Genomic DNA, 121,896 nt, shown 5'->3' with positions numbered 1-121,896 from the left:
ATATCTCTTATCAGTGCAATTTTCGTGGACCCCGAAGCATTCGACCTGCAGTCTCTGCCCTCCATCTGTCCCTTTCTTTCTGCTGCCTTTCCTGTCACTGCCCTGCTTGCAAACCTTCACCAGCTCCCAATCAGCTGCAGATGGATTCTCAAGGCCCTTTGCAGTCTAACCCCAGCCTATGGTGTCTCCCTCCTGTTTTGAGGTCCAAGCTAAAGAGGCCAAAACGCATTTCCCAGAACGTCTGACCTCACTGTTCCTCTGCCCGCCAGAATGCCCTGACTTTTCCTCCTCATTCTGCGGGGTCAGCTCCCGTGCCCCCTTCCCAGGGAAGCTTTCCTGCTCTCTCCAGCAGCAGCAGCTTGGAGTCCCTTGTCCTCTGCCTCCTACAGCACTTTGGACGTGCCTCAAGTCTGGCTCCTCTCCCAGTAGAGAAGGTGAGCTGTCAAGCACATAGACTCCAGCCATCTTGCTTGTGACTAAAGCTCAGCTCTACCGCTTACACTGATGCCATGAGCAAGTCACTTCACCTCCCTGTGATGGGATTTCCTCATCAGCAAAATAGGGGACAAAATAGCACCTTCCTCACTGAATTGCTGGGCAGGTTAAAAGAGACAGTATATCTTAAGCCTTTGCACACAGTCAGGGCTGTGTAAGTGTTAGCTCTCATTTTACTTTGGTAAGTTCCCATCTCTCTTTGCAAACTGATTGAGCTCCCAGAAAGGAGGGGCCTCTCTTACTCCTCTCTGTGTCCCCAGTGCCTGGTACATAGTATGTACTTGGTACATATTTGTTCATTGATTTGGCTTATTATTAGCCTGCCAGTTGTGCATTTGTCCACAAGTTAGCTAGTGAGCACAAGATTATTTTCAGTGAGTTGTATTCCCCAGAGTGGGCCAGCGGAAGATTCCAATCCCCATGTTTATAAATTCTGTGGACCTGGATGACTCGGCTGGACTATTGGGTTCCTTTCAGTCTGCTTTCCTTATCTCTAGGCTCTGTTCTCTGCTTCTCAGACACCCGGTGAATATGGACTGTTTCTCATTTCTACTTTATCCAAGGGACTTGGTAATTCAATACCCTTGTCTTTGGATTGGAAATGTGTCCTTTTTCTTTTGTGAAAGTTTGCCCTCTATTTGACACTCAGAGCTGGACTATGCCAAGGCTTAGGGAGGTTGTGACAGCTGAATGGAAGGGGAAAAAAAGGGGAAGCTTCAGAGTCGTAAGAATGAAGAGGGCACAAAATATCAGCAAGCCTGCTGATATTGGGCTCACCTCCTCTGTGATTCAATTCCTGATTGTTTCTGTTAAGAAATAATGATTTGTCTTTGTTACTCAGAAATTTGCTGGAGGAGTATGTTTCATGATAAGCCCCTCAACTAAAGATGCTGATAGCTTGGAGGGGTTCTACAAAGAGCAGAATGGACAAATGAAAAAGCGGAGGTTGGAAGGTAAGAGAGGGAAGTCTAGGAGCTGGGATGGGAGAAGGAGGTGATTGATTTAAAAAATGAAAGGTGTCGTTATGGACCTCTAGAATTTCCCATGGGCTTGTGCTTCAGCAGAGAAATTTAGGACAGCTTTTAGGAATATGTGGCTATTGCTGTGAGTAGGAACAGGTGGCAGCTAAGGGAGCTATGTCATAGCGTCTGTTCCTTTCAGCCCTAATAGTGGCACTGCTCCATCACCAGTGCTCAGGGTGGCCCCAGAGTGGACCAGGGCCATGCTGAAAGGGGGCTGGGTGGCCATCCACACCAGAATCGCACCCTTGTCCCCCCACCTCCACCTTCTCCCTCTCTCAGTTCTCTAGACCAGGAGGGCTTTTGACTGGAGTGGACATGCTTGGCCTTTGACCCCTCTTTCAAAAAGAATCAATCCCTCCTTTTTATCTTCTTCTCCCAGAACTTTTCATAGAAGTCACAGTTCATAGACTATGATTTCATTTTGACTGTTTTCTTTCTGTGCTAGATCCACCTCATTATTGGCTTCTCAATCCCTGCCTCTTCTCCTTCTTTCCCACTTTCTGGGGGCTCCCCACTCCCCTCTCTCTTGCAGTTCCTTAGGTGTTGGCCTGACATGGAGGGGCCGAGGGGCCGTGACATGAGCCAGAGCCTGGCATCTGACCGCCCACACCACCTGCAGCCCTTAGTGACAGCCAGTTTGGGGGATCCTCCTGGCTGGAACAATTGTGAGGCTCTGGCTGCTTCAGCTGGCAAACTGCTTGGAGACTGTCACCTAAGACTCTGGGTTAGCAAGGACCTTAGTTTTAGTTTTGCTTGACCATGAGTGAGTTGAAGTATTGCTCTCTAATAATATTTATTCAGTTATTCAATATTTATTGTGCACTTAGAATTTGCCAATTACTGTTCCAGGTACTGGGCAGGCAGGGTGTAAACAAGATCCAGTTCCCACCAAGAGTTCACAAGCTGATTATGTAGTCTGCTGCTTTTGCAATGAACCATAATAGAGTGAGAAAAGTATTGATAACATAGAAAAGACATGGGGAGACAGAGGAGAAATGAATCCATGACCCACCCTTCCTCTCAAGCCCTGGCTCCGTCTTGAGTGATCATTGGGTTGTTGCCATAACAGAAACATTGATGATGCCAGGTTATTTTGACTCTTTCTGAACAACAGCAGCCCATTTCCTTTCTCCTTAAGACAACATAACAACAATAATTATTAGCCTTTTTCTACTGAGATAACCATGCAGGTATATTACACCCATGTAAGCTTCAATAGCCAGATTTTTACCACTTTTTATTGAGAGGCAGACCCATCTTTCAGGCTCATAAAACTCTCCCAAGAATAGGGGGCTGCATGGAAATAGGGTAGGAAGAGACCTCTCATGAAGGACCTCTGTTTAGAAGAGGGAGTGGATGGGAGGATGCAGGAAGGGTTTAGTAAAAAAGCAGTAGACCTGGAGTTAGAAAACTAGAGGTCTAGTCCCAGCTATCCACCAATTAACATAATACCCCCAGGCCTCAGTTTTTTCATTTGCAAATTGAGGATGATAGCAGTAACCACTTTGGGGGTCATGGTGAGAATTTGACGGGAAAAGGCATATGGAACACTTAGAATACAAACATAGCTGGAGTGGTGGTGATGACAGAGATGGTAAAGCACAGGCTGTGTGACTTATGTAAAGTCACATTTATGCTGGCCTCAGTTTCCCCATCTGCAGAAGGAGAAAATCTCCTAGGATCATTTGGAATTCTGTTCAGCAGCATTTCTTGAGTATCTTCTGTGTGGGTGCCACACTGGGGATTCAGAGAAGGGTGAGGCCGGTCCTTTGCCCTCAAGATGCTCACTCTAGGGGAAAGGAACGGACACATGCATAGATGACTCTAACAGAACACATGGTCTCAAAGAGCCGCAAGATTCATGAGTGTAAGTGTTTAGAACAGGAGAGCTCTGGAGGGCTTGGTAGGGAGGCAGTGTTGGAGCTTTGAAGGATGATTATAGAGAAATTGTCTTCCACTTCTAAGAAACATATATCTTCAGGATAAAGGCCAAACCCTTCAGCTAGGCACACCAGGTTCTTCATGATCTGGCCCAGGGCCTTCTGTTGCTTGTCTACCATCTGCCTCTTGCACTGTGGTATTTTCAGTCTCTAAAATTGCATCAAACCTTTCACCGTCTTTGCAAGTGCCAATTCTTTTGGCCTGGAATTCCCTCCTCCCTTCGCTAGGGGGCAGCAGAGCAGATAAGCAAGGCATTAGGGTCATACTGTGAGGTTTGCAGCTTTGCCACTTTCCAGCCAGTGGGGCCCCTGCTGTCTTACATAATCTCTTGGTGAGTCAATGTCCTCATTTGCAGAATGGGGATACAGCATAATAATAGTGCCTACCTCAAACTGTAGTTGTGAGGATTAAATGAGGTGATACATGCAAAGAACTTGCTAGCTGGAGTCACACTAACCACTGAATAAATATGAGCAGTTTTGATGAACACTCTATGCCTGGCCTGCTTCCACTTGTATTTCAGGTCTTAGGTCAGTCATCACCTCCTCTGGGAGGACTTTTCCTACACAGGCTAACTCCCAAGGCTGCGTTGTGAGCTCCCATGTGTATCACTTCTACCAAAGCACTTCCACCTGCCAGCTCTCGGTATCCCCACCAGATTGCAAACTCCATAGGACAGGAGCCAGTCCATTGTGTTGGCTGCTGGGAGGGATACATGATAAGCACTCAATAAATACTGAGTGAATGACATGGGGTGAGTCCCCAGCGATCCCACAGCCTCTTGGGGCAGCTAGGGGTGGAGACGGGTGGCTGAGAATTGTGAGGATAAACGGGGGCCGGTGGACCTTGACACCACAGGCTGTAGAAAGAACTTGGGGTCCAGGAGGTTCAGGGCTCCTTCTGCTCCAAGATTGACGCCAGGAGGGCACAGAACCGTGGAGGGTAGTTGCCAGCCAACTTTGGCCAGGTCTGCGCCCTGGGAGGAAGAAAATGCAGCCTGACGGGTCCGGCAAGTGAACTGGCCCGCCCCGGCTCCTCCCCCGGCCCGGCCCCCTGCCCCGCCCCCGCCCCGCCCCCGCCTGGAGCTAAAGGCCTGCGTCGCTCCCACCCTCCCCTCCTGCAGCTGGGCGGGCCAGCGGGTTTATTCCACCCGGGAGAAGCGCACACCAAGCCGCCACCAGCGCTGCTGCGGGATGCTGCGCTCCACGTCCACAGTCACTCTGTTCTCAGGCGGCGGCTCCAGGACGCCAGGGGCGCCCAGCAGAAGGGTGAGTAGCTGGGATTGGGAGCCACCGCTGTCCCGCTTCCCCATCCAGGCCTCCAGTTTGTCGGGGTCTGGGGATGAAGACACAGGGGAACCCGGCCCTTGGCCATGATACCCTACCCGACTCAACTTTAGGTCCTGCCCCAACTCCAGAGGAGCCCCTTCTTTTCTCTGCCTGGAGTGGCCCCACTCGTTCGAAACGTTTAGGGGACTTTCTGGAATTCCCAGAGATTTCCTCTCCCTTCCTGTCTCCTCTGTCAAGTCAAGTGTATTGGTGGCACCAGTTTAAAAAGCAAGGGGAACATTTCTGCGTCGTTCCTATCTTGAGACTCAAAGGTAATGAATGTCTTTAATACCAACACTTTCCTCCTTCCCACAACGGAAAAAAAAAGAGCCACTTTCCCCCACTGATGTAGAGTAACACTGCTATGGACTGGGCTTAACCAAGATAGGCTTCATTTTACAAAGTAGAGATTAGCAGCTGGCCACCTAGGAGCCCAGATGTGGGACTTGGATTTATGCAAACAGCTTTCTTCTTTCTGATTTAAGTATTTGCAGCCGTAGGCAGAGTTTAGAAAGCAAGGGGAACGCATCTCCAAGGAGGTTGCCCTTTGGAAGTGCTTTAGCTGTTTCTTTGCTATCTTTGTTGCATCTTTTCTCACCTCTCCAGATGCTCTGTGAAAGAAATGCTAACTACATCCAGGTTGCATCTTTCCCGTTTCATATTTCTTCCAGGATCCATGCCTCCAGAGTACACCACCAGGGCCTTGATTCGTGCCCTTTTTGGTTCATCCATTCATTATGATATTTGGTACTTATCATTTGGGTGCCTCTTTTTTGGGGTTGAAACTTCTCTAATTCTAGTTCCCTGGGGTTTAGCTAAACAGGTGGTTGAGTCCAAGCCATGGCTCCCTTTGGTACTCCTGTCTGTTCTCTAGTCTTGTAGATGTGCTTGTTTGATTTTATGTATCTCAACCAGGTGACTAGCAGTCACCTTCAGAGCTGTCTTTCTTTAGCTCTAGGAGAAAGACACTGTGTTACTCTTGGGTGTGGGCCAAGTGATAGGTTCAGATGTTGGCACGTGTGTACCCCAGACACTCAGGCTTGACAGAAGTCTGGTTGTCCAGTCATTAGCTTCGTAAAGCTATATCGCCATTAGGTCCAGGTGGGTTTCCAAGCGCAGTCCCAGCCTTACATCAAGATGAGTATTTGCCTTTGTTCTATGGAAATCCTTCTCGGTGGGAACGTAATTGCAATTGAGAAAGAATGAAGTCACTCAAAAGCTACCCCTGAGCCTGGACAGGGTCATGTGTGGGACCAGATTGTGTAGACTGCATGAAATTCTCTAGATCCCTCTTCAGAGCAGGGCACTAGTACGGTGGCTGGAGTGATATGGGTGGATCCAGATGTGATGGGTATAGTAAATAAACTTTCTGAAGTTTTTTTTTTTTCCTCAAATACTTACTTTCAGGTATTTCTTTGGTTGAACGTGCTGTGGTGTCTGGCACCATAAACATACTATTGAGAAGGCTTTGCCTTTTGAATAAGACAACTGAAATACTTTGGACTGGAGGGCTCAGTGCCCTGAATTAGACTATGAAGGGTTGCTCTGAGCACACAGATATTTGTTCTGGAAAGAAGACATGTAAGGGTTTCAGGGGTCCCTTAATGATTTCCAACTCTGCTCATGATTTTCAAGTGGTGCAAGTACTGTGTTTATAAGTGTGTAGCACAGGGGGGAATTGTGGTCTTTGATTGATACATTAAAAAACATCTGTAGATCTTTGCGATGTGGGGTTAGGTATTGGGGTCCACTCTACCTGTGGGGGCAAACATTGTCACAGACTACCGTCATACAAAGTGATGGTTGTAACAGTGAGTGTCGACAATGTTATATGAAAGCTAAAAGGAAAGGTTCTCAAAGCATCGTAGGAAGACCTCCCCCTGCAGGAGACATTTGAGTTTAGTCTTGCAGGGTGAGTGGTAATTTGTAGGGCAATTGATGTCATTGGGATGCTGAGAAAAAGGAAAGATCATCCTTCTAAGGGAACTTGTGGCATATATTGTATGACAAAGGCATATGGGACCTCTTTAGGGCAGAACACTTAATTTTTTTAAAAAACAAGAACAGGATGTCTTGAAAGTAAGACTTCAAGGCCAAACAAGTGAAAAGTGAAAAAGTGTTCCTGGAGTTAAAAGTTTTTTTTTAATAAACTCTGTATTGTTTTGTCTTTCTTCTCTGATATTGGACAATTGATGGTCTTGAAAAAAAAAAAAAACACGTTAGCCATTAAAATAACATTTCTGTTTCATCCAAAGAGCTTACCAAATTAGGGACTGCAGAAGAACCAGGATGTGTTGGGCCAGACATTCAAGCCAACCAGAAATGGAGGTGACAGCTGACACTGAGCAGGGAGTTCTCTGAGTCAGCTGCCCAGGGTGGTGTGTCCAGACTAGACTGTCACTAGTTATTCGTTCAATAGCTGCCACCTACAATTTGCACTTCCTCCTTATCTGAATTCTCTCAAGGAAAAAAAAAAACAGGTGGGAGAGTAATTTCTGTCAGCTGATAAACAAAGCTCTGAGAGGCCTTTATGGATGCCAACCAGCAGGGGTTGTAAAATTAAAAAAAAAAAAATCTGCCTTCCAACCAGTTGTGCACTAAAAATAGTTTTATCTATGGCAACAGCAGGAAGATAAATTGGCTGGAGAATAACCATAGACAGATTGATGACCTTGGAGAATGGGAGAAAACATTTTTAAAAATATTGACATTGCTTCATGATTTTGAAAGGAATTTCGTCAACGCCATTAATTGCACCAAATGAGACTTTGCAATGGAAGGTCAGTGGTATGGCCAGGTTGTATGCTTTGGGGTGGGGAGAGGGCACCTGTTGCTTTGCGAAGCCAAATAATTCTTCTTAAGCTGTTCAGTGAGGGTGGTGTAAGGTGATAAATTTGCCAAGGGTTTCCCCCAGCACAGTGTTCTTGCCCATATTTCTTTGTATTTGGCAAATGTTTCCTGTGTTAAAAACTGGAATGGGCCTGCCAGTCATTACTTCTACTCTCCTGGGTCCCGTTTCTGTCTGATTGGCTTTAAATAAAGAATTCTCCTTAGCCGGCTAGTGAATGGGTCACACAGGTGTTTACTTCACTTCCTTTTCCTTTCGCAGAAACATCTGTGTGCGTAACTTCTGTGTCGCCCTATGGGGCTCTGAGGAAGGGACACAGGGCATTGTGGGACCTCTGTGTCTGGTGGAAGGAAGCTGGCTGCAGCTTCCCCCAGGGAGGGGGTGGGCAGGGGGCCCAGTGTACCCAGAAAACAGACTGGCTCCCCCCTCCCCCAGCCCTCCTGAGCCAGCCCCTGAAAGGCCCATTTGAGGGATTTTGGAATCCTGGCGTCCCCAGGGTTTAGCCAGAAAGCCTTTGCCAACAAAAAGTGAGAGTTGGAGTCCTTGCTGTGGCGCAGCAGGATTGGCGACATCTTGGGAGTGCTGGGATGCAGGTTCAATCCCCGGCCCAGCACAGTGGGTTAAGGATCTCGTGTTGCCGCAGCTGTGGCTTAGGTCACAACTACAGCTCAGAACTGATTCCTGGCCCAGGAACTCCATACACCATGGGGTGGCCAAAAAAGAAAAAAGGATCCAGCATTGCCACAGCTCTGGTGTTAAAGTTGCTGCTTCAGCTCAGGTTCAGTCCCTGGCCTGGAACTTTTATATGCCGTGGATTTGGCCATTACAAAAAAAAAAAAAAAAGTGAGAGTCGTAGGCTCAGGAAAGATGTCCCAACCTCTCTGTTCAGTGATCTTTCTGTATGGGAGGTAGGATGAAGGGACCTGAGTTCTGGGGGTCCTAAAGGAAACCCAAAACTTGGAGGCTGGTATTCCCACTGAACTTCTGCTCACTGAGGACACCTTTTCAAGTCAGCCTCAAAAATTGTAGAATTGAGGGCAGGGAGCTGTGGATCCAGGGCCAACCAGCTAGAGACCATGGTGAAATGTTTCACTTTTCTTTCACACAGCCATCTCTCAGCCTAAAACTGGTTGGTCCCGCATTCCCCAGCACACGAAAGAGTAACACAGAGGTAATCACCTCTTTCCTTCCTTAGATGAGTGACATTTCCGGAAGTGTCAGTCACACTGGTGCCTCTTTTTTGTCCTTTAAGGCCAGAGTGAATGCAAATCCAGTCACGCAACTCCTCTGCTTCAAGGGCCCCTTCAGTACTGCTGAGAACAAGTATAAACCTTTTGTTTAGCACCCAGGCCCTTCTGATCTGGCCTTGACCTCCCAGTCCCCCTCCTCATGCATGCTCTTTCCATGTATTCCCGGGTACTTGCTGTTTTCCACACTTTTGATGCCTTTCCTCACCTCTGCCATTTTTCATGCTTCTCCTCTGATGAGTCAGCTCCTCCCAGAGAGCCTGCCCCAAGCCCCCCTTTTATGTGTCCCCTAGAAGCCTGTGCACCCCATCACTGCTTGTACTTGTGATTAACTAACTACTAAGGCGAGAGTTTGGGTACCCTCCCTCCCCAGGCCTGGTGTCATAGGTGCTTAAAAAGAAGAGTGTCACCAGAGTCCTAAAGGAGCCACACGTAGACTTGAGCTGGCAAACAGGAAAACAGGAAGAGAAGCTGGGGCTGAAGCCGGCTCATGCCCTCTGGCCCACCTGGGCAGGAAGCAGGTGCCCCGCGGGTGGGAGCGCTGGCCCAGGTGAGGCGGCTGACAGCTCTGGGAAGGCTTCCAAGTATTCCAGTTGCTTCATCCTGTTGCACTGTCGGAGTGTCACTGCTTCAGTGAAGTCAGGGGTTCTCAACTCTGATGACACAGGAAAACCAAGACGCTTAAAATGCCTCCGCCCAGGCCCCACCCCAGATCACGTAAATGAGAACCTGTTGATGTGATGATTGTTTAGGAAGCTCCCCCTGGGTGATTTAAATGTGTGGCCAAGGATCAAAACTACCCCTTTCCAGGGTTGCTCTCCTAGACAGCTTTCTTAGAGATGAAGACAGCTCTGGGGCTGTATTCTGGAAGGTCCCTTTAGCCTTGTGGAAGGGGGGCGGTGGCCTGGGGGTGGGGCGGGGAAGGCCTAACAGCCAGGCCACACTGGTGTCTTTGTGTACATTCATTACCTGGGTTTTCCCTCTGGGTCCTGGCATTCAGGGCACATTGCGAGCCTGGTCCAGAAGAGCCAGCTAGAGCAGAAAGGAGAAGTCGCCATCCTCCTCTTTGTGAATTTTATCTGGAGTCAGCCCTGACACAGCAAAGGGGGTTCCAGGACACTTGACACCACCTGGAAGAAGTCTCCAAGGGTATAGATCAGGGGTTGGCAAGCTGCAGACCCTAAGATCAGATCTGGCCCTCAGCCTACTTTGTACCCTCTGAGCTAAGAATGGTTTTTATAGGGCCCACAAAACCTCAGTGTGTACTGTCTGGCCCTTTATAGAAAACATTTGCCCCACCCTGATGTAGATAAGCAGGCCCGTATGTTCAGGGCCATGGCCGAGCTAAGAGGCCTACTCCAGACAGGCAGGCCCTGTTCCACCTGTGTGCCCCAGAGATTTTATGCTTGTGCTGAGCAGAGGGACCATGGTGTCCAACCTCCCAGCCACAGCCATAGCAGCCACACCTTCTGTTGTTAGGTGGAGCTGCCAGGGACCCACAGTCATGAAGTGGACCAGGCCTGAGGGAGATGTAAATGTGCTTGGCTCATTTCCTTAGGGAAATCCATGCTTGTAAGCCGAGGAGCAAACCTGGCACCTCCCTGTGTTGTCTTCTCCATCCCTTTCTTTTGGAGATGGACAGTTTTCCCTTGGGTGAGTCCAGGTACCAGAACTGAGGACGTGATGGGACATGGATGTCAGAGTCCCCCCTAGATGGAGACCAGCCCTCTGCCAGCACAAAGGGGGTCAGAAGCAAGTCCCCAGAGGCCCGGCTTAGCTCCCAGGTGCCCTGATTGCAGACAGGGCTTGGTTGTCTATCTTGTGGAGGAGGCTTAAATGCTAGCTGCCCCTCCCTTGCTGTCCCTCATGCAGGGCTTGGTTTGAAGAAAGCAGAAGGCTCCCTGGGGAGTTTGAGGTGCATTCTCCTTACTGTGTTTTAGTTCAGCCTAAAAAGAAACCCATATGGACCTTAACCGAGCAAGGGCCTATTGTGTGTTCTTGCTATGCTGAGCTCTATAAGGGCTACATAAGCAATTAAGGTGCGAAGCTTGCTTGGAAGCCTTATTTTTCTCCATTGAGTCCATGAGGTAGTGTGTGGAACATAATAGGAGGTACTCACTAATTGCTATTGAATCACTGAACTCAGATTTGAGTGTTAGTCCCTTCCTCCAGAAATTTATGTTTGTATGTATGTATATATGTCTTTTTAGGGCTGCATCTGCAGCATATGAACATTCCCAGGCTAGGATGTGAATTGGAGCTGCAGCTGCCGGCTTACGCCACAGTAACAGCCAAAGCCACAGCAATGCAGGATCAGAGAGAGCTGAGCCTGTGACCTACACCAAAGCTCATGGCAATGCTGGGTCCCCGACCCACTGAGAAAGGGATCGAACCCTTATCCTCGTGGATACTAGTTGGGTGACGGGAACTCCTCCTTCAGAAATGTAAGTGGCTCTCCATCTTCTGTTAGAGACCTTGCTTCTTCATCAGGCACTTGTAGACTGTTAGAATTTGGCCTTTGCCTCTTTGCCCATTTCCTCTCCCAGGGATTACTCAGGCTGCAGGCCCATTTACCATTTTAAGAACATGCCAATATCTATATCTCTGGCCAGCCTGGGACGAATGCCTTGCCTGGAAATTGTCTTTTGTTATTTTGAGGGTGGATTCTCCCAGCTCACTGACCCAAGAGAGTCCTTTCCGTCCTTCTATACCCAGCTCAAATAGCATCTCTTGGCACCTTCCCATGTACACCCACCTCGAGTTACAATGATTGTTCTCCTTTCCTATATTCCCAGGGTAAAAAAGACAGCTTACAGAATGCCTAACATGTGCCAGAAATTGTTCCAAGCATTTTATACATATGAGTGTATTTAATCCTTGCCACAAGCCCAAGAGAATGATTCTACAGTATTATTAGCTCTATTTTACAACTAAGTTAATGGAAGCAAAAAAGATGAAGTAGCTTTCCAGAGGTTTCATCACTAGTTGGTGTCAGAACCAAAGTTGGAACCCAGGAAGTACAGTTCCATTATGCCTTAACCACAAGCTACCCTGCCTCCAGGTATTGTTTTGGTTCCAGCAAGTGCTCTTGATTACCTTATGTGGATATGTTTCTGGCTTATGAGCCCTTGGGGGTGTGGGCTGTTTCTTTTCCTTATTGGTACCCTCATAGCCCTTAAAAGTATTTTATAAGTAGTGGGTGCTTGGTAACTGAGTGATGAAATAGTTTAAGTCCATCTTGCTGCATTTGATCCACTGGGAGGGACCCTCACTTGTATGGGTAGGGCAGCTGGTTGAGCACTAATGTTCAGGGTGAGATTCAGCTCTTCTTAACTCTCAGAACACGAGGCTGAGCCAGCTGCTGATGGAACCCTTGGGAATAAAGTACCTTACCTGCCTCTCAGGTCCTGTGCAGCCCAGGCTGCTCTGGGTATTGTGTATCTGACTATCAGGAAACCATGATGAAGGTCAACATCATGCAATGTTCCGAGAGATAAAGTGACACTGTCTTCATCTTATTCAGTGGGAGATTTTCCCATGGGAAAAATCTTGAAAGGGAATGACTAAAGGGAGGTACACTTTACTAGAACAACCTAGTTGGTGCATTCAGGGGTTATTTAGTGCTTCTGTTAAGAAATTCAGAGTGCTTTTAGATCTTTGGGATATTCTCTTTGCTGTTCCTGAAGCTGTTGTATAGGTCTAGGAAGGGCTTATCTCTCTTTCTCTTTCTCTTTCTGATACTGCCTCTCTCAATCTTTATTATTACTATGATTTTTCATTAAAAAATATACGCATACTTAGAACAGGTGCAAACATGGCAGAAATCCCGCTTTCCAGAGATCACCGCCACTACTGTGACCACCAGCAGCTGGTTGTGTTTCCATAAAGACATTTTTCCCCCCACAAATCTATACAAATGATAATGCATTTAAAAAACAGAAATGGGATTATCTTTTCCCCCAGCACCTTTTTTTTTTTTCCCCACGTGACAGGACGTTTGGCCATCTTATTAGGAAGTGTCTCTTCCTGTTTCAAGCTGTGTTTAAATTGCACCTGTACAGTCGATCCCTCAGTGGGCCAGCACTGATTACAGAGTGCAAGCCTTAATGTTTCCGTAAAAGCACTTCTATTTTTTTTTGTTTTTGCTTGTTTGTGTGTGTGCGTGTGTGTGTGTGTGTGTTTAGGGCCACACCCACGGCATATGGAGGTTCCCAGGCTTGGAGTTGAATTGGAGCTGTAGCCACTGGCCTGTGCCACAGCAACACGGGATCTGAGCTATGTCTTCGACCTACACCACAGCTCACAGCAACGCTGGATCCTTAAACCACTGAGTGAGGCCAGGGATTGAACATGCGTCCTCATAGATACCAGTCAGATTCTTTTCTACTGAGCCACACTGGGAAGTCCCACTTCAAATGACAAAAGCAAACACTGCACAGGGCCTGGGAGCTGCACCTGCCTGAGAGCTTTGAAATCAGATGTTTATTTTACACTTCATTTTATTTTAATTCATTTTTATCCACCACCAGGTAAAATTGGTGATAACTTAGAGAAATGCACCCTCTTTATCCTGTGGTTTGTATGCCATAGGTACACATGGCTTAGGGAGACCTGCAGGAAGTATGTTGAGGAATATCAAGGTTCTAAGTGGACAAATAAAGAAATGTCTCAGTCAGGGGGAGGGGACTTCTCATTTTTGAGTGATTGGGCCCCTGAGGTCCCTTCTAGCCTAGTCTTTTCTTCAGTTTTTTAGTTTATTTTGAAAATTATTGCCAATAGGAGTTACCCCTCTAGAGAAGTCAGCCTAAAAAAGCTGTGGCTTGCAGTACTAATACCCACTAGATCTGTTGAGCAAATTATTGTTATCATAGAAAGCAGAGCCTGGAAGCCAAGTAAGCTTATATCATTTTGGAGCTTGTAGGATGATGATAATAACTAGATATAATGAGAATATTTAACACTGATAGAAGCTTACTGTATGCCAGGCATCTTCCTTTACCTGCATTTTACCCTTGAGATTCAGAGCAGTCAAATGGCTTGCTTATACTCAACATAGCCTAGTAGGTGTTGGAACCTGTGTATGTGCATGTGTGCACCTGTGTAGGTGTGTGTGTGATGGGATGTGATGCAGGAGAAAAGCACTTCCTTTTCTCTGCAAGATTATGCTGTGGATCAGAGCCTGCCTATCAGAAAAGATTATTGAGTATCACAGACTTGGATTACCTGCCTGGCATGAGTTACACTTTGGTATTTGTGCAGGTGTCAGCTGGTTTCAACCAGTCCAAGTTGCCAGAATTCCAAGGGTTCCCTTTTTCTGGAGGTATTTGGGTTCACATTAGAGCTGTTGCTTGTCCACTAAGAGAGCTACCTGCTGGAATGGCTTGGTTTCTCCCAACGTGACTGGCCATGAGTTTTGAAGGTTTGGTGAAAAATTGGCCACGTAAGAGGGAATGATAGCCTGGGGGTCAGGCTATATCTCACCCTGGGGTCCCTGGGGTTAGAGCTTGCCCAGAGGAGCATGAGGATGGAGAAGGATCTTGAAACCAAATCATGTGTCTGAAAGAGCTGGGGTTGTTTAGTGCAGAGGAAGGGAGGTTCAGGCCTGTTAAGAGTAAAGGGAGCTCCGCTGCAGTCCCCAAGGGTACCCTGCATCCATCAGGTAGGAGTTCTGAGGAATAACTTTTAAGTTCATTATCAGGAAATTAGAGGTGTCAGGTAGCAGCATGGGGTGTCTCAGAGGGAGGCAGTGGTGTGCAGGGAAGAGCTAACACGTGTCCCAAATGGGCTCTCACCTGGACATAGACAGTGTTACCCTCAGCCTGGGCATCCACCTGCCAGGTACATTGTTGGGTGAGGGTTGGCAGGTTGCACCTCAAAGGTCTGTTACAATCATATCATATCCAACCCTGGGCTTCTTGGATGCAGGGTACTTTTGCTCAGGGGCTGCCCTGTGGAGTGGTGCAGATCCGTGACCCTACAAACCAGGTTGAGGGTATGTATTAGTTGGCTAGGGTTGCTGTCCAAAAGTACCACAAACCAGGTGACTTACACAACAGAAAGGTATTACCTCACAGTTCTGGAGGCTGGAAGTCCACAATCAAGGCGTCAGCAGGATGGGTTCCTTCTGAGGGCTGGGTGGGAAGGATCTGCTCCAGGCCCTTCTCCTTGGCATACTCAGGTGGTCTTCTCCTGGTGTGCAAGTCTGTCTCCCGGTTTCCCCTTTACGTAAGTTCACCAGTCCTTTTGGATTAGGACCTGCCCTAACAACGTCATGTTAACTTCTGTAACCTCTGTAAAGACCCTGTTTTCAAATCAAGTCACATTCTGAGATACTAGGACTTCAACATGTAAATTTTAGGGGGACACAATTCAGCCCGTAATAAGGACAATCAGCTCTCTCATCCATGCATGTGGCTGTGGACTGGGTGCGCTGTGTGCTGCTTTGGCTCTCTGGCTTTGTTTTGTGTTTTAATGTCAGGATCACTTCTTTCTGGAAAATGTCATGGTAGGACCAGGCTGTGACAATAGGGTGAAATAAACATCATGGGACATTAAGTACCTCATCATTGTTGTGCAGCCACCACCACTATCCATCTCCAGAACTGTTTCATCTTTTCAAACAGAAACTCTTTACCCATTAAAGAATAATAGTCCCTGGCAACCACCATTCTGCTCTCTATGAATCTGACTGCTCTAGGCCCTCATGAAAGTGGAACCCTTTAGGATTTGTCTTTTTGTGACTGCCTTATTTCACTTAGCATAATGTCCTCAAGGGTCATCCATGTTGCAGAGTGTGTCAGAATTTTCTTCCTTTCTACAGGTGTATAATATTCTCTTCTGTGTATATACCACATTTTATTGATCCATTCATCTATTGATGGACATTTGGGATGTGTCCACCTTTTGGCTATTGTGAATAATGTTACTGTGAACCTAGGTATATAGACTTTAAAAAATTGTGATTAAACATGTACATGTCTATTATAGGAAAATCCAATATATAGTTAAGTAGAAAGCACGCTTGCACCTCATAATCACTGAGCGTAATAGGGCCTCTACCCCTCAACTGTATTTTGGCCTATGAATGTGAAATAAGATCATTCAGTGCTATAATGGAACATGAACCATTTAAAAAAGGTTTTTTGTCTTTTTAGGGCCATATGCGCGGTATATGGAAGTTCCCTGGTTAGGGGTTGAATCAGAGATGTAGCTGCCAGCCTACACCATAGCCATAGCAACACCAGATCCTAGCTGCATCTGTGACATACACCTCAGCTCACGGCAATGCCAGATCCTTAATCCACTGAGAGAGGCCAGGGATCGAACCCGCATCTTCATGGATACTAATAGGGTTCCTTACTGAAGCACCACCAGTGGAACTCATAAAAATGTTTGAATTCTGAAACTGTTTAGTAGTTTCCTAAACAAGGAAAACATAAAACATAAGCAGCGAGGTGGTGGTGCCTGTGATGGGCCAGGCAAAGGCTGGTCTTGACCCAGAGTCCCCTGTGGGGTGGGTACCCTCATTCCCGCTGTTAAGTGGGGGAAGTGGCTCTGAGAAGCATCAGGTGCTCCGGTTCCTCCTGCCCCAAACACAGGTTCCTAACCAGCCTCTCCTCTGGTCCCTTCCAGGCAAATGTCTGCAGACTGCGGTTGACTGTCCCCCCGGAGAGTCCGGTGTCTGAGCCTAGTGAAAAGAAGCTGGAAAGAAAAGAGCAAGTAAGCCATCTCTGAGGCAAAGCCTGACCCATCCTCGTCTTCATCCTCTTATTTTAACCCTTTCCCCTGGCGTCCTCTCTCCAGGCTGTTCTCGGAGCCTGCAGGTCAACAGCTGTGTGATGAGGGGCCTCCAGACCTGGCCTCCATCTGCCATCTTCCCAAAGTCAGGCCACTCTGCCCAGCTGGCTCCGCTGCCTCCTGCCCCGGCTCCACTGTGTGGTGAATACTGGCTCTGTGCTGACTCGAAGCTGTAGGGGGACTGGCTTTAGTGACAGGTGCTGTGGCAGGGAACATGTTTTTCCTGAAAGAGCACCATCCAGCTGAGTCAAAGGGCCATTGTGAGGCCCAGCTCAGGGGGTGGAGGGGCTGCTGGGAGAGGAAGAGCCACGTCAGGGGTACCCGCTGCAGGGCGGAGGAGGGCATTTTTGTGCCAGCTGCATGCTATGTGCTGGGCCATGCAGATAAGTCTGCCCTTGGCCTTGCTTTAGAGGTACTCACAGGTTTTCAGGTGCGACAGATGTATAAATAAACAAAAATGACGTGATCATTCAAATGTTAGGATCCAGAAGTGTAAGAAGGACTCTGGGGACATGGACAGCAGACGCTATCAAAGGACCCAGAACCCAGTTTGGAAGGGCTCTCACTGGTAAAAAGGGAACAGTTTCAGCATCATAAAGAATTAATCACAAGGATGAATTATGACACATTGAATAATTAAAAAAAACCCTAATGAGTTTATAGTAATAGAGAAACTGAGAGCTTATAAAAAGGGAAAACTCTTCTTTATATAACATCAGCTAATCAATTTAAAAAATCTCTGTTTAGTTCCCATTGTAGCTCAGCAGTAACAAGCCTGACTAGTAACCTTGAGGATGTGGGTTTCAGCCTAGCATCCCTCTGTGGGTTAGGGATCTGGTGTTGCCATGAGCTGCACTGTAGGTTGCAGATGTGGCTCAGATCCTGTGTCACTGTGGCTGTGATGTAGGCTGGCAGCTGCAGTTCTAGTTCAACCCCTAGCCTGGGAACTTCCATATGCCGCAGATGCGGCCCTAAAAGAAAAAACAACAACAACAACAACTCTGTTTTGTAACCTCCAGATCAGCTCATCAATAAATGCAAAAACTAGAGTCTCCTGGTGGCACTGTGGGTTAAGGACCTGCCATGGTCACTGCTGTGATAAGGGTTCAGCCTCTGGCCTGGGTACCTCACTGTGTCGTGGGAGTGCAAAAAATACACTGAATACAAAAACTAGTTGGTGAAAGATTACTGTGGACCAGTATGTTCATGTGGTCTCAGAGCGGTCATTCACTGATCACCACTGAATCTAAAGGTACAGCCACCACATGGTGGGTGGTAGTTCTACCAAGTGATCCAATTCATCACTAGTGGGGTAGCCTGATAGTATGTGACTTTTGATCTGAGTTAAAAAGTCAACAGTATGACCTGTACTATTCATGCCAAACTTGTTTAACTGAATCTAGTCATAAAGAAACAGAAATATCCAAAAGGTGGGACTATCTACAAAAATTAGCCGGAATCCCTTGATAAATTCAATGTGACTAAAAATGTTAGAATCTGTTGGAGATAAGAGACTAGAGGAATTTTCTGTCAAATATAATGAATGAAGCTTGATTAAATCCTGGATCCAAAAATGTCTATAAAAGATATATTGGAATAATTATAGTTTTGACTATGAACCCATGTATTAGATAGTATTGAATAATGACACTTTCTTAGTTGTGATAATGGTACCATTGGTTATGTAGTTTAACTCTTCTCTCAGCTTCGATGTAGCCTTGAATATTCTCCAAAACAAAGTTTGAGGGTTAAAGCTCCTAACCAAGAAGAGAGTGAGAGTGGTGGTCCGGTTTCGGCTTCTGGACGCCTGCAGATGACTAGGATTGAGTGGGACTTGTGTTGCTGGGGGAAGGGGTCCGCTTCTGCCCTCACTGATCCCCTTCCTGTCCATCCTTTCAGAACCGTTGGATGGGTCAGGGAAGTGGGCCTGGGCTCTGTCCAGAGGCCCACGGGCAGCTTAGCACATGGGGGATCAAGAGGAGCACATTTTGGAACAGAAGCTGGGGCGAGTGTCAGGGCAAGGGCCCCATATGTGGGGGAAGCAGGGGGACGTCGGTCTGCTGGAGTTAGAACTGCACGCCTGGGAAGATGTTTGTGAGGGGTTTCTGGGTGTGGACCTGGGGGCAGTGGGTGCTGGGAGGCACAGAGGACACGTCACTGCTCAAGAAGAATCAGGTCTAGGAGTTGATTCTGGTGGCACAGCGGGTTAAGGATCTGGTGTTGTCACTGCTGTGACTCGAGTCACTGCTATGGTGTGGCTTCAGTTCCTGCCTGGGAACTTTACATGCCATAGCTGCAGCCAAAAAACAAAACAAAACGAAACAAAACAAAAAACAATCAAGCATTCCAGAAGAAAGAGGCAGTGTGTCTTGATAACCACGTTACATACTCATTTGCCTAGTGATCTTGAACAGTGCTTTTCAAACTTTCAAAAGCAATTAGACCCTTGTTCTTGTAGTTCAAAATATCATCCTGAGCCCTCACCTGTAATGCAGGTGAAAGTGGTGCTGGTGGGGACCAAAGTCCTCTGCATCTCTGCCTCTCTGCACCCTCCTGCCTGAGAACTCCAGGAGCTCAGGGCAGAAACACAGGGCGGACCAGATGTGTGGCCTGAGTGCCTGACTCTGATGCATCAGTGACTCACTGCAGAAGAACTAGGGTAGAGGGGAGGAGGGCAGGGCTGGCTGTTTCCCCGGAACCAAAGTCCTTGAACTGAAGTCCTTTGGGTGGTGGCAGCCCTTGAAGGTCCTGGTTGTAACTATGAGGCTGTTCTGGGTGATTCCGTCACCAAATCCTGGCCGCGTGCCTGATCTTGGGTCACTGGGAGCCAGAGGCAGGCACCAGCGAGGAGGCCCTGGGGATTGCCAGCTCCCCTGATGTGCTTTCAGTGTGGCTGCCCCTCCCTGTGATATCCCACACAGCCCAAGAAACTGCCAGATGCCAAGAACACCAGTGAGGTGCCTTTGGTTCCTTCAGAGGGCCTGCAGTGTGCAGGGTTGGGGGATTAGAGCTCACTCAGATGTAGGAGTTTTAAGTGGCCCTGTGGGCTGCTGATAAAGTGAAGCTTCTCAGAGGGTTTCCAGGACCATGTTGGAATGGCAGCCGGCCAAGGGAAGGGCTGGCCTTCTTCTTTTTCACAGTCGTGGAAGATGCTTTGTGTCTTTCAAGGACCTGAGGATGCCATGGGGCAGCTGGCCATCCATAGACACCACTGCCAGCTCAGCCCTTGTTCTGTCTGCTGGCCCCAGATCATCAGAAAGTGGAATTACTCACAGGGGAGGGATGGAAGGGTACAGCAGGTGGTCTGGGTTGCCAGCTTCGTGACAGTGAGTTTGGGGGACATTTACAACAGGGGCAGTGTCTATCTCTGGAGTTGTGGGACCTGGGGGTGGATGTGGGAGGCTTCTGGCCCCTCAGCTACTCCTTTCTTCTTTTTTCAAGGGGCCCATGAAAGCCTGGTTGCAAAGAGTAAATGAGCTAATAAATGCCAGGGCCCCACCACAGCATCTGGCCTGTAATATGGATTAGAGAGGCGATGACTAAAGTGACTAAAGGCCACATCACTTCCCCCTGACTGTCAAATGCAGTGGTCCTGCTTCTTTGCTTTTCTCCCCTTGTCTCTCCTGGAGTCACTCTCATTCCTGAAACTGCTCACCCCGCATCTCTTCCTCCCTCTCAGGCTGTTCCTGCCGTGTCTTTTCCGGTGTCACCATGTCCTCCTCTGAGTAACCCTCTGCCAGTGCACCCAGGCGTAGCCTCCTCTCTCTGAGCAGGCCTCACCTTAGAGAACTCCTCCGTGCACAGCTTGGCCTGTCAGGGCAGGATGCTCACTCCACACATCAGCTGTGCTCTCCTGAGCCCTGGCCATGCTGGTGGCTGTGCTGGTGTTGTTGGGTGTTCTCAACCTGGTATTACTTTTTTTTGTTGTTGTTGTTGTCTTTTTAGGGCCGCACCCTTGGCATATGGAGGTTCCCAGGTTAGGGGTCTAATCAGAGCTTTAGCCACCGGCCTACGCCACAGCCACAGCAACGCCAGATCTGAGCTGCATCTGCAATCTACACCACAGCTCACAGCAACGCTGGATCCTTCACCCACTGAGTGATGCCAGGGATCGAACCTGCATCCTCATGGATCCTACTCAGATTTGTTTCCACTGAGCCGCATCAGGAACTCCCCTGGTGTTACTTTCATGTACGGAATACAGATCTTTCATTGCTGTAGTGCCATTATTTTAGTATTTACGAGTTTGAAATCTGGATCATTTATGTGCACAGATATAACCAGAAAGTTCTAGGCTTGAGGGGAACACAAGCACACTCATTTAGAAAATGTTCTGACCCTATCGGAGAAAAGCATCACACACAGCTCACATGCCCTTTTGCTGATAACCAGTGAGAACGACTATCTTTTCCAATGTTTGCTCCTCACGTGTTTTTCCCCCAGAGTCATGTGCTTCCAGGAACCCTGATTGGGGTCCTCTTGGAAATGAGGCAGGGTGTGAAGGGGAATGTGAGCAGGGCCTGCGAGGATTTGAGGGGCAGGAGTCGGGAGGCAGGGCCCTTTCCTCCTTCCCTCTTAGAGCCCAGCTCTGCCCTGTCTAGGATGATCTGTTTCTACTGGAACCCTCTTCCTTGAACAACCTACCTGAGACATTCAGTCCTGGGCCTTGGCCCTCTGAGGTGAGATAGCGAACGACAGCAAAGGGTAGATGATGAGATGATTTTTCTCCTTTCAAAGAAAATAGCTGTATCCGGTTATAAGAAAATAAACACCAACATATTGGTAGTTCGAATTGGTTCCACTGTGGCACCACTGGCTGGGCTGCAGGACACAGACCCTGTCGGCTAGTTCCTCTTGGGTGACCTGACCCCTCAGCCCATCCAAAGCCAACTCAGTAATACCTCCTTTTTGTTTCGGGTTGGTCTGCCCTCATCAGACAGGTTTACTTATTATCTTCCAACCCCCTGACATCAACTTCCTCCTCCAAAGCTTTGCTCAGTGTCTAGCCTGTGCCAGTCTCTCCCTGGCCACTTCGCGGTTTATCCACATCTTCCTGTCCTTTATGGCCCTACTAAAGGCCCATGTCCTCGAGACCTTCTTGGACAGGGCAGTAGATCATCCTTCTTGAACCATAGGATACCCAGGCCTCCTCTCCCTTGGCCCCTAGCCATCTGCTGCGAAGAACTCCACGTGTGACTGCATACACATTCCTGCAAAATCTGTGTACAGCCTGTACCTATATACACACACCTGAGAAGGAGGGGTCTGGTGTCTTGCAGAGCCTCACTCTCTGCCTTGCACACAGCACTTGGTGAGTGTCCGTGGATTATGATGCTGCAGGTTTGTTTTCATTACCTTGGGCTGCCATAAAAATGGACCACCAGCTGGCTGGGCAACAGAAGTTGATTGTGTCACAGTTTTGGAGGCTGGAGATCTGAGGTCCAGGTATCAGCAGGGCTCAACCCTCTCCAGGCGGGACTCCTTCCTGGCCTCTGTGGGCTTCCGGCAGCTCTGCCATCCTTGGCTGTGGCTGCATCACTTTGCCTTCACATGGTGTTCACCCTGTGTGTGTGTGTGCGGATCCAAATTTCCCTCTTTTTATAAGGACACTAGTCATATCAGATTTGGTCTTGCACTCATGACCTCTTAACTTGACCCTGTCTCCAAATAAGGCCAAATTCTGAGATATTTTTAATTAGGACGCCAACATTCTGTTGATTTGCTGGACACATTCAACCCATGATATCTTTCTTTGGGGAATAGTATCACCTTAAATTGTACTAATAACTCAGATGAGTTAGTTATGGACTTTTCTCTGGGCACTTAAAAATCATTAATTATATGGGAGAGAAAATGCTCTTTGGTTTGTGGACACAAATTTCATGTTGCAGAATTGATATGTTTATTTAATTGTTGAACTTTAAAATTGGTGGCAGATAATGTTAAAATTAACCCCCTCTCATTTTCAAAGGGCTTTTTGAATTTCTGTCTTCATATTCCTGTCCATTTACACTTTTATCATGGGGGATCAGGGTCTCATTATATAGCTGAATTTTAGAGACTATGATCTGGGCTCTGCTGATTGTGGGTCTGTGTGATGGGGAAGTTTTCCCAAACTGACGAAGCAGTTTGGAGTCGGTAATATTTTAAATAGCTATTAATATCTCACTGTCAGAGAGGCCCTTTAGTGACTCGTGTTTTTGAAGAAGTTGTTTCTCTCTAGACCTGGGAGAAACCTGAGTGAAGGAGAGTGTGGATATGTAGGAAAAGTCAAGAGCTTTCCTAGCCCAGTGAAATGGTTAAAAGGAGGAAGCCCTTGCCCTTCAGTTTTATAGTCCTCTTTCCCTTAAAAGTCCCAGATGAATAAGCCTGCTAAGTTCTCCTCCTTGGTGTGACTGTTTATACAACATCATGGGCTGTTGCCAGGTGAGGGAGTGTGTTGCCATGATTCACATGGGGCTGGGGCCACCCTGGCCATAGCCTGCAGGACTCTGCCTCTCAGAGATGGCAGCCCCCAGAGGACTGAAGAGGCCTGGGTTCTCCTCCTGACTGCCTGACCACCTGCCGTAGTGTCAGGTCACTCATAGCATCTCCAGGGGCCTCAGGTTCCTCTTCTAGCAAATGAAAGTGTTAGCCCGGATCCAGAAGGTTTCAAAATTTCTTTACCTGTGGAGCTCTTTATTTAAGCAAATATATGTGATGGTGTCATTTGCAGAACAGTGAAAGTGCCGTGGTTGTGGTTTAAAATAAGGTCTGTGCCATGTTGGCTGTCCAGCAGTGTCTCCCCCGCCCCAGCTTCGTCAGACACTGAGGAGGGGCTGGGAGATTGTTTACAAAACGGCTGACAACACAACTCTTCCGTTTTTCTAACCTCCTGAGCCTTTGTGATTGCTTCCTCATGAAAAGAAACCAAGGCTGCTTTGGGGGTGAGCACTTCCCTGCCACAGTCAATCTGATGACTGTGATGAGACCAGCAAGAAGACCCAAGAGGAGAGAGATGGACAGACAGGCAGAAGCACGCAGACAGGAGTGGAAAATTTACTATGAAATGAGATACTCAGAAATACAGACACCACAACAAAGAACAGAATCTATTAGTATCTGCAAGTGAGTCCAGCAGGGCACTAGGTGATTTATGTACATTGTTCTGTGTATTTCTAGCACAAGCTTCTGCGGTGGATGGAATTATTCCAATTTGACCATTCAGGACTCTGAAATACAGCGAAGTAAGTCACTTGCACAGGACACACAGCTGGTGGCAGATTTGCCGTTCTAGCTCGGGTCTGTGCCTCGGCTGTTGTCACGGTTGTGTCAACTTGCCTGCTTTTTCCTATCAGAAAAGTCTGCTGGATACGAATCCGACTAGGAACCACGAGGATGTGGGTTCAATCCCTGGCCTCTCTCAGTGGGTTAAGGCTCTGGTGTTGCCATGAGCTGTGGTGTAGGTCGCAGATGCTCTCGGATCCCGCGTTGCTGTGGCTCTGGCGTAGGCCAGCAGCTATAGCTCTCATTAGACCCCTAGTCTGGGAGCCTCCATATGCCTGGGTACAGTCCTAAAAAGACCAAAAAAAAAAAAAAAAAAACCCTGAAAAAAAGAAAAGCCTGCAGTATCAGGCAAGGTCACTTACTTAAGATGTGTTCTATTACCGCTGGGTTCCAGAAAAGAAAATCCTGATGCAACCCCCCGCCCCCAGCCTCCAAGATACCCTTCTCTTTGTTGCTGGGGTTTTTAGGCCCAAGCAGCTGCTGTCTGCTTAGGAGTATAGAGTAATATCTTTGAAAAGTTATTATTATCAGGATCCTATCATTCGAAATGCATTCTCTTTGGGATTTCTGCTTGGCTAGAGGTTTTCTTTCCCTTCTCATCTTTAAGCGTTCAAAGTGATCCGTCTTTGTCCAAGCATGAGTTTATTTAGGAAGTGGTCTCTATGCACTCTGGGAGACAGAAATAATAAATATCGTAATAAGCTAAAGGTCCCCCTTTCTCTGAGGGGCAGGCTGTCCACCCCCTCCCTAGTTGTCGCTCAGGCCATGGTGTTCATTTTCGTCGCATTCGGGCAAACCAATGTCAAGTGTGAGTAATGACCAGGAACCATAATTTGCTGAGATGGATACACAGGTCAGACAGGTCAGAGCACATTCCTCAGAGTGACCTCTTCCGCCTTCAAGACAACAGGATGCCCAGAGGCTCAGTACTCAGAGTGCCCAGGTCAGCTGCTGCCCTCTGGCTGGATGAAGAGGCTCAATGCACCAAGTTTTGGAAATAATTTGGCTTCTAGTTTTCAAGTGACTCAGGTCGTGTTACAGTCTGTCTATGTCACAGTCCGTCTATGTCACAAGTCCGGCTGCCTGTCCTGGCCTCTGGGGTCAGGGGCTGGCTGTGGCGGTCAACCAACCTCAGCTTGGATTTATGTTAAACTGTGTTTCTGGTATTATTTATTCTCTGAGAGCCCGTCTTTAACTGTGGGATTTTATTTTTTTTCTTTACAGGTCAATGTCTAGGATGAATAACCACATAATTAAAATATTCTGGCACAAACACAATCCCAAATAAACCCTCTTTCTTCTCCCCTTCAAAAAGTTCTCACTGAACATCTAATTATGCATCTATTGATGTGGAGTATGGGGGCTGTAGCAGTCACTGCCCCTGTGGAGCTTCTCCTTGTAAGATCCTATATGCTGGGAGTTCCCGTCGTGGCTCAGTGGTTAACGAACCCAACTAGTATCCATGAGGATGCGGGTTCAATACCTGGCCTCACTCAGTGGGTTAAGGATCCGGCATTGCCATGAGCTGTGGTGCAGGTTGCAGACAGGGCTTGGATCTGGCGTTGCTGTGGCTGTGGTGTAGGTCGGCAGCTACAGCTCTGATCCGACCCCTAGCCTGGGAACCACCATGTGCCTCGGGCTCAGCCCCGAAAAGACAACAGACAACAGACCAAAAAAAAAAAAAAAAAAGATCCTATATTATGATTTAGGGTTTAAAAAATTTGGTCCTTTACCACTGGATTCATACCCCAGCTCTCCAAGAGCAGTAAAGCCCTGACAGCAGGCATGTAGGCTGCCTTATTTTCTATAAGTTTTCTTTTCTAAGGCACTTGCTGCAAGTATATCTTTAGGGAAAACAGCCATAGCATGAGCCTGCAGCTAAATTCTAAGCCAGGAGTACATCCCCTGACAGTTTCATTGAGAGATTCTCCATATAGTTCACCAGTGATGCCTGGTGTCCATTCTGCTTCTTTGCACAGAGGATTTGGGATGCCTTTTCAGTTGTGGTTTCCTCTTCCCTCCTTTGGCAATAACTTTTTCATTCTGTGCATTTATTAGGGCTTTTGTTTTGAAGATGATTTTACCTAGTCTTGTTTCCTGCTTCTCATAGGCCTTGCATGTTTTTTAAAATACCAAGCAGTATTATAAAGAAGTTTTTTAAAAATACTTTTAATGAGGGAGAATTTCAAACATAAACAAAAGGAGACTGAATCGTGGAAGGAATACTGGACCCTTCATCCAGATGACCGCCCTGAACCCACAGTCAGTCCTGCCCCGTCTACACCCAACCCATTCCTCCACCCTCTACCCCAGATGTTATAGTTTTAGTGTGTTTCTCTAAAAGCTAAAGCTTCCCTCTTAATATAATCATAATGCTATTATCATGCCTAAACATTAATGTTTATCTAATGGGAAGATTATGTTAAAGGATACGAGAGGAGAAAAATTCAGCTACAAACATGGTGCCAAATATGTCAGCTCTTCTCATTTTTTCTGGGTTTCCAGTTTTTGGCCAAGAGCATACTGACGTTTCATAAAAATGATAGCAGTCTTAACACCTTTGCAACTTTTCTGGATATAGATTTTATGATTGGGGGTGAATATCATCTCCCCATCCCTCTAAGAGGAACAAAGGAAGTTCTCTTCAGGAGACCTTGTTTACATATTCTGGATAATTCCCCAGAACCTCTTCAGCTTCTCAAACTCCCAATTCATTCAGCAAATATTTATTGAGAAACTCATTAAGTGTCAGTCACTGTTAGATGCCGGGCATTATGGTGGAAAAGGAGACAAACCAGACCCTAGACTTCTTGGAACTTTCGGTTGATAGGGGAACAGGCCTTACATATGTAATGATGCTAACAGTTACCCCATGGTAGTTGTGGTAGGTCTTGTGGAGGAGACCTGACTGCCTGAAGGGTCAGTGAAGGTGACCTTGAGGGGAGGATATTACAGTGCAGCCGTGGGCTCTGGAGGCAGAGGAAGTAACCTGGGTAAGCGCCTGGGGCAATAAGGAGGTGGCTGATAAAGAACCAAAAGCAGACGGTGAGGCTGGAATAGGGTGGAGACAGCAGGGAGATGGGTCCCAGGAGGCTGGAGAAGAGTCTCCTCTCCTGGGCCCACCTCTTCCCAGTGACCCCAGAACTGAGAGCCAGGCTCTTGGCTTCCATAAACCAGAGGTCTGGGGGCCCCAGGGAGTTGTGCTTCCAACTCCTCTTCTCTTAGCTGTCTTGAAAGCTTTGTGGTTAAGGCAAAAGCTTAGATTTGGAAAGACACAGACACTTGAATACTGCTACCTTGGAAGAAATAGTAGTATTTATACAGTAGGGTTAGAGTGAAGATTACAGAAAATAGTGTATAATAAATGGCCAGGCAACAATATCTCCCCTTCTCTCTCGATAAGCATCCCCAGCCTTTCACTGTTAAAGCCCAGCATCTCCTCATGCTGCCGAGGAACCTCTCCTCATGGGGCAGCTGTGGTGGCAGCCCTGCTCATGAGCAGAGTCCTGTGCTGAGCGTGTGGTGGGGTGGGTGGGTATCTTTCCTTTAGACCCTGACTTGGTATTAATTTTTCAGTTTTAATTTTTTGAAAATTGAAGTAGAAATGGTTGACTCAAAAATAGTGCCTGTTATTTGAAATTAATTTTAAAAATAAGAGTACAAAAGACCATAAAAGGAAGAGCAAAATCCCATTTCACTGAGGAAACTATCATTAAAGCTGTGGAGTCCATCTTCTAGATGTTTCATACTCACACACTTTTTGTTTGTCTTTTTGTCCTTTTTTTTAGGGCTGCACCCACGGCATATGGAGATTTCCAGGCTAGGGTTCCAATTGGAGCTGTAGCCGCTGGCCTATGCCACAGCCACAGCAACTTGGGATCTGAGCCATGTCTGCAACCTACACCACAGCTCATGGCAGTGCTAGATCCTTAACCCACTGAGCGAGGCCAGGGATCGAACCTGCAACCTCATTGTTCCTAGTCGGATTCGTTTCTGCTGCACCACGATGGGAACTCCAATACTCACACACTTTTAAAACAAAAAAGGGGATGTGAAATTTACTGCCTGTTACTTAACAGATCTCTGATAACTTTCCATGTGCATGACGTGCAGATCTGCGACCTCCAGGGTGGCGTTTCACAGACTTTGCTGTCCTTTTGTATTCGCTCCGTCAGCGTTGGTCCTCCTCTCCCCATGTTCGTAGGGAAGCAGAGTCCTCTGTATCCGGCCCCCCTGACTAGTTTCCCTGTGAGCCGGTCCACATGTAAGGGCCTTTACTTCACAGAAATGCATTTCCCCAAAGCCTTCAGCTTGTTTTTCAGGAACTGGGTGGAGTTCGTGCCTGAAAGAGCATGCTTTTGTTTCCTGGTATGTGGGGGAGTTTCATGAGAGCATTTCCTCTTCCTAATGTTATGCGTACTAAAGCAAGGATGTCTCATCCCAGCTTCTCACTCTACGTAGAGCCCTTTACCTGCCATTCACCTCAACTTAGGTCCAACCTTAGAAGTTAGTTGTCTCTATGCCTGTGGGCCACAGAGGCGAAGCTCTTGAGCAGAAGCATTTCCCAGAAGCAAATGCAGACTGTCCCGTCCCTCATATTTTATCTCCTTTCAAGTGTGCAGAAGAGTGGGAAGCAATGGATGTCTTGTTTTCTTTCTTTTCTTTTTTTTTGTTTTGAAAAGCTCACGTTGTAAACAAACAATACATAAGGTATAAAGAAAACATCAAATATCATCCCAATCTTCAGTGTCTCTGCTCCTCCCCACTGTCCCCTCTTTAGAGGTCATTATGATAAATAATTCATCATTTGACTTGACTTTTACAAACGTGGACTGAATGGGATCCTGAAATGCTATTCTGTTGCCAATGAATCATTTAAAAATGCAAATCATAAGTTTTATCTGTCCAAGATGTTTTGCAAGTGCATAGAAAGAATTTTCCCAAAGGTGATTTAAAAATGAGTGCCTGAATGGAGTTACCATTATGGAATTCCGCCTTCTGTTCAGTGGGTCATCCCCAAGGAAGCTGGGACATAGGCTGGTTTGTCTCTGAAGTCTCACTCCCTTGTCTTGAGTTTTTCCCATCCCTTCCCTTTCATGTTGCAAAGACCTGGCTGGTCCCTGTACATCTAACAAAGCCCACGCTGTCGAGAGGTATCCTTAGTGTCAGGCAGAATTGGGCTTGAATCTGGAGCATGACTGTAAACAAGAGACTTAACCTCTCCGACCTTCAGTTTTCTCAGCTGCAGAGTAGAGAGGACAGTCACTGCGTCATGACATGGCTGTGAAGATTAAACATGTCAGGAACATTTCCAGCTTATAGTAGGTGCTCAACAAATCTTAACTTGTCTTCTTCCTGCTGCTTGAGCCTTTGTTCTGTGAAGGTGTGTTAGCCCTTGGACATGTCTCCCTGCTTCCCAGGAGCATTTGCATTTTGACATGGATCAAAGCTTAACTGAGGCAGTTCAGGAGCAGAAGATTCTTGGGGAGTGAGGTTATGCTACCTCTGCCTGGCTTTTCAGAAAAATTCCATGAATGGTCACAGCAAGTGACCCCACCTCCTTTCCTCAGAACTGGCACCAGGGTCAGCCCTAACCTCAGGACAATTTGGCTGCCAGGTGGCTGCCCAGATTCTGCTCTTGCATATCTCAACCTCCTACATTTCAGGCCTCATAGTCAGTGTTGAGGATGAAGTCATAGAGAGGAACTGGTATAGAGAGCAAAACAGGACTACTAAGAATGTGAGACTTCAGACACTCACTCTTGTTATCAGGGATGGCACGAGCCCATCTGGCACCTTGGTAAGAATTAGAAAAAGGCAGCTTCTCTGGGAGATGGGGTCATGCAGATGCATTGTGAGGTGAGGGGACAAAGCTTTGGAAGAAATTAGAGAAAGATGTTCTTTCCTTAGGGTATATGCTGGCTCAGCCCGTGCCAGGTGTGTCTTGGTGAGCAAATGCCTGGCTAGATCTCTGCTGGCGTCCCCCTAGCCAGCCACCCAGTTTGGACACAACCTGTATGACCACATGCAGTGGCTCTGTGATTACAGCCATCTTCCCGAGGCCTAACCATTCATTATGCTTTTCTCTCTTGCTGCCCTTTTCCAGCATCGTGACCTGAGCAATGGAGAGCCCACCAGGAAACTCCCTCATGGTGTGGTCTATGGTGTGGTGCGGAGATCAGATCAAAACCAGCAGAAAGAAATGGTGGTATATGGGTGGACCACCAATCAGCTGAAGGAGGAGATGAACTACATCAAAGATGTGAGTTCAGAATCTTTTTTTCTGGTTGGTATGCTTTTTTATAGCAGGGTGGAATTGGAAGCATAGATATGAAGGTAATAAGGCATTTTGAAATAATTTTTTTCATTTTTTTTTTGGTCTTTTTTTTTTGCCATTTCTTGGGCCGTTCCCGCGGCATATGGAGGTTCCCAGGCTAGGGGTCTAATCAGAGCTGTAGCCGCCAGCCTACGCCACAGCCATGGCAACGCGGGATCCGAGCCGCCTCTGCAACCTACACCATAGCTCACGGCAACACCAGATCCTTAACTCAATGAGCAAGGCCAGGGAGCAAACCCGAAACCTCATGGTTCCTAGGTGGATTCATTAACCACTGAGCCACGATAGGAACTCCTTTTTTGTCTTTTTATTTTAGGCCTGCACTTGCAGCACATGGAGGTTCCCAGGCTAGGGGTTGAATTGAAGCTGTAACTGCTGGCCTACACCATAGCCACAGCCACACCAGATCTGAGCTGCATCTGCGACCTACACCACAGCTCATGGCAACACCGGATCCTTAACCCACTGAGCGAGGCTAGGGATAGAACCCACATTCTCGGGGATGCCAGTCAGATTTGTTTCTGCTGAGCCACGACAGGAACTCCTGAAACAATTCTTAGTGTTACTCTTTTGGATGGAAATGTTTCTACAGATCTTCATGGTAATGTTAAAAGCACAGATGTAATTCTGCCCTGAGGTATAGATTGAACTAAGTATGTATACTCAGGAGACTATGTATGGCAAGGAGGCTCTTAAGTAGTTTGGACACTCCTGTGTATGTGTTTGGATAACTATATAAATTTGGCTGCAGGTAACAGAAAGGCCAACTCAAAGAGAACAGTTAGGAGTTCCCGAGTTGTGGCTCAGAGAAAACGAATCCAACCAGGAACCATGATATTGCGGATTTGATCCCTGGCCTCACTCAGTGGGTTAAGGATCCAGCATTGCCATGAGCTGTGGTGTAGGTTGCAGACACAGCTTGGATCTGGCATTGTTGTGGCTGTGGTGTAGGCCGGCAACTGTAGCTCCAATTAGACCCCTAGCCTGGGAACATCCATATGCTGCGGATGTGGCCCTAAAAAGCAACAAATGAATAAAAAAACAAACAACTAAAAAAACCCCAAAAGAACAGTTATCTCCTGCAAGGATAAGTCTAGGGGTAGGTGGGCTCCAGGCAGGAGACAGCTTTACTTCTCTGAGTTTCCCTTGGTTCTTTCCTCCTTCAGCCTCAGGCTTATGGCATCATCTGAAAATATGATGGTGTTTGGAGGAGGAAAAGAGACCACTCATCTCTGGTTACTCTTCAGAGACCCTCCATTAGACTTCTGCTTATGTCTCACTGGCCAGGACTAGTCTGGTCATGTGCCCATTCCCTACTCCCTCCCTGGCAAGAGGAATGGGATGGTTGTTGCTGGTTCAGACCACTCGGTTGGGTTGAAATAGATGCTGGGAAGTCAACCACAATAGACATTGTCTAACCTAAGCCAATTAACACCATTTCTTTGGAATCAATATTACATTTCTTATCTTTTTAACTATATGGGTTTTTTTCTGGAGAAAATAAATATGTATGAAGAAGAAAACAAAACCACCCATAATTCCACCATTCGACTAGAATAGTTGTTAACCTTTTAGAGCATTTCCTTCTCATCTTTTCATTTCTTTTTATCTCTTCCTTTTTGGTCCACCCAGTGTCTCCCTGGATTGGCCAGTGAGCCTGTTACCTAAACCAAAGTGATTAGATAGAGAGGAAATGAGCTTCTCTGATACTGATGGACCCCAAACACTGGCCTGTGGATGGGAAAGTGCTTGTGAAAAGCAGGGGAAGTGTGGGCATTGAAGCCCCTGTGGATCTTGGTTCAAGGTCCAGCCCTGTGTTTGACCCACCCAGAGTTTTGTCCTCTCTAGGCTTCAGTTTTCTCATGTATAGTTTGCATGGGCTGGGAAAGGACCCCTAAGGTCATAACTTCTAACTCTGGGTGCCCCATTTTATGTGGTGGGGTTGCAGATAAGATACAAAGACATGTCAGCTTTTGGTTGAATAACTGAAAAGACCATCTTTTATCGAATATCAAAAATCATAAATGTCTCAGGCACTTTCTTTAATGTGTCTTGAAAGATTTGGATATTTATGTAATTTTAAGGAATAAGAAGAAATCTTCTGTTTTGATTTAAAAAGATAATAAATGCTTCACAGAGAAAAATGAAGAAAAGCCAGAAAAGCTACACCCATATGGAAACACGTGGAACTGGTGTGGCCACCACCAACCTCAGATCCCCATCCAACCCCCAAAGGTTATTTCTAACCATTTAGAATTTCCCATTCCTAATTTTCCTGTATAGGAACGACTTGCACCTTCCTAGTCTACTGTGTTTTTCTCGTGGAAATGCTTAGGCCTTCCTCACTGAAATGCCCCAGATAATCTGACATCACTTCAGAGGTAGACCTTCTAAGCAGAGTGGTGGATTGCAGGTTGCTCAAGACAAGGCAGTAGGCCTCTTCAGGCTGTCAGCTGCCTAGGTTGCCGCAGGAGTGTTTCTGACCTGAATTTCTAGGCTCCACTGTGATCTGCACCTTGAAATTAATTTTCAGGCCCCACCTTCTATAGCCGGCTTCAGATCCAATCCTGGGTACCCATTCCTGAGTGTGTTGACGGGTTCGTTTGCCCTCCCTCCCCTGTGGGAGACTCTGGCTCCCTGCATTATTTGCCGGGGGCGGGGGGCCTGCATCCACTCCCCACCAGTTAGCAGCCTGAGAGCAAACTTAGGCGGACAGATGAAAGCCATTCTGCCTGCCCAGAATGAAAAGTTGTGCTTTTGCCCTCATTCCTCCAAAATGTTTGTAGTTAATGGCAAGAAAGTAGATTCTATGACTAGAAATTCTCTGGGGAAGGTGTGGTGTCTTGACATGCCCACTTCCTCCTGCCCTGAAATCTCCACCAATATTCAGGCACTCCTAATAAACACACAGCCTTGTTTAAAACAATGTGCTAGTTGTGCAAGTACAGCTTCAAAATTAAGTCCCCACATGCTGTGCCTGACACACCCATCATTCTAACCAAACTGCGGCCTTTGAGCTTGCCCTGTGATAGAAGTTCCAGTGCCTTCTGGAGAGGGCTCCCTTGAGGCTTCCTGTTCTATTTGAGCATCCCTGAGTTCTTTATCCATCCTCGGGCAGCAGAGGAAGGGGAGAGACAGAGACTATTTGTTAGGTTTTCTGCTTTTATTTAAAAAAAATTTTAAGGCCACATTACTCTTCTAGAAGCGGTACTATAGAGAAGCTTAGCATTTGTATAAACAGATGTTGAGGGAATCACCTTGACTTTTCTTCTTCTTCTTTTTTTTTTTTTTTGCTTTTTAGGGCCACACCTGCAGCATATGGAGGTTCCCAGGTTAGAGGTCAAATAGAAACTACAGCTGCCTGCCTACACCACAGCCACAGCAATGCTGGATCTGAGCCGAGTCTGCAACCTACACCACAGCTCACAGCAACGCCAGATCCTTAACCCACTCAGCGAGGCCAGGGATTGAACCTACATCCTCATGGATCCTAGTTGGATTCATTTCGATACACCACCAAGGGAACTCCTGACTTTTCTTATATTTAGTGCCTTGTGTGTTGTTCATGATTACTGAGGGACTGACTCTAGAATGTATGGGTTCTCTAAGCTCATACTTTCCCGTCTCATTTCCCAAATGTTTGATTGCTCTTTGGCAGTCAGAGCAGAGATAGGGGAAATTAGAGGTGGCTTTTCCTTTCTGGTTTTTTGATTCTCCTAGCTATGTGTTTACAAAATCAACTGTAAAATAATTTTCTACTTATAAAAATGCATGGTAGGAAAAGGGGAAAATGTTGCCCAAGTTTGGTTTTGAGGGTAGTAGGCGAATTTCAATAAACCAGTTTTTCTTCAGAGCTTATTGTTTGTACAATTCATATTTATGAATAATTATAATTATTATAATATGCCTTTATTATTATTATCACTATTATCTGGATAATTCCCTTAGCTTCTAACTAGGGATCAGGAGTGATATCTTCTTTCTTTATAATATCCCCAATTGCCCTATTCTTAAGATGGTTTTTCCGTGGGGCTCTTCTCTCATTAGGGTTTCTTAAGACATTTTGGAGATCTCACATGAAAATATTATAGCTTGGTCTCTAACTAACATCTTTGTGGGCTGCAGGTGAGAGCCACTTTGGAAAAAGTAAGGAAGAGAATGTATGGAGACTATGATGAAATGAGACAGAAGATTCGGCAGCTCACCCAGGAACTGTCAGTAAGTCAGACGTGGATGATGTCGGAGCTTAGAACTACCTCTTGGTTGCTAGTGTGTGAAGCCGCTGGAGTTGATTTTCTTTATGGATGGAATCATAGTTCAATTGAAATGAGGGAGTTTTTTCAAAGAATGAAGTTTATTATTAAAGGAAGTTGTATATGGCAAGAATAATCTTTACTTTCTTTTTCTTTTTTTTGTCTTCCCAGGGCCGCACCCTCAGCATATGGAGGTTCCCAGGCTAGGGGTTCAATGGGAGCTTCAGCTGCCAGCCTACGCCACAGCCACAGCCACGGCAATGCCAGATCCTTAACCCACTGATTGAGGCCAGGGATCGAACCCGCAACTTCATGGTTCCCAGTCACATTCGTTTCCACTGCTCCGAGACAGGAACTCCCCCCTTTTTTTTTTTGTCTTTTTAGGGCCGCACCCGTAGCATATGGAGGTTCCCAGTGTAGGGTTCAAATCAGAGTTGCAGCTGCCAGCCTCCACCACAGCCACAGCAACATGGGATCCTTAACCCACTGAGCGAGTCCAGGGATCAAACCTGCCCCTCAAGGATACTAGTCAGATTCATTTCTGCTGAGCCACGACAGGAACTCAAATTTTTACTTTCAAAGCATTCCCTCCAAAGTCAGGAATAAGATAAGGAAGCCAGTTAATCACCATTATTTTTCAACATTTTACCAGAGAGACTAGCCAGTGGAATTAAACAAAAGAAATAAATTTAGAGGTATAAAAACTGAACAGGTGTATGTAAAAATGTCACTGTTTATAAACTATATGATTATACACCCAGAAAGCTCAAGTGACCCAGTGAAAAAATGACTGTAAACAGTGAAAGAGAAGTTCCCATTGTGGGCTTAAGTGGGTTAAGAACCTGACTGGTATCCATGAGGATATAGGTTCGATCCATGGTCTCATTCATTGGGTCCGGTGTTGAAACATGCTGTGGTGTAGGTCGCAGATGTGGTTCGGATCTGGCATTTCTGTGGCTGTGGCATTCTGATTCTACTCCTAGCCTGGGAACTTCCATATGCTGTATGTGTGGCTCTAAAAGGAAAACAAATTTTTTAATTAAAAAAAAACAAAAACAAAAAACAGTGAAAGAGTTCTGTAAAATAACTGAGTAAAAACTTAATAGACACAAACAAATAGGTTTCAATATACAAAAAACAACCAGAGGAAATAACAACAAAAATCTACTATTTATCTGGAATTAAACTTGAGCAAGTAGGACTTACCATGTACTTAGAAAGGAAGATCCAACATCGTAAGATGTTAACACCACTCAAGTCAACATACGGTTTTAATATAATCCAGTAAAAGATACTAGCAGATTTTTACTTTATGTCGTTTTTTTACAACTAGACTAGGTGATTCCATGGTATACAGAAAATAAATATGCAGAGTTGAAATTCTGTAGGAAAAAAGGCAGTGAAGTAGACTAGCCCTCTTAATATTACAAGAAATTGAGAAAGCCTCAGAGATTGAAACGGTGTAGTTTTGGCACATAAATAGACGCCAATGAAAAAAAGCCCAGAAATGTATCCCAATATATGATAAATGCGGTATCTGAAATGAAGGGAGGGAAATGAACCAGTCAGTATGTGCTGTTGGCACAGACTTATACATGGATAAATTCTCAATAGATCAAAGAGTTAGATGCTTAAAAATGAAACTTAAAAGTACCAGAGGAAAATATGTGTGAATTCTTTTATACTCTTGGGGTGAAAAAGGCATTTGCTTACTATGATGTACAATCCCAAAACCACAGAAGGAAAAGTTGATAACCTTGATTGCATTAAAATGAAGATTAGTGCTGGCAAAAACACCCAAGTCCAGGTCAAATGACAAGCTGGGAAGAGTTGTTTGCCTTCATATCATGGACAATAGGCCAATATCCTGGGGATTTAAAGAGTATCCATGAATCAAGAAGGAAAAAGCCACAACTCATAAAATAGACAAAATATTTGTCATAGGTAATTTATACTAAAGGAAAGGTGAAGAGCTCTTAAATGTATGACAATGCTCTGCCTCATCCTTAATAAGAGAAATTCAGATGAAAGGCTTCCTGAGATGTCATTTTTACCTAGCAAACTGGCGAAGCTGCCTGAGTAGGACAAGATGCCATGGTAGTAGTGCTGTGGAGGATTGCTGCTTGGAATGCAGTTTACATTACTCTTAGGGAGAGTAATTTGCAGTATCTACCCAAATTATAAAATGCCTATATCCTCTGACTCAGCAATTCTCTTCCTAAGAATTTGGGATTTCTTGTCATGGCTCAGCAGTAACGAACCCAACTAGTATCCATGAGGATTCAGGTTCGATCCCTGGCCTTGCTCAGTGGGTTAAGGATCTGGCGTTGCCCTGAGGTCACAGATGTGGCTTGGATCCTCAATGATGTGACTGTGGTATGGGCCAGGAGCTACAGCTCCCATTCTACCTTTAGCCTGGGAACTTCCATATGCCACGGTTTCAACCCTAAATAAAGACAAAAAAAATGTATTCTATTGATAAATTCTCACATATGTGAAATGACTTAACATATGAACTTAGTTGTTAAGCATTATCTGTAATAGTAAAAAGATTGGAAACCCACATGTCCATTAAGAAGGGCAAAATAGGAGTTCCCTGATGATGCAGTGGGTTTAGAATCTGGTGTTATCACTGCTGTGGGTTTGTCACTGCTGTGGTTTGGGTTTGATCCCTGGCCCAGGGATGAGCATGGGCATGGCCAAACAAAAAATGGATGGGGGAGTTCCCGTCGTGGCGCAGTGGTTAACGAATCCGACTGGGAACCATGAGGTTGAGGGTTCAGTCCCTGCCTTTGCTCAGTGGATTAACGATCCGGCATTGCCGTGAGCTGTGGTGTAAGTTGCAGACGCGGCTCGGATCCCGAGTTGCGTTGCCCAAAGAAATAGCAAAAAGACAAAAAAAAAAAAAAAGGATGGAAAAGTAAAATAAATTGTATCTCTACAGTACAATACACAGAGTTTTGTTTTTTTTTTTCCTTTTTTTAGGACCACACCCATGGCACATGGAGGTTCCCAGGCTAGGGGTCTAATTGGAGCTGTAGCCACTAGCCTACACCACAGCCACAGCAACTCCAGATCCAAGCCGTGTCTGCAACCTACACCACAGCTCACAGCAATGCCGAGTCCTTAACCCACTGAGCAAGGCCAGGAATTGAACCGAAACCTCATAGTTCCTAGAAGGATTCATTTCCACTGAGCCATGATGGGAACTCCCACAGATTTTTGTTTGTTTGTTTTGTTTTGTTTTTAAGAGTAAAAATAATGAATAAGCTCTTCAAAAAATTTCAGTTATAGAATAGATGGTGAAAAAGGAAAGATAAAGGAAAGTACTATGTATAGTGTGCTACCATTTATTTAAACCAGCAGGGGAAAATAAATATATCTAGTTTATTTTCTGTATGGGCAAAAAGTTACTAGAAGGATCATAAAGTAAATTTTTTTTTTCCTTTTTTTTAAAGTGTTCTGATCTCATCTTTAATTTTGCTGCAGGCAAACAGTGACCCTTCTCTATAGGAACATAATATCAAAACCTCTGATTATTTCTTCAGTTTTTAAAATATATATTGTCTGGCATTTAATAAAAAATTACCAGGTAAATGAGGAGGTAACAAGTGACCAAACACCAAGACAAGAGGAAAAAAAAATAGATAAAATGAACAGACTTAAGAGAGATTGTTATTAAAGTTTTTAGATATGGATTTTAAGTTAACTTAGGTTTATCTATTGAAGACTATAAAGATTGAGAAAAAAGAATTCAGCAAGAATTTGAATCTATTTAAAATAATCAATGCAAAATAATAGTAATTGAAATAACTTAGTAAATGTGTTTAATGTATTAGAAACAGTTGAAAAGAGAATTAATGAACTAGAAGGAAAATAATTAACAGTGGTTCCTACTTGAGATGCAGAGTGGATAAGGTGATAACTGAGCAAATGGGACAGGAGTAAAGGGGAGATTTATTTTAGTGTGACCTTTTCTACTTTTAAAATATATGAACTCTATGAATGTATTATCTACTCAAAAATAAAGAAAAACTAACCTTCCCTTGGTTTAACCTAGCTAATGCTTGTGGGAGAAAACATTTAAACAATATTTGTAATTAATAATTTTGAAGGAAAAAAAAGTCTATTTTGTATGACATACTTTCCATAAAAGTTTACATATGCAGGAAAGAAGCATAGTTACAAGAGTCAGGTATTAGAGTCTGGTTTATGTCTGGGCTGTGAAATTATCTGCTTAAGTAAGACCTACTTCTGTGATTATAGGGGTGGGGGTGTGTAAACATATCCTCAGCACATTCTCACTGGCAGGAAGAGAATTGTGAAATTCTCACCTACCTTTGGAAATTCACTCTGCCATCTACTGACACTAATGACTGTAATTAAAGATGAAGGATTGGGTTTGCAATAGATGCATAAACAGGTCTCTGCCCCTTGCTTTCCATGGTCATCTCCTGCCCCCTCGTTTTCTCATACTAGAGCTCTCCCAGGGGCTCCATCCCTCTGCCCGAAGTCTCCTCCTCCTCCAGGCCACACCATGATTAGGATGCTAACTTGGAGTCCCCATGGTGGCTCAGTGGTAACAAACCCAACTAGTATCCATGAGGATGCAGGCTTGATCCCCGGCTTCGCTCAGTGGGTTAAGGATCTGGCGTTGCTGTGAGCTATGGTGTAGGTCACAGATGTGGCTTGGATTGGGCGTTGCTGTGGCTGTGGCTGTGGCTGGCAGCTGCATCTCTGATTTGACCCCCTAGTCTGGAAATTTCTATATGCTGCGGGTGCAGCCCTAAAAAGACAAACAAACAAAACCCCAAAAACCCAAACAAACAAACAAACAAACAAACAAAACTAACTTACTGCTATATGAACGTGCCCTGAGCAGAAACACGCCACCTGTTCCTGGGCCTGGCCTTCTGTTTCAGCTCTCTCCCACTCCCAAGGGTGTACTTCCCACTCTCTGCTGCCTGGCTGCTTTCTGTGGCTCCTGCTGGCCACACTAGGTCTATCCTGGAGCCTTCCAGAACCTAACCCCTGCTTCTACTGCCTCCTGGCTTTTCTATATCCAGCTCTTCTTTAAGGTCTAGCTTAAGATTGGCCTCCGATAAAACTCTCTTAAACATGTTAAAACACACATCCAACAAGGACAGCACAGCAATGACAGCAGCCACTAAACAACTCTTGAGAATCAGGTGAGCCCAAAGTATGTTTCTTCCATGGAATCAGAAAGAGCAAGATGACACAAGAAGGTAATCCAACTGAGTTCCCGGTCTGGAAGTAGCTGTGCCACTTCCTAGCTCTTTGGGTACAAACTCCTTAACTCCTCTGATTCCGTTTCCTCCCTTTAGAGGGGAATGTTCTGCCTCTGCATAGTGTCGTAAGGACCAAGTGAGGCCCTGTGGGGAACGTGTGAATATTTTCCAGAGGAAAAGTCTACTCTCTGGGTCATGCAGATGTTGCCTCTGCCCGCCCGCTCCCCATGACCTGGTGCCAGCAGCAGTTCCTGGGCCAGGGATTGAACCCATGCCACAGCAGTGACGGAGCCACTGTAGTGACAATACCAGATCCTTAACCTGCTGAGCCACCAGGGAACTCCCAGATGTTGACTTTTGTTTGTCTTTGTGTGTGTGTGTTTGCCATTTCTTGGGCTGCTTCCACGGCATATGGAGGTTCCCAGGTTAGGGGTCTAATCGGAGCTGTAGCCGCCAGCCTACACCAGAGCCATAGCAACATGGGATCTGAGCCACGTCAACGACCTCCACCACAGCTCAAGGCAACGCCAGATCCTTAACTCACTGAGCAAGGCCAGGGATCGAACCTGCAACCTCATAGTTCCTAGTTGGATTCATTACCACTGAGCCACGACGGGAACTCTGATGTTGACTTTTTAATGTAAAGCTGCACTTGAAGTACCATTGACACAGATGTGGCTACTATCAGGAGAAAGTTCCAGCCTAAGTGAAGATTGCTGTGAGTGTGTAGATATTGATTGTATGTAACTGTCTTGTCCATCTGTCCAGATTTCACAGGCTCAGCAGGACTATCTAGAAAATCACATCCAAACTCAGTCGTCAGCCCTGGACAGTTTTAATGCCATGAACTCGGCCTTGGCATCAGACTCCATCAGCCTGCAGGTATTCATCTGCTCCCTGTTAGCCTGGGTGTCCTTTGTTACAGGGAAGGGGAGCTTCGCCTGTCGGGGGTGGGTGGGGGAGCCGTGCCTTTGTAGAAAAGTAAGTCCCAGAATATCCTCTGCTCATTATTCAGAATCCCTATTTTTTTTAATTTAATTTAATTTTTAAAATTATTTCCCCAATACAATTCACATGGCCATGGTGAAGGCCGGGCCAGGAAAACGATAAAGGAGGAGCTTCCAAGCTGTGACTGACCTGTGGAGTTGCAGTTGTCTTTGCCCATATTCAAATGGGGATTTAGATCCTGAACTCAGTGCTAGAGATGCCACCTTTTCCACTAGATACCAAAGGGTCTTAAGTATCAGTGCCTGAAACAGCGTATCAGCCACTCCCTCAAGCCCCAGTGTTATGAGAAATGCCCCCAATTACGCAGAATTCAGACTTAACCAAAGATGATTTGTATTCATTTATGACAAGTAACTCCCAAAGTCTATTGAGCACTTTCTTCTAATTTATAAATTATTTTGCACTGGAAGAAATCATAAGGTTTCTAAAGAATATCTTGTAGTACCAGGCAGGGAAGCAAAAAGGGTCGGGGATCCCACGTTTGTGCAAATGTGTGTTGTCCACTCACAGTCAAGGGAATTTTTCTCTTGATTAGTTTGCTTTGCTAGGAGATAACCAGTCCTATACTGCCCATTGTTACTCTTCCAACTGAGCCCCCCATGTAACATGCAAATTAACTTGAAAATATTCAGAGCGAACATTGTATTCACCAGAGACAGCTTCTCTTGGCTTTAATTTCCAATCTTGCAAACAATAGTTTCTGCCCCTTTCCAGCTTTATTTGGCTCTTATCTTTTTACCTTCCTCCAGGAAGTTCCACAAGCTATGTCACTTCCTTTCTAGTTCTTTCTTTATAAATAAATTGTTAGATAAGCAAAGAGGTTTTCCAGTTGGGATTATCCACGTCCTTTCTGATCCAGTATTCTCTGCTAACAGCTGTCAGGGCAGTAGTGCCAACAGCAAAGCTAGGCCACAGTCCTGCAGTGGGCCTGGGTGGGCCTCCTGTTTGGTTTTGTCTGGGAGGCCCATTTTTGGTGGGGCCTCTGAGTTCCACCCTTTTCCTGGCTCTCTGTAGTGCATGACAGCTTTCCCCTGGCCCTAGCCCAAGCCCTGCTTGGGGTCTGGTTTATTCAGTAGCTTTTTAGCCTTTGTTCCCCTTCTTCCTGCCATCCAGGGGGCTCACCCAGCCTCCCTTTCCTTCCCTCTTGGGAATCTTCTCACTTCTGGCCAGCCAGGAAATGCTGGACCTCACCTGTGTTCAAATCTGGTTGGAATCTGGGCTGGAATTTGCCATCCCACTGTTGACTGGGGGAAAAAAAAAAAAAAAAAGCATAACCTAACATTTGAGAGTTACTATTATTATTTTGCTTTTTAGGGCCATACCTGCTGCCTATGGACATTCCCAGGCTAGGGGTTGAATCAGAGCTGCCAATGCCCGCCTACACCACAGCCACAGCAACGCAGGATCCTTAACCCATTGAGTGAGGCCAGGGATCCAACCCACATCCTCATGGATACTAGTTGGATTGGTTTCCTCTGTACTGCAATTCATTTCTGAGAGTTATGTCTTATTTGAGGACTAAAGCCTGGGATTAATCTCTCAGACAGCTCTGAGGAGCTGTTCTGAAGAAGTAACGGATGAGCCAGCACACACAGGATTTTTTGCTGAAAAACGGATGTAGTCAAACATTAAAGATTGCTGTTAATCACAAAGAACAGGTCTCCTAAGTTAATGATTTTAGTGCTTTTCTATGTATAGGAAGATACAAGAGTCAGGGCTCATTGAAATTATTTCTTTGATATGCATCTTAACTGTCTGAGGCCAGGGTCCTGTTTTTTCCCATCTTGAATTTGCCTAGGGTGCCCTCTTGGGGCTGGCTACAGTGACTGATGGCTTGATGGTGGGCAAAATTCATTGTTTCTGGAAATGGCAGGCAGCATTTTTTTGTCTCCACCACTGACACTCCTGGCCTTTACTTCACAGATCGAACAGGGGCCCTGACTCAGACCTGCTTATGGTCTAGTTTCCTAATCCAGGGCAGACAGAGGAGCCTTATAATGAAAAGATTAAAAAGATTTGTTTTCAAAAAAAAAAGAAAAAGAAAAAAAGAAGAAGAAGAAGAAGGCAGGGAAAGAAGAAGGGGGAAGCAGAGAAAAGAAAATTACCATCTCATGGTCAGGAAACAACTGAGTCTGAAGGTGGTTGGCTGCTTCTTTCTTCCATTGTCTAGTCGACCTCATTGTCACTGTGACTGGCAGGACCAGATCCTTGGTTTGATTCCATAGCAAGTCGGCACTGGCAAGAGCTGGTGAGATGGTCTCCACACCCCTTGTTTTATGGATAAATAAAGTGAGGCCAACAAGGAGAAGTGATCTGAATAAGGTATCTAGCTAGTGGTAGAACTGGGACTCCAACGGTTTCTTGGTCCAGATACCTGTTCCTAAGTACAAGACTGGTGTCTGTAAAGCCAGTGGGAGGGACTTGGAGAGGGGGTGGTTGGGCCAGGTGCTTTCTAAAGCTCCTTTTATCACCGATTTTATTTATTTTCCGCCATTGAAAATCCTTTCTGGAGTTCCCATCTTGGCATAGCGGAAATGAATCTGACTAGGAACCATGAGGTTGCCAGTTTGATCCCTGGCCTTGCTCCATGGGTTAAGGATCCAGTGTTGCCAGGAGCTGTGGTATAGGTCGCAGGTGCAGCTTGGACCTAATGTTGCTGTGGCTGTGGTGTAGGCCAGCAGCTGAAGCTCTGATTGGACCCCTAGCCTGGGAACCTCCTTGTGCCGTGGGTGCAGCCTTAAAAAGACAAAAGACAAAAAAAAAAAAAAAAAAGGAAAGAGAAAAGAAAATCCTTTCTACTGATTTGAATTGGCATAGGAATGAGGCTCATTATCCCAAGTGGAGGCTAAGGAGTTGGAGGAGCTTCAGAGACTGACCATCTACCAAAAGGACACAGGTTGCAAGTGTGTCCAACCCCAGAGTTTCCAGACCTTCTCATAGGAAGCTGTAGGTGACTTGGGGAGGCAGTAGAAGGGATCTGTAACCCTGTGTCCAGTGGGAGGAATTCTTGGGTTGTGGAAGCCACTTATCTGTAAGGAGAGTTAAGCAAGTAACTTGAAGCGTGAAATAGCAGCAATATTAATTTAAACATTCCTGCTCCAGTGGGTGGCATGGAGCAGTAGCAATAGGCTTTTGACCCTGTCAAAAGCTCTGCCTACTAAAGGAGGTGGGTGGAGTATCTGCCAACATCACCGTGACCTCAGCCCTGTTGTTGCTGTCCTTGCAGCTCATCCAGAAAAGGAGTATCTCTAGTCCACAAAATACATGTTCTGGTTTTTTATTTCAACTTGGGAATTTGGGAAATATAACAAAATACAAAGGAGAAAAAAATAAATGTTACCCATAATCCTATCATGTATGCAAACCATTATTTGGATTTTGGTGACTCTCCTCCTAGTCTTTTTTTTTTTTTTTTCTTTTCTATTCATGAACACATTTGAATAGATGCTTATGCTTTTTTTTTTTTTTTTTTTAGCAGATGGGATTCTTCTATGCTTACTGTTTTTAAACCCATTTTTTTTTCCCATGTGAAATGATGTATGATAAACATTTTCCCTTGGAAAAGGGTTTTAATCCATTTCCATCCATCCTGAGCAATGGCATGTGGTATTGGCAGCAGCCATGGGGGAAGCCAGTTATGGGGGAAGCCAGCTGGCCCACCCAACTTCAGGATGGTAGACCTCTTGACCACCGTGGGGGGCCCTCAGGTGCTCCAACACCAGGGTCTCAGGTGTGCATCTCCCAGGGGCTGACGTCTAGCTCAATGGTTAATGGCAAAGAGATGCCCTGGTGTGTGTCTCTGGCCCTGTTTTCTCACACCCCTGGATCTGAGTTTGGTTTTTATTTTCATCCAAACAGAAAACCCTTGTGGATGTTACTCTGGAGAATAGCAGCATTAAGGATCAGATCAGGAATCTGCAGCAGACATATGAAGCCTCCATGGACAAGCTGCGGGAAAAACAGAGGCAGTTAGAGGTGGCGCAAGTTGAAAACCAGCTGCTGAAAATGAAGGTAACGTGTAGGAGCATAGGCTGCACACTCTCCTTTCTCTCTCTTCTTTTTTCTTTTCTGTCTTTTCTAGGGCCGCACCTGCAGCACATGGAGGTTCCCAGGCTAGGGGTCTAATTGGAGCTATAGTCGCCGGCCTAGGCCACAGCCACAGGAATGTCAGATCCAAGCCACGTCTGTGACCTACACCACAGCTCGCAGCAACGCCGGATCCTTAACCCACTGAGTGAGGCCAGGGATCGAACCTGCAACTTTGTGGTTCCTAATTGGATTCATTAACCACTGAGCCATGATGGGAGCTCCATCTCTCCTCTTCTTTTCTTCTTCCTCCCAGGGTCAACTCTCCCGTTTTCTTTTCTCTATTCTCTTCTTGGGTTTTCCCACCCTTTGTGGCCAGCCTGGTAGGATTTGACTTGAAGGCCCTGAGGACTTTCTATCTACACTCATGGGGGAGCCTGCATTCACCCTTTGGGCACTCCTGCTGAGACCATTATTGTGGTGCTGCCCTATGTACCAGGATGCCCACGGGGCTGAGACTTCAGAATCTTCATGGTTTAGAGTCTCTCTGAGGTTCCAAGGCCTTTCTGTCTGATTTGACAATAAAGAGCTAAGGGGCACCCAGGAAGAAAAGGAATGGGTGACAAAGATGCTGGGCAGTGGCCCTCCCGCTCCCAGGTCATGCTTGTTTCTCAGCTCGGCTTCTAAGTTCCTGGAGGTGTTCATGCTGCTTCCAAGTTGGAAACATAGATTGAGTTCCTCCCCCATGTCACCAGCAGACCCAGGGATGGCTCACAGCAGTCACTCAGTGGATGATTTCCTGAAGTTTGTTTTTATTTAGTCTGGTTTTCAGAGTGTGTTCAACCCAGCCCCAGCCTGTCCTAGAGGAGCGCACCTTAGGGGTACTGTGTCAATGTGATTTGTTGCACAAAACAGAGTAGTTGGGGGAGTGCAAGGAGGGGCTGTTAAGAATTGAGTTGGGGGAGTTCCTGTTGTGGCTCAGCGGTAATGAACCCAACTAGTATCCATGAGGACTCGGGTTTGATCCCTGGCCTCTCTTAATGGGTTGAGCATCCTGCATAGCTATGGCTGTGGTGTAGGCCAGCAGCTGTAGCTCCTATTCAACTCCTCACCTGGAAATTCCATATATGGTGGGTGTGGCTCTAAAAAGACAGAAAAAAAAATTTGAGTTAGGGGAACAAACCAGACCCCATGGTTCCCCTGCATGGGTTGCCTCAGGGATGTGCGGTGGGGGCTGGGCTGCCACGCTGCACCGCACAGTCTTTGTGACTGCCACCACAAGGGTAGTGTGCCACCATCCACTTGGCCAAACACAGCCACCTGGGGGCTGGGAAGGACCCCAGAGCTCCAGAGTAGATAAGCTTCTGTTGGCTTTCAAACAGGGCTGCTCTTCTACTTATTCTCTATGAGGGGGTTTGTTGCTGAACAAGTCTGAAAGTGCAGGATCTTTCTCCAGACCTTTGCTCCACACATAGTACTGAGTGTCTACTCTATGCCCCGGGGCCGTGCGTCCCTGTCTGTTGGAGAGATGCTATGACGCCAGGGAGGCCAAACCTCTAAATCCAGCCTGCGGTTGCCTGTTTTAGGGACTCCTGCTTTCCTTTACTCCCAAAATAACAATGAAAAAAGTTACGGGACTCAGGATTTCACGAGACCTGGATGCAGAGTCAGCAGGATTCAAGGGACAGAGCCTGTTCTGGACGAGGGGATGGAGCACAGGACCGCACTTGGTCTCTCTTAGCTAATGATCATCTCTGTTCAGGACTTCCCATTTTGTGGCTCCTTGGTACCAGAACTTGGGTAGCCAGGAGAAAGGAGAGTTAGAGGGCATCTCGAGAGACTTTTGTCCAGGCTCTGGAGTAAACATCAGGCAGCACACTTTGCTTATCAGAGACTCCCTACCCAGTTAACTCGGCTCTCTTGAACAATCAATAAGCTGGCAAGAAGGGACACAAACCAACCTGCAGAAGCATGAAATCAAGGGCCTGAAGGTCACAGGCAAGGGCAGTGCCCAGCCAGAAAGGAAACACCAGCCATCCCCAGGGCTCTGCTTTTTCTCCTAAGCTTGCCCCTGGCTTGACCGCGGCTCCACTTTTCTCTAGAACACCAATATCTGTAATCTCCCTTTTCCTCTCATACTTCCTCTTTCCTCCTATAGGAAACTTTTTTTTTTTTTTTTGCTTTTTAAGACTGCACTCACATCATATGGAGGTTCCCAGGCTAGGGGTCCAATCAGAGCTACAGCTGCCAGCCCGCACCACAGCCACAGCCACATCAGATCTAAGCCTCGTCTGCAACTTACACCACAGCTCATGGCAAACCCGGATCCTTAACCCACTGAGCAAGGCCAGGGATCATGGTTCCTAGTTGGATTTGATTCCTCTGAGCCATGACGGGAACCCCAGGAAACATTTTTATTTAAAAAATTGTGTAGTTTATCCTACTCTGACCCAATTCTAATAATGTAGTGATCTTATTTTCAAGTCACGACAGAAAAATCAAAAATTAAAAAGCATATATTTCTGAGGCCAGTTAGAGTGTGGGTATATTAACCAGAGAAAAAGGTTAGAATGGATAGACTAAAAGGTGATAAAATGTTGGGAGCAAAAGAAATTAGACAAGAGTCATTGAAGAAAAGGGTTAATAAGACAGTTGGAACATGACACATTTTAGAGAGAATTCAGTTTAAAAATAGCTAAAATGGGGAGTTCCAGTTGTGGCTTAGTGAGTTAAGAACCCAACTAGTACCGTATCCATGGGAGGATGCAAGTTCCATCCCTGGCGTTGCTCCGTGGGTTAAGGATCTGGTGTTGCTGTGAGCTGTGGTGTAGATTGCAGATGCAACTTGGATCCAGTGTTGCTGTGACTGTGGTGTAGGCTGGTAGCTACAGCTCTGATTTGACCCCTAGGCTGGAAACTTCCAGATGCTGCAGGTGTGGCTGTAAAAAGAAAACAAAAATTAAATGAATAAAATAAAAATGGCTAAATTGTAGGGGGTAGGGTTGGCAAGGTTAATACTTAGACTTTCTGCCTTTGGAAAAGTTCCCTCATGTGGAGCACCTTTTCCTAACAATATCAAGTAAATTGCTAGAAACGGCCACCTTTTACTTTCTGGCTGCCCATTCACCCCTTTTCCTTCTTCTTTCTGTCCATTTCCCCGCTGGTTCCTGCTGCCTCTGTCTCTGTGGAGCCCTGGTGCATGGGTCCACTCTGAGCACAGGCATGTGGCACACCGTGTAGAAGGGGTGGACTTCCCTGGAACCCACCAAAGCCGTAGCTCTGAAGCAGGTCTCTCTGCAGGTGGAATCCTCCCAAGAAGCCAATGCAGAGGTGATGAGAGAGATGACCAGGAAGCTGTACAGCCAGTATGAAGAAAAGCTGCATGAGGAGCAGCAGAGGCACAGTGCTGAGAAGGAGGCTCTCCTGGTGTGTATGTCCCATGTGCTGATGGGGTGATGGAGAGGGTGAGGTTCATTATTGTCAGTGAGTTTTCACTGGTAGCGTTTCTACTCAGAGGTGAGTTAGTGGGCTCTCACGTGGGTGATGGGTTGAGGAATTGATCGTTTGCCCTTTCACTCTTCTCCCTTCTCCCTCCCTGCCTTTATGTACCCCCTCCCTGCCTGCAGTGGTCCCCAGTCTCTGTCTCTCACCACACCCCTTTTTCTACCCAGGCTGACCATTTGCCAGCATCCACGCAGATCTTGGGCTCACCTGCAGCCCTTCCCTTCCTCACTCCGTTTGCCCTTCCTCCCCTATCCTTGATCCTAAGCTCCCTGAAAGCCTTGGAAATGCTGGCCTGTCCATGAATGAAGTCATACCCACTCACAAAGCTGGAAGTGCCCTCTGTCTATGGAAAACCCACTCACTGTCCATTCTTTGCTATGGAATTCTCTTGTCCTGTTATTAGAGCCGGGCTGTACATCCCACGTCTTGGCTTTTCTAAAAGAGCATCAGTTCCTTGAAGGCAGGGACTCCATTCTGCCTTATCTTGTGTCCTCACAGGCTTAATTGGTTGAGTTGGTACTTTGCAATGTGGGAGAAAGAGCTGAGCATGGTGCATTCAATTTCAGATCCAGCCCTAATTCCCCTTCTGTTCTTGGCAGTTACAGTGACACTCTCAGCATGGAGTCAGGAGATAAAGAACGGCTTGTAGACACAATGACTTAAAAGAAAAAGGAGAAAAAAGAGCCAGGCCCATTAAAAAACCACATGGTGTGCCTGTATTCATAGTGAGAACCAGAATCATAGAGTTTGAGTTCATGATCTTTGAGACCCTTTAAGGCCACAGGGTCATGCATTTAAAGAGACCTGATGACTTAGCAGGGCCTGCGCTCTTTGGACCCTGGTTGGTAGGGACTCCACGCTCTGCTGAAGACAGTGTGTTTCATTTGCAGGAAGAGACCAATAATTTTCTGAAAGCCATTGAAGAAGCCAATAAGAAGATGCAAGCGGCAGAGATTAGCCTGGAGGAGAAGGACCAGAGGATCGGGGAGCTGGACAGGCTGATTGAGCGCATGGAGAAGGTAACACGCCTCGGTCCCCCTTGCCCAGCCTGCCCTTCAGGCTGCCCTGAGGCTCTGGGAAGCCTCGGCCACTGATCCTGCTCATCCCTGCAACTTGAGACTTAAAAAAAAAATCAAAGACAAAACTGTAAAGTCTAAGCAAGTCACACAAAGGTCTCATTTTTCCCTTGGTGAGGATTATCATGCTTCAAAAAATATCACATATAAAATTATTTACAGAAATTACTATTTTAGGAGCCCTGCTTTGCCAGTCAACCCCTGTTGAGATGTCACATCTGCACCCCAGCCTACAGGGTGTAGGTTGGAGCCTCTTATAGGTTGGAGCCTATGTTTGAAGGGTTGGCTCTTCTTTCACACCATGTGTCAGAATGAAGGGGGTGCTGGGGTGGAGAGCAGAAGCTCAGCCCAGATAATGAGCCAGTCTAGACAAAGGGGGAGGGAGCCCGGAAGCTAGTCAGGAAGTGGAGACAGGGAAAGGGGGAGGCCAGGGGATGGGGGCAGGAGAGGAAAGAGAAAAAGGGACAAAGAAAAGGAGGGTGACCTCGAGCAGGTGGTGGCTGACTTCTGCAGGATGGTGATAGTTGAGGGCCAGAACTGGGGCTGCTCTCTGGAAAGTGGCTCTTCAGCTGCCTGAGTTTGCAGAACAGTGGCAGCGGGCTAAGACCTGACCTATTGGCTTCCTGTATAACTCACGCTGGATGCTGAGAATCCCCAGGCTAATGACAGAGGGAGGGCGTGACAGTGTGAGCAAGGTCAGTAAGGGGGCTTCCGGGTGATTCTGAGAAAGCTGACCCATGATGCCTGTGGTACAAGTCCCTCTACTCTCTCCTGACAAGTGAGGGATAACCAGAGGGGAAACAGCCTTAAATTCAATGCTGTGGAGCTTTGGGACTGACTGGGGGCTCCTGTTTTAGGTAACATCATTTTGGGGAGGAACTGGAGCAAAAAAAGAGTCAATTACAATTTCACCTCTAGCCCCAGGAAAACAGAATCCTGTCTGGAATTGAAAGAGGGTTGGTGGCATGGTTGGGGCTAATGTCAGTATTGGTTGGAGGTGGTAGTAGAGGAGATTGGGCAGCGAGGGCATTTTCTAGAACGTGGGGGAGCTTTTTCTCACATCACGGTTCTCCTACAACAGCAGAAAGTGCTGGTGAAAGCAGACGAGCCCCTGGGGGCCAGATGCTCCTGCAGCAAAGAGGTGCCAGGTGAGGGGCAGCACGGGGAGGTGTGTGGGCCCGGGGAGCCCTCTCACAGAGAGACCGTCTCTGTGGTGGTGAAGAATATGGCTTCTAGAACCTGACAGATGTAGGGTCTGAGTCTTGCCTCTCTTTCTAGTTTGGGCAATTACTTGATGTTTCCAAATTTACTTTCCTCTTCTGTAAAATGCTGATAATGGGAATTTTTATGCTTAGGCCTTTTGCAAGGAATAAATGAGCAAAACCTGTGCCCAGTGCTAAGCATGGCATATGGATAGTAGAGGTTCAAACATTTGTGGCTCTGATTTTTAGATTGCTGTTGGCATACATGTCTGCCCCTGCTGTCAGCTGCTTCTTCTTCTTTTTTTTTTAGGTGGACCTGTTCTATAGCTTAGTTTCCTTGTACCCCCGGGATCCTGAAAGTTCCCAGCTTTTTCCACTGATGCCCAGGTGGAGCCTGAGTGAGGGGCATGTGGCTGGAGACCCAGGGGGGTGGTGAGGCCAGCCCTCCCTGCCAGAATTTGTGTGACATAAAATGTTCCCCAAGTCCTCTTAGCTTTTTCTTCAGTGATTGAAAATCTATTGTCCCTTCTCTAAGCCCTTCCCATTTAGGCTAGAAAAATGCTTGTTTTATTTAGCTAAGATTAGATATAGGATTGACTGTTTTTTCCCCTTCAGGGATAAATCTGCGAGAGCAGGAACCCTGCCAGTTCTCTATCCCACATTCCATGAACAGCATGCCCACACTATTTGTATCCTGTTCTCACCTAGTTTTTAATTTTTCTCGAGGACGAACAGTGTGCTTTTTGAATGGTGTCTCCGCTCTATCCCTTAATGTACTGTTTCTGAGCATTGCATTCAGAACCCCCCCCCCCCCTTTTTTTTCCTGATCAGTAAGTCTTTTAAGCCTTGTGTTCTATCAGGGCCCCATCTGCAGAAGAGAGAGTATTCTATGCCTTGATCTTGGTGGTGATTTCACCAGGTAATTAAGTGTATACAGATATAAGGTTCATGATTGCACAGTGTTCACTTCAGATTTGTTACACCTTAGTTTAGAAAAAACCAAAATCTTGACGTATGCTGTAAGTTGGGCCTTGCCCTACTTTACGACACCCTTTTGGGGAGCCTGAGGGGAGACCCACATGTCAAAGGATCATCACTGTTATTTCAGAACTAATGTAAACTTCTGGCCAGTGGCAGAGCACGTGGGGGCGATAAGAATGTGCATTTGCTATAGAGATTTCAGAACAGCAACAAATCCCCACTGAAAAGTCTGTCTTCCTTCTTTATTCTAGATCCATCCATGATCACATGCTCTCTCTTCTAGGCTGGATGCTCCCCTACTTTGGTCTGTCCCTTAAAGCTTCAGAAATTGCATGAATTAAAATTCCAAAGATTTGGGAGTTCCGTTGCGGCTCCCTGGAAACGAATCTGACTAGTATCCATGAGGATGAAGGTTTGATCCCTGGCCTCACTCAGTGGTTTAAGGAGCTGGTGTTGCCGTGAGCTACAGTAGGTTGCAGTAGGATCAGAGAAGTGGCTGTGGCTGTGGCTGTGGCCGGCAGCTGTAGCTCTGATTCGACCCCTAGCCTGGGAACTTCCATGTGCTGAGGGTGTAGCCCTAAAAAGGAAAAAAAAAAAAAAGGCAAAGGAAAAAAAATTTCCAAGAGATTTGCTCTGAATAATTTGGTGTAAAAGAATCTGTATAACTGGCCTGAGCATGTTGGGGAAAATTTCTGAGATTAAAGATGAGGCATGGCTATACTTTGAGAATGACCTAAAGTAAAATGGTCTCCTAATTAGTGAGCAGGATTTGATAAACTTCATTTTAAGGGAACTTATTATACTGGCATCAGTAACATATTTCTGGTGCAGTTTTGGTGGTGATGGGCACTATGCTTTTATGAATATGTTGCACTTTGTTCAAAGAAATAATTGTCTGGATTCTTATATTACCTTTTTTTTTTTAAGGGATGTACCTGTGGCATATGGAGGTTCCCAGGCTAGGGGTTGAATCTGAGCTATAGCTGCTGGCCTATGCCATTACACTACTTTTTTAAGTTTAACTTTTAAATTTACATATGTACAGCAAAGTCTACAAATCTTTAGTTTTCTATTTATAACAATTAGTGGCTTGAATTTCTCGTCTTTAGTTCTGGAGGTCAGAAGTCCTAAAGTCAAGGTGTTGGCAGGGCAGGGTTCCTTGTGGAAGCTCTGGAGGAGAATCTTTTTTCCTAGCCTTTCTCCCCTGTGAGACTGCCTGTATCCTTGGCTCATGGCCCCATCTTTCAGCTTCAAAGCTGCTTTGTAGCCTCGCCCAGTATTTGTCTTTCTCTGACTCTAACCCTACGTTTTCCTTCCAATAAGGGCCCGACTGGATAATCTCCCCATTTCAAGATTATTAATCACATCTGCAAAGTTCTCTTTTCCATGTAAGGCAATATACTCACAAATTTCAAAGATTAGGATATGGACATTGTCAGGGGACTGTTGTTCTGATTTTCATAATACTTTTTTATAAGTGACCACACCTGTATAAATACCCCCCACACACACCAATTTATAGGATCACACAGAATTCCAGACCCTCTTGATGATTCGGAAAATCATCATTAAGACATTTGTAGTATTACAAGCCACTGATTTAGAGTATTGACTGTCATTTTCACAAGGTATCCAAGCCTGGGCTGGTGAAATACTTGCAAAAAAATAAATCTTTTTTTGTGTGTGTGTATGTCTTTTGTCTTTTTAGGGTCGAATCAGAGCTATAGCTGCCAGCCTATACCACAGCCACAGCAAAGCCCTATCCAAGCTGCATCCGTGACCTACACCACAGCTCACGGCAACGCCGAATCCTTAACCCACTGAGCAAGGCCAGGGATCGAACCCATGTCCTCATGGATACTAGTTGGGTTTTTTAACCACTGAGCCACGATGGGAACTCCAAAACACTAAATCTCGAGTGGCTTTACCCAGGGTATTTGTCTCTAATTCAGCAATATGTCTATACATACACACTAGTAAATGTGACATTTCTGAGTTTTGTTTGGACCCTGGTGAGTGTGTATAAAACCCATGGGTGTCACATAGACTTGAACTCACCAGTGCTGGTGTTGCTTGCTACGCATTCTCTGGCCAACTTGGGATCCATCGATTACATATTAGTGTCTTTTTGTTTTAGGAACGCCATCAGCTTCAACTCCAACTCCTGGAGCATGAAACAGAAATGTCAGCAGAAATAACTGATTCTGACAAAGAAAGGTAAGATGTATTGTCCTTTGCCTTGTAGTGGATTTAGATGGTTTTTTTGTGGGCTCACTTGGTCCTTGTATTCATTTTGTTGTCACTCATTGCAGATGATTATATGCAAAACATTGGACTGAAAGCTCCCAACATGGAATTTATAGCCACATGTTACGGCCCTCACCTGGCTGTTAATGCAATGGCATACATGGAAGCCTGTTGCAAGCGCCAAAGTTCAGTCTATAAATGTGCTCCATAACCTGAGTTGTTTTTTTTTTTGTCTTTTTTTTTAGGGCCACACTCACGACATATGGAGGTTCCCAGGCTAGGGGTCGAATCGGAGCTGTAGCCACTGGCCTATGCCACAGCCACAGCTATAGCCACACAAGATTGGAGCCACTCCTGTGACCCATGCCACAGCTCACGGCAATGCTGGATCTTTAACTTGTTGAGCAAGAACAGGGATTGAACCTGTGTCCTCATGGATACCAGTCAGATTCGTTTCTACTGAGCCATGACGGGAACTCCTGGATATATCTTGTTAATGAGAAAATTCATCAACAGTGACTAATACCATTGCCAGAGAAACTAATTTTACAATGTCTTTGTTTCCACACATTCCTCAGTGAGAGCTTGCCTTGTCCTCTGGCTATGGGTGTCCAAAGCCCTGCATGGAAAATGCAGGAGCAGCACAAGCCTCTTCTAGAAACCAGAAGGCAGAGAGGCCACACGTGGCCCTCTAGTGAAGGGAAACAGGGTTGGGATGCTTTGAACATTTGAGCAAGTTACCTAACTTCCCTAATATTCTTTGCTTCCCTGTAAACTGGGAATTCTTTTTTGAAGTTGGGGGAGTTGGAATGAATCTAACAGTGCCCATCTTGTTCGGTTATTATTGTGAGAGAACTGTTGGGTGTATTGCCTGCTGCATAGTATGTGCTGAAAATTATCTGTTCTCCTTCTTCTTATGCAACCTCAGAGTTTTCAGAGTTGTAGGAATCTTCCTAAATGCTGAGGAGGGTCTGGCAGAGATGGAAGTGGTAAGCAGACCACCAGACTGCTCCACTTCGTCCATGTTCCAGTTCAGTGGCCTCAAAGAACTGTAGAATCCAAACTGTCTGTTGGTTTCTTTGGTTAACAAAGTTAAGTCAAAGGATAATTTGTGCTGTTTTTTAAATTTTTTTTTTTAAAAGGAAGAAATGTTTTATGAGGTGGTCTGCTTAGTTTTAATGGAGAGAAAGTCTTTCAACATATTTCCCATTTTCTCAAAATAAATGATGTGTGGGACAACCCTAATTCCAGACTTCCCAGGATTTTAGATATTTTACTGTGTTCCTAGACTCTTTTCTGTTTTCCTAATCATGGTAATTTACTGGATGTTCCAAGTTTGTACTGACTCCAAAACAGAGTCTCTCCTACCTGTGAAGTGGTGCTGAAAAAATTTCTCTCCCAGACCCTGGAAAGTATAGCAATTGTCTTAGACAGGGTGAAACTTGCAAGTGGGAACTTGAAAAGGGGTCCTGTATTTCTGCTGCAGTGGAGTGGTAGATTGGTAGTTAATCATCTAGGATACAAGGTAGGAAGAATGCATCTTAGAGCTCCCTTTCTGGTTATTGGCAATATTGCTTTCATGTGTGATTTTCTGTGCTGGTGCTGCTGCCTTGGTTTTGGGTTCACTTGCTCTTTCTTTTGTTTGTGTTAGGTATCAGCAGCTGGAGGAGGCGTCAGCCAGCCTCCGGGAGCGGATCAGACACCTAGATGACATGGTGCATTGCCAGCAGAAGAAAGTCAAGCAGATGGTCGAGGAGGTAAGCCCTTGTCAAGGATCATGGGCCCAGGATTGCTTCCTGCGGTGCAGACACTTCATCCGCAGAGCCAGATCCGACTCAGCTCAGTCTCTTGTGGCTCAGTAGTGAACTTGCTCAAGCCACTGCTGTTTTGACCCAGGGGAGAATCTCCTCATATGTCCCCCAGTGATTATACCTCCAAAAAATAGCTGTCCTCAGATGAAAGGCTTACCATTAAGAAAGCTATGAAGTGCATTCATAAGTTCACCCACCTACACAGGACAGCAATATCTGCCCTTTGCAGGTGCCTACAACTCAGGACCAAAGGGTGTGACAAGAACAGATTACTTCAACTCAGGGGTTGCACCCCCAGAACATACCTCCCCTGTTATTGCTCTTGTCCTTTCTCTACTCTCTTTCTTCTCCCATTCCTGTTTCTTTTTCACTTTTTCTCTTTTTTACCATCATTTTTTCTCCTTAACTATCTAATGGGAAACCAAGTTATAGGCTTATTAAATGCTGGAGATAGTTTACTATCCCGTTTTTCTAAATGAAAAAAAAAAAAAAAACCCAGGTAAGTTGAACATTTCTGTTTCTCTAAGAAGAATAAAATTTCTTTGAACTTGTGCAACTGTAACCTATCTCTTGCTGTGGTGATGCTGCATAGGAAAAAGTCTGTGCTGTATTTTTCTTGCTGTAGCTCATGGGTTAAGGATCTGATCTTGTCACTGTTATGGCTCTGATTACAGCTGTGGTGCTGGTTTGATCACTGGCCCTGGAACTTCCATATGCCATGGGCACAGCCCACCCCCCCCAAAAAAAAAATCAGATAGAAAAAAGAACAGTTAGGGAGTTCCTGTCGTGGCGCAGTGGTTAATGAATCTGACTCGGAGCCATGAGGTTGCAGGTTCGGTCCCTGGTCTTGCTCAGTGGGTTAAGGATCTGGCGTTGCCATGAGCTGTGGTGTAGGTCGCAGACAAGGTTCGAATCCCGTGTTGCTGTGGCTCTGGTGTAGGCTGGTGGCTACAGTTCCGATTAGACCTCGCCTGGGAACCTCCACATGCTGCGGGAGCGGCCCTAAAGACAAAAAAGAAAAAAGAACAGTTAGTACTATAACAGGGTTATAAGAATTCCCTAGGGTCTAATTCTCTAACTTGCAAAGAAAGTTTTAGATTTAATTAAACATTTGGTCAGCAGAGGAAAAACTGAAAAAAAAAAAGTTTCCTTATATCAGGCACAACTCTGAAAAGTTATCTGTTAATGAATTACTTGAATTAAAAGTATATCTACTTATAATAAATAGCATATACATATGACAGACAAATAGAAGATTATACATGTATTTAGCTTATTAATCTCTAAAATGTTGGTGCTGTGAGTGAGGTTAAGGTCAGGGAATTGTGAGAATGGGGAAGGACACCTTTTTTTTTATTGCGTATAGGCTAAACATACATGTTAGATAAAATCTGCTCCCAGAGTGAGAGACCCAGTCATGCAGCGCTGAATCCCATGGTTGGCTCGTATGTCAGTCCCAGGGAGCCGTAGAATAAGAAAATGGGGAACAAAGGCTCAGAGGAGCAATCCAGCAGCAACTTGGCAGTCCCCTGGCACAGCCAGCAGCAGGGATGGGGAGGTTCTGCCCCACAACAGCACTGGGTAGATGTCAGGAATGTGTTTCCCAAGGCAGAGGGTCACTGTGTCACAATTAGCATCTCGGGAAACCATGGCCGTCAGATCATAGCTTTTCTGCTTCTGAGGGTCACACACATGAAGTCTGGGACAAGGCTGACCCTCATTTCCCCGAGTGGCTCCTTGACTCCCTCCCCCTTCTCACCACAGGAAGCTGGTCTGCATCGTTTCCTATCTAATATCAGAGAACCAGTGAACCAAACCTCATGTGCTGGCTTCTGATTCACTTATCATCTTTAAGGGTTTCCAGTGGGTCTTTTTTAAAAGACGTTTTCAAGTAGTTTAGGATTCTGTTTTCTGATGTCCTTCTGGAATACAATAGACATACCACTTCGAAAGGAGTAGGGGAATATTTATATATGAAAATAGGCAAAGCATAAAAAGATCACTGTCCATGCCTTGCTTTACTCCCTGTGATTTAATATCATCCAGATAAAGCTTCTCTAAGTGCTGGTGATGTGATCTGAAAGATCTAGTCGTTGGAAAGGAGTCACAGGCTGAAACTGAGGATGGCACTGTCAGAGCTGGCACCACCTAGGGGCTGGCTGGGTTTCAACAGCTGGATGGAGACAGGGAAAGAGAGCCTTAATTCTAAATTTAAATTAAAAACTATTTAAGTCAGGTATTAGAATTAATATGTTTGTCCTGGAGTTCCCGTCATGGCTCAGGGGAAGTGAATCTGACTAGCATCCATGAGGGCACAGGTTCAATCCCTGACCTCGACCAGTGATGGGGCATTGCTGTGAGCTGTGGTGTAGTTCACAGACGTGGCTCGTATCCCGCGTTGCTGTGGCTGTGGCTGTGGCGTAGGCCAGCAGCTACAGCTCGGATTCGACCCCTAGCCTGGGAACCTCCATATGCTGTGGGTGCAGCCCTAAAAAATATATATGTATATGTTTGTTCAGTATACCATGTTGACTCATACAACAAAAAGAAGGTTTAAAATCTCAATTACTGGAGTTCCCGTCGTGGCGCAGTGGTTAACGAATCCGACTAGGAACCATGAGGTTTCGGGTTCGGTCCCTGACCTCGCTCAGTGGGTTAAGGATCCGGCGTTGCCGTGAGCTGTGGTGTAGGTTACAGACGCGGCTCGGATCCCGAGTTGCTGTGGCTCTGGCGTTGGCCGGTGGCTACAGCTCCGATTCGACCCCTAGCCTGGGAACCTCCATATGCCGCGGGAGCGGCCCAAGAAATAGCAACAACAACAACAACAACAAAAGACAAGTGCCGAGGGAGCGGCCCAAGAAATAGCTTAAAAAAAAAAAAAAAAAAAACCTCAATTACTGCAGCCATTTTTTTTTTTTTTAAGTTAGAAACGTGAAACAGGGATAAATGAGTACATTGAGAAGGTCAGGATCAGGTTTGAAAGGAGTTGAGAACTCTAGTAATTCAGGGAATGGTTGAAGGAATTGGGCAAGGGATGGCCAGGGAGAAACATGAGTGTTGAATGCACATCTTAGAAAACGGTCATGGAGAAGAGGGAGTATCTTTTTGTTTGTACTGCAGTGCAAAGGCAGGCTGGAGCCACTGGGTGGCACTTGCAAAGAGGGAAATTTCAGCTTTCTGTTCAACATAAAGAAAAGGTTTCTAATACTGGCTGTACTTACCCCTTAATCGTGGATGCATTTTGTGAGAATATAAGTCTGGAAGAAGCTCCTTATATAATAATTCTTCTTTATTCTTTACTAGGCTGTGCCTGTTGGTTTTTTTTTTTTTTTTTTACTATCTCAGCCTATTCATTAGTTTGCACAATGGGTGAAGTCAGCAAATACACTAAAAGAGTTCAAGTCATTTGGACCAAATTTTGAAAAATCTGGACAACTGAATTAGTCATTTGTGGAATCTTGAATTCTGACTTTAGAAGAGAGGTATATTTCTGTCTGTGAACTCCAGCCCCCTCACTCCAGATAATGAGACAAATTTGACTTGGAAAGAGAGGCAACCTTTACATGTCACCAGTGTTAGGGACAGTTTTCCTTCCCTCACATGAAGTCCGAAAGCTTATCTGTGTGATGGCTTCACACTCCCCAGGGTAGGATCTGGTCTGCGTCCACTGCTGCTGTCATCTTCGTCCTGATGTCTGGGAAGAAAGTGAGTTTCTGTTGTGTCTCAGGAGGTTAAGAACTCGACATAGTGTCCTTGAGGATGTGGGTTCAATCCTTGGCCTCGCTCAGTGGATTAAGGAACTGACATGGCTGCATGCTACAGTGTAGGTCAAAGATGTGGCTTGGATCCTGTGTTGCGGTGCTTGTAGTTCCTGGCCTGGGAATTTCCATATGCCTAAAGAGAGAGAGAGAGAGAAAGAAAGAAAAAGAAAGAGAAAGAAAGAAAGAGAAAGAGAAAGAAAGAAAGAGAGAGAAAGAAAGAGATGGACTGTTTTTTTTCTTTCAGTTCAAAACATCCAAGTATGATTACTCAGGTTCTTAGAATCCTTAATTGCTAGGCAATATATTTACTTCTACCTCAATAGAGTGTCATTTCTTAATAATAATAATGATATACTGGAAAAAAAAATGACCGGCCTGGGTTTTGCAGTCCTTAGCTCAATAATGACTTGATTTTCCTTGTGTGGGACAGTATATTTCAGTAAAGATTTGCGCATGTGAGAAGGAGCAGGATGTTCCCTTTTGAAATGAAGGATTAACACATCTTATGGGGTTAAATTCACCAAGAAAAGATACAAAGTGTCTTGTGTGAAGAGTGGGAGCAAACACCCCCAGGAGGCTAGCTCTTTGTACCAAATTAAGTCTCCTTTTGTGGTGTATGTCAGGGATTGGTTATCTTCTTCCCATCACTAGTTCTTCTGACTGTTTTTGGATCTGACAAAAAAAAAAAAAAAAAAACAAGTCCCCAAATATGCCTCTTTGAGACATTTAAGGATTTGCTAGAAAATTTAAAGAGATTGAAAAAAAAAAAAACCCACTTGTGTGGAAATTCACTCATCCATCCATTAACCAAGCATCTGCTGGCACCTTCTCTGTGCTGGGGCTGGGTATCATGGGGGGCGGTGCAGATGTGGTCCTGTCCTTGTGGATCTTACCATCTAGTGTTACCTGAGTTCCAGTCATCCTTGCCCTTGGGCTTCGTTCTTCCACTGAAAAGCCAAGTTAGGACTAGGTCCTCTGTCTCTAATCAGACTGAGTTCTTTAGTTGTCCTTAAAGAAAGCAGGAGGTCAGGGAGGAGCACAAGGCTGGAAGGAATCTGCAGCCAGAGCAGTGAACAGCTGACACATCTTTAAGTGTTACTTCTTCAGCCAACAGGACGTTCACACCTCTTTACCTATTCTCATCGAGGCTCAGTCTTCTGCCAACCAAAGCAGCTTTCTACAGGAAAGCAATTTAAAGAATTTAAATTCTCTCCATCCCGAGAATTTTCCATTTTGTATGGATTGGCCATTTGTTAGCACACAATTTATTTTTAAAATTCTTGTGTGCTGAAATGTACAATGCAAAAGTACATTTTTGCCAAATACCCTGTGTTTAGATGGTTCAGAGTGATCACCATCACTGATAATTAGCCCAGTGAGGGTAGGGGAAAGGAGCCGGGGCACTGAGCCCATAACCCTAACCCACTCAATTGAACTGTTTCCAGATCATGTCCCACGAGCTCTTCTCCAGATTTAGTCTTCGGCTCTTTGGAAGATGACAAAATAGTAGCCTGCTCTGGGTTGGAAGCAGTTCCTTTGATTGTTCATGGTTAGAAGAACACTTGTATTCTCTCTGCTGGGAAGAGGTGGCATGTATCTGTGATGAGCTGATGAACAAAACACGAAGGAACATGCTATTGAAAGGAAAACACGGCCATGTAGGGCCTTCATTTGTGGAAGCACCTACATACTGTAACCTCAACTTTTACAGCTTCACACTGCAGAGTCAAGAGAACTCAAAGATCCACAGAGTATTTTTAGAAACATGGGTTCCTAGACATCAAAGAAGGAACTGCAATGAAAAATAGCACTAAAAAATATTTAAGAAAGTTTCAGGTGGAGTCTGGTTCCAAGATCTTGGAAAATGAAGCCTTATTTATGGAAAAGCTTCCAAGGACACTTGCTAAAGAGATGGGAAGCAGGCTTGAAGAACTCCAGTGCTCCAGAATGAAGTACTCCCGACCAGATCACACCCCAGAAAATACAAAAGCAGCCACGTGTCCACATAGTTTGATTATATTTGTGTGTGGAAGGTGGCCCTGAGGATGTCCTTTGTGAATGGAGATCAACAGCGCTAGTCAACTTGGCACTCTTCTTGAAGAAATGTACGAATTGCTTCTATCACCATGAACAGATTGTTCAACTCACTTCATGATAAGAAGAAGTATATCTAATGAAAATAGAAATATGTTCAACTAAAATATGTCAAAGTGAAATATCCTCCATGTATGCTTTATTTTTAGAGAGGTCTTCCTGAGACAGCCGTAAGTGCTGATATCTCTTCATAACTAAACAGTTGCTGAGAATTGTAGTAGCAGTAGAGCAAGTGGTAAATATAGTCAATGGGTGGTATTAGCCTAATAATAATGATGTGAGTTTATTAAGGGGCTGGGTGTCACTTGGACATTGGGCAGTTTTCCACACCCACCACTTTTCCATGGCAAAGTGGCAGGTAGATCCTTTCTTGTCATTAGCTGTCTTTGGTCAAACTTTCACTTAGATGCTTCTGCCCAGCTGAAGCAAGTAAGCAGTGGATGGGGAAGGAAGCTGATGAATAGCTTCCCACATTAGAAATGAACTGTAAATGCAGTTTACTTATGCCAGTGTCCTGTATGAATGCAGATCCCCATCTACTTTACTGGGTTTCCAGATTTCTGCTGGGGAGTTTTGAATCATATTTAAGAATCACTTGAGATGTCACTCTGGTATAGGGACTGCACTGTTTATAGGGATATCTGCTGACTTCTAGAGAAAGTGGGTCACCAGTGGGGGCCTCTCTCCCAGGATTGTGTGCTTTCTCCCTGCCCTTGAGGTCCTTCTCTCTTTGGGGCTATGGACAGGAGCTAGAGGCCAGATAGGCCTTATGCTATGGGACAGAGAGTGAGTGACGTGCCTGGGCTATCTGCAGGTCCATGAGACTGCCTCCTAAATGTTGTGCCCTATATGCCCCATGCCCTTCCCCCTAGGCTACATGCTGGTTCCTAGGCTAGTTGGGGCTCTCCTTACATCTGGGTCACCTGCCTGACAGGACCTCCCTCCACCTGCTCCTCGCTGGCTTTGCCTGAGTCCCTCAATTCACCCCTTCCTGCAAGGACTGTAATATGGTGTGAACTTGACTTACTGTATCAAATATGAGTTAGATTCTCAAATTCTGCCCCACCTGACTCCACACTACCACCCCATCATGCCCCTCCCTCTCCCTTAACTGGATCCTTAGCCTTGGGCTCTTATTAAGGCTGTAATTTGTCTCAGGACCACTCACACCCCCACCCAAAGGAGATGATGCTCAAAAGTTGAGGCCAAATTTATTTACAGTAATTGCAGATATTACAGTTTGCAGTTCTGTTGTTTAACATTGTATTATCCACTTTAGATGCTTTATCTAAAATGAAGTTTTTAGAAGGTATCAGAAAGCTCACATGAGTGCAAACCTTTTTTTCCTCTGCATTATAGAAATGTCATAGGTTCATTGTAGGACATGTACTGATTAATGTATTTGTGACTCGAATTGTCCTTTCAAGGGAAAAGGGCTTTTCTTTGTAAATGTCATTGAACTCACTTTCTGTTTGTTGAAATTGTTTCTCATTGGTCTGAAATGTTTCTCGGAGACCTAGGTGCTCACACTCTGAACATAGTGGGTTTGCGTGGCTGTGCCCCGATCCAGGTAACTACCAGCTGGTGAGTGTTTCTCGTATTTCAGGGCTATGCATAGAGACCTCACATCCCACGCTAACCCTTTGTGGGAAACCATTATTACCACCGTTTTTTAAGTACAGCAAATCAAGACTTAGAATTTTAAAAAATAGTAGCCAGCAGTCTCTCCAGAAGGGATGTTGGTGCTTGGTCCACACCCAGATTTTTGACTCCAAAGCCAGCCTTGTTCTTTGCTTATTATTTTTTTTTTTAATAATTGGGGGAAGTGTAAATAATAGTAACTTATGGAGAATGATAAAAATTAAACTTACGTACTCCCTTTCTAGAATTAACAGATGTTCATTTTGAAACTTAAGCATGTTTTAAGATTTTTTTCTAAATAAAACATTATAGACAAAAAAGTTCTTACTTTACCTTTCCCAGGCCTCATCTTTTTCCTTCTCACTCCCACCCCCAACCTGACCCACTGCCTTCTTCAGAGGCAGTTTGGCTTCTACCCAGACCATAGTTCTTTGCTTTTATTAGACATATATATGTTTCTTGTCAGTATATAGCTCAGTTTCTATGTTTTAAAAAGTATGTACATTTTTATTTGTAATATGTAAATACATTTTATTGTATATATTTCACAACTGACTCTTTTTTTCCAGTTTTGTTTTTGAGATTGTTACATATAGATTTAAGTTATTCAGATTAATGGCCATCTAATATTCTTTTACCTGAATATATTGTAATATGTCCTGTTGATAGGTATTTAGCTTCTTTCCAGTTTTTTATTCTTTTGCAAGCAATGTCGTACATCTCTGTGCTTCTCTGGAGGATACTCGGGAGGAGTTGCCAGGGCCTGAGGTTGGCACAGCTTCCCCTCTGCTGGGTATTTCCTTCTTGTTCTCCAAGCGTACATGTCATGTACGAGGAACAGATTTCTCCACGTCCTCACCACCTCTTGGTACCGTTGATGGTAATTTTAGCCAGTGGTGAAATAGTATCTCTCTGTCTTCATTTTAATTTGCGTCAGCCTGATGACTGCTCATTCCAACCAGTGAGATTGAGCCTAAGTTTACTGACCAATCAGGCTCCCATTCCTCTGAATTGGTTGTTCCTACTTTTGTTCATTTTTCTGTTTGGTTGCTTTTCTTTTTCCTGCTGATATGTAGGAACTCTGTAAACAGCCAATATTAGTCATCTATCAAAAATATTTGAACAGTGTTATCTTCTCCTAGTCAGTGGTTTCCATGTGTTTATATATGGTATTTTGTATTATATACACTTGTCAAATTTTGGTATAAAGTTATCCATCTTCTTGTGTGTCTCGTGTGTTTGTCAAAAGTTTTAGAGTTTTGTTTTTCACCTTCAGGTCTGTAATTCCACCCCCTCCCCTATATTCTTACCCATCATTCTCTTCCTTATCCTATTTTCTTCCATAGCATTTATTATCTTGTAATATATCCTACACTTACCTGTTTTGCTTATTTATTTGTTGTCTATTTCCCTCCACTAGAATGTAAGCTCCCTAAGGGCAGTGTCTTTTGTCTGTTTTATTCATGGCTATATTCCTGATATTTCGAATAGTCACTGGCATATAGCAGGTACTCAATAAATATTTGTTGAACAAATAAAGAATAATCCATATGCATATGGAATTTATTGTTTTTGTATATAATATGAATAGAGCTTTTACCATTTTTTTTTTTTTTTTTTTGCTCTTGGAAAGCTTGCTTCTCTAACATCATGTATTGGAGTAGTCCATCCTGCTCCCACTGATTTTTCTCCTTTATCAAGAGTTGTTTCCCTTGCACCACTGTCTTTATGTATTCTTGTTCCCCTGCCTTTTTGTCTGCAGGAAACACAGTTCTTACACACAGCACTGGGTGGGAACAGGGGTAATGAAGAGCTAGATCCAACTTGTGGAGAGTTCGGTGATGGGTTAATCAGTGAACATTTAAGAAGCACTTTTTATGAACCAAATCTAAAAATGGGTATGAGCCCTCGAAGCCTTCAAAGGACTTTCTGGTTGACATTAAAACTTTTTTTTTGCTTTTTTTAGGGCTGCACCCACAGCACAAGGAGATTCCCAGGCTAGGGGTCTAATCAGAGCCATAGCTGCCGGCCTATACCACGGCCACAGCAACGCCAGATCCGAGCCACATCTGTGACATACACCACAGCTCATGGCAATGCCAGATCCTTAACCCACTGAGGGAGGCCAGGGATCGAACCCCAAACCTCATGGTTCCTAGTTGGATTCGTTTCTGCCGAGCCACAGTGGGAACTCCTGATATTAAAACTTTTTTATAACTCAAGGCAGAATATAACCATTAAGCAGGGGAATGAGCTCTATTCTGGGGGCACAGAAGCTGGAGAACATAGTGCTTAAGTTTGTAGGTTTCAAGTAAATTAAATCTGACTTTGCATCTTGCCTCTACTCTTGACTGGGCTTTATGTCTTGATCAAGTTATTAATCCTCTCCAACATTTAGTTACCTTATCAAAAAAATGGGAATGATGATAATAGTACCTCCTTCAGAGGTTGTTGGTTGACGGAAAGAATGTACACTAAGGGCATAGCTCAGTCCTGTCCGTGTTCACCAGTTCTCATGTGGGTGGAGAGTCTTTGGGGAGGAGGTGATATTTGACCAGGTCTTGCAGGCTAGGTTAGATGTTTCTAGGCAGGGATTGAGTGGGTGCAAAAGGACATGTCAAACAAGATATAAAATAAAAAAACCAAAACATGGAGGCCAGAAATTATAGGGTGGGTTCAGGGAACGTTATTCTAGTTTGACTGGTTTATAGGAGGGAGTCATAATGAAGAGACCAGGCATGTAGCTTGGGACTAAGATTATCAGCAACATGGTGTGGCGGAAACGAATCCGACTAGGAACCATGAGGTTGCAGGTTGGATCCCTATCCTTGCTCAGTGGGTTAAGGATCCAGTGTTGACATGAGCTGTGGTGTAGGTCACAGATGTGGCTCAGATCCTGTGTTGCTATGGCTGTGGTGTAGGCTGGCAGCCATAGCTCTGATTGGACCCCTAGCCTGGGTACCTCCATGTGATGTGGACGCAACCCTAAAAACTCAAATAAATAAATGAATAAAAACATTATCAACAACAGACCAAGAAAGTGTCCTTTAGTACTCTGCTTCTAATTCCTCTGTGGCTCCCTAGTGCCTGATCCAATCTGAGCCCCAGAGGGATGCCTCTGGCAGGGAGTTCTTGGCCAGTAGGAGAGGAGAGGGGCAGGAAGGGCAGCTGCAGGGCCCCCAGGATTGTCCTGGCCTGTGTAGGTGAGGGTCCATGTTCCAGGGCACTCGAACTTTAGGAACATTTTTTTTAAACTACCATATTTTTTAGCATGACCTTTGTGCTTGGTATGGAGCTGGGTGCTTCCATATACAGACCTATCTCAGAGATATTGCAAGTTTGGTTCCAAACTACCACAATAAAGCAGGTATCACAGTAAAGAGAATCACAGGAATATTTTGGTCTCCCAGTATGTATAAAAGTTATGTAGTCTCTTAAGTGTGCAGTGGCATCATGTCTAAAAAGACAATGGACATATCTTTATTAAAAACACTTCATTGCTAAAACAAAATGTTTACCCATCATCTAAGCCTTCAGTAAATTCTAATCTTTTTGCCAGTGGAGAATTCAAAATACTGTAAGAATTATCAGAATGTAACACAGAGATACAAAGTGAGCAAATGCTATTGGAAAAATGGCACTGATAGACTTTCTTTGAGCAGAGTTGCCACAGACCTTCCATTTGTGGAAAATGCATTATGTGTAAGGTGCCATAAAGTGAGTGTGATAAAACGAGGTGTGCCTGTACATTCTCACTGTTTAGCTTGAAATGGTTCTTCCCCGGATTCCTGTTCAGTATATGGTCTTCTGTTTCTGGTTCTGCATCCATCCAGGGCAGTGCAGGAATAGGGACGCTTAAAGCACCCTCTGCCCCTTCAGCATCCCATCTTCCTCTCAAGTCACAGAGAAGAACAGCCTGAAGTCTTAGGGCCCCAGCAAATCCTTTGTAAAAGAAGCCGTTATCTGCCAGTATTCTTCCCTACCTGGCTTCATCTCCAGGCGGCACTGCTGAGAGATGTTGTCCTTACTGGGAGGATGGAGGCCAGCCTGTGGAAATCAGGGTGGTATGAACGAACCTCATCATCAGAGATGAGGGTTTAGATCTCAGCCCTGCCAGCATCGAGCTCTAGGGTGACCAGCTGTCCTGGTGTGCCTATGAATGAGATGGTTCCTGACACATGAGACCAAAACCTGGAAAGTTCCGGCAAGGTGGGATGAGCTGGTCACCTCTTGAGTCCTGTGGTCTGAACCTTCCCCCTTACCCCATCAGCAGATGGCAGGTGCATCAGATCTCTGGGTAGGTGGGAGGACCACACATCACCTTTCCTGTTCCCTATTGCACTTACTTGTACGTTTCTCTCTCTGTTCACTGCTTTACCTGGGTATTTGTTCTCTGCAAGTGGAGACTAGGTCTTCCTGGCTCACTGCTATGCTCCTGGGATCTAGTACTGGGCCCAGTGCAGTTGAGGAATGGCCAATTGTTGAGGAATGAGTGAACAACGAAACTCTAGGAACCCCAGTTTCCTCGTCTATGGGGATGATGAATCTTAGGGTTGTTTCTGAAAATAATGAGCTAAGCCAGAAAAAGCCCTGGTACTCAGGACACCCCTTTTTCTCCCTTCCCATTGAATGCACGCAGATTGGAAAGCCAGTTTCTTCATCCTTCCCTCATGTTTATAGTTCAGTCGTCTTCAGGTACCCAGAAGAGTCAGGGTGCTGTTCCTTGCTAAACAGAAGTTGGGTTATCTTTAACATAAGAAAGAAATCAAACCAAATTAGATTATTTTACCTCAGAAGCTAGTTTCAACGGATCCTTTTGAATAGTATAGTTCTATTATTATATATTACTTCAAACTTAATAGAAAAAAATTGATTAAAATGTGTGCCCTGTTCATATCTGGCCTGGCTGAATGCCACAAGACACATTAATTGAAAATGAATCTCCCCAAACCCAATCAGGCATCATGAAGATGAAAAATGTACCTTTTTTCCCTCCGTTCCTTCATTGATTTTTCATTTTCCCCACTCAGAGCTTCATTTAGCAATTTTTCAGTTTCATTTTGTTGTGGCCTTAATTCATTCCCTTCACTACCCCCGCCCCGCCCCAATGAGATAATGTACCATTTTCCTTGTCCTTTTTAAACTGTTCTTTCCTGCTGCATTAGTGCAGGGAGGATCCTGAATTTGTCATGTCTCTTTGCCTTATTATTTTTTAGGAAAAGAGGGTAACGTCATTATTTTTAAAATTTTTACTGTTTTTTTTAATCAAAGATAACGCACCTAAAAATACATAACTGTGAAATTACAGTGTTACAACACTTCTAGAATAGAATAGAGAAAAACTGTAGCAAAAATGAAAAACATTTTCAGAGGAAGATATAAAATATCAGTTATTCTCATTTTATTTTCATGTTTTTCATGGTGAGGTATTTGGGGAGCAAACACAATTTCTGTTTTGCTAAGGGAAATGGAGAAAACTATCAGATCACAAAAGGTTGAGTTGAAAACAAGGCTGTGTCCGGGAAAGAGGGAGCTGAGGGAGGTGACTAAGACCCTGCAGGAGTTGTAGAAAGTTCTTGACTGTCTGGTGCCATCTGTGCCCCAATCAGATCACTGAATCCTTGGATCGCTAGGGATTTTGAAAACAGTAATGGGGATCTTCAAGTTACCTTCCTGTCAAATTTTCCAATAATCCAGTATCATACATTTCTCACCAAACATCTAGAAGGATTCACATTCAGGAATCCTATTGCTTTACTTTGACCTAGAATTCAGAGCGCAGTTATCTCGTTCTGACTCCTTTTAACTGCTTTGATTGGCAGTTATCCATCTTTGGTACATTTTCAATGGGAAAATGAATTCTTTCTTTATCAATGCATTTTAAAGTAGAAAGGCTTGGAGTTCCCGTTGTGGCACAGTGAAAAGGAATCTGACTAGGAACCATGAGGTTGCAGGTTTGGTCCCTGGCCTCGCTCACTGGGTTAAGGATCTGGCATTGCCATGAGCTGTGGTGTAGGTCGCAGATGCAGCTTGGATCTGGCATGGCTGTGGCTATGGCTGTGGCATAGGCTGGCGGCTACCGCTTCAATTGGACCCCTAGCCTGGGAACCTCCATATGCCGTAGGTGTGGCCCTAGAAAAGACCAAAAAAATAAATAAAATAAAGTAGAAAGTCTTTTAAAATAAGAGTCTTTTAAAAAGAATAACAAAGTAGAGTGTTAGTGGTAAAGGTTTGGAAACTTCTTTAATGTGTCAGGTGTCACAATAGGCGTGCCTACACCCTGATTTTGAATAAAAGCCCTCACCCCCTGATTTTGAATAAAAGTGCTTTAAATGGTTACTCTTAAAACTAGAATGAAAACAGAATAAAACAAATTTCAAAGAAAATAAGCAATAATATCACAAACCTAATTTGGATTTTAAAAATCATATTCCCTTACCCTTATAAGATCTTAAACAATTGAATTCAATGTGAGCATCAGTTTTAATGTACCTTCTGATATCATGCTCCATTTCAGTGTGTCTCTTGGTACATAAGGCATTTTCAGATACATGTATGTTATCATTTGCCAACTGGTAAGAAAAAATACCCCAAAGCACAGTTTCTTAAAAAACGATATCAAGTGATAGTATTTAATACTTGTTTGCTGCTGCATGTCTTATATTCATTCATTTCTTGCCACATCCCCAACCTCAATATTGAGTTATGTTTCATGAGTCTTGCACAATTGGGTACTATTCGCATCATTCTAATTATAGGGCTGTATCACATTCTGACATCTAACACGAAATGACCCGTGTCCTACATGTCTGTCACTAATGGAAAAAAAAAAAAAATTCCAGGAAGCTGAAAAGGCTCGAACCTGCTGGGTTGCTCTGAATCCCTAACAAGACCTTACTAAATTTTTGTACAGTTTCATTTCAGTCTGGTTGACATACAAGCTCTTTTTGAAGGAAATTGGCAGGGATCTTTTCACTATAGGAATCTATTTCCAAAGCAGTTTATAAAAATGTGTGGATTGATAGGGGTGATTTCACCTCCTAGGAGGACTGCTCTTTCATATAATGAGATCATTGATACACTAAACATCTGTTCCGTGTGGGTTCTGTGTCTGATGAAGGGGAAGGAAGTAAGCAAAGGGTGGTAGTGGCAGGGATGGGTCCTACTAGGGGTTTGCTGGAAGGGCTGAAATGGAACAGAGCAGAGAGCCCCACAACCAGCCTGAAGGACTTAGGAAGGGCTGGCCTGGGAGGTGACTGTTGAGTATTTCCTAACAGCAGAGTTCCTGGTACAGAAGGGGATGGAGGGTGGGAGGCTCCACTGGTGAAGGCACAGCCTATGCAAAGGCCTGGAAGCAGGACCATTGTACGTCCACAGCAGGCTGAGAGGATGGAGTGGCTTTTCTGCAGTGTTCATTGTGGGGCTGGGCAGGCATGAAAGGATGCTGCGGAGATAAAGTGGGACCAGAGCAGAAGGTCTTGTGTCCACACTAGGGAGTTTGAACATTAGAAGCTTGGGAGGGTTTGAAGAGAGTGCTAGCTTCAGCATCTCTGGGGTTAGGGCCTGGATGTGATGGCTCCTCCAGGTTATTCCAGTGTGTGGCTGTGCTGAAGAGGAAATACTTTGCTCAAACCATCTATGCAGGTAACTCAGTTGTAGTTAATATGAAGAAAAGCTGCTATCAGTTTTAAGAAACTAGATGACCTCCCAGCCTCTGCCATAAATATCAAACTAACCTATAGTCTTAGACACCCAACATCCTGCATGATCCGTTAGGCTGCAAGACATATCTTCAGTTTGAGTTACAAAAACCATGCTAATGAAGACCAAAATTAGTCATCTGTTCAATGAGTTAACATCAGTAAAAATGTTCTAGATTTTACCAAGACGGGTTTATTCACTATGTTCTATAACTTTGATATTTAAATTTAACTGCCGTGACAAGATTACATTCTTGGAAAGTAAGATAGCAGCATTCATTTTCTAAATCTCATCTGATTTCTCATTTCTTAATGTCTTGACCTGAGCCTGGTATGTTGGGTCATTTACCACCACCTGGTGACAGCTACATTTAAATGCAGCTTCATGAAGTGTCCTTAAACCTCTTGAAGGTCGAATTTACAAGCTTATAAGAGTCAAGAGCTACCCAAATAGGCAAAAGTACCAAATAGATTTCACTAGCATACTGGCTACATAGTTTCCTGGATTTGGGGGTGCCCCCAACTTTGCAGGGTGCTTTAGAGGTTCATCTAGGCCCCTAAGAATCTGATCCACACAACTTTGCCCCTGAAATCTAAGGGGTAGATTGCTTAGAGATAATGGATGGACAGATTTGTTGATCAATTCATTCAATATCTGAGAATATGAAGATAACCAAGGACTGGGCTCTAAAGAAGCTGATAGTCTAGGGAGAGAGAAACAGTAGTAGCTAATTTGAGTGTGTATCGTTCCAGATCTGATAGGAGACAGTATTTGAAGGCTCTTTGAAGTTGGCATTGAGAAACAATAGCATTTTCCACACAAACGTGTGACTTAGGTATTGTGGAAAAGAGTCAAAGGTTTGGGAGTCCAGTGTTACCTCGAACATGAGCAAACCCAGAAGGATGAGACTCTTCTTATTTTAGAAACCGTGGGCCTCACTTGGAAGAAGTCAGGGGATGTGCTCCAGGAGGAGACCCCCGGGGTAGGGGAGTAAATTGGGAATCAGTCTCTAAGCACCCTTTCTCTGTAATCTGAAAAGTCAGCCCCAGCCACAGAATATACTGTGCAGGATGCTTCTGTGAGAAATGCTTGAGGATGAAAGCAAGGGCATGCACAGCATTCGTTTTTAGCCAAAAGGCACAATCGCTTCCTGAGGCATCATTTGCTGAAAACACTTGAGCCTTGTTGTTAGAAGTTGCAGATCCCCCACATCCTCGATACTGTTCTTTTACTCCAGAACCAGCTCACAGTTCTCCCCTCAGCTCTCTCTCCATGTGATGTCTGTGCCTTGTATTTATTTCTGAAGCTAAAATCTAGTGGCAGAGATCAGAAGAATCCTCTTGGACTCTTTCTGTGAGCTGTTCACTGAAAGTCCTTACCCCTCATCTCTTGCTGTCCTGACTCACAGACCACTCTGATATTTCAGAGATGGTGAAATAAAGTGTGTGAAGTCACTTTTTTTTTTTTTTGCTTTTTAGGGCCGCACCCATGGCATATGGAGGTTCCCATGCTAGGGGTCGGATCGGAGCTACAGCTGCCGGCCTACACCACAGCCATGGCAACACATGATCTGAGTTGCATCTGTGACCTAGGCTGAAGCTTGTGGCAATGCCAGATCCTTAACCCGCTGAGCGAGGCCAGGGATCGTGGATATTAATTAGTTGGGTTCCTTACCACTGAGCCGCAACAGGAACTTCCTGAAGTCACTTTTTATGTAATTTAATGAACTAGTACCCCTAACCTTCTTGGAACATTTCAGTTAATTTCAGCACAGATTTTGCCCATCATTTAAAGATTTTAAAAGTCAATTTAAAAAAAAATCTGAACACTATAAGAAGGAATGAAAAAGGGACACTGAAGCAATGATTTTTGAAAATTACTCCTTCAAAAATTGAAGGAAATTTAAACAAATTTAGTTTTGCCTATAATCCTACCCCAATCCTAGAATGATTTCATTTCTTTAACTTCTCTTCCAGTTTTTACTTTCACATTGTAAACTTTTGTTTTTCTATCCCTCAAGGTTTTCTTGTAAACACTTTTCCATTTTGTCATGCATTTGTTTTTAATGTTTGTGTAATATATACCATCACATTGATATTCTGCAATTTATTACCTATTCCTTTAGTGCTGGACATTAAGGTTATTTCCATTTTCTCTCTATTATAAATAATAGGAGCAAGAACATCTTTGTATATATAGCTTTTTTCCTACATCTGAATTATATCCTTAGGATAAATTCCCAGGAGTGGGATTAGTGGGTCAAAGGGTATGAACAGCTTTATGGCTCTTAATATTTATTGCCGAATTGCCCAAAGGGTCATTCTAATTTACAATGCCACCTGCAACACATGAGAGTAGCTGTCTCTCTAGCCCTTCCAACACGATTTCTTCAGTCAGTAGTTTTGGGCAAATTTAATAGGTATCACAGGCTATCCAGTGACTGTTTTTAATTGTTAATTTAAAAAATTATTATCAACATTGGATTTTTTTCTCTTAAGTGTGTTTCTTATTGTAGTCTGTTCTGTATGGTTTACTTTTCATGTTGGAGTGTTTTGGTTTTTTTTGACATCAGGTAGAATTTAAAATATTTTATTATGAAAATGTCAAATTCACTCAGGACAAAGAAGGTAATGATGAGTCATTCCCCAGATTCAATAGACAGCACGATTTGGCCACATATGCCTGTCTACACCTTCTTTTCCTTTTATTTTTCTCCTTTGTGCAGTTATTTCAAAGCAAATCCCTGACATTCTGCATGTTTCCTGTATATTTCACTGTGCATCTCTAAAGCATGTGGACTTGTTCTTCTTAATCATAGTGCTATGATTAACAAAATTGGTAATATCTTGGTCCTATTTAATTCCCATCTGTAGTAAAATTTTCTAAAATGTCTTTTTATGATACTTCGTTCCAACCAGCATACAGAGAGGTCCACTGTGTTTGGTTGTAACATTTCTAAAGTCCTTTAATCTAGAGCATGCACTCTTTACTCCCTGCCCCACGCAAGTGGACCCCCACCCAGTGACTCATTGCAGGAACCAAGTCAGTCATCCTATAAAAGGTCCACATTCTGAATCTGATGTTTTGTTTACCTGTCAGCTTGATTAGATTCCATTTCAACTTTGTGTGTGTGTGTTGGGGGGCAGGTGGAGGTGAGTATACACCATGAGTGGTGCTGTGTGATGCATTCCGTGTTGCTCTGGGGCACATGATGTCTGGTAGTCCCACTTTGGGTGATGCTGAGGCCAGTTGTGGATTCGGGTGGTGACAGCCCACAGGACAGCTGTGATGTCCCTCACCAGCTTTGCCCTTGCTGTTTCGTCTCTCCATGGAGGTTGCTTGAGTCAGTTTCCTAGGGACCTTGCAGTGCTGATTTTCAGATTCTCTCATTCCTTTCCCACTCATTAACTGGAATTCTTCTGTAAAGTAAAATTCTTCCATCATAAACTAGCACTTTTTAGCAGTCTCAACATGCAGTTTGTACAAGTAAGGCTGGATCAGTGCTTTATTCTTTTCCCTACATTTCCAGCTTTCTAGGTAAGAAGTTGGTTTCTCTGTCATTTCCAATGAGTTGTTCCTGCTGCTTTGTTTTGTTTTTGTTTTTTATGAATCATAAAATACTCAGGGTTTTAAAAATATGTATTCCATGCATTTTACTCAATTACCCTATTCTTCTTGACACTTGAATCATCTCATCTTTGGCTCAAGGAAGACCCTTCTTGACTTTGTTTTCAGGAAGAACAAAGCACCTCAGACTCTTCTAGTATATTTTTTGAAAAGGAAAGATTATGAGTTTACTCTGATACTTTCATTTCAAATTTAATAAAACTTTTTTTTTTGTCTTTTTGGGCCACACCCATGGCATATGGAAGTTCCCAGGCTAGGGATCAAGTTCCCTCTTGGAAGTTACCAGCTGCCGAAGCTGCAGCTACCGGCCTATGCCACGGCCACAGCAACGTGGGATCCAGGCCATAACTGCGACCTACACCACAGCTCATGGCAATGCTAGATCCTTAACCCAACTGAATGAGGCCAGGGATCGAACCCATGTCCGCATGGATACCAGTCAGGTTTGTTACTGCTGAGCCACAATGGGAACTCCAGAACTTTTTTCAACTTTTTTTTTTTTTTTTTTTTTTGCCACACCCATGGCATGTGGAAGTTCCCAGGCCAGGAATCCAACCCACGTCATAGCAGCAACCCAAGCCACTGCAGAGAAAATGCAGGATCTTTGACCTCCTGCTCCACAGAAGGAACACCCTTGCTTCTTTGATTTCATACTTATATTTTCTCTCTTAACAGCAAAAATCTTGGTTTCAGACATTATTATAGTATAAAAAATAAAATAGTTTCAAAATACAATAGCAGTAGTACTACTAAAATTTTCCCAGTAAGTGAGAGATTTCTTTGCAATTCCATTTATCTTTAGTATACATTCTACTAAAAACAACCAGTCAAATTACTTTGTTCTAACAACACTTGAATTAATTATTTTAACCAATTCGATATACAGTTACATTCCTTTATTTCAGTTTGTTTTCAGATTTTAGGATTGGTTTTATATTTTGAATCTGAAAAATGTGCTTTCAAAATTACCCCTATATAACATAATATTTTCAGAAAAGTCTTTCTTCTGTTCTGTCTCTTCCATCTGATTTCCTCCCTCTCTCTGTTGGTAAATATTAATAATTAAGATTTCTTTTATCTTTGAAATGTTTCTTTTGCAAATTGTTATTCAGCCATATGCCTTCACCAGCTTTGTACTAGAGCTAGCCAACCATATACTCCTTACAATAAGCTATACCAGGTTTTAGAGATCTTCATTTTTTATTGAGGGTTACATAGACATCCATTGTTAAGATGTGTCATAGTTTTTTTGATCATCTGCTTGTTCATGGAGTTCTATATGTGTGTGTGTGTGTGTGTGTTTTCTCAAAACTAAATTCTGTGTCCAAGTCATTTCATATTTTGGCCAGTGAATCTTTGGGATCTATTCCTAGAAATAGAATTGTTTGTTGAAAGGGTAAATGTAATTGTACATTTGTGCTTCTTTTAGTTATTACTGGAGTCTTTTCTATAGGAATTGTGTCATTTTGCTCAGAGTCGAATTTTTTTTTTTGCTTTTTTTTTGGCAAATGCTCAAATTTCATACACAGAATTGTTGGAAAATTAGTGCATTCTTCAAAATCACACATTATTTATTGAACCTACACAGGGTTCCTTCTATTGTTCAAGACATGGCCTGGTGCAGAGTACCCTGGTTCTGCTTTTAGGGAGCCTGTGATTTGTCTATGGAGACATGGTATGTGAATGAAAAACAAAGAATAGTCCAAGATAGAACAGAATATAAAAACAAAGATCAACAAAGATGAAAGCCCAGCTCAAGTCTCTATCTTTAGGGAGCATTTCCCTGCTTACTCAAGGCCATGTGAGTCCTCCATTCACTGAATTGCTTTATTACTTTCAGGGACAGTGACCTTTTCCCCAGAGTAAAATTATAAACACTTGGTTGAACAAACAGGAATATACTAATAGGAACAGCAGAGCTGAGTGTTTGAAATGTAGGCTTCCTCATGAATTCAAGTGGAATAATTACTTTAGGTAGAGTTACGCCTGCCCTTTTCAAAGCTTGTTCTCTGGAACATCTGTGGGATCCTACGAGGGGTTACACAGGAAAATCAGGGCAGAAATGTTAGGCTGAACAAACCTAATGAGACATGAACTCCACAACTATGTCTAATGTCCCAAGCTTGCCCAGATACAGAATCCCATGTCCGTACTGTTCCAGGAAACGCAAAAGAACTGATATGCAGTTTCTGTTTGAATGGAAACCAAAGGCGTCTCTTCCTGTTGATTAACCTGTACAGTTCTGCATTTTTGATGACCAGTTTCCCATTTGTTTCTCTCTAGATTGAATCACTGAAGAAAAAGGTGCAGCAGAAACAGCTCTTAATATTGCAGCTTTTAGAGAAGATATCTTTCTTAGAAGGAGAGGTAAGAAGCTATGTTCCTTTAAGTTGGTGTCTTCCCTACCATTAAATTTTATGCTGCGGAGCCTACCTCCGACACTTAATTAAAAATATGGCTATTTCCTGGCCTTATAAAATTGATTGAAGGTTAACTGCCAACACTGAAAATGAGGTTCTGACAGCTAGTTTTTCTTTCCCATCTGACTCTCCTCACTCCCCCTTGCTGCTCACCTCTGGTTTTTGGCTCATTTTTTTCTTGCTGAAGTTTTCTGAGCAAGTCTGATAAGCTGTTGATGAATCCTGATAACGTCCCCTGTTTGTGTAGTGCTTTAAAATTTGCCAAGCACTTTCACATACATTCCTGACATGGTTCTCTCAACAACTTTAAGAAAGGCAAGGCGAGGATTATTATCTTTGTATTAACAAATTTAAAAAGAAAGACAGAGGGTAGGCAGATGGCTTTTTCAAGGAACATCCGGCTTAATGCTAGAGCCAGGTGCCAGGTGGAGTGGTTGATTCCTCATCCACTGCTTCTCTGTGGTATCCCTTCAATATGCCTTAGAGGCGACTGAATTTCATCTGAAACTTAAGGTATTTAGTATTCCTGACTCTCTGGCTTTTTAAAAGGCATTTTGGGGATTTTTGTGGAGGTTCCAGGGAAGGAAATTATGGAGTTGGAAGAACCTTAGGAGCTTAGGTGTTAATAGAAGGGGAAGCCTTTTCTTCTCTCTGAGGGCTCTTTATTAAGAACTTGGCATTGAGCCTCTTCCTATTGAGCCTCTGAGAATCTCTCCTAGTCTGCCCTCCCCCCCACCCCTTGAGTCCTTCCCCCATGAGAGTCAGCCCAGGAGAGCATGAAAAAAAAGGAAGGAGACAGCAAAGTATTGACAGTCTTTATGCTCCTAGTGTGTATTGGGTGGTTAATTACTATCCATATTTTTTGTATAACCTAGAGGGGAAGACTGGAATCAGACTTGCCCACATCTGAACTCTCAATCTGCTTCTGATTAGCTGGGTCACCCTGGGCAAGTTTCCTGGAGTTTCCAATGGGGGATGAGAACTGCACCCACCTATGTGTGTCCAGGTGATGAGACTGTGTAGAAAGTGCCTGGCAGGCGCTAAGCACCCGATAATTTCCTCTATTAAGAGGGATATCCTATGAGTTAGAATGTATCTCCTCCATTTTCTATCTGGAGAAACTGAGGTTCAGGGATGTTGAAGAACCTGCCCGCGGTGACAGAAATGGGTAAGCCTGAGCTCTCAGTCACCGTATTTGTTGTGGTGGCAAGCAGGGTCTTTATTGACTCTGTTTGCGGGGTCAAGGAGGGGGGCCGCATATATAGGCAATAAGCAGAAGTCCCTTGTGACCCCCAAGGACCAGGCAGCAGATTCAAAGCCCAGAGTCTCTGAGTCCTGACTGCTGAGTGAATGGACACCTGTCCTGTCCCGATATTTCCTCCCACCCCCGCACAGTCACAGGTTCCAACTCCAGCTTCATCAATGGACATTGCTGCTTCTGAGATCGCCCTGTGAAATCACAGCTCCCCCTGGGAGGGGTCCTTCCTTCTCAGTGAGAGTCAGGGAGTGAGAATCCTGGGGAAAGCCCACAGCTCCCAAGAGAGGCTGGTTCCAGGAGAGGAAAGAGATGCTGACCAGGGGGGCAGAAGGACCCCCAAGACAGTGCCCACCCCGACCCCTCTCCTTCCCCCACCCACACCCTGGCTGTGCTACTCAAGCCACCCCCCCTTCTGGGAGATGAGGAAACGTCCTGGGGGGTACTGTGCTTGAGAAGAGCCTTCCATATACAAGGGCTCTGTTTGATGCTTGCTTTATAAACTCCTTTCCTCTCTCGGCGTGGGTTGCCCAAGACCCTGAGGTGTTGCTATGAGTCCACATGGTTTATTTGGGAGATGATCCCAGGAAGCCCCAGTGGAGGAGGAGAGGTTCGAGTCAGGGAAAGGACAATAATGGGTGCCTTAGTGAGGAGGTTACCACCGTGGGCAGCTGCCCCAGGTGTCTCGGGGAAATCATGTGCACAGGCCTCTGAGCTAGCCTGCTGAAAAGTCAGGAAGCTGGGGCGTTTATCCTCTAACTCCTATCAGCAATAGGTTGAGGCTGGCTTCTGAGGGCTGTGGCATTTCTGGCCTGCTCTGGGCAGGGGAAGCCCCCAGGTCAAGAGTCACAGGTGCCAGGTCAGGAAATGGTACCCATCCAGAGCATGTGGGTGGGGCCGGCAGCATCTGCTATGTGTGTCTGATAAGCCATTCAAAAATGGTTTGAGGGAGTTCCCGTCGTGGCTCAGTGGTTAATGAATCCGACTAGGAACCATGAGGTTGCTGGTACAAACCCTGGCCTCGCCCAGTGGGTTAAGGATCTGGCATTGCCGTGAGCTGTGGTGTAGGTCGCAGATGCAGCTTGGATCCCGTGTTGCTGTGGCTGTGGTGTAGGCCGGTGGCTATAGCTCCAATTAGACTCCTAGCCCGGGAACCTCCATGTGCTCCAGGCACAGCCCTAGAAAAGACCAAAAAAAAAAAAAATGGTTTGCAGAGTTCCCATCATGGCACAGCGGAAATGAATCTGACTAGGAACCATGAGGTTGCGGGTTCAATCCCTGGCCTCGTTCAGTGGGCTAAGGATCCAGCACTGCTGTGAGCTGTGGTGTAGGTCATAGATGCTGCTCGGATCTTGCATGGCTGTGGCTCTGGCGAAGGCCAGCAGCTTAGCTCAGATTAGACCCCTAGCCTGGGAACCTCCATATACCGCGGGTGTGGCCCTAAATAAAGGTTTGAAACCATTTTTCCTTGAGCATTTAAACACTGATTATAAATTTGGTTGATTATTTTGGTTGATTTCCTTAAAATATTTAAATTCTACAAATTTAGTATGGCTCATTCTTTTTGATCATCCACCTTAAACAGCAGATACCACCTTAAACAGAAGATCTATGCAAAATCACAAGATTTAACAATACATTTACACATTCTTATATATTAAATATTTGGGGTTTGTTTCTTCACTGTTTCTTTCTCGTTCTTTTAATATCTTCTGAAGACTATTCTTTCACTTATTTCAGTGTTTTCATAGAGTTTATGTCATTTTGACACTCTCCAGATAGGTGACCTTTCAAATCCAAAGGAGCTATAGAATACTTCTGAATAGCTAAGGTTAGAGGCTGCCAGACTAGGTGGATTTGAGGTGATTCAAATTCAGGACGCCTTATCTTATGCACCATTAAAAATGCCTTCCTCATTAACTTTAGACCTTACTTGCTCAGGCCAGGGAAATTTTACTTCCTAGGAGATGAGTTAGAATTGAGTACTTGGTTTTCCTCTGCAGGCTGTGTGGCTAGTTTACCGTGTTACACACACTCTGCTGGCTGTCATCTCCTGGCTGATTGTGTGTGACCACTCATGCCAGTGACTTTCCGCCCCTCTTTCTGCCTGGCTGCTGTATGACCACCGGTGCCAAGCAGTCCTTCCAGGGTCCCTCAAGTCCTGGGACGACCTGACATAACTGTTCCTTTTGTTCGTCTTGCTGACTCAATACAGAAAAGTTATAAACAAACATAATTACCACAATGTAAAAGAAACTTCATTGCCTCATATATCTGTGCTTCCTAGTTTTAAAATTGACGGCAAACTGTAATTATCATCACCTTTCTTCTCTATTAAAACTATTTTATATTTTATTTTAACTTTCCCTTGGGTGGACATCATAAACACAAGGCCTTTCTCAGGCTCACCTTCCTTCCACAGTAGTGTTTTTCCTCTTGTGGTTTCGATGCTCACATGGTCACAACTCAGCTGGGGAGAGTTCTCCGTTACCTTCCTTGGCCAGGGATTGAGCCTGCACCACAGCTGTGACCCAGGCCATGGTAGTGACAATGACAGATCCTTAACCACTAGGCTACTAAGGAGCTCTGCAATAGGGTTCTTTTATTGTTATTATTATTATTATTTTACTGCTGCACGTGTGCTATATGGAAGTTCCCAGGCTAGGCGTCAAATCATAGCTGCTGCAGCTGCCAGGCTACACCACAGCCACAGCAACGCTGGATCTGAGCCACATCTGTGACCTGCACCACAGCTCACAGCAACACCAGATCCTTAACCCACTGAGCTGGGCCAGGGATCAAACCCACATCCTCATAGACAGCATGTCAGGTTCTTAATCCACTGAGTTCCAAAGGGAACTCCTAGAGTAGCGTTCTTGATGCTTGTGGAGTAATTCTTATTACACAACAATAGATGTTTCAGACCTGTCCTTATTTTTGTCCCATCCCAAAATGTGATTTTGGCTTGTCTCTAAGGAACCCTGGTTGGTGGAGAACCAGACTGCACACTATCTGGGCACGAGTGTTGGTAGTGGGTTAAAGTGCCATGCCTGCTGCTAGGCCCAATTCAGTAGTAACACAAGTGGGGAAAAAAAACATCTTTTTAAGATTATGAGGTTGCACTGACATTTTCCAAATTTATCTAGTTATATTGCTTAACCATATAGAGTTCTGTTGGCCGCTAAGAACATTATGTTGGCCTATTCTAATACCAAGAATTTTTTTTTTTAATGCATGTCCCACAACTTTTTAAAACACTTTATCGAAGTATAGTTGACTTACAATATTGTGTTAGTTTCAGGTATACAGCAAAATGATTCAGTTATACATATATCCATTTTTTTTTCAGATTCTTTCCCATATAGGTTCATTTTTTTTCTTCCTTTTTTTTTGTTTTTTTGCTATTTCTTTGGGCCGCTCTTGCGGCATATGGAGGTTCCCAGGCTAGGAGTCTAATCGGAGCTGTAGCCACCAGCCTGCTCCAGAGCCACAGCAACGCGGGATCCGAGCTGCGTTTGCAACCTACACCACAGCTCACGGCAACGCCGGATCGTCAACCCACTGAGCAAGGGCAGGGACCGAACCCGCAACCTCATGGTTCCTAGTCGGATTCGTTAACCACTGCGCCACGACGGGATCTCCCACCCATATAGGTTCTTATAGAATACCGAGTAAAGTTCCCTGTGGCATACAGTAAGGTCCTTGCTGGTCATCTCTTTTATGATGTAACACCAGGAATTTTTATACCTTGACTTTCCATCTTCTGTCTTTAACTGCAGTGATGCCAATGGTGGTATTTCAGCTATCTTTGAAAAGTTTTGGTGGACAGAGCTGGTAACCTCCTATATCCCATTGTGAACTGGAGTTTGGCACTTGCCCTCAGCCTCTACATGGACTAAATCATGAGCCACTGTAGCTGCTGACCTGCAGCACCAGCTGAGTGGAGCTCAGGGTGGAGACCAGGAATGAGGCACTCTGTGCTCTGGGAAAACTGGAAGAACAGGTCTTTAGATAGTTAGATATTTTTAGGAGATTTTATGTGCCCAATTCTTGCATCTCCTCATATCTAGAAAAGTACTAACATCCTTCATGGTGGCATCTGCTCCCTGTGACTAGCAGTAACCTTCACGAGATCAGGCCCAAGCTTTTGTAAAATGTGTGTGTGGCTACACGCACCTCCCCCCTCCCCTTTATCTTATGCACTGATAGTATTTCCCCTGCCTCTCTGGGGCAATATCTCACAGTCTTCTGAGAATGCAGCCACCTTTCAGGGTAAGCCGGTGAGCCCCAGGGGCTGTGAAAACTCAAGATACTGGCCCTGATAGCTGAGGTGCATATCAAAGAAAGGATTTCAGTGAGCCCAGACCTCTTGTGTTCCTGGTACCTAGCCTTTCGTTGCAAAAACTCCTGTGTATCCTATCTCCCTCCTCACCTCCTCAGAGTGGTTTCTCAGGGCTACCTGAGATGCTGTCTCCAGGGCTCAAGTCCTGTTTTTGCCCCACACAAAACTTAACTCTCAATTTCCTGCTTGTGCTTTCTTTCTTTTCTTTTTTTTGAAGTTGTTAAGGACCTAATTGCAGACACAGGAGCCAGACTGCTTGAGTTCTAATGTCCTCTCTGGCACTTACTAGTTTGTGATCTTGTGCAAGTTATTTAATTGCTCTGTGCCTTAGTTTGCTCATCTGTAAATGAAAGTCCTCTCTTTAAAATGATAACCTCTCTACAGAGTTGTTACAAAGACTAAATTAGTTAATATGAAGTGATTAGAAAAGTACATGGTTCACCTTGAAATGCCATGCGTTTAATGTTTCTTTGACTGCTGGCTCCCAGAGACTTTCTCTTTGAAAATAGAGAATGTATTTTTTTTTTTTCTTTTTAGAGTCGCACCTATGGCATGTGGAGGTTTCCAGGCTAGGGGTTAAATTGGAGCTGCAGCTGCCGGCTACACCACAGCCACAGCAATGTCAGATCTGAGCCGTGTCTGCAACCCACACCATAGCTCATGGCAACGCCAGATCCTTAACCCACTGAACAAGGCCAGGGATTGAACCTACATTTTTATGGATGCTAGTCAGGTTCGTTTCCACTGAGCCACAATAGGAACTCTGAAAACGTGGATTATTTTGGTTCCTGAATCATCACCTGTACTTACTGATGCTTAAACTCATTAGATTTTGCAACCCCACCCCCACAAGATCCCTAAAAGTTTGCTGCATTCTGGCGCCATCAGACTACATTTTCATTAACTGATGCAAAAATAGAAAAATTTTTTTCTAATAATTTTTTCTTCACTCATCTCTTGAAGAAATAGCCTACCCCCATTTCCAATATAAGAAGTTATATTAAAATTACAAGCATATATCTTCATAAGGTTGATGAGCTTTCTGAAACTGAACAGATTCTGTTTCATTTGTCTCTGCTGAAGATCCTAAACTTACAGCTCCATTCAGAACTCAGAGGAAAGGAGTCAAATGTCTTGGCTTTGTCCATCGTGAATTTAATGTGTGTTGTGTGGTACATAAACCTCTCAGCCTATCGGCTGTGCATTCCTGGGTCAATTGTGAATTTTCCTGTGTGACACTGGGGCGGCAGCACCAGGCTCCACACACACATTTTATGGGACACACGTTCTTATTTAGTGCATGTGCTACAGTCCCGGCTGGGCCTCAGGGAGTTGGGGGAGGAGGTGACTGCCATACGCTTGTGACATAATTTCCTTCAAATGCCAAAAAAAAAAATGCCCCAAAGTGCTATACCAAGTCCTTCCTTTCTGGAAGGCTCACAGTCTCCTCAAGCTGCCGGGTGGTCTGCATTTCACAGCTCAACACAAGGTGGTGGTATTTGAAAGTAGGAAAACCCTGGAGCCTGATTCTCAGTCCCAGAAACAATCTTTCATTCAGCACAGGCCAGGTGACGGATGGATGCTACTCCTCAGTCTTAGTCTGGAAGACTCAGGGTGGAGTGTTTTTTCTTTCTCTTTCTCTCTTTCTTCCTCCCTCCCTCCCTTCCTTAATTTCTTTTTTTGGTCTTTTTAGGGCCACACCTGCTGCATACGGAGGTTCCCAGACTAGGGGTCAAATCAAAGCTGTGGCTGCTGGCCTACACCACAGCCGTAGCAATGTAGGATCCGATCTACGTCTGTGACTCACACCACTGCTCACAGCAATACCAGATCCTTAACCCACCAGGCAAGGCCAGGGATCGAACCTGTGTCCTTCATGGATAGTAGTCTGGTTCGTTAACACTGAGCTACGACGGGAACTCTGTGTCTATATTTTCTTATATTGAGACCTGTCTCTCTCTATTTTTTTAAAGTATTTCTGTTGTCCCTTTCTCTTTTTTTTTGTCTTTTTGCCATTTCTTGGGCCGCTCTCGCGGCATATGGAGATTCCCAGGCTAGGGGTCCAATCGGATCCGTAGCCACCGGCCTACGCCAGAGCCACAGCAACGCCAGATCCGAGCCGCGTCTGCGACCTACACCACAGATCACGGCAACGCCGGATTGTTAACCCACTAAGCAAGGGCAGGGACCGAACCCGCAACCTCATGGTTCCTACCTAGTTGGATTCGTTAACCACTGCGCCACGACGGGAACTCCTGTCCCTTTCTAATTTTCCTCCTACTGCCCATATCCAGGTTCTCATCATCATATTTTTTCTTGTCAACCTTGTAGTGTATTCATTTATGTAAATAAGCTGCATCTTCTTAAAGTCTATAGTGGAGTTCTCTTGTGGTGTAGTGAGTTAAAGATCTGGCATCTGGGGTCACTGCTCTAGTGTGACAGATGTTAACCAGACATACTACATTGATCATTTTGCAGTGTGTACAAATATCAAATCAGTATATTATAACCTGAATCTAACAGAATGTTATATGTGAGTTAAATCTCAATATTTTTTTAAAAAGTGTACAATGTAATGAATTTTGGTGGTCGAATATACCTGTGAAACCACCACTGCAATCAAGATGGAGAACATTTCCATCATCCCCAAAGACCTCTGTTGCTCTTTGCAGTCCATCTCTCCGTTTCAGCCCCAGACAACCAGGGGTCTGCTTTGGACTTGTTCACATTTTATTTTTTATTTTATATTTTATTTTTTTGGTCTTTTCTAGGGCTGCACCCGCGGCATATGGAGGTTCCCAGGCTAGGGGTCGAATCGGAGCTGTTGCTGTTGACCTACGCCACAGCCACAGCAACGTGGGATCCGAGCTGAGTCTGCGACCCACACCACAGCTCACAGCAACGTTGGATCCTCAACCCACTAAGTGAGGCCAGGGACTGAACCTGCAACCTCATCGTTCCTAGTCATATTCATTAACCACTGCGCCACGACAGGAACTCCTATTCTCCATGCTTTTATTGATATTTGTCTGGGTTGTTTCCAGGTTAGGGCTGTTGTGAATAAAGCTGCTGTGAACATTACTGTGCAGGTCATTATGTGGTTTTCCTCTTGGGGAAATTTCTAGTGGTGTGGTGCCTGGGATGGAGGGTAGATGTAATTTTAACTTTTGAAGAAACTCTTAGTTTATCAAAGGAGTTGTAATATTTTACATTCCCACCAGCAATTGGACTGTTTCACTTTCTCTGCATCGTCACCCTGACTTAGTATGATCCGTCTTTTTACTAGAGCTATGCTGGATGGTGTGTGGTGGTATCTCGTTGTAGGTTTTATTTGCATTCCCATAGCCACTAGTGACGCTGAGCATTTTTAAATGCTTATTGGCCATTTGCTTATCTTGTTTTTTGAAGTGTCTGTTAAAATTTTTTGCCCATTATTTTAATGAGTTTTTGCTTTTCTTCTTTATTGAGTCATTAAGAGTTCTTTATGTATTCTGGATACCAGTTATTTTTCAGGTAATGTATTGTGAACATTTTCTCCAGTTTCATGATCTGCTTTTTATTTTCCTCATATCTTTTGGAGATATTTGTATTTTAATTTTAATTTTTGATAAAGTTCAATTTATCAATTTTATTGTTACAGTTTCTGTTTTTTGTCCTAAGAAATCTTTGCCTACTACAAGGTAACAGATTTTCTTCTATGATTTCCTCTAAATATTGAATAGTTTTTGTTTTTTAATTTAGATCTAAGATCCATTTGGAGTGAATTTTTGTGTTTTGTGTGAAGTAAGGGTTGATATCTTTTTTCACATAGACATCCAATTGTTTCCTTTAAATGTCTCTTTAGCACCTGACATTGATCATTTGTTCCCTTTCCCCCTTCTTTGATCAGTCTGGCTAGGGTGTTATCAATTTTTTTTTAAATGAAAACAGCTTTTGGCTTTGTTAATGTTCTCTCTGCTAATGTTCTCATATCTGTTTTCTGCTTTATTGAGTTATGCTCTAATATTATTCCCTTTCTTCTAATTATTTTGGTATTGGTTTGCTGTTCTTTTTCTAGCTTCTTAAGATGGACCTTAGGTCATTGATTTTAGATCTATCTTCTTTTTTAATATAAGCCTTTAAAGCTGTAAATGTCCCTCTAAGCTCTGCTTCAGCTGCAACCCAAAAGCTTCAATGTGTTGTATTTTCGTTATCATCCAGCTAAAAATATTTTCTAATTTCCTTTCAGATTCTTGTTTGACTTATGGATTATTTAGAAGTGTGTTGTTTAACTTCCAAATATTCGAGGTGTTCTTAGATAACTTATTGTTTTTTTATTTCTAATTTAATTGTTATGGTCCAAGAACATACCTTGTATGGTTTTGATTCTTTTAAATTTATTGAGACCCGTTTTATGGTTCAGCATATGATTTCTCCTGGTTGAATAATGTAAAAAAATATATATATATATATATGTGTGTGTGTATATATATCTCTGTTTTGTGTACATTCTATAAATATCAATTAGATTTAGGTCACTGATAATATTATTTAGGTAATGATTTTCCTGATTTTTATATAATTGTTCTATCAATTACTGAGTGGTGTTAAAATCTCTTCCTATGGTTTAGATTGTCTATTTCTTTCTTTAATTTTGCTATTTTTTTATTTAATATATTTTGAAGCTCTCTTATTAGGTACATACACACTTAAAATTTTTTAATAAGTATAGTTGATTTATAATATTGTATTAATTTCTGCTGTACAGCAAAGTGATTCATTTGTACATATAACATATATTCTTTTCCATTGTGCTTTATCATAGAATATACATATATATATATTTTTTGTCTTTTCCAGGGCCACACTTTTGGCATATGGAGGTTCCCAGGCTAGGGGCCTACGCCAGAACCACAGCAATGCCAGATCCAAGCCAAGTCCGCGACCTGCACCACCACTCATGGCAACACCGGATCCTTAACCCACTGAGCAAGGTCAGGGATCGAACCCACAACCCCATGGTTCCTAGTTGGATTTATTAACCACTGAGCCATGAAGGGAATTCCTATCACAGAATACTGAATTCAGTTCCCCATGCTATACAGTAGGACCTTGTTGTTTATCCATGCTATATTTAATAGTTTCCTCTGCTACTCCCACACTCCCAATCCTTTCTCCCCCATTTCTCCTCGCCCTTGACAACCAGTCTGTTCTTTACACTTGTGAGTCTGTTTCTTTTTCATGGATAGGTACATACACATTTTTGATCGTTGTGCTTTAGTGATGAATTTATCTTCTCATTATCATAAAATGTTGGTCACTACTTTTGTTCATACTCTGTCTTGAAGTTCATTTTTATCTGATATTAATAGTCTCATTCCTGATCTCTTTTATGTTTTCTGTTTGCATGGTATATCTTTTTCCATCCACTTTTTTTTTTTTTTTTTAGGGCTGTACCCATGGCATATAGAAATTCCTTGGCCAAAGGTTGAATTGGAGCTATAGCTGCCAGCCTATGCCACAGCAATGTGGGATCCGAGCTGTGTCTGTGACCTATACCATAGCTCACAGCAACCCCGGATCCTTGACTCATCGAGCAAGGGCAGGGATTGAAGCCACATCCTCATGGATACTAGTTGGATTCATTTCTACTGTGCCATAACAGGAACTCCACCATCCAGTTATTTTTAACTGATCTGTGTCTCTGTATTTAAAGTACAACTGCTGGGAGTTCCCGTTGTGCCACAGTGGTTAATGAATCCGACTAGAAACCATGAGGTTGTGGGTTCCATCCCTGGCTTTGCTCAGTGGGTTAAGGATCCAGCATTGCTGTGAGCTGTGGTGTAGGTCACAGACATGGCTCGGATCCCTCGTTGCTGTGGCTCTGGCATAGGTCGGTGGCTATAGCTCTGATTAGACCCCTAGCCTGGGAACCTCCATATGCTGCAGAAGCAGCCCTAGAAAAGGCAAAAAGACAAAAAGACAAAAAAAAAAGTATAACTCCTATAGGCAATATATGGGTAGATCTTGCTTTTTTATATATTCTGATATTCTCTGTCATATTGGAGTATACAGTCCTTTGACAGTTAATTTTTGTTGATGTGGCTGAATTTAGGTCTGCCATTTTATTGTTTTCTATTTAGTCCCTCTGGTCTGTTTTGTTCGTTTTGCTTGTTTGTTTTGTCCCCCTCTCTTGTCTTCTTTTGGATTATTCCAATATTTTTTAGAATTCCATTTTAATTTGTCCATTGGCATTTGCTGTGTTTGTAATGTTTTAGTGGTTGCTCTAGGTGTCACAGTATACATCATTAAATGTTCACGGTCTGCTTAGAGGTAATATTGTATCACTTCATGTAAAATACAGAAGAATGATAAGGTCCATTTACCCCTCCTGGATATTATAGGTATCATATGTACTGTATCTATATATATTATAAACCCATAGTATACTGTTAGAGTTTTTGCTTTAACTATCGTATATAAAGAAATCAAGAAAATATTATCTTTCATATTTACTCATATAGTATTTATTTCTAATATTCTTCATTCATTCCTGAAAACCTGAGTTTCTTTCTCAAATCATCTCTCTTCAACCTGGAAAGTCTTTTATTTAGCATTTACTGTAGTACAAGCCAGATGAGGACACATTCACTTAAGTTTTTATTATTTGAAAGCAGGGTCTTTATTTCATCCTCATTATCAAATATATATGTGTGTGTGTGTGTGTGTGTGTGTATATATATATAGTTTTAGGTTGACACTTTTAGATTCACTGTCTTCTGGCTTTCATAGTTCAAAAATTCTTTTTTATTGAAGTATAGTTGATTTATAATGTGTCAGTTTCTGGCGTACAGAAAAGTGGTTTAGTTATACATTCACATATATATATATATATATATATATATATATATATGTTTATATTTTTCCATTATAGTTTAAGATATTGAATATACCCTTTAGTAGCCATAAATTTGTTTTCTATGTCTGTAAATCTGATTTTTGTTTTGTAAACAAGTTCATTTGTACTATATTTTAGGTTCTTCATATAAATGATATCATATATTTGTCTGAATTACTTCACTTAATATGATAACCTCTAGGTCATCCATATGCAAATAGCAAATAGCATTATTTCATTCCTTTTTATGGCTTAATAGTATTCCATTGTATGCATATACCACATCTTTATCCATTCATCTGTTGATGGACATTTAGCCTGGCTTCCATGTCTTAGCTATTGTAAATAATGCTGCACTGAACACTGAGGTGCAGGTATCTTTTTGAATTAGAATCTTCCCTGGATATATGCCCAGGAGTGGGTGGGATTGTTAGTTCTGTGGCAGCTCTAGTTTTTTAAGGAGCTTCTATACTGTTTTCCTTAGTAGATGTACCAATTCATATTCCCACCAGCAGTGTAGGGGGTTTTTCTTTCCTCCACACACTCTCCAGCATTTGCTGTTGTAGATTTTTTGATGTGGCCATTCTGACCAGTGTGAGGTGATACCTCATGGTAATAATTAGTGATGGTGAGCATCTTTTCCTGTGCCTATTGGCCATCTGTATGTCTTCTTTGGAGAAATGTCTATTTAGGTCCTCTGCCCATTTTTTTTTTTTTTCTTTTTAGGGCCACAACTCAGGCATATGGGGTTGAACTGCAGGCTAGGGGTTGAACTGGAGCTGCAGTTGCAGCCCTACACCACGATCACAGCAATGCCAGATCCAAGCTGTGTCTGCGACCTATGCCACAACTCATGACAATGCTGGATCTTTAACCCACTGAGTGAGGCCAGGGATCAAACCTACATCCTCATGAATACTAGTTGGGTTCTTAACCTGCTAAGCCACAGCAGGAACTCCCTCTGTGCATTTTTTTGATTGGGTTTTTGTTGTTGTTGTTATCGGGTAATATAAGCTGTTTGTATATTTTAGAAGTTAAGCCCTTGTCTGTCGCATCATTTTCAAATATTTTCTCCCAGTCTGTAGGTTGTTTTATTGTTTTGTTTATGGTCTCCTTTGCTGTGCAAAAGCTTTTAATGTTTGATAGATCCCATTTATTTATTTTTCTTTTATTCCTGTTGCCTTGGGAGACTAAAAAAACCACTCCTTTGATTTATGGCTTTCATAGTTTTTGATGAGCAACCTTTAGTAATTGAAATTACTGTTCCCCTGTATGTACCATGATTGCTTTCAAGATTTTTGTGGTTTTCAGTAATTTAACTGTGATATGCCAGGGTATATTTCTCTAGGTTTGCTGAGATTATTGAATTTGTAAATTTGTATCTTTCACCAAATATTGGGAAATTTCAGCCATTCTTTCTTCAGCCATTTTTTCTACCCTAGTTTCTCCTTTCCTTCTGTGATTCCAGTGTCCCTAAGTTAGGCTTTTAGAAATTGTCCCATAGTTCCATGAAGTTCCTTTTATTATTTTTAACATTTTCTTGATCTTATTTTGATTGAGTTTGATTGCTATTATGTGTCTTTAAGTTTACTGACTCCTTGCTTTGTCATCTCCATTCTAAGTTAATCTAGTGTTTGTTTTTTTTTTAATTTCAGGCATTGTATTTTTAAGTTCTAAAGTTACCATTTATTTTCTATTTTCTTTTTTACTACTTCATAAATTATTAACATATTTTCCTTTACCTTCTTGACCACAGTTATATCTGCATTCTAGTCCTTTTGTGAAAATTCCAGCATCTGAGTCATTTCAGGATTGGTTCTCTTTGCCCTTAGGACTACATCACATTCTCCTGACTCTTCATATGTGAAGTAATTTTGGATTATAATATGGACATTGTAAATGTTTTGCTGTAGAAACTTTGGATTCTGTTACTGCTCTCAGCATCATTGAGCTTTTTTTGTTTTAGAAGGTAAAGAATTTGGCTAGAGGAAAAAAGGAAGAATTTGGTTAGACCCAACTACACCCTACCATGCTGCAGTGGGTGATAGCTTAGATCTCAGTTCAGTTCTTTAAGTCTTGGCTGCAAATGTCTTTCACTTTGTACTACACATACATGGTTCAGTGGCCTGCCAGAGACTTGGGCTGAGTATGTACACAGAATTTAGAATTTCAGTCTTCTCTGCTACTTCCTTTTTAGCTTCCTCCTGACTCTTGGTAACCCTGGTTATCCTTCTATCCAGCAGACTCCTACTGGGATTTTTCCTACCAGGAAGACGATCTATTTAATTTTTATTGTGCTGCCATCACCAAGACTACTACTGCTCTTGGGCAAAGGTGCAAACCAAAACAAATGAATCAGAGGACCCATTCAATGCTCGTTATTGATTTCAGGTTTTACCTCCCCTCTAAATCTTTCCTGTCCCTTGTCGAGTCACTAAACACCTCTGCAGTTGGTTTTTCTTTTATCCAAGGTTGATAGCTGTTCTTTGCAGGAGGATCCATTGGTTAAGTGCTTACTTCTACATACTAGAAGTACAGCTTTCACTCCTCTTTACCTGGAAAATTGCAATGACTTCCTTGATCAGTCTTCCTCCCTTTAGTTTGATTTCCTTCCAATACTGTTTTCACTTAGGAGTCTAAGTGTCTACAATAAAATCTAGTTGTTGACTCTGATCGCAGAGGATTGGGTGTGGAGTGTTTGTAATGGCGTACATAGTCCTTGATAACTAATCCTGTCCACTTGTATATTGCAGTTAGATGCCTGTTCTCAATTCAGTACATTTCCACAATTCTGGATCACTCAGGCCTTTGTTTCCCTTACTCTCTTTCCCTTGCATAACTCCAGGAAGTCTTCAAAGACAGGTCAACCCTCTTCCCCATCATGAGTTAGGCAACCCCTCTGATTCTCCCCATAATTCTGTGAGTCCACCTGGCATGGGACTTATGACCTTGTTATTTTCTGCTTAGGTGTCTGTACCCTGACAAAACTGAGCTGCCAATCATGCCTTATTTCTTTAACTTTCCTCCCCTCACCTAATTTTACATACTACCTGATATGTAGCAGATAATCAGTTTTTTTAACTGACTGTATTACATTATTAAGAGTATAAGGTTTTTGAACCAATGCTTCAGTGGATGGCTGATGCGTATACATAAGAGTTTCTCTGAAATAGAACAAAGGAATCGGGGCTACCAGTCCACTATTCACTGTGTCCCAATTGAGGGGTATTTGCTAACCTTGTCTTTTATGCATCTTAACTAAACGTAATTGACCCAACATTTTATGAAATCCTCATGATTAAAGTCTACTGAGAAAGAATAAAACAGTGGGATTGCTAGAGCTTGTTAATGGCCTTTTCTGCTGTTCTCTTTCTTTATGAGTGGGAGAGTTCAAATATTGTTGGTGAAGCTGTGTGTGTGTGTAAATGGTGATGAACCCCTGGCAGTAAGCCAGCACCATTCTCCCATACTGAGCATCAGGTAATAGATGCAGAGCCCGTAGGTCTGTCATGGCTTGTCAGCTGCTAGGGAATCTGGAATGCATTCTCTTCCCGAACACCACTTCCCATTTATCAGAAGAGATTCCTAGACTTTTACATCCTGTGGAACATGAGTCTGCACCAAGCTGCTGCTTTGCACCTTGCTATCACCCTTTTTGTAGTTATGCAAGTAAAATGCTCATTTTAAAAGCATTTATACATTTATTTATTCAATAAATATTTATCTTGCAGCTCCTACATGCCATGCTCTGAGGATACAGCCAGGAAGATAGTTATGGTCATTGCCTCAGGAAAATTTAGTTGAGCATTACAGAAAATATACAGAACTTTTAAAAAAAAAAAATCCAAAAATCTCAATACATAGAAATAGCCATTGTCTGTCTTTTTTTAAAAAAATGTGTTTTTGTCTTTTAGATTTTAGGCACCAGCACTTCATCTGTTTTCTTTCAATATCCTTAACTCTTGTGCTCCTTTGTCCTTCATATCTCCCATGGGGCAGATTTCCAGTTCCTGAGCATCTAACATCAACCCATGTAATGTTTAGCTCTGGCCTGAAAAAAAAAAAAAACTATTTAGAATGCTAATTTTAATCCCAAGGAGCTTGTTTTACTTTATATGTTTGAGATTCTGAATTTTCCCCACCTATGAAATACTAATTATTGTTATAGAGGTATTTCCCACTAAATTAAATTAACAGACTTACTCATTTTACAGTTTAATGAAAGAGTATTAAAACATCAGCTGTACCTTATTTATAACTGCAAAAAAAAGTGATAAATATCTAAATGCCATCAGTAAGAGACTAGTTAAATAAAAAATGTACATCCAGACAATGGAATGCTAGGAACCCATTAAAATAGTTTGTTGACCTAAAAAGAAATCTAATAAACATGGAAAGAGTCACAACAAATTGTTGAGTGGGGAAAAGCAGCAAATAATAATGGTATAGAGTAGGATATTTGTTTCCATTTAGGTAAAATTGGATTCCTATGTATGTCCATGGACAGAAAGCTACCTGTAAGGATTCAATCAATGTATTTCTTCAGTTCTTCCTGTGTAAGAGGTGGATAATAAATGCATTGTGATAGATGTCTGTGTCTTACGGGGAAATCCCGCTAAGACATATAAATTATATCATACGTATTTGTGGGGGAATATATTTACTAAAAATACTTTTTTCTTCATCTCTAGAATAATGAACTACAAAGCAGGCTGGACTATTTAACAGAAACCCAGCCCAGGACTGAGGTGGAAACCAGAGAGATTGGAGTGGGCTGTGATCTCCTACCCAGGTATTTGGCAATTTCCTATTTTTCCAACTCACATTCCCCTCTGATTTGAGAAAATACGTTCCTGGACTGTTACTACCAGAACTGCATTTTTTTCTATCAAAAATATTTCTACAAAGAGATGTAGTGGCTGCTGAGGGGTCTGACTGGTTTCTGTGCAGCAGGGAGGTTGTGTGAGGCCAAGGGGAAGCCACTTCAGAGAGACTGGCCCTATCAATGAATGCATGCATTTGGTCCTTCACTTATTCCTTCGTTTGTTTATTCAGCAAACATCTGTTGAGTACCTTCTCTGTGCCAGACAGTGATGATAAGGAGAGGGATGAGACTGGGTTTCTCCCCGAGGGCATTCTGGAAGGGAAGAAAAATACGCAGGCAGACATTTTCAGCCATGTGAGAGGGGGCTGTGAGGTGCTTGAGTAGCAAAGAGGAGCAAGAGTCTAAATCTTGAACAAAGTCCATCTCTTCCCCAGTACTGCAGCTGAGTGTTGTCACGTACTGGACCAGACTCATAAATACATGATCTGCCTCATTCATGAGAAGATAAACTATAACCTGGTTTGTTAATGTGCATTTCTGAGCTAGAGGACTGCCCTTGTGTTGTTAAGCTGCTCCACAAGCCCAGTGCCTGGGTCTCTCCCTAGTCAGGTTAGAGCCTGTGAACAATAACCAACCCACTGACTCCGGGTGCTCATAACTGTGCTTGGCCCAAAGAGAACACAAACAAGTTTATGAGAACATTGATGGTATGTGGTCTGTGATTTATGTGACTAACGCCACATAGTGCCTCGGTGACTGTGTATAGAAGTGTGTATTGTTGTGTAATCGGGGCATTTGTGTGTGTTGTGTTAGACGTTAGTGGGCCAGAAAAATGTAGGATCCTAGCCTTGAATGGTTATATCGGTGGGCAACAGAGATGAGCTGATGGCCAGGCTGGGCTGGGATACTAGATCTGGTCTGGTCCTCCAAGTTAGCAGCCACAGGACAGGTTCAGGCTGGACTCTTCCTTGTTGGGGCCTCGGTTTCCCAGTCTGAGAAGTCTTCCATTTGACTAGGTGACTTCTCAGCTCTAACACTGTACAACAGTGCCCCATTTTGCTCCCTATTTTATTCACTGCTGATGTTGTCTTTCTTGTTCATTAAAATGGCCACTTGCCGTTCCCCAAAGTATTTACCAACAGCAGCATTAAGCTTTTTTCTTTGACATTATTCTCAATTACATTCCTTGCTTGCCTTCTGGTAAAAACAAGGCAATTTTATCATTCTGATATAATTGACAGAAAATGTTTCAAAAAGAAAGGAAAAAGAATATGTAAGTTGACGCCAGGTCTCATGAACGCAGGGACAAAATACCTGATAAAAATAGGACCCCCCAAAATGATTGATCATGTCCAGGGACTCCTTTTAAAGTATAAATAGTTTGGCCATTTTCCTTTTTTTTTTTTTTAATTTTTCAAGAACTAAGTGGCTTTAGCCCACTCTAATTGCCCACATAATAAATCTTGTTTGGTTAAGGCGGGTACAAAACTATGCCTGAAACCAATAAATTGTTTGTTTTCTAATTCCCACATTTTGGCTTAAAACAAGCCTTTCAATTTGTATGCCGAAGGATAGCCTGAAGCAAACTTTTATGGCTAAGTTATGAAACCACAAAGCAGTTTTCATAATGGAAGTGCTGACAGACCCTTAACTTATGGCCACGCTGAACTTGGAAGCCACTTCAGTATCTAAAAGCAGCTTTTCCATAAACATAACATTTGGTTTCCCCCAGGATCCATCTTAGCACTTTTAACTACCTGGGTCAATCGGCAGAGGAAATGAAAACTACGTATCCACATTTCCGAAAAGGCAGAGTAATATTTCATTTGTTTCCTCACAAATATTTATGAAGTCCCTACTATGTGACAGACACTGTGCAAGGCCAGGGGCACGACATCTTGAGAGGTGATTCAGGGCCACACTTTCCCACCTGTGCTTTTTGGAACTGTGTGCTTTGTGCTAGGGCTCCAAGGAGGGGCCTCAGGACGAGGAGGTGAACAAGGAGCTGGCCTGTGGAGACCTTCCCCACCAAAGAAAACAAAAAGAACCTGAAAAACCCAGATTTTAGTGTGTTTTCTATGTTAAATTCCAAGTCAGATTTTGCCTGAATGAAGAGCTCTGTGGTCTAAATCAATTTGGAACCTACAGTCTAGTTTAATCCCTGTGTCTTATAGACACCAAAACCAAAGCCCAGAGAGATAAAGGGATTCAGTAAAAGCCACACAGCCAGGATGTGAACCATACATTCTGAGTCCTGGTGTGGTACGTCTGGCAGTTTTAAAATACTCTAAATAGAGGGTTGCTAAATTGTGTTATGTATGTTTGAACAAAATTCCTGGTTCTCACTTAGACTTCAAGCTTGCATCTAATTATTACAGGATTCCTTGGTGCTTTCCAGAATATTTTAAGAACAGGCTCCCCAAATGTTTTATATCCATAAGAGTAATGAATTAATAAGCCTCAGCTGTGCAGATGAGTTTTGTCCTTCCTCCAAGTACTCCTGTAGAGAACTTGGCAGTGGCTGTCAGCTGGGAGGGCTCAGGCTGTGGGGCTTCCGTGCCCGGCCGGCTGCCAGCTGAGCATAGCCCTATGCAGGTTGCTCAGTCTCTCTTAAACCTCAGTGATTTCATCCTTAAAATGGGAATCAAGATGACAATATCAAATCTTACAGGTTGCTTTGAGGATTAAGTGAAAACATGTATAGGAAGCATTCAGCATGGTAACTAGACCAAAGGTAAGCCCTTAATAAATAATAGCTATTATTCCCAGTAACTAAATCAGAACTCTGATTTTACATGTAAGACTGTATCAAATATAAATGAATCTAGGTATGCTAAAACATTTCTTTAAATTCATTTTTTTTTTTTTGGTGGCCATCAGTGCTTTTATTAAATGGATTGATAGCTTATCAAGTAGTTAGTGCTTCCATATGCATTGAGCTCTTCAGTTAAACTATCAGTGGTTTGGAACCCTCTGGACACAGTGTAAAGCTCTAGAAGCCCCAGTGATTGATAAAGTCTCCATCAGCTGCGACATTAGAGGTCCCAGCCCGTTCCAAGCACTGGGCATAAAGCCTTGCTGTAGAGCAGTACAGCCCCACAACCCATTTCTCCATATACCTGCAAGTCTTCAACTCTGTGCTTCAGCTAATAGCATTTGACTTACAATTAGAGCTGCACCGTTTTTATGTGCTGCCGGAAAAAATCTGAAGTCAGCCTTTACTTACAGAGCCATTAAGCCCTTTTATTACTCCTACCCCCTCCCTGACAACACTGCGTACTCCTGTGGACAGGGACCCTTAGGCTGCCATCCCCAAGTCTAGCGTTTTCTTGATGCTCAATTAACATTCATTGGCAGAATGAATGAAAGGTCCACGCCAACTAAGAAAGGACTTGAAAGAGGCAATTCTTGCTTATGTTTTACTTCTTAGTGTTTATTTCCTCTCTCCACTACCATGTAAGCTCCATGATGGCAGGAATTTACATGTCAATAACTGCAGTATTGTGGGGACTGACTTAGCACAGGGCCAGCAATGGGTCAATAGTTGCTGAATGGAGCCATCTCTGGAGCCTTTGATGGTTCTTCCTTGGTAGAAGGCTGTCTGCTTCCTGTAGGACTCTCCTCTCCTGATTCTCTCATTTCCCTGGCCTGTCCTCCATCATCTTAGATGGTTTCTCTTTCTCCCACCCAGATCTTCACCCTGGGAGCGCCTCATGGTTTATCTTAGTGACAGTCATTCCTGCAAAGACAGCATCCAGTCCTGTGGCTTTACCTCTTCCCTCCCTGTGGATGGTAGTTCAGACTTCCGTCTTGCCTACCAGTCCTCATTCCTGGCTGCCTGCAGGGAACCACTTGATCTGCACACCCACCACATCCTAAGCTGAGCTCATCATTTTTTTCCCATCCAAGTCTTAACTCTAGTTGTGGTTAAAAGTGGTGGCTTGGGTTTGGGTCTTTTGCACCTACAGCTTTGGGCAAAGCCCTCACCTCCCTCTTTGAATCTCAGTTTCCTTGCCTAGAAAGGCAAGATTCTGATAGTAATTCCTCCTGAAACTTGCTGGGATGGTTTAGTAAGACACAGGCACAAAGTGCCCAGTGCACTGACCACCGTTTCATATTTCTATTGATGCTACCACCACTTTCCCAGTTAGCTAACCGCAGTATATCGTAGTTACCTTTGAGCTGTAAATTGCTTTGCTCTGGGACTCACACACTCGTATGGGGCAGGCTTTTGCCTTCGTTACTTGCTTCACACCTTTCCATTCCCACCATGCTGGCCTACTTGAGACCAGTGTTCTCTGTCTAATCTTTTCAGTCTCATCTTTCTGCCTCCAGTTCCTCCTCCTCAAAGTCTTCCCCTTCTATATCTCCTCCTCGTGTTAGAGAATTCTGGGAAGTAAAGAACTTATTAAAGGGCAAGGAGAGGAGGAAGGGGTGCAAAGGCATCACCATGGTTTCGGAGGCTTTTAAACACCTATTTTAAAAATATATACATCAGATTTTTCAAATCAAACTCAAATATTAATTTAAGCCATTGAGAGCAATTTTAGGTCAGCTCAGCTTCATTCAAAGAGAAAATTGGAAAACAAAATATCAAAAGAAAAGAGACTTCTTTTTCTTGCCCCTTGGGGAACCTGTTTCCAGCACAGTCATAAAATAGGTATGATTTAACAAAAAATATTCCTTCTGGTCATAAGTGCCAGCACACAATAAGTACTTTAAAAGGCCTATGTTTTAATATTTTTATCATAGAGATCAGAACCCAAAGCAGCTTTCTGTTAAAGCTTTATCTATTGACTCTGCTACTGTTTCCCTTTATGGATTAATAAAAGACTAACAATAGCCTTAATGTGTTAAGGGTTGGATTTTAGTTCTGTGATTGAAATTATTTGTGTTCTTGAAATCCTGCTGTTTCCTAGCAATCAACTAAATAAAATACCTCACTTCTTTTTGAAAGAGTGGGTTTCCAAAATAGGCTCTCATATCCCACAGGGTTCACCTTCATAAATATTTCTGTATTTTATGGGCTTTTAGGATGTTGTCACCAGAGACTATTTCTGGTCTGTGGAATTTTCACAGGAGTTGGCACAAACTGCCATCTGGTTCTTGCCCCTGGCACTTCACTAAACAGCCTAGTCAGGTCACTGGGGACTCCTTTCTGTGGCAGGTGAAGGTGACCCTTTGACCTCTCCTCATAATCTGTTGTGTTCTGCTTTCCTGTGTCATCCATGCGTGTGGTGATTTCTGTACCTGGCCTGAGTGAGCTGCGGAGGTCAGAAAGATGAGTGAGTGAGAGAGTGTTTTCATCCCCTGTTAAATTATAACTAGCAGAGGATGTACACACCAGAGGGTGCACTGAGATGCTTCCAGTAGTGTGTTGTAAGCCTCTGTGACCATCATTTTTGAGGGAGGGATGGAGAGAGGGAGGAGTGGAGAGGATGGAAAAGCCATACTGAATCTCTTGGGGAGAGGCATGTGAAATTTAACATTCCCCCCAAGCTTCTAACTGGCCGCTAGAAAGCTGTCTCCCAACCATAGTTGAAAATCACTGCAGGGAAATGGGAGGTGTTACTGATGGGAAAGTTGAGCCAAAGTGAACCTTGTGGAAGCAGAGACTTGAGCGGCACTGCTCAAGGAAACTGAGTGCACACAGAGAAAGGAACGACGGTTTCTATCCCTGCTGTGGGGAATCGGGGAAACTGTCACAGAGTGGGCGATGTTGGTTTGAATCTTGAAGTACAGACAGGAATCGATCAGACCAATTTGATGAGAAAGCATTCAAGACAGCGGGCCAGCTGAGGGGGCGCACTGTGAAGCAGTATGTAAATGAGAGCTGTGTTTCTTAACGAGACCAGGTTGGGACCAGATGTAAGAGTAGATGGTGGAGGCCTTTACACTATGCAGAGGAGTCTAGACTCCATCCAGGAAGCAGTGGGGAGACTTTGAAGGGTTTTAACAACAGTAATATGCTCCAGTTGTCCTTGCAGGGAAGTATCTTTGACAGCAAGATGCATAGTAGATTTGGAGGTGAGGAAAACTCTGCCAACACTGAGGGCAGGAAGACCAGGTGGAGTAACAGTCCTGTGTCCAGAGATAATTATGAGAGAATGAACTTGGGCAGAGGCTGAAGGAAGAAAGAATGATGACAAAACAGTTGAAGGAGGTAGATGCCATATCATTTCGTGAACAATGGACATGGGAAGTTAGGGGAAAGGAAGCAGTCTCACACCTCATAGTGCACTTAGCACTGCATTAGTTGGGATAAGGAATAAAACTGATGTAACAAAAAGCCCACCAATCTCGATGGCTTAACAAAATAAAAACTGCTATCTCCTGCTGCAGCCCAAGGCCGGTAGGCACGGTCCTCACTCCTTACAGGTATTCAGGAACCCAGGATGCTTCAATCTTAGAGACCCTGCCTGGGCTGTGGGGTCCTCTGGGGCCCACCAGCGTATCCTATGCATGAGGGCTAAGAGACTGAGCTTAGAGGATTATGTAGAAGGTTTTCACAGGCTAAACCTGGAAGCCATAGACATCATTCCTGCCTGTAGTCACATGCCCACCAGATTGCAAGGGAGACTGGGAAAGGTAGATATGTGTCCAGGAGAAAGAAGTGGGATATTTTCTCCATCCTTGTCACCAGAATCCTATTACTGCTGCCTCCCCAAACATCTCCCTAACCTGTCCTTGCTGCTTTACCTCAAGTTCTCATGATCTCACTTCCCTCCCAAATAGCAAAATGCTCCTAACTCAACTTCTGCAACTCCTGTGCAGTCAACCCTCAGCGATGCCAAGCAATCTTGCTAGAATAAAAATAGGAGCATGTCTTGCCCCTCATTAAAACCCTTTAGTGGCTCACCATCCCCTTCTGAACCCACTGGCAGGGCACACAAGGCCCCTCCCCGCCCATGTCGCATCTTCTGCCACTTTCATTATGATTTCTTTACTCTAGCACTACCGAGAGTGTCTCCTTTCCCCACTGTGGCTTCTGCGTTCACCCTTCTTTACCTCTGCAAGTTGAATTGCCTAGAATTTCCATCTTCTCCTTGGCCACTTGAACACCTAGGCAAGGTCACCTTTTCTGTGCCAGTTTCCTCCCAGAGAAGTAGCTGCTCTCACTCTGCCCATCATGTGTTCACTCCTGCGCTCTTCAGCATCCTGGCAGGAAGGGAAGACAGAAGAGACTTAAATGAAGGGACTGTGGAGAAATCAGGGGATGGCTTTTAAGGGAATAAACAATGGACACCAGCCTGCCCTGGAGCTAGCAACCGTGGAAGGTGTTTCCAGCCTGGGCCTGAAAAGGTGGGGTTGGAAAGCTCAGAGAAGGGACGAAGGGATGAGTTCCAGCCTGGCTGGAGGTCAGACGTCCTGGCCTCCCTGTGCTCCTTTCTCTCACTCCCTGTCTCCATCTCCCAATCAGTCAAAGGTAACTGGAAGCTAAAGGGTGAGGGAGCCCACTGATGCCGACCTTCCTGACATCGTCCCAGGGCACAGACTGTGGTGGAGAGGGGCAGCTGGATCTGCACAGACAAATGCATGGTGTTTTGCATAGTTCCTTATGTCTCTATATAGTACCTAACATGTTACATTTAAACTATTTATGAACATGTGTTTCCCACCAAAGAGTTCCCTGAATGCATGTTTTGGTTTTCTGTATCATGGACCCCTGGCACAACCTTTAAAAGTTGCTAAAAATAATGCCCTCCCTCTTAGAATATTTAAGTGCAGTATTCAGCCCCACTGTGGCAGTCTATTTTTAAGTGTTGAAAAAGATTTCTTACCAGGTGAAGCATGTGGAGAGCTTTGTTTCATCCTCCTGACTTGCCTCTTCTCATTTCTCAGCCAAACAGGTAGGACCCGTGAAATTGCAATGCCTTCCAGGAACTATACCCCGTACACACGAGTCCTGGAATTAACCATGAAGAAAACGCTGACTTAAGCACTTGGAGACATGCACTTTTCACAGAGGGACAAAGGCCCTGGAACCCTGCGGCATGAAGTCTGGAAAGGGTGACGGTTGCTTCCTCCTCTATACACTTTAAGCCCCAGTGGAAACTGCTGAGGTTCTGATCCACTTCTAAAACATGAAGGAAGGTGGAGGGGGAGGGCAAGAGAGAGGGCTGGTTTCAAGGTCGTATTTCAAACAACTAACCTGTGTCCCCACTGTACTGGGCCGTCCTTAGCTTTCCATGTAGACACTGAGTCGTGTTGGGAGAATCCCCTCACAGTTTATTTTGTTTTACTAGACTTCGGTTGGGAGGAAAAGGGCATTAACCTGAAATTTCATGTTACTCAGGCCAGGATCATTTGTTACAGCATGAAGGTTTTACTTACCCATAAAAGTATTACAGGCAGTGTTTCTCTGGTACAGGGAAGCCTGCCCACAGGGGCATGGGCCTCTCCAGGGGGAGAAGTGACCCGGAAGGGCAGGTGCCCCAGCGCACAAGGGCAGGTGCTGAGGCCAGTGCAGGGGCGTGGGAGCCTTGAGTACAGCTGGGCCTCACCTGGGCAGACATGCTTCATTCTGATGTACTAATCCCTTGGTTTAATTTGTGCCTTATGCCTTTATGGGGCCAGCTGAAATCACTGTATTTATTGAACCTGTGATTTTTTTTTTTTCTTTCTTTCTCACTTTAATGGAGAGAATTTTGTATGTATGTTGTGGAAATTTAATCACTTAATGTTTTCAGTATCAACTGGTGTTTTTGTTAAAGGAATGAGTAATTTGCTCATGCATGCTCTACTGATATAACTCATGTCACGTATGTTTAATAAATGCCATATATTTTGTCCTATTGATGATGTCATTGTGTGTTATCCATGACCACACAGAAGAGGTGGAGAACAGAATCAGTCTCCAGACTGACCCACAGTCAGGGTACAGTAAGCTTTCAATCAGTACAATCCCTAGAATCTTTTATAAACTCTAAGAGAGGGTGCATGTATATTTATGTGTGTATATATTTAAACCCTGAAGTTTATCTAGTTAACCTACTTTCTAGAAAGACTGAGATACATTTACTTAAAAAAAAAGTCATCTTCTTTTGTGTCCAGGCCCCCTACCCCTTAATATCCTACTTCAAAAAAAAAAAAAAAAAAAATCCAAGAAACTAGCAAAGCAACTCAGCTGAAATAATTAGCATGAGCCAGGATAGTATAAAGAGGAAAATGTATATTTTGAAGCCAAATTTGTATTTATATTATGTGTGGGATCTTGAGCAAATCATCAAAGCTCTCTGAATATCAACTTCGTATTCTAAAAACCCAAGATAATCACACTATGTGATAGGCCAAAGTGAGTGCCAACGGAGTTAGGTCCCACCGAGGCCTGGCTGGGGCTGGACGCAAAGGAAGGTGCTGCCATTCTGAGGTTTGTTTTAAAGCACTGTTGAGTCCTGGCCACGCTTTCTCACTGAGGTACTGTAGCGTGAGAAGCCATGCCCTAGGACAGCCTCAAAAGGCACATTTCAGGAAAAGGCAGTGCCTGGGAAGAGGAGGTAGAGAAGCAGGGCTTAGTTCGAGGGCCCCCAGGAACCCCACTTGGAGAAACTGGTCTGGAAACAGCTTCTAAATGAAACATGGTGGCATAAAGAATGTCAGTTTAGGCGGGATCAAGATGGCAGAGGAGTAAGATGTCATACTCATCTTCTCCCACAAACACATCAACAAAACCAGCTACATGCAGAATGATTGGCACAGAACATCTACTGAAACCTGGCGGGTTTCAGGCAGAAGACCTTAAACCTCCAAAAAGGGCAAGTAACCCTCCAAATAATTGGGTAGAGCAAAAGGGAAAAAAAAAAAAAAAAAAAAGGAAGAGGGGAAAAAAGGAATTAGGACAGCACCAGCACACCTGAGAGGGTGCTGTCAAAGAGGAAAGAAACACACACACTGGGAAGCCACCTAACTGACGGGGAGGTCAGCCAAGACAGAGAGACCTCAAAGCGCCAGAGAAGAGCACATCAGCTGGACTGAGGAGGACAAAGCAGAGAGAGAGCCTCACAGACCATCAGTACTACTGCCCCCAGGCACCACACCCCGAGATGCTTGGGTAGGGGCTGGGCCCTGAGAAGAACAAACAAAACCTAAAGTCAGCAGAAGAAAGGAAATCATAAAGATCAGAGAGGAAATCGCCAGACTTACCAAGAAGAAAAAAAGAACTCAAATAAAATAAGAAATGAAAAAGAAATGTCAACGGCTACTGCAGAAATACAAAAAAGAGTATCATGAACAATTATATGCCCAAAACTTTGACAACCTAGAAGAAATGGACAACTTTCTAGAGACATACAGCCCACCAAAACTGAAGTGAGAAGAAACAGATCAGGAGTTCCTGTCGTGGCCCAGTGGTTAGCGAACCTGACTAGCATCCATGAGGTTGCGGGTTTGATCCCTGGCCTCGCTCAGTGGCTTAAGGATCCTGTGTTGCCATGAGCTGTGGTGTAGGCCAGCAGCTACAGCTCTGACTGGACTCCTGGCCTGGGAACCTCCATATGCCACAGGTGCAGCCCTAAAAAGACCAAAATAAATTAATTTTAAAAAAAGGCAACAGAGCAATTGAACAGAATGATCACTAGAAATTGAATAAGTGAAAAAAACACTCCTTAACAAACTAAAGTCCAGGACCAGATGGCTTCACAGGAGAATTCTACCAAACATACAAATAACTTATATCCATCCTTCTTAAACTTTTCCAAAAGGCTGAAGAAGAAAGAGCACTCCCAAATACATTCTATGAAGCCACCATCACCCTAATACCAAAAGCAAAGACATTACCAAAAAAGAAAATTATAGGCCAGTATTTTTGATAAATATAGACGCAAAAATTCTCAACAAAATTTTAGCCAACTGAATCCAACAGCTCATAAAAAAAGATCATACACCCAACCAAGTGGAATTCATCCCAAGTTCACAAGGGTGGTTCAATATATGCAAATCAACCAACGTCATACACCACAATAAAGTCAAAAACTACATGATCATCTCAACAGATGCAGGAAACCATGTGACAAAATCCAACATCCATTCATGATAAAAACTCTTACCAAAGTAGGTATAGAAGGAACATACCTTAACATAATAAAAGCCATTTATCACAAATCCACAACCAATATAACACTCAATGGAGAAAAGCTGAAAGCCTCGCTAAAATACAGAACAAGACAAGGATGCCCACTCACCACTTTTATTCAACATAGTATTGGAAGTCCTAGCCATAGTAATCAGACAAAAGAAATAAGAGGTATCCAAATTGGAGGAGAAGAGGTAAAACTGTCGCTCTATGCAGATGACATAACCCTATGGACTTCACATAAGAACTACTCAAACTGATCAAGGAATTGAGCAAAGTAGCAGGATTCAAGATTACCGTTCAGAAATTGGTTGCATTTCTGTATACTAACAATGAAATTTTAGGAAAGGAATATAAAAACACCTTTTAATATTACATCCCCCAAAATTAAATACCTAGGAACAAACCTAACCAAGGAAGTTGAAGACTTATATGCTGAGAACTATAAAACATTAATCAAGGAAATTAAAGTGGATGCAAAGAAATGAAAAGATATTCCATGCTCTTGGGTTGGAAAAATTAATATCATTAAAATGGTCATACCACCCAAAGCAATCTACAGATTCAAGGCAATCCCTATCAAATTACCCATGACATTTTTCACATAACTAGAATAAACCAAAAATTTTTATGGAACCACAAAAGACCCAGAATTGCCAAAGCAATCGTGAGGAACAAAAACTAAGCAGGAGGCATAACTCTCCCAGACTTTAGGCAATATTATGAAGTTAGAGTAATCAAGACAGTATGGTACTGGTACCAAAACATACATACAGACCAATGGAACAGAATAGAGAACTCAGAAATAAACCCAGACACCTACAGTCAACTAATCTTCAACAAAGGAGGCAAAAATATTAAATGGGAAAAAGACAGTCTCTTTAGCAAGTGGTGCTGGGAAAACTAAACTGCATGTAAATCAATGAAACTAGAATACGCCCTCATACCATGCTCAAAAATAAACTCAAAATGGCTTAAAGACTTAAACAAGACACCATAAAACTCCTAGAAGAGAACATAGGCAAAACAGTCTCTGAGTGTCAACCTTACAGATATTTTCTTAGGTCAGTCTTCCAAGAGAAATAAAAACAAAAATAAACCAACAGGACTTAATCAAACTTACGAGCTTTTTGCATAGCAAAGGAAACCATGAAACCGTTAAACACACACACACACACACACACACACACACACACACACACACACACACAGAGAGAGAGGAGAGAGAGAGAGAGAGAGAGAGAGAGAGAGAGACAACCTATGGAATGGGAGAAAATAGCTTCAAATATTTCAACAGACAAGGGCTTAATCTCCAAAATATACAAACAACTCATACAACTCAACAGTGAAAAACAAACAACCCAATTGAAAAATGGGCAGAAGACCTAAATAGACAATTCTCCAAAGAAGAAATACAAATGGCCAACAGACACATGAAAAAATGCTCAATATCACCAATTATTAGAGAAACCCAAATCAAAACTACAATGAAGTACCACCTCACACCAGTCAGAATGGCTATCGTTAATAAGTCTACAAATAACAAATGCTGGAGAGGGTGTGGAGAAAAAGGAACCCTCCTATGCTGTTGCTGGGAATGTAAATTAGTACAACTGCTATGGAAAACAGTATGGAAGTACCTCCAAAAACTAAACATAGAACTACCATATGATCCAACAATCCCGCTCCTGGGCATATATCCAGATAAAACTTTCATTCAAAAAGATATATGCACACCTATGCTCATTACAGCACTTACTCACAATTGCCAAGACATGGAAACAACCTAAATGTCCGTCGACAGAAGAATGGATTAAGAAAATGTGGTACATGTACACAATGGAATACTACGCAGGTATAAAAAAGAAAAAAATAATGCCACTGCCAGCAACATGGATGGAACTAGAGATTCTCTTTTTTTCTTTTTTTTTTGTCTTTTTTTGCCATTTTCTTGGGCCGCTCTCGCGGCATATGGAGTTCCCAGGCTAGGGGTCGAATCGGAGCTGTAGCCACTGGCCTACACCAGAGCCACAGCAACGCGGGATCCGAGCCGCATCTGTAACCCACACCACAGGTCACGGCAACGCCAGATCATTAACCTGATGAGCAAGGGCAGGGATCGAACCCGCAACCTCATGGTTCCTAGTCGGATTCGTTAACTACTGCGCCACAACGGGAACTCTGAGATTCTCATACTAAGTGAAGTATGTTAGAAAAAGAAAGGCAAAGACCATATGATATCCCTTATATACGGAATCTAAAATATGGTATAAATGAACCTATCTACAGAAAAGAAACAAACTCATGGACATGGAGAGCAGACCTGTGGTTGAAAAGGAGGAGGGAGAGGAAGTGGAATGAACTGGGAGCTTGGGGTTAGTAGCATTTGCATTTGGAGTGGATAAGCAATGAGATCCTGCTGTATAGCACAAAGAACTATAGCTAATCACTTGTGATGGAACATGATGGAAGTTATTATGAGAAAAAGAACATATATAACTTGGTCACTTTGCTGTACAGCAGAAATTGACAGAACATTATAAATCAACTATAAAAAAAAAAAAGAATGTCAGTTTCAATGAGACCAAGATGGCTCTGCAAACACTACACACACACCCTTTCTTTTCTTAAAATAAAAAAAAGGAAAAAAATTAGTAATTTTAAATTCGCAGAGTGCTAGGAATCATTCTACAGCATTAAAGGTAGTCTGTCTCTGGGCCCTTTGTATTTTTAAATAATCTTCAACATGTGGAGAATTCTGAACACTATCCAAACTATTCAGAAAGACCACTGAAAAGACTATAGTGGTAACTGACCTGAAACTGAAAAAAACCCAGAGCTGCTCCTTCTCCAGCCTTTGTCTAGTGATGCTCAACCCATCATCGGAAAGACATTTTGTTCTTCAGCCTCCTCATAAGCATGGGTATTGTGTAGAGGTGGGGGAATGAACTCCAATATTACACAGAAAATTTATTTAACTGAAAATGAAAAACAACAGTGTATGTAAAGTTTTTTAAAAATAAAAATTATCCTATAATAATGCCTCAATTAGTATTCTCACTCTAATCCTTCCAGACTTTCTTACACATACACACCCTGTTTGGGACACATAGGACCCTATACCGAGAGGCAGACTTGTGCTAGTCAGGGCATGGGCTCTCGAGCTGTCTGGGCTTAGTCCCTAGCCTGTGCCTTAGCCAAGTCACATGTCAGCTTCGAGCCTCCATAAAATGAGACATCTGCAATATCCCACCTGTCACTGTGTAAAGATTAAATGAGTTAGTATCTATGAAATTCTGGGAGTTCCCTTTGTGGCTCAGGGGTTAACACACCCGACTAGGATCCAGGAGGTTGCGGGTTTGATCCCTGGCCTTGCTCACTGGGTGAAGGATCCAGCGTTGCCCTGAGTTGTGGTGTAGGTAGCAGACACTGCTCAGATCATAAGTTGCTGTAGCATAGGCTGGCAGCTGTAGCTCTGATTTGACCCCAAGCCTGGGAACTTCCGTCTGCCACAGGTGTGGCCCTAAAAAGAAAAGAAAAAACCAAAAAACACATAGTGAGCACTTAATAAGTGCTACCTATTGTCATTACCTACTTTTGTAACCACATTTCATTTATATATCATACAATTCCATATACAGATGAACAGACTCACACCATTGTTTCTTAAAGCTAATTGCATTCCACATTACTGATATGTTATGACTTACTCGACCTATCCTATAATGGAATTTTGGACTATCTTTATGCTTTTTTAAAGCAATCCTCTGATGAACCATCTTATACATACATCTTTGTACACTTGCCTGATTATTTTCTCAGGATAAATTCCTAGAAGAGGAATCACTGCATCAAAAGTAATGCATATTTAAGTCTTTTGGTGCATATGGTCCAATCTGGCCTGTGGAAATTTACATCCATTGACACCCACAGGATGAGAATGTGTTTTCCTGACTCCTCTGCCAACACTGATAATGAGAAAGGAAGGTATATTCAGTCACTTGCTTTAGGCAGGCCCGCCCCTCTGTCTACCCACCCCTGACAACTGGCAGTGAGGAAAGTTCCTTCAGGATATTGACTTTGGATACCTGAGCTCAGGACCATGCAGGTGTGAGCTGCAGGCCTGGAGATGTCCCCAGAGCTCAGAGGGTGCCTGGGTAGCAGGCAGGAAACAGGACTGGGCTTAGAAGGAGCTGGTGTTGCCCAGGATCCTGGAATCAGAGAGGACCTCCTGCTTAGTGAGTCAGGGGCAATAGCCAACCATCGAGACAGAAAAAAAATCAGGCCCTATGTCTGAGATGGTATTTGAGTCTGGGTGGGACATGCCCTAGAGGGTGCTTTTCAGGGCTAGCTAGAAAGAGAGGAACAACTGGGAAGTGTGTGGAGTCTGGTGATGTGACATGATCCTCTCATTTGAGGGTGCACCAACCAAGACTGACCCTGAGCGTTCCTCTTTGTCCAGCCTGGAACCTTCTTCCTCCTCAGCAAATGCCATCTGCCTGTCCTAGGAACTCTAGGTGGTCCCCAGGAGAGCAGGTGGGGTGAAGGGTATGACAGGAAGAGCAAGATTTCTTCCTGTCCTGGCTCAGGCCACATTAAACCATAGTGCTCTTCTCGATATCCAGATTCAGAGGCCTAGTTCAGTTCAACCAGGGCATGCCAGGTGCTGGGAACAAAGATATGTACCCTCAACATCCTCATCCTCTCCTTAATTGTTCCCAGTTAGTCTGTCTGTCTCCTAATCTTTGCTGACTTTGAATCCCAGGGGTACTTTGTTTTGGCTCCCATTTTTCTACTCTTGACAACTCATGACTGAACATCATATTGGTTTCCTGTCGCTTCATCAATGTAAGCCCCTAGGGGGCAGTTTCCCATAAGGGAGAGGACCCATTCCAAACCTTGATAAGCATGGAGAAATCTGCAAATGAGAAGTATCCAGAAAAAGTCTTGGTTGGGGGACGTAAAGGAGACCAAGTGTTACTGAGCTGGGAACAGCATGCACCCACCAAATCTTCAGAGCAGTTCTGTAGAAAATGTAACTACCACCATTTTGTAATAAGGAAATTGAAACTCAATGGAAGACGAAAATGCTTGAAACCACCTAGGGCTGATTCCAGAAGTGGGTACTCTGGACTTGGCATTGCCCTAAATTGCAATACTTCCTTGTGTGGGTCATTTCTGCTCTCAGGCACAGTGTTCCCATGAACAGCTCTGCCTAGGCAGAAAATGGAATTGCACACACCTGCACCCCCTGCCCCGAACCCTGGCATAGGCTTGCTGTACAAATCACAGGAAACAGCATGGTAAAAGTTTCCAGCATTGCACCAGAGACATGCCAAAGAGGAAAGGAAGAAAAAAGACCAACAAAAACAAATCCAAAAGAAGTGACAAGTGGCAGTAAGTGGGAGCTCATGTCATGGCACAGTGGAAATGAATCCAACTAGGAACCATGAGGTTGTGGGTTCAATCCCTGGCCTTGCTCAGTGGGTTAAGGATCCAGCATTGCCGAGAGCTATGGTATAGGTCGCAGATGCGGCTCAGATCTGGTGATGCTGTGGCTGTGGTGTAGGTCGGCGGGTGTAGCTCCAATTAGATCCCTAGCCTGGGAACCTCCATATGCCACAGGTGCAGCCCTTAAAAAAAAAAAAAAAAAAAGCAAAGAAAAATGGCAATAACAACATACATATCAATAAATACCTTAAATGTAAATGGATGAAATGCTCCAACCAAAAACGAAGACTGGCTGAATGAATACAAAAATAAGACCCAGGAGTTCCCGTCCTGGCGCAGTGGTTAACGAATCTGACTAGGAACCATGAGGTTGTGGGTTTGGTCCCTGCCCTTGCTCAGTGGGTTAACGATCAGGCGTTGTTGTGAGCTGTGGTGTAGGTTGCAGACGTGGCTCGGATCCAGCGTTGCTGTGGCTCTGGTGTAGGCCAGTGGCTACAGCTCCGATTCAACCCCTACCTAGCCTGGGAACCTCCATATGCCATGGGAGCGGCCCAAAGAAATAGCAACAAAAACAACAACAACAACAACAACAAACAAAAAAGACAAAAAGACAAAAAAAAAATAAGACCCATACACATGGAGCCTATTAGAGGCTGACTTTAGACCTAGGGACACATACAGACTGAAAGTGAGAGGATAGAAAAAAATATTCCATGCAAATGGAAATCAAAAGAAAGCTGTAAATAAAAAATACCTAGAGACAAATGAAAATGAAAACACAAAGATCCAAAACCTATGGGATACAGCAAAAGCAGTTCTAAGAGGGAAGTTTAGAGCTATACAAGCTTATCTCAGGAAGCAGAAAAGTCTCAAATAAACAACCTAACCTTACACCTAAAGCAACAGGAGAAAAAAAACAATTAAAACTCAAAGTTAGTAGAAGAAAAAAAAAGCATAAAGATCAGAGCAGAAATAAATGAAATAGAGACAAACCAAACAATAGAAAAGATCAATGAAACTAAAAGCTGGTTTTTTGAAAAGAAAACAAAATTGATCAACTTTTAGCCAGAAAAAAAGGGAGAGGGCTCAAATCAATAAAATTGGAAATGAGAAAGCAGAAGTTACAACTGACACTATAGAAATACAGAGGATCATAAGAGACTACTTACTACAAGTGACAATATGCCAATAAGATGGACAACTTAGAAGATGGGGACAAATTCTTAGAAAGGCACAGTCTTCTAAGACTGACCAAGGAAGAAATAGAAAACATGAACAGACCAATCACAAATATTGAAATTAAAACTGTGATTAAAAAATTTCCAATAAGAGTTCCCTTGTGGCTCAGTGGTAATGAACCCAATACCCATGAGATGCAGGTTCGATCCTTGGCCTCGCTCAGTGGGTTAAGGATCTGGCATTTCCATGACCTGTGGTTTATGCTGCAAATGCAGCTCAGATCTGGTGTTGCTGTGGCTGTGGCGTAGGCCAGCAGCTGCAGCTCTGATTTGACCCCTTGCCTGGAAACTTTTATATGCCATGGATATGGCCCTAAAAGATTAAAAAAAAAAAATTCCAACAAACAGAAGTCCAGGACCACGAAGCTTTACAGGTGAACTGTATCAAAAATTTAGAGAAGAGTTAACATTTATCCCTCTTAAACTATTCCAAAAAATTTCAGAGTTAAGAACTTTCTGAAATTCATTTTATGAGGCCATCATCACCCTGATGCCAAAACCAGACACAGATACCATAAAAAAAAGACACAGATGCAAAAATCCTCAACAAAATACTTGTAAACTGAATCTAACAATTCATTAAAAGGATCATACAATGTGATCAAGTGGGATTTATCCTAGAGATGCAAGGATTTTTCAGTATCTGGAAATCAATCAGTGTGATACACCACATTAACAGACTGAAAAATAAAAACCATATGATCATCTCATGGATGCAGAGAAAGCTTTTGAAAAAATCTAAGACCCATTTATGATTAAAAAAAAAAAAACTTCCCAGGAGTTTCCATCTTGACTCAGTGTTTAATGAACCCAACTAGGATCCATGAGGACAGGGTTTGATCCCTGGCCTTGCTCAGTGGGTTGGGAATCTGGTGGTGCCATGAGCTGTGGTGTAGGTCACAGACATGGCTCAGATCCTGCATTGCTGTGGCTATGGCATAGGTGGAAGCTGTAGCTCCGATTAGACTTCTAGCCTGGGGACTTCCATATGCTGTGGGTGTGGCCCTAAAAAGATAAAAGGCAAAAGACAAACAAACAAACAAAAAACCACCAAAAAAACCTCCAGAAAGTGGGCATAGATGGAACCTACCTAAGCATAATAAAAACCAAATATGACAAACCTACAGCTAACATCATTCTCAATGATAAAAAGCTGAAAGAATTTCCACTAAGATCAGGAACAAGACAAGGATGTCCTCTCTAACCACTTTTATTCAACCTAGTTTTGGAAGTCCTAGCAATGGCAACCAGAGAAGAAAAAGAAATAAAAGGAATCCAAATTGGAAAAGAAGTAAAAATGTCACTGTTTGCAGATCACATGAAACTATACATAGAAAATCCTAAAGACGCTATCACCTTTCTATACACTAAAAACAAAAGAGCACTATGAGTTATTAAGGAAATAACCCCATTCACCACTGCATCAAAATGAATAAAACACCTAGGCATAAACCTACCTAAGGAGGCAAAAGAGCTGTACTCTGAAAACTACAAGATTCTTTGAAAGAAACTGAAGATGACACAAAAAAGGAAAGATGTACCATGTTCTTGGATTGGAAGAATCTACACTGTCAAAATGAGTACACTACTCAAGGTAATCTATAGATTCAATGCAATCCCTACCAAATTACCAATGACATTTTTCACAGAGCTATGACAAAACTTTTTTTTTTTGGTCTTTTGTTTTTTTTTAGGTCCACACCCATGGCATATGAAGGTTCCCAGGCCAGGGGTCTAATCAGAGCTGTAGCTGCAGACCTATGCCACAGCCACTGCAACACCATATCCAAACCACATCTGTGATCTACACCACAGCTCACAGCAATGCTGGATCCTTAACCCACTGAGCAAGGCCAGGGATGGAACCTGGAACCTCATGGTTCCTAGTTGGAATTTGTTTCTGCTGCGCCATGACGGGAACTCCAACACTTTCAAAAATTTGTATGGAAACACAAAAGACCCCAAATAGCCAAAGCAATCCTGGAAAGAAAATCAGAGTTGGAGGAATCAAGCTTCCTGACTTCAGACTATACTACAAAGCTACAGGAATCAAAACAGTATGGTACTGGGACAAAAAACTGTAATAAAGATCTCTGGAACAGGATAGAAAGCAAAGAAATGAACCCACACACCTATGGTCAACTAAGCATTACAAAGAAAGCAAAAATATACAATGGAGGAAAAGACAGTTTCTTCAATAAGTGGTGTTGAGGAAACTGCACAGCTACATGTAAAAGAATGAAATTAGAACATTCTCTAACACCAAAAACAGAAATAAACTCAAAATGGATTAAAGACATAAATATAAGATCAGATACTATAAAAGTCCTAGAGGGAAACACAGGCAGAACCATTTTTGACATAAATTGCAGCAATATTTTTTGGATCTACCTACTCAAGTATTGAAAATAAAAACATAAATAAACCAATGGGACCTAATCAAACTTAGAGGAAGTTTTCACAGCAAAGGAAACCATACACAAAATGAAAATACAACCCAAAGGATGGGAGAAAATATTTGCAACTGAAGTTACTGAGAAGGGATTAATCTCCAATATATATATAAACAGTTTGTGAAGCTCAATATCAAAAAACCAAACAACCCAATCAAAAAATGGGCAGAAAACCTAAACAGATGTTTCTCCAAAGACAACATACACATGGCCAAAAAACACATGAAAAGATGCTCAGCATCGCTAATCAAAACTACAATGAGTCAGAATGGCCATCAAAAAGTCTACAAACAGTGAATGCCAGAGAAAGTGCGGAGAAAAGGGAACCCTCCTACACTGTTGGTGGGAGAGTAAGTTGGTTTAACAACTAATGGAAAACAGTATGGAGGTTCCTCAAAAAACTAAAAATTGAACTCTCACATGAACAATAATCCCACTCTTGGGCATATATCCAGAGAAAACCATAATTCAAAAAGATACCTGCACCCCAATGTTCACTGCAGCACTATTTATAACAGCCAAAACATGGGAGCAAACTAAATGTCCACTGACAGAGGAATGGATAAAGAAGATGTGGTACATATGCAGCCATAAAAAATAATTAAATAACAACAGCTGCAGCAACATCAATGGATCTGGAGATTATCAAACTAAGTGAAGGAGTTCCCGTCGTGGCGCAGTGGTTAACGAATCCGACTAGGAACCATGAGGTGGCGGGTTCAGTCCCTGCCCTTGCTCAGTGGGTTAATGATCCGGCGTTGTCGTGAGCTGTGGTGTTGGTTGCAGACGTGGCTCGGATCCTGCGTTGCTGTGGCTCTGGCATAGGCCGGTGGCTACAGCTCCGATTCAACCCCTACCTAGCCTGGGAACCTCCATATGCCGCGAGAGCGGCCCAAGAAATAGCAACAACAACAACAACAACAACAATAATAACAAAAAAGACAAAAGACAAACAAACAAACAAACAAACAAACAAAAAAACTAAGTGAAGTTAGTCAAAGAAAGACAAACATTATACGGTATCACTTATACGTGGAATCTAAAAACAAACCAAAAAAAAAAAGGATGTAAATGAACTTATTTACAAAATATAAACAGACTTTGAAAACAAACTTACAGAGTTACCAAAGAGGAAAGGTGGGGTTGGGGAGGGATGGATTGGAGGTTTGGGGTTGGTAATGTGCACACTATTTTATATGGAATGGATGGTCAATGGGGACCTGCTGTGTAGCACAGGAGAACTCTACCCAACATTCCCTGATAAAGAAGCTGAAAAGGAATGGATATGTGCATGTGCAAGAAAAAAAAAAGAGCAGAAGACAATGAATAATGTTTACTCATGAGTGGGACTGTGTAGAGGGAAAGTAAGGTAAAAAAAATTGTGTCTTGGAGTTCCCACCGTGGCTCAGCAGAAATGAATCTGACTAGTATCCATGAGGATCAGGTCTGATCCCTGTCCTTGTTCAGTGGGTTAAGTATCTATTTTTGCTGTGAGCTGTGGTGTAAGTCACAGACGCTGCTCAGATCCTGTGTTGCTGTGGCTGTGATGTAGGCCAGTGACTACAACTCTGATTTGATCCCTAGTCTGGGAACCTCCATATGCCATGGGTGCAGCCCCCAGAAAGACAAAAATAAATAAATAAAATTGTGTCTGGATAAACAGGAAATTAAATAAACCATAGTCTTGTTTTCCTTATATGGTGAATTTGAGAATAAACACTTTTGTCAGGGAAGGACAAGCTCCAAAGAAAGCCTGGAGATGTGTTTCTGCAAAGAGAGACTAGAGGCAAAGAGACCAGAAAAAGACTACTGCTAAATTTGGAGGTAATTTGTTAAGCCAGATTAGAGATTACTAATACATGGTATGAGGTATAAATCAAAGTTGTTTTCAGCATATGGTTGTCCAATCAATTGTTTCAGCACCATTTGTTGAAAAGACTACTCATTTTACTACTGAATTGCCCTTATACCATTGTTGAAAATCAACTGGCCATACCTGCACAGGTCTATTTCTATACATTGTTTAGTTATACTGATCTAGTTGCCTATCTTGTACCAACCTCACCACTGTCTTGATTATGGTAGCTTTATCATAAGCCTTGAAGTCAGGTAGTATAAGCTTTCCAACTTTATTCTTTTTCAAAGGTGCTTTGGCTATTCTACGTCCTTTGCATTTCCATAAGACATTTACAGTCTATCTGTTTCTACCTATGAGCTGTTGGGATTTTGACTGACATTGCATTGAATAGATAGGTCACCAAGGAGAAGACCAGCTTAAAGCTGGTCGTAAGAGTGAACTCCTGAATGCCAGGCTGCTTCTCTCTTCTTCAGTTGGGAAGGCACCCAGGCAGAAACTTCTGTAATATATTTTGATGAAGTTATGTTTGTGGAATTCTGAACCAAATATTATATGAAACATTAATTTGTGCCCAAGGGCCATAAAACTGATGTAATTTGAATTCAATAAAATATAAATAAATGGCAAACAGTTCTTGGGGGTTTTCTCTTAATTTTTCAACACATACTTTCGAGTTTTAACATATAGCATTTACAACATTCACCTTCCTGAATTAGGGGTGGGAGGGGGGGTTGAAAAATAATTAGTAGGCAATTTTTTGGCCCTGGGACTTTTCTTGTAAATGTTTTCTTTGGCAGCCATACTCTTGAGAACAGGAAGTTACTCTCTTGTTACAGATTTAAGACTTTGCTGAGCCAAATAACAGAAAGCTGGATTAGTTCTAAAATGAAAGGGTAAAAAAACAACTCTCGGCTCTGCTGGAGATTAATGACATCTTGCAAATATTTTAATTCTCCCCTTTCCTCTTAACTTGCCACCTCCTAAACAAAACACATTCAGCCTGAAAAATCTTAACTGGTCACTTTGTGGCCCAACTCTAAAACAAAGTATCTTTATAGTATCCACAAATTTATTTAAACATTTTGGGGGGACTAGGGGAAGGAAATAAGGGCTGTCTCGAGTAAATCTTTTTTGTCATAAAATCCCCGATATAGAATTTAAAATAAAAAATGTAGTTGTAAAGATGCCTAAGACAATCATAAATATTCATAATTTTCTTTGACTTTTTAAATGGCTTTTGTTATAGATAAAAACGTTAAATCGAGCTTTGCAAACCAAGTCAACATATTGTTAGAGAGGTTTGCAAACAATTTTTTTAGGAAGTGTTCAAAATAACAGGATTATATCTTTTTGACTAGAGCATTTATTATCCTGACTACAAAACAAGAAAACCAGTTTACACCAGAAAATGCTCAGTTCTTTTGCGTTAATATCTACTTTTTACACTTGATTCTAGGGGAAAAAACTTGCATTGTTAATGAAGTTTACTATCTGTGTGGACAATAATTCTATAAATCATCTGACAACCATTTATAGGGATTCTTAAAACATAGAAGGCCTTAGGAAACAGATTTAGAGGTAAAGAACACTTTCCTGTCACAACTGATCTAGGAGGTAATCTATTAGTGATCTAGGAAGTTTCTGTGGCATTACAGTCATCCCTCAGTGTAAAGAAAAGACAAGGGAATTGGTTCTAGCCCTCAACCTTCCACAAATACCAAAATCCATGGATGTTTAAGCCCCTTATATAAAATGGTGTAGTATTTGCATAACATCTTATAATTTATATCATCCCATATAATTTATATCATCTTCAGATTATTTACAATATCTAATACAATGTAAAAGCTGCCACTGCAGAGGCAAATTCAAGTTTGCTTTTTTGAACTTCACAGATTTTTTTTTTTTTCTGATTATTTTGGTTCCACGGTTCACTGAATCCATGGATGTGGAACCCATGTATATGGGGGGCTGACTGTTAACTGAAGCCTCTCAGAAAAGAGTTGGGCTAAACTTCTCATTTACACTTGTATCGCATCCAAACTCAAATGCCCTGGTGCCCAGGAAGTTGGGATCAAGGTGGGAAGGGTCTGTGGCAGGATAATAGGGTTAAGTGGCTGGTGGAGGTAGAGGGCAGGAAGGATGTTCACCAGGATTATAAATACATGCCCATCTCAACATCACTCAGATTTCTAATTTTACACAACTCTGTGCTGCCAAAAAAGTCATCTGTAAACTGGATGTGGCCAAACCTCCACAATTTACAACCCTCTATTTACATAATCTCATGTTTTTCTTTCTGTGCATTATAAAGAAAATACTTATTCCTTCAAACCATCTTTGTCTCTGGTCAGCTTGAAGAGATCTTCCTCCCACATCGTTCATTATAGTTTGCTTGTCTTCTGCTATTTTGCCAACTTTAGGGTTTTCTTTTTAACCTTATAAACGATCTTAAATTACTCAGAGCTGTCATCCATTAGATATAAAAATTAAATTAAGCCCCAAAATTCTAGGTGATGGAAAACATGACCCAGTCCCATAAGATATGGGCAACCATGGGAGTCCAGCAAAGGTTGATAAAACCTGAAACTTCATCAATGTTAGATGAGTATTTATTTAAAGGGAGCTACCTGCTTCCTGGTTTACTGCATACCAAATATTTCTTCTCAACATTTATGGGCTTAAATAGATGCAGATGTTGCCAAAGAATGTATTATAACATTAATCATCCTAGAATCATATAATTTAAGCACTGAAAGGTATCTTGGAGTTTGTCTGGTTCAATACCCTCTTTTAAAGCAGGAGAAAACTAAGGCCTAGGGAAATTAACTGGTCACAAAATTAGTGGTACGCAATCTCCCTTGACAATCCTAGATGGGACTGACAAATGTCAATCCCCAAGTGAAGGGAAATGACCCTTCACTTCTCTGACCTGGATCACTTTTACTGTCCTATATGCCACGCTTGAACTCTCCCCTCCTCAAAATTTTGGGAAAATAATCAAGGAGGACTTTCCTGAGTCATTCTCCCGACTGTATATCATGTATTATATGGGCATTCCTTGTTCCTTTTCTCCTATTCCCTGAGATGAAGTTTTTCAGAGCTTACAGAAAATTAAAGGTGATCAAACACTTGATTCTGGCCAGGTCTCATGAGAGGAGAGGGGCAATCAGTTTTCTCTAAGTCCATTCTGCTGCTGATTACCAGTTTTTTTGTTTGTTTGTTTTTTAATTTCATGGCCTCTGACATATATCAGATTCTGAAAGTGAGATTCTCTACTACTTTCATTGTACTAGAGACTTGGTTCTTCTCTCTCTCCACTAAAGGCACAACTCTCAAATCCCTCTCCCGTGAAAGTTGAAAGGAAATTAGGAAATCTCACTCTCTAGTAGCTTTGCAAATTACCTCCCTTACACAATGTACTGGGTTTTATGAAGAATCTTGACAAAGCCCACTTAAGCACAGGAGGACCTGTCCTCCAGCATGGAATCTGAACCAATTCTAAGCCAAGTTTGGTTCTGACATCCTCCCTTTATGCCTGCCCTACATACTCTCCAAGTTGTGGAGAAGAGGTCCTCTGGGGTCTTCCTGCTACCTAAAGCATCTGTTGCAATATTTCTCTGGTCTACTCTTCCTTTCTGATTGCTCAAAATTCTGTCTTCTCCCTTTCTCTCCTATCAAAACCTACTTGTTTAGTGTAGGACATCATCTCAGCTAACCTTCTGTGAGAAAGCCATTTGGAGAAAATTCACATTCAAGTATAAATGACTGATAGGCCACAACCCTTCTAGAAATATCTACCATCTCAAAGCAAGATCCTTGTTAACTAGCAATTTTCTTATGTAGAACTTCAGCCAATGCATTAAAAGGAAGGGAAGTCAGTCAGGAGAGGGGACAGATGTTTTAAATCTTGTCCAAGATTCTGTCTCCTAGTGGGAGAGGAGGGGCCTCGCTAAAATGTCTCTATATTCTGAACCACATGACTGTACATCCAATCTTTCAGGGACTTTTTCTGGTGAGTGTACTCATATGGAAAATCATTGAAAGATTTTATTCAGTCACAATGAGTCAAATAGCTAACCAACAATCTTCATTAAAGTTGCCAATTACAAAGTAAACTCACCTGAAACTTCAGAAACTCACTTATTAGTTTTTTTCTGAATTCTCTTCCCACCTTAACAAAAAGATCACAAACCATTGTGGTGGCCTGAAATAGGAAATGTGTCACCAAACAACACGCAACCATGAGAAAGTCTGAAAAGAATTCTTTCCCTTCGACTTGAATCTTATTTGGCTGGGATTTTCTCACCAGAGTCTTCCTATTTTTTTTTCCATGGGCAACTGCCCCCTTGATTAATCCCACTTCCCTCAGTCTTAGTTTTTCCAAGCAGCTGAGCAAACAAAGATGCAAGCAGCCATTTTAACATGCTTCCTCCCTCAAGCCCTCTGGGATAGGCCGTCTGTTCATCCTGTTCATAAACCAACGACCCTCATGTGCAAGGAAAGCAGCAAGGATCTTCTGTCAGGATTAATTTTAATAGCCTACAGTCTGTCACTTGGGAATCACAGCCCTGGTAAATGGCTTTCAATTACTATCTGCTGATAAAGAGGGAGATATGGGCTGAAAATTTGGTTCCTCATTTCAAACAGTTTGGATAACTAATGCAAGTTTTACTTTCAGTGTGGAGTGCATGCACTTTACAGCCTAAACCGTTGGGTTGCTGAGGAAAACCTTTTGTTGCAATGGGATCATAGTGAATTACCAAGAGGGGAAATGTGACCTTTTGTAAAAGTATAGAATTTTAGAGCTGGAAGGGAAATGAATTTGTGAATTCCTCAGCATAAAGCTTCATAGGAAACCTTCTTTCTTGTATCTGTACAGAGAAATGGTCCCCCTTTTGCCCCTTCCACTTTTTTGTCTCCATCTCTACCAGTTCCTTTCTCCTTCCTTTCTTCACTCTGTTTTTCTCACACCCAAATCCCTCTTCCTTCCCTTGCTTTCTCTTTCCTAACTGCCCATGCTCCGGTCAGTTATTTGTGAAGGTCTGCACTGAAGGACAGACAAACGAGGCAGCCGGCAAGAGTGGCCCAGTGATGGAGGGGTCCGGAGGTCCTAGCACCTGTCTCTCCCTCTGTACAGTGGGGAGAGTCCCCCCTGCTCTGCCCATCCGAGAAAGCACTTTTGGGGAACTGACTGGAAAAGGAGGTTTGGTAAATGGTACAGAGGTGTCAGCCATTCTTCAACAGTCTTAGGTTTACCTCTTTTTTTTGTCTTTTTTTTTTTTTTTTTTTTTTTTTTTGCTATTTCTTGGGCCGCTCCCGCGGCATATGGAGGTTCCCAGGCTAGGGGTCGAATCGGAGCTGTAGCCATCGGCCTGCTCCAGAGCCACAGCAACGCGGGATCCGAGCTGCGTCTGCAACCTACACCATAGCTCACGGCAACGCCGGATCATTAACCCACTGAGCAAGCTCAGGGACCGAACCCGCAACCTCATGTTTCCTAGTTGGATTCTTTAACCACTGCGCCACGATGGGAACTCCCCAGGTTTACCACTTTTGATTAATTTTTCATTAGGTATGGCTGCTATGGATTTCACTGAAAGTTCAGCATGTTCCATTTTCACAGGAATGCTTATGAAAAACC

General features: G+C 43.5%; 1 protein-coding gene and 1 long non-coding RNA gene across 3 annotated transcripts; one reads left to right on the top strand and one right to left on the bottom strand.

The window, feature by feature from the left end:
- The first annotated feature begins 4,563 nt into the window (after positions 1–4,563).
- Positions 4,564–102,976, top strand: MYZAP (myocardial zonula adherens protein). Of its 2 annotated transcripts, XM_047766261.1 has the most exons (13): positions 4,565–4,726; positions 16,514–16,600; positions 30,051–30,206; positions 34,407–34,499; positions 40,552–40,665; positions 44,650–44,802; positions 48,118–48,243; positions 49,212–49,340; positions 53,718–53,797; positions 55,479–55,584; positions 76,746–76,829; positions 94,048–94,148; positions 102,024–102,976. In XM_047766261.1, the coding sequence occupies exons 1-13, from the start codon at positions 4,652–4,654 to the stop codon at positions 102,118–102,120; spliced, it is 1,401 nt and encodes a 466-aa protein (XP_047622217.1). In that variant the 5' UTR covers positions 4,565–4,651; the 3' UTR covers positions 102,121–102,976. The 2 variants fall into 2 exon arrangements, with proteins under 2 accessions (XP_047622218.1, XP_047622217.1); XM_047766262.1 differs by lacking the exons at positions 76,746–76,829; positions 94,048–94,148; positions 102,024–102,976 and adding an exon at positions 60,845–61,545 and having other exon boundaries at positions 4,564–4,726.
- Positions 93,045–102,087, bottom strand: LOC125119381 (uncharacterized). The gene is made up of 3 exons (XR_007133081.1): positions 101,963–102,087; positions 101,190–101,339; positions 93,045–93,407 (listed from the first exon to the last, which is right to left on the bottom strand). It is a non-coding gene; the product is annotated as an uncharacterized LOC125119381 (long non-coding RNA).
- Positions 102,977–121,896: the final 18,920 nt, after the last annotated feature.

The sequence above is a fragment of the Phacochoerus africanus genome, chromosome 2, assembly GCF_016906955.1.
Source record: "Phacochoerus africanus isolate WHEZ1 chromosome 2, ROS_Pafr_v1, whole genome shotgun sequence".
NCBI lineage: Eukaryota > Metazoa > Chordata > Mammalia > Artiodactyla > Suidae > Phacochoerus > Phacochoerus africanus.
The sequence above is the reverse complement of the archived record's forward strand: the minus strand, read 5'-3'. Positions and strand labels throughout refer to the sequence as shown.

What these genes read in the sequence shown, in the direction of transcription:
- MYZAP (XM_047766261.1), top strand. Translation starts at nt 4,652, where the DNA reads ATGCTGCGCTCCACGTCCACAGTCACTCTGTTCTCAGGCGGCGGCTCC. An exon ending in ACTGATTCTGACAAAGAAAG is followed by an intron (nt 53,798 to 55,478) that starts GTAAGATGTATT and finishes TGTTTGTGTTAG; the next exon opens with GTATCAGCAGCTGGAGGAGG. An exon ending in GGCTGTGATCTCCTACCCAG is followed by an intron (nt 94,149 to 102,023) that starts GTATTTGGCAAT and finishes CTCATTTCTCAG; the next exon opens with CCAAACAGGTAGGACCCGTG.